Raw genomic sequence first — 121,619 nt, forward strand, 5'->3', positions numbered from 1 at the left:
TTGATAAGACAGGGTTCCTGATAATAGAATCTGAAGCCAGCTTGTGTGGAGATATTGGGGTGTGCCCCCTTCCCATTTTAACCTGCATGTATCCTGACAAATGCCGGCATCAGGCTTTTCCCGCTCAGCTAATCCTCAGTTGTCAACTTACAAAAAAAAACAGCGGTCACTCCACACCTGCTTCAACTTCCACTAACCTTAACATTCTATACTCCAAGCGATCCTCTTCCCTCCAAATGCAAGAACTAAGCTTGGGGGCAAACGGAGGTTGGGCCAGAGCCTGTTTTTAATTTAACATGATATTCTTGGGAAAAACACAGACGGGATTCATGCTAAAAATAAACATAGGAAACGTGTACGCTAAAGGGTTGATTTGCAGGAAATGCACCACAGACCTTGGAATGATGATTCCTTGGAGTTGTATGGAAACACCAGTAGGGAAGTCTACTGGAAAAACTAGTAGGAAGAACTGTGGAGCACAAGAGCTGTGGTAAGGGAATGGGAAAATATGTTCATCTTTCACTTGGGGAGGCTTTGGCATAGAATACTGCCACCCTCATGAACCCTCACAAGTCAGGCTTTGTACTGGCTTAAACAAAACTGGCTTTATTGCAGTAGTTGTATATATAGCACATCAAAGGAAAATAAACAGAAATGCATTATCTCAACCTAAGATTTATGCTGTGTGGTGTCCTCTGGAGATCTGAGAACCAGGCTATATTGCTTATGAGCAGAGGCACTTGCTCTCCGTGAACCAAGAAACCAAGAGCTAGAGAAGCTGTCAGTACAGCTAGCTTGCCTGCTACAAGAATTGTTAGTGCAAGTGGTCTAGTCTGCTCACAAGATGCCGGTTTTCTAACCCTGGAGGAGGAGTTACGGTCTTTCAAGACTCCTCTCTGACCACATCACACTATTTGCTTGAGTAGACTGATCGTACAGTGATGTCTGCTCCATCTCAAAAATCCTATAGCCTAGAAACCCAAATTCTGTAATTTGACTGTAAACAGAACATGCTACGCAGGGTGAGGACCGACGCAATGTACGACTATCCAGCTGTTTACCTTCCAGCTTCACACCAGAACTCACCATCTGCATGAATAATGGCAGAACTGCTGATCATTGGTCCATTGTCGGCAGAATGCACACACCAGAAGTGAGATGTAATGTAGACATGGAATCTGGCAAACACCACGACTGCTACCGCTGCTGAAGATATTTGCTACTGTTCAGTTGCTTAAAAGCAGATTGCCTCTTTGGGGCAGATGTTTCAATGCAAGATCTTGTGTGGTATATGTTGTTTCTCCGCACCCAGGGACGTAGCAGCTACAATAATATGGCTTTGCCCCTGTCCAATCTCTGCCTTACACAGGGGTTTAGTGAGATCCAAATGGAGTGAGAGTGAAATGGCTTGTGTGTTCATTCCCCTGCTTATCATATCTCCACACTGCATATTTAACATTTTCATCTTTGCCCCTGATGGGCTTGAAAATGCTGGCCTGACCCAGACTTGTGCTATTCTACAAGCTGCACTCTAGTGCATGCTTACTTAAGAATCTCGTTGAACACAGTGGTATTTCTAAAGTGTGGCTATATTCCAAGACTTTATTCTATTTTATTGTATTTTTACTTCTGTGATTGGTGAAGACTATGCGGTTCAGATACCCACAAAGGTTTTAATTACTAATTAGTCAAATAAATGTTCCTGTTTCCCTTGTTCTCTCCAAATTACCTCCTTCTATCATAAAAGTTTATGCATGAATATATCCCAAGATGTAATTTTATTGCATTTTTATTCATCTGACTGATGAACACTATGTAGTTAAAATGGCCACAAAGGTTTTTAATAACTAATACAAGCTTGCGTTTCCCCCGCTCTGTCCAAATTACCTCCTTCTATCATATGCGCTTAAGCTTATATGAGCTCTAAATATTTTGGAAGCATTTTGGCCCATTGAAATAAAGCTCTTTGAATAATAGCATTGCCAATATTGTCCAGGCGTTTTGTTTGTGAATAATGTCCTAATGCACAGGCAGCCAATCCAGATGTTGTAGACTCCATCAGTCCCACCCAGCATGGCCAGTGGTCAAGGATGAAGGGAGTTGTAGTGCACACCATTTGGAGGACACCATGTTGGCTACTCCTGAAATAATCATTAGAATGATTCTTTCTGACAAGGAGTCTCTTGCGACCTCCAGAGATACCTCAGCACAAGCCATATAGTCAGAATATTTTGCAGTGCAAGGAAATGGTGGTTCACCAATAAGCAAAAGGTCAGCTATAGATGGGCCTTCTGTGTTACGCTGAGCAAGTTCAAAGGTTTGAGAACTGAGCAGAATCAGGAGTATCAGCCGACAAAAGACAGTAACTCGGTTTGTATGGTTTGTTTATAGAAACCCCGCTAGCAATCTGTACCTGGAAGCAGAAGTAGGCAAAAGGTGGCCATGTGCCAGATTAGATTCTGGGGTACCACCCTTCCCTGACTCCCTCCCTGCTTTCTTCTTTGTTCATGTTCAATTTCACACCATCAGGTAAATCCATATAAATGCAGCCTGTTGGATTGCCAGCATGTTTTCCTCTCTGGGTAGTGCTAGGAAGCAGGAAATCCAAACACACACACACACACACACACACACACGGAACATAATCCACTAGGGAGCTCTCTTGTGCAAGCTTTGTTGAAATGAGCAGGATCTTTGCTAGAACCTTCTGGTTAGGTCCCATTGATTTCTGTGGTTCTTTCAGTCTGAGAGAACGTCTGAGTTGCTGTCTCCTGCAATTAAGAGAGTCCCAAATTCACCATCTGGAGACCACTGCCTCCCCTTAACCTCTTGGCATGCCACATCAGTTGCCTGGGTATGTTAATTCAGAAGTAAATCCCACTGTGTTCAGTGCGGCTTGTTCCTAGATCAGTGTGAATAAAAAAAAAAAGTTAATGGGGGGGGAGTGTACGCAGTACATAAAATGGATCTCAGCTGGCTGCAGCCATAATTTTTTGAGGAGTGATAAACTGTGGAAAAATACAGCAAGAGAGAGAGAGAGAGAGAGAGAGAGATTATCTGGGGGAGCTCCAGTTAAGGCATACTCAGAATTAATAGACTTTTAAAAAGTTACATTGGCTATTACCCTCTGTATTTGATAACAATAATCTGTTTTTCTATATATTTATTCAATACCTTATATTCATTTGGTCTTCTATTTATTGTTCGGGGAACCCCCATTTAGGCACAGTCTAGCTCAGGCATAGGCAAACTCGGCCCTCCATATTTTTTGGGACTACAACTACCATCATCCCTGACCTCTGCTCCTGTTAACTAGGGATGATGGAAGTTGTAGTCCAAAAACAACTGGAGGGCCGAGTTTGCCTGTGCCTGATCTAGCTGAAGTTAAAGCACTTAAGTTCCATTGATTTAATCACATGCTTAAGTCTCTTCTACTGGGCTCATTCAGATTTTAACATGCTTACTTTTGTTTGGATTTACATCCTTAATTTGTAGGGGGTGCCATGGTACTTCCTTGAAGTTGGTGTAGATATGCATGCATATGCATGTTTGACAAGGATGCTTTGGAATCTAGCCAAGTATTTCAGCATGGAAAAATAGAAGTCCTAAGTAAAAATTCCAGAATAACGCTTGAAATTGCTGGTAGAACAATTTTTTCTGCAGACAAAAGAAAGGATCATGAATGGAAGGAGAAAAGAATTGATAATCAGTGGAGATGTAGCAAACTAAAGAATGTGTAATAGGATGTCAATGACAGATAGTTCGGGAGGTCTGTATAGGATATGATAGGATGGAAAAAATTATGTATAATGGATACTGTATTTTAAAAGTGCAAAAATAAAAATTAGAAAAAGAAAAAGAAATTACTGTCAGAACTGCTAGTGACAAGGGTGCATGATTGACCTGACAACCAAACCACTACAGAGGCAGCAAGCGTGAATTCTGAAGTTACAGAAGCACATCTAACATGGTTTCAACTGTAAACATTGAATGCTTGTGCCAAACCATATTTGGCATATCAGGACCTGATGTCTGCTAATATGCAGGAGCAATGATCATCTCTACAAACAAAACCAGGCACTGAGAGACTTCATATGTATGTGGATGTGGTGTGTGCTTGTACGTGGGTGGAAGAACCGTGCAGGGCCTATGTTCTAAGCTCTTCCAGCAAATAACACAAAGTGGATTCCTTTACTAGGAAAATATGCTTTGTACTGGCCCCGCAAGCCTTTTTTGGGTTGTTTTCAATCACGTTGCTCTTTCTGAAGAAACAGTGCCTCCCTCTTCCGGAGAGCTCCCTTCTCTGCCTGAGAATTAGCACAGAACCAGACGTTCACAGGGCAGTGAGAAAACGGGCCTGTTCTGTACTGACACACACACACACAAGGAGCCTGCTAAATAGCTCACAACAGTTGCATGTTTGGTATGTACAGAGGTGGACACGCACGTGAATGTAGACATCTGTCTGGTTGCTGCTGCAAAAGCAGGCAACTCTTTCTCTGCAGCTCCTATGAAAATAAAATACAATAAAACAATCAACAGGTGTGGTTTCCCCTTCATTAGCATAGCATGTCAGAATAATCTACCTCTGTTGGCTTTCTGTATAGATGTTAAAGACGCAGAACCTCTGTCAAAGGTGGGCAAGGTGGCAATTTGAACTACGAGACAGGATTACTGAAATATGATTCATGTGCTGCTACCTTTGAAGATGGTTCAGAAATTTCAGCTAGTGCAAAATGCAAGTAATGGGGGCCAGGAGATCTGAACACCTGACACCCCAGCTGCTCACAGAGAGACTCTGTATGAATTGCACTGGCTATCACGGTACTGGCTCAAGACATTTTGCTGCCTGACGTTAAGGATAAGGTGGCACCCCAGCCCTATTCCATGTACAGACTCTGCCAATCTAATCTTCTTTCAGCATGGTGATAGGACAGCATCTCCGCACTGCACATAAGAGGCCAGCATAATAGAGGGCAGGCTGTAGGGCACACACAGATCTGTCCTTCAGTACCTCATTGCTGCTCTTCGCTGCCCCAGCACCTGCTGCCTGCGGTGGCTGTCCCACTGCCTAGTGGCACAGCAGACCCTGGGCTAGCAGTCTTTTTTTATCTGGGCCTCTTAGGCCCTAAATCTGGCTACCTAAAGGACTGCTTGCGCCCATACGTGCGTGCCCATAATTTGAGGTCTTTGTCTGAGTTCCTGCTTGTGCGAACCAGGTGAGACAATAGGTAACAGGGATTTTTTTTTGCTGGTGGCTTAATAGCTGCAGAACTCTCTTCCAATAAGCATTTCCTTGGCCCCTGCAGTCCTTGCATTCAAGAAAGCCTTTAAAACCTACGTTTTCACTGTTGCCGTTCTTTAAGAGAGTTTAGCATGGTGCTCTAATTCGCACATCTTTTCATCGATATTCACTCATTGCTTCTTCACATTCGGATGTTCTAAATGTCTCCTCTCTCTTTTGAGTTGTGAGGGCTTGGCCCTGAAAAGTGACTAAGAAATAACGTGAATAAATAAATACCATTTTTTAAGGCAGCTCTATTCAAGAACAGAGCAGCAATGAAGGGCAGTATACAAATGTAATAAATAATATTTTTTGTTGCTGTCGTTATACCTTTAACTTGATATGCAGAGATGAAGCAGTTACCCTTTACCTGTCAATTCATCTCCTTGCTGAGGAATACCTACTAGGCACCAGCATGTTGTGCCGCTGTTTGAAAGCATAGATGCCAAGCTGGTAAATTGGTCATCATCTGTGGCTGGCATTTACAGCACATTGCACTATAGCCTCTAATGATTCTGCTCTTGAAGATCCCAGATGCTTCTGGTGTGACATGGCTGGATGCAGTAGAATGTTGGCTGGATCCTGCAGAGCTTCTCCAGCATTCTTAAGGGCTGCCACACACAATATGCTGTTGGACCTCATAGCCAGAAAGGAAATATATTTGGGCCTGTTGCCAGTAATTCCTGATGTATGATGATCAACAGCCCAGCCACTGGTGTCTGTAGCAGCCTTTTATGGATCAGGCCCCAGGACAATAGCTGGAAATATAATTGGTGGGTGTATGATTGCTTCTGCGCATGCCATGAATAAATGAATTTTGTGCCCTGTACCATCACTAGGATATGGAAAATATGTTGAACAAGGCAGAAAAATGCAGAATGTATACATATGTACATATATGTGATCACTTTTCTAGCCATAAAATAAAAATCTCTCACACTACATGAACTCAACTAATATCTTATCTTAAAATGAATGCGGGAACCAGCTCTTAACTTTGGGTGACTACTGATGACTGAAAATAGCTGTTTGTACATGCAGAAATCCCACCAAGAAAATCTGACACAATTGTCATTGAAGATAAGGTTTTGCTTTGCTTACCTTCTTAGACACCTTTTAAACCATAGCCTCAGCGGCATTCACTGCCATTACCTGGAATTGAGCAGAGGCCTTTGGCTCACTTGTGATAAGATGCCTAATGCTAATGCTGAGGTAAGAAGATAACACTTTTTTCAGGAAACAGTGTTATGTCTGTTCTTACCATTGATTTAGAACAAACTGGAAAATCCATATGATTTCCAGCTAATTCAAGGTTCCCGGGAATCATGGGGAGGACAGCAAAAAAAAAAGCAAAAAAAAGCAAGCAAACAGTCCGGCTTCTTCCCGCACCTACAAGAGAAGCTTCATTTGCAAAATCAAGTACTGTAGGTAGAGACACTCACAGCAACACCCCGGCTCCTAATTTCTGCAGATGAAGTTACTGTTGAGGTACAGGAGCTGAGGATGGTAAAAAGTTGGCAGCTGTATTAGCAAGATTATCCCTGACCGCTTTGGAGCAAAAACTCTATGCTCAAAAACACTGCAATGTCTGCTGCTGGAATTCACCAGGGAGAATCTTATTCCTAAATTTATATTAAGCTCAACCAAGACCACTTTAGGCCATGCTTCAGTATTTATTTATTTATTTATTTATTTATTTATTTATTTATTATGTTAATGCAAATTATATCCCACTCTTCCTCCCAAAGGAATATGGGAATATGATGTCGAAGCATCAGTGTTGAACTAAGATTCAGCTGCCAGGCCAGTCAGTTTCTGTGGAAGGTGAGTGGAATTGCCCTCTTCTCGCTTGCCTGAGGCCATCAAATGTCTTGGGCTAGTAGTCCTAACACCATGGCCCTCTCTGAACAAGAACAGCTGACAAATCGCTAAAGGTCGAGGCCTGTCAAAAGAACAAAGTCCATTCCAGCACCCATAGAGCAGATTTTCTTCCTACTTGGGATGGAAAAGTTGTACTTTTTCTCTCTGGGATTGTCACTGAAGCGGAGCTGGGAATACACTAGGAATTCACCCTGGAGACAGACATCTCCCTCTGCAATTATGGGGTGAGCAAGGGTCAGCTGCTGTAATGGGAAGCTGTTATTTCTGGTGCTGCCCCTTTGTGCCGGGAACTTAAGGGTATGCTCACATTACCATTTACTGCAGCTCCCGTGTACTCCACTGCTGGTTTTTAAAGGTGGGTTCATATGCCGCTAGCCACCATCTGCATGTATTCTGAAGCTTTTAGAGAAATACTCTTCCTCGATGCGGTCTATCTCAACCCAATTTCCATAGGATTTGAAAATAGAAACCACAGTTCCATTGTGGTGTAAACAGTTCGGGCAGCTTCTGCACATGTGCAGATGATGGCGCATGTGCAAACAGAAGCCTCACTGAATTGGAGTTTGGCATGGTGGGGGCATTGAATCATCTGGTGAGGACGTCTACCCCCTGCTCTGGTGTGAGAAGCAAAAAAGTGACATGGAAATGCAGTGGGGGCTGGGGTGGGGTGGGGGGAATAACCTCACAAGCTGCTTACTCTCTTTGGTCTGTAGTCATTCCCCACTCCAGACCCTGGACCAAGCTACAGGTGCGCGTGTGTGTAACTCTAGTACAAGGCAGTGTGGGAGGATGTTGCAATGTTCCTCATCGAGGCTATAGGAGAGGCTTTATAAATCAGACAAATGGTTCAACGAGCCCAGAGCTGTCAGTCTTGATGAGGAACAGGTCTCAGAATCATTGAACCAAGCCATTGGGTTGTCTCTAGAGCAAATCTTTTAAGAAAGGTATGAAGGGGTGGGCAGAGCATGTCCTTATCTTTCAACTTTTCCTCTCCCCGGCAGAAAGAACATGCTGCTCCAAAATGCCCAATTTCTAAAATTTATTTCTTCATTTGAAAGACTCCCATGCTGTTTTGCAGGACAACCACCTCACAAAGCGGTATACAAACCATCAGATTAGTCAAAACAGTCAATGCAACCATATTAAAGTTTTAAAAACCTGGCAGGTGACCTATACGCTGCATCATTCTCCTGCCGCTTCTGCCTCTGCCTGGCATCATCCTCTTGAGGCCTCAGCTGATGGAAGGCAGCACCTCGCTGCTCTGGCTGTTTCCCTCTCGCGGCTTCTCTGTAATGATGCTAAACAGATCTACCGTAGGCAGGGCCAGTATCAGCCCACAACAGAGGAACACGAACTGGGCTGCTTGGAGCAGAGAGGCACCGCTAGATCTTTAAAAGACAAAGGGCACAGACCAATGACAAAAAAAATTGCATGCCATTTGCAGGTGCTAATTTATATGTTCAGACACAATTTTGGGCTGCTCTTCATAGGGAAAGTCACTCTACGATATAGAAGGGAAAACTCACGTTCAACCATACCCAAAAGCCTGGATGGAAAGGCGAGCTTTGGCGTGTCACCAAAATTGTGTGCAATGTAGGTGCCAGATGCACATGTTGACCTTAGAATTAGTACTTATTGTATAATTATTATTGGTCTTATGCTTGTTGATTCATTCTTGTCTTAATGCTCTCTCTCTCTCTTGACTGACTGTTTATTTACGCTGTAAAGATTTCAAAATTCCTCTAATGTTTTGATGGGCAGGGGAACAGGGGAAGGGGCAAAGATGGGTGGGTGGGCTTTATTGAAGGTGTAAGGTTGAGTGTGGTATATTTTTTATGTAATGGGCAATTTCTAACAGACTGTTAATAATACAAAAACACGGGAGGAGGGGGAAAGGGACAGGCAATCTGGGGCTCAGGCCCCCTAGATCCCCTCCAAGAAACCCCCTGATTCAGAAGATGCAAACACAAAGAACGTCTGCCTGCTTGCCTGCTATAGAATGGATTCTGAGTCCATGAATTGCAAAGCGATAGAATGGGTTGAAAAGGATGGGCTGGAATGGAATGAAATCCTTATTCCCTCCCAACAGACCCTTTTCACCCACCCTGTCTCATTGCAACACAAAGTATTGAGCTCATAGGTCAGTTATTTCTCTTTTATAGCATCCAAAGAGACTGGGGGAATTGATTCTCACCATTCACCTCCCGACATATTCCAATATAAACTCTATAAAATATTTTTCTTTGAGAGGCAGGCAGGCAGGCGGGCTGCCACATTCTGTACTGGCTGCAGCTTACAGATGGCAGCCCCAGGCAGAGTTTGGCACAGTAGAAAAGTTCTTAGCTTTTGCTCCTTGCTAGTCTTTTGCTACAATTTTTCTTTTGTGTCTGATAAACCAAGTAGCTGCTACTAAATCTGCCCACACTCTATCCTGCTCTCAGGAGCAATACAGTAGATGCAGAGCAATGGTGCTGCATCGCTTTGTTGAGGTGTGTGTGTGTGTGTCCTTCAAGGAGATCTAAGAAAGTGGTGGGCAAGCAAAAGCCACACCAAGTGGGAAGAGACTCATGGCAAGAGAGGCAGGTGGTGTTCTATGTGTGAGATCCTGACATGCACCTATTTCTGGCTACACATGAAAGTGGCACAATTGCATCATTCTGCTACTTCTCAAGTAGAGAATCAGATAACATATATGTGGTAGATCCTGAAAAGGGGGTGGGTGGGTTTAAAAGCCAGTCTGTGCCAGAGACACAGATAACGGTCCAAGTAGGTCCTGATATGTAATTGTTTCTTGCGCCATTGACACATAGTGTAGTTTTACTAGCCATGAGCTGTACAACAAGCTTGACTACGGAGAGGAAATTCTAACAAAATAGGGCATCTTTAGAGTCATCTGTTTTATCTTGCTATGGCTGGAACTGATTCCATTCAAAAAAAAAATTGCTAAAAGTAATTGAACTGCATACTACCGTCTTTTACTTAGAGGCCACAGCTGCAAAGGCCTTTCTCCGAGCCATCAATGTTCTAACCCAGGGGGTTCCCAGGGGGAACTGTTGTGCTGACCTTCAGTTGGCAGACGCCAGTTACCATGAGCCCTAGCCAACTTGGACACTGACCTTCACACCCTAGACCAGGGGTCACTAATCTTTTTGGACCAGTGGGCACATTTTAAATTTTGAGAGCGTGCTGTAGGCTCCCGTCACAAAATGGCTACCATGGGGGCAAGGCATAACACAATGTGTTGTAACACAAATTAGAGTGAGTACAATCATTGCTCCTCCTTCCCCTACCCCTGGGCAAGCTCATACTTACCATGGGAAGTCAGGTATAGGATACCAATGGGGAGAGCTGAATTCTCACACGATTGGCACAAATCTCTGATCCCAGACTTGGGTACCACTTGCTTTGGGACATCTATATCTTCCTCCATCCATTTCTTCTTTTATTGTGTGTACTGTAGCAAATTGTCATGGCTTTGGGTTGCTGGGGATCTGTTTATCTTTAAGATCAAGGTGTATATGTACTGTGTGATTTTCTGACCACATATATGTAACTTGGCTGCCTGAAGCACCATCTATATATTCTGCCTCCTTTATTTCATATAATAAAACAACATTTCTTTATTCCTCTGGGGTGAACTTATCAGGCATAAGGTTAAGAGCCGAAACATATACTGTATTCATAAATAGTCACATGTATTGACTCTGGCAAAATATCCCAAACCTATTGGGAATGTGTGTAGGGGTACGGGGGTGGACGGTGGGGTGGACATGCATGTGGATTCAGACTTACACCACATAACAAAAGATGCACATTGCTTGGTAGGAAAAAATGAATGGCAAACTATGGCATTTCCAAGAAAATAAAACAGAAGCAGGGAAAGTGCGCTAAAAGGGAACGGAAAACAGTAGTTCTTTAGGAGCCTAGGGATTCCTATAGCTGGTGTTCAAGCAACTCACTTCACTGATCGGCTGAAAACACTGGCTCATTTCGTGTAAATCACTTAGAAGCGTACCTGCACATTTTGCTTCATAACTTTCTTTTAAGTGTCTTGCTGCTTTACTCTTGAGTAAGGACCTTTGAGGCATGCATGGTGGCCCCACCTACTGGCCAGTGTTTATGGTGGTTACGAAAGTGCTAGTGCTGCTTTTTAGCAAATGGCACAACCCACACTTCAGGCCAGCTGATGAGGGCTGTCATGATGTTTGCACAACACCCCCCTTAAGCCTTGCATAGAACCCTGCTCCTGACAAACTGGTCACCTGAACCTATCCACCTGAACCTATCCTATCCACAGATTACCACTGCCCACATTTCTGAGGTGGTTTGAGGTATGGTGTTGGCCTCTGTCCACAGAAAGAATTCACAAAGTCAAGCACTTTGCTCTTTGTAAAGCTGGCTGTGAGTTCACAGCAGATGTATAGGCTGGTTCTCCCACCAGCACTGCTGAGGATCTTGGAGCTCTCAACGTGCTGATGGTTGAAGCTCTACCAAGGTATTACGTTGATGTTGACCAGCACACTGGGTGCTTTAACATGGAGACACGTTTTTCTAGTTCATTGCAGATTATGCTTGTAAGGCAAGAACACAAGTGGAGCAGGTGAGTTATACCAGCCCTTTGAGTGCATGACAGGCTGGCGTGCTGCCACAAGCACTGTGTTTTGGGATACCTCTTTGTGTATCACCTACTGCAATGGATGTCTTGCCTGTGTTGCAAGTTTTCCCGCTTTGGAAACACCCAGCTTCCTGCTATCTTTACAATACCCTGACACAGAGAGATCAAGCAGGAGCCAGCTATTCTGAAGGATGAAGGCTCGGGGCCACTTTCCCACATTTGGCAAGTAGTTTGAACTATCATTTGGTTGCTGCCTATTTGAGTGATCTTCAGGCCCACAGACAACATCTCTCCACTTGAGTGCATACCTAGGACTTATGTGTACTGGGCCCTACAGACAGCAGGAGCCAAGGGAGATGTTGAGAATAGGAACCTGTTTAGCAGAACAGGGGGTGATCATAGTTAGACAGGCCATTAACCAGTTCTGGGTAAAGAGGGAGGCTGCTAGCCAAGAGCATCTGTGGGCCGGCTTCCTAGCGCTACTGGACTGGAAAAAGCTGACTCTTATGGCTGGGTGAAGTGTCAAATTAGTTCTCATAAATGTTTGAATACTATGTGTTCTATCTGGCTGGCTCATCAAATTGACCCAAATAAGAGGGTTTTTGTTTGTTTGCCTGCCTGCCTTCCTGCTTGCTTGCAGCAGGAATGCAGAGTGTGACTCAAATGCCAGACAACACCTTCCAAGCTAGCATGTTGACAGCAAGGAAATATTTTCACTCGAGCGCTCCAAGACCAAATTCAAGCTGTGGGCCAAAAGCGAGTCCTCGTCTCCCCAATCATACACTTCCCCCATCCCATCTGCCCGGTCACCTTCTCTCCTGCACCAGCAGCTCTACAAATGCTTGTAAGTTAAGGTTACCAGACGTCCCCGTTTCCCGAGGACCGTCCCTGGATTTACAAATCAGTCCCCATACAAAATCCATTGAAGTTGAAAAGTGTCCGTGGATTCATTGGGGAAAAAACTGGTAACCTTATTTTAAGTCCTATTTTGATTGCGGGCTGCATGACTATGACAAATCATTACATGCAACACACTTCCTCACATACTCCTTTTACCCTTGCTTGTACCATTGGTAAAAACAGTCCTCTGAGGTTAAATGAAAGGAACTTCTTCACACAATGCAGAATTAATCTGTGGAATTTATTCCCCCACAAAGGACTGCTGGCTGCTATCTCTTGATTGCTTTACAGAGGCCATGGTAGCTCCCCCACCTGAGTGCAAAGAAAGTCAAGCCTCCAGGGATGGGGAATCTGTGACCCCCCCCCCGAACTTCCATCAGCCCAACATAGCCAATGGCTAAGGATTATGAGAGATGTAGTCTAACAACATCTGGAGGGCCACAGGTTGCCTATTCCTGATGCATCCTTTGGAGTACCTCAGGCTGAAAACACACAAAGAAAGGCTGTTGCCTCCACGTCCTGCTGGAATTCCCAAAGAAATCATGCTGGGACCAGACCAGATGGAGCTTTGTTCTCATCTACAAATCTTTTTTTTATATTCTTGAAAGGCATTTTTGTAATTTAGCATGTGTCTTTTCTCCCTTCCCTATTCAAGTCAAAGGCTAAGTATTCCCTGCTGCACCATTCCAACAGGAGTGCTAAGCTGGTCTTAAAAAACTCCTCTAACAGCTGCAATGTTATAGCGGTCCCTGAAGACTCTCACACCATTTAGCAAGGCATTTGCACCCAATTCTCTCCCCTCCTGCAGCATGTACAAAATTACCGCCCGCCCCCCCCCCAAGCTATATGGGGAATAGGATTTTGCACTACTTCTGAGTGCTCGGTCCAGAGAAGTGTGTTTTTAATACCAAGAAATAAAGTTGCTAGGACATCTGAATAAGCCCCCCAAAAAGATAGAATGACACACAGAGCAGGATCCAGATGAGTTCTACTAATGGAAGCCCATGCAAGGCTTCCCACTGGCACAGCAAGGCTTCCCCCCAAAAATAAATTGACTCGGTGTGTGTGTGTGTGTGTGTGCACGTGCGCCAGGGGAACGCACACAACAGTGTGTGGGTGTGGGAGAGGGCAGACTACAAGTGCTTCTGGGATGAGGTGGAGTGGAATGAGGAGAGTAGCTTCTCCGGGGCACCATCATCCTACATGGAGAAGCAGCTGTTTACAAGGGTGGAGTCTTGGTTTTCTCTGGGAGACATCCTATTATTTCTTATTGTGCTCTTTAAAACAACTTTAGGGGATGGAACAGGTCCAAGTCCAACTACCAAAAGGTAAATAAAACACAGATGGCAATATACGTCATGCAGGCTTCAAAAACAAGCACCATCCCAATTGCTTTTGCGTGGCACGTTCAGCTCAATGCAGGCACTCCCAGGGGTCAATTGCACTAAAATGTTGGCAGCATGGCTGCAGCTAAGGAATGGATGGGCAAGTAACTTTGCTCTCAGTATTTTAGGAGCAAACTTGGACTCTTAACAGCTAGAGTGCTCCCAGACATTCTGTACTGAACCAGTTTCATGATATATGAAATTGCAGACCAGTTACTACAATGGCTTGCTGAATCTCTGTTTAGACCTGTATGGGCCAGCTAATTGTCTTGTGCATCCTGACAGGGGATGAACAAGTTGGCCTTTTTCCCCTCATTGTTTGCGCCCTGCCTCCCATGGGGGGAAGCCATCCCATTTCCCAGCCCCCAATCAGCCGGCAGGATGGCGTGTTTGTTCCTGCTTGTTGCTTTTCAGAAACATAGCCACAATAGTCCTGCCCGACACAGCCAAGACAGTAAGCTCAAGGTCCACCTTGTTGACTAAGGATGGCCTGGTACAGTGGTTGCAGTAAGAAGACTGGAAGACAAGACTACCATAAGCATCACTGCGGTCCCTCAAAGGGTGGGCATCTGACACATCCCTGCTAATTTGATTCTAAGATAGGGGGAGGTTTTGTATGTACCTGGGAAGGGGGGGGAGCAACTCCTTCCAATACCACATGACCAGAGCATTCAAGGGCCTACACAGCTCACTAGGAGCTGTAGAATCCCAGAGTGCCCATTAAAATGAAATTGCTGGCTCCACACAGTGCAGCATCTGGTTCCACTTCACATGCAGGGCCATTTCCTACCCAGCCCTCACCAACCTGTTTAACATTTGCACTGCTCCAAGCAGGGAGATTTAGAAATATTTGAGCCAAGGAAACACACATATCACAGGGCAGAAATTGAATGACTACTTTGAGGTGATTTGCTCTCACTCCAGAGGCAGACCCCTAGCACACGAGACACATTATTTTTATGTTGCTGCTCTGACAGGGCTCAAGCATAGAGACACCCCCCCCCCCAGGAAAAAGTTGCACCTGGTCATGAAGTTAGGGTGTTGCAGTTGTTTTACTGGGTATTTCTCTGGGTAGTTTTCTTTTTCCCAATGTGCCATCTGCCAACTCTCTTCTGGGGTAATTGCTACAGGCACCTGCTCACTTCTCCCTTAGCAGACACCAGAGAACCGTCTTGCTTACCCAGATCTGCAATACCACCCAAACCAGCTAGGTCCCGACTCCCGCATCCTACCATTTCCTCCACAGAGGAAGTTTTTAATTTTGTCCATGTCGGCCAAGAGATGGGATAAGCCAGATTTCCATTTGTGGGCACTCTGCACCTCCCCTCCCCTCCCCACAACACACCCCTTAAACACACATGCAGGCAAAAAGCAATTTAGTAATGTCAATATATTTTTATCTTAAAGATGCTTTACACATAGAATACAAAAATATGCCCAAGGAGAACGTGGTGCCTGGTCTACCCACAAGGCTTCCAATGCCAGGGCACAGGAAGGCAGCAAGGCTTGGCAGAAACCTCACCCACTCTGAGCATGAGGTGTGGGTCCCGAGGGCAACTAGGCTCCACATCCTACCTGGGCTTAGTGTCTTAAAAGAGATACAGTAGGTGGAGTGGGGCTGTGAGGTGTGATTGAAGAGGGAGGGGGCCTTCACGGCTCCTAGGGTGACTAGACAGTGCCTGAACTACAGTATTGGGATACAGTACAGGGAAGAGGCCCAACATTTGGGGGTGTGTGTGCGTGTGTGTGTGTGTGTGTGTAGTGTCAGTGAGAGAATATCAATAATTTAACAGAGGCAGCTTTTCAGGCATTATTAACTGGGCCACCCTGGGAGGTAGGTCAGTATGACAAAGTTGGACAGATTAGTCAAAGACAGATCTCAACAAGGACATGCCCAAACCCAGACCGCAAGAAGAACCTGCTGCTGTTGCTGCTTGTGGTTTTGCTGCCCTCTGGGAACGTCCCCAGTGCCAAGCAGCACCACCCTGAGCAGAGGAGTTCCCCAGAACCAGTCCAGTAAGGGAATATTCCCAGCAGTAATTGGGACGGGGGAATGCCACTGGTGTGACAGGCTCAGCAATGGCTCATCGCCAGTGAGACACATGGGACGACAACCTTTGTACTATCCACACAGTGTGACTGGGGGCAAGAAACCCAGCTGCAGATGGGGGGGAGGCGGTTAAAGAGGGGGTGGGCCTTGAAACCACGCTTCGCTCTGGGGAAGTGGTTGGGGGCAGGCCAGGCCAGATCCATTCAGGGGGAGTGGGAGTAGCTGGCTATACAGCCTTGTGTCTCTGCTGTCAGCTGTTCTCAGCCATGCCCAACCAAAGGAAGCTGGAGACTGCCGCTCAAAATGGATTCAAGCTCAACAGCTGATGATGGGGCAGGGAAATAGAGGCAGGCTTTGTTAGGTAGGGTAGGACCAGCAGCTGAAACTCAGCTGGAAGGACTGCCTAGCCACATGGAAGGAAAGGATTTCTCTAGGAAACAGGATTGGGGTCAGGGACTTTATTTCCTCCACCAGTTTTGGTTTTTTTTCACCTTGTAATCTGATGCGCTCTGATTTCTGAGTGCCACTCTTGCATTTACTACCCAAAGCCAAGCTATGAGGATCAAGCAAGAGAGAGCAGCTCTCAATCTTCCCAGTGCATATCGTACCAAAATGGATTGGAGCTGGACCAGCGGAGGATGTTCATGCTGGAATAAGAGGGATGCGTGTGTGTACCCTCTTAGCCTATCCAGAGCAGATATGCACAGTGAGGAGCTTTTGCTGCACCTGCCCACCCACCCAAATGGTTGTGTCAGGGCTGTCCAAACCCATCCGAGCTCACCCCAGCCTCATCCATCGCCCGAGAGTGTCTGTGAGAGCCCCCCCCCCGACTAACTGCCTATCAGGATGCCCACATATCCTCGTTCAAGGACAGGCCTGGAAACCAGCAAGGAGCAGCTGCATCTCCCTGAGAACAGCAGACTGTATGAGCAGAGTGGCAGAAGCCAAGAACTGGCAGCAAGGGAGCCTCATGCACAAAGAGGTGGTCAGCAGCAGTGATTCTGGCCCCCATTCACATTACACTCCAGTCATTAATGCAGGTGACTTATTGCTTGAGGGCCTCTCCAGCCCCTAGGGAAAGGAGGCAGGTGTGGCCCAGCATCGAAGTGAGGGCACAGTGGTGTGCCAGGCCCACCAGTGGCCTGCCTAGTAGTCCTGCCTGCAGGGTCCAGCAGAGGGCGCAGAGTCCTAGTAGCGCCCAACCTTGGCGTCGCCAATCGCTCCCCAGACGTCGAAGACAAACTCGTCGGGGAAGGCAAAGTCCCCCAGCTGCTCGTCCAGGGACTCAGCAAATTCGTCAGGATTCCGTTTGTCCTTTCCCAGCTCCACCATGGTAGCAGCTATGTGGGGGAAGGAAAGAAAGCCAGAGGTGAGCATCTGCTCCACACCCCAAACAGCTCACAAGCCTACACAACAACTGAGACGGCACAGGAAGAGCGTCACATTGGCTCCCATTCCACCATTGGAAGGGTGGGCAAATCAAGGAGATGCGCCAGCATCTACAGGGAGGTTCCCGTCTCTTAACTAGTTTGCTTTGGGTTGTTTATTTCCAGATTAAAGGAGGAGAGGTAGCGGCAACTCACCTAGCTCTGTGTCACGGATGCCCATGTAACTCTCCAAAAGATCATCCACCTTCTCGATGGCCTTTTCCTCAAATGCAGATGGCTGTGAAGAGGAAGAACACAACGCATGAAACAGCAGCAATGTCTGTTATCCTCTCTATTAACTTGGGGGGTGCCAGCTGTGACTTGGCTACGGTTACTAGCTGACAGGGCCAATGGGTCTAATGCAGAAGAAAATGGCTGCAATGTGGCTGAAGAATTTTGGTAGAGATTGGAGGGCAGGAGAATCTAGAGCTGGTTATCTGGGGACCACATGTGGCTCCATGTCTTCAGAAGACGCATGAAGGCTGTGAGGAAGAGTACCAACCCAGGGCTGCGTGTATCAGCTGGACTATCCCTCTTGCCACCAATACCATCATAACATCCCTTTACTTCTCTGATCTGCACAATAACTTGAAGGAGAAGCAGGGAGAAGGAGATGAGAGAAACAGAAGGAGAGATGGCTTCTCCCCCCTCCTCTAAAACCACGCCACAAGGAAGAGCTCAGGGGCAGGGGTAAATATGCTGCTGGGCATCCCTCTCACCAGAGGTGGATGGATTTGTGGACAGCTGCTTTAAACCACTCTTGGAAAAAAGTGGAGCAGAGCAGAGCTCCTGATCCTTCTGCTCTACATTTCTGGGCTTGCTGAACACACACCTGTTCCTCCACAGTGGCTGGTCCTTTGGCCCGAAGCCGCAGGGTGCCCCTTCCTGTGCCAAGCTGAGCGCTCCCGCTGTGTTTGCCTCCTGCAGACCGCTGACTGATCATATCTGGAACAGAGCAAGAGAAAAGCCTGGTGAGCTTTTCTGCAGAGTCTGCACGCTGATGGTCCCAGCTTAGAAACAAGCCCAACAGAATGTTTTCCAATGCAGTGAAAGCATAACCACACACAGTTTTCAGCATGTTACTACTGACCCACATTTTAAGGCGGTTTGCAGTCACGTGCCAAAAGCACAGAGGTGAAGGTCCATGCACATAAGGGAAGTTCACAGAGAAGTGCTTCAAGCTCTAAGTCAAAAGGGAAAAATGTTTTCCAGGACTACCACACACTGTGAAACGGTCATGAAGCCATTGTAATATCTAGAGAAGACCATTTCGCTCAAGTCCAATTCCAAGCAAGTGACACCCAGCCTGTATCACTGACTGTTTGTCAAAGTACAAGAATGATACGACTTTAAAAAGCAACTTCAAAATGATACATTAAAAAGCAATAATTCCAAAAGGAGAACCAGGAAGAAACACATTTTAGTATGCCAAGTGCACAGATAGGTAAGCGGGATGTCAGTGGAACTGGGGAGGATATGATGTGTGGGGCAGCATGCGCCAACCAAGGAAAGAAAGGACAGACATTGAGAGAGCCATTCAAGAAATGGTGTAGGCAATAGCAATGGTAAGGACAATCTTTCTACAGTGGAAGCTAACAGGGGAGTGATGGCAAGGAGACCACTGTGAAGCAAGCTTGGGAAATGCCATTCTATGTAGCTGAAGATATCCCAAAACAACACACATCAGGCCCATTTCCTTCTCACATCCCAATGCTCAAATAAAACAAAAAAGACATCTTCTCAGCAGCAGCTCCCATGCCTGCAGATGTCATATTTCCATAGCCCTTGCCAGAACTGCACCTTCTGAGTCTACGTGCCTCTCGAGACACTGTTAATTTCAGCCGAATAATCAATTAAAGCCCCTAGGGAGAGGGAATTTGTCCTGTTAGATCCATAGCCTGCCAAGGGGTCAATGCCTCTGCAGCACAGTTCCCAAATAGAGGAAAGGGGAAAGGGGAAGTGGAGGGGGGTAAAGTCTAGCACTGCAGGACAGTCTGAATTAGACATTCTTTCTAAAGGCAAGAATAGAAAGAGTGATGGATGTTGGAAGAAGCCAGCTGTGTCAACACCAAGGGGGAGATGCGGGGCAAGAACAGGATCCAGGGGGAGCAAACTTGCAAGAACTCTACCCCAACAAGTTAAGCATAATCAAAAACAAGATAGTGATAACAGAGCTATGTTGGGCAGAGGAGATGCAGAGGGCCATTTCAGATGTTAACAGAAGAGCAGTTAATTCAGGGTTTGTGCCAGTGTTTCAAGTGGCACCTTTCCACGCTTTCAGGTTATTGTTGATCATATTGCCTATGGCAGAGGCAGGGGACCTGTAGCTTTCCAGAGGTTGATGGATTAACTCTCACCTATCTCTGACTACTGCTCACACTGGCTGTGGCTGATGGGGATTGCAGGGCAGCAGTAGGCGGAGGGGCACAAGTTCTACACATTCCTATGAGATCTGTGAGCTCCTAATCCAAAATACAGACTGTTCTCTTCACATTATACCTGGAAACATGGAAAGGAAAACCGCAAGCTGGTCACCTGTCTTGCTCTCACACACCCTCAGCTCCAGTCCCTCAGCAGCCTGCAGTGGACACTGTGGAAGAATTCAGCACTGCACTGAGCTGGCCATTCCATTGGCAGAAGCACCACAGCTGGCAAGTGGAATGAGTCTCTCCTCTCCTCCCCCTACACATGGTTCTGTGGGTTCTCCTGACCTCCTTCTCAAGCCAACTGAAGAGGCCATGCCAGGAGGAGAGAGGGGAAAGCCCCTCGCATGCCGAAGTCCTAGCACAGGGCTTCTGCTTGATGGGACCTGCTAGGTGGCCTCCACCCTGTGCATTCAACCACAGTACAAACAGGATGGGCATTTCTTTCCCCGCCAGTATTTTACCTCTGCCAAGGTTTTGTACAAATTCTGCAAGCTTGAGAAAGCAGTCTTTGCTCACTTCCTCTGAAAGTGCATGAGGGTGGTGAAACCATCCGCCACAATGTCCTAATCTCCTTGCCATTTCCCGACTTCTGCAATTGCTTTGGGCCCCTGTTGCCATCACTGGTTTGTAGTGGTTCATCGAGTACCTGATAAGGAGGTTTGTTCTTTACACAGCTGCAACTGTCTGGCCTGTTGCTGATCTGGATGCTTCCTTCCCTGTAGCTTATGTTCAGACCGCTTGTAAAATTTATTCTCTAACCTCCAAGCAGACTGTAGCCGCAGGAGCCTTTTCCTTAAATCAGCAACATTATCCAAAGCACTCTCGCCACTTACAAGCAGTAACAGGAAGGCCACTGCATATAGCGGGCCCTTTCTCTATAGTTTACAGTGGAAATGCACAAGATAATATTTTATCTCAGACACTGTGCATTTTTGCCCACAGAACATTGTGTTGAACTACATGAACAGAGGGTCTATGGGAGATGTGTTAATCTGATGTCATTAACACAGGGCACTTTATGGAGGGACATGGAAAGTATCAATTCTTTAATGAAGCACTTAATAGTCCCATGGACTTCTAGAAGATCAAACCTATCCATTCTTAAGGAAATCAGCCCTGAGTGCACACTGGAAGGACAGATCCTGAAGCTGAGGCTCCAATACTTTGGCCACCTCATGAGAAGAGAAGACTCCCTGGAGAAGACCCTGATGTTGGGGAAAATTGAGGGCACAAGGAGAAGGGGACGACAGAGGACAAGATGGTTGGACAGTGTTCTCAAAGCTATGAACATGAGTCTGACCAAACTGCGGAAGACAGTGGAAGACGGAAGTGCCTGGCGTGCTCTGGTTCATGGGGTCACGAAGAGTCAGACACGACTAAACAACAACAACAATAGGATTAGCCAACTAAACTGGCTGGGGACAATAGGGAATTTTGTCCAAAACATCTGGAGGGCATTAGGTTGGGGAAGGCTTTCATGAAATGGAAGTACCACTCTTTTTCACAACCAATTAATGGAAGGGTGAAGAATGGTGCAAAAGAATACAGAACTGCAGCGATATCCTCCCCAACCCAGCATATGATCTGAGTCTATCAGCAGGAATGCAGTGCTTAGAAATGGAAAACTTCTGCCAAGCTATTTCCCCCCCTGTATATTCTGTGGTATACACTGGCCTAGTTGAATAAGCTCAAAAGTCTACAGATTTCCTGCCCAAAGGAACTAAAAAGCACTTCATATTAGTTCAAATCATTGCTTAAAATCTCTGTCATAACAGAAGTGTGCAATGACACGGGAGCAGCTTTGAGAAAAGAATTAAAACAAGTGCTGAGGCTTTCAAATTTGTTTTGTTCTCTGAAGTCAGATGCCCAACAGAACTAACTGGTGGGAGGCAGCCTCCAATCCAGTGTGTGGTCCTGGAAAAGTAACAGGCAGGTTAAAGCCCTGGCTGGGAATGGAAGAACGCAATATTCTAGGAATGTCGCTGGGATGAGGCATTGACTTCCTTTGCCATGACAATTAGCCTGCCAGCTTATAAGGCAGATGTGGCCACAAGAGTGGTCACGTGCTTCTGGGTAACATAATCAAGAAGAAATGGCCACGCTTTGGGCAGCAGGGGGTGAGTGTCTCCCATTAATTTAATGAGGACTACCTTCATGTTCCAGGCTAGAGCGGGTCTTTCCAACTGGAGGACAGGCTTCAACAGTCACTTCGACAGAAAATTTTAGTTAATTGCCAGAGGAGAAAGAAATGCTTTTGTTATTGAAGTGAGAAGCCGTTGCAACATACACTTTCAATGCAGTTAACAGGGTAACTCAGACACTTAATAAGTAAGAAACAGAGATTCCAAAAGAGGCAGTGAGCTCTGGAGCAAAAGCTTAGCACCTCTTTTACATGCTCCTACGGTAGCTCTTCATTTATAAAGGAAAAACTTAGGTTTTCTATAGTTCACTATAATTGCCTGCATTCATAATGAGAGATTGTGCAGAATCAATCTTCTATCAGCCAGAGAGGTAGAGCAATTCCTGATTTGGATGAGAGGCCAGGCAAGCACTCTATGGCAGCCTTCCCTAAACTGGTGCTCTACTGGTGGACTACAATTCCCATAATCCCTGACCACTGGCCAGGGCTCATGCCATGGGAGTTGCAGCTCAAAACATACAGATGGCAGCAGGTTGGTCCATCTAGCTCAGAATTGTCCACACCATGAGCAAGGAGCCTTTTAAAGGTCAAAGGCTGTATAGCCAGCCTTTGGGTAATCTTGTGGGGCTGCATCCCAAATCCAAATGTTGGCAGAGCCAAAGCCACACCTACTTTTGATCAGCCATACTCAGTCATGTAGATCTCCCTCCTGAGCTATCTCCACTCCATGCATCTCTCTCTTCCCTTGTATAGGAATTTGGCTTAAAAAAATATCCAATTTGTGTTAATGGGACTTTTTCTTCCTAATGGCCACACAGGGGGGCAAATGCCACAAATGGGCAAGGCAGAATTAGCCATTCTTACCAACTCCTCAAATATCACACACCCCTATGTGGTCACAAAGACTTTGCGGGAAACATCTGCATTGCAAGCTGCTGGTTCTTCACCATGATCTAGGCCAGGCACCCCCAAACTGCGGCCCTCCAGATGTTTTGGCCTACAGCTCCCATGATCCCTAGCTAACAGGACCAGTGGTCTGAGAAGATGGGAATTGTAGTCCAAAACATTTGGAGGGCCGAAGTTTGGGGATGCCTGATCTAGGCTGAGAGGAGGTTCTCCAAGGCTGCAAACAAGGGTCTTTCCCAGCCCCCATTGGAGATGCCTAAGCATGCAAGTCTTGTGGTCTACCACCAAACTGAGATCCTTCTCTAAAACTAGAGGAAGATTGCACAGGCCAGTATTCTTCTCTTCCGGAAAGAAACTCCTCCCTTTTTGCAACATACAACAGCACACTTCGTGCTCATGTCACACTGACGTGATTCATCCGGTGCTTCAATACACTGCTCCCAAGGACCTGCCAGGTTGTTCCACAACACACACATGTGCTCCTTCCTTGTTTATGTGCACACAGCTGTGGTGTTGTCTGTAATTATAACCAGAGTTTTCTCCAGGGGCAGCTAAAGACATGTAACGCCAGATGGTTGATACGTACTTTCCCAAGTGACCTTGGCTCCTCATGGTGCATCAGCCCGGCCACCCTAAGGTGGCAGCGGCACTGGCAAGACAGATTAATAGCGCTTTTCTGAAACTACACTTCTTGATTATATCGACAGACATGTTGATTGGGAATAGGCTCTACAGATCAATTGGCAAACTGCAAGAAGAGGAACCCAATACTCTGCCCCTGCCATCAGTGAAGTCAGCCTTCTCCTTTGCCTTATCACATAATCCCAGTGTCAGAGCTGCAAGGAGGCATGGTACAAATTGTACAAGCTAGGCAACCGCTCTCTAGTTAACAAGGACAGAGGAGCCCCATGTCCAGCAAACTGGGGTTTGCAGAGTTCAGTAATCCAGAGAAAAACAACTGCCTGCTCACAACATCCTGGCACCATCCCCAGCAGCAGCTGCCTGGCTCCTCCAAGCCTCCAGCACACCCACCCTCAGATCCCTCCAGCATTCCACTATCCTCCAAGTGCAAATTAGCACATTATGGGCTGCGGCTGTGCCAGGTTTAAGATCAGAAAAGGCTATAGTCTTGGCAGCAGACTGCCCTTAGACACTGTGATGGGTTTGGGCTGAGCTCAAACATATGGCACAATTAAAGAGCCACGCGACAGACAAGAACTGGCACACCAACTTTAAGAACTGACATGCTGCCTGTAGGAAAGACCAGGATGCAGACCTACCAATGGGACCTCTCTATACCCTCCCTCCCTGCGTTTTATGATGCTAGGGCAGACTTGCACAGGAGCTGTGGTCTCCAAACTGCCCCACTGGCTTTCACATGGGGACAGACACGAGAATGAGTTTTCCTCTGCTGCAGTGGCTCTTGCTTTGCATTCCCTTCCTGAGGAGTACACTTGACCGCAGAGAAGAGGTGCTCTCGGTTAAGAAGGAAAGGGCAAAGGATTTACACAGGCTGCTCTCCTACCCATAATTTATAAGCAACCGTTTCTAACACATACACACTCAAAATAGGGAAAAACAACATTCACTCAGGTCCAATTCCACTGCTTCATGCAGACCCTACATGGGCCTCCTCAACTACTGAGAGTCTGCTTACAGCTCCCTACGGCGGAGCTGGGAATGCACAGACAGAAGCAGCACACATAAAATGCTTGGTTGTTCTATCTGGTCTGGCAGGGACGTTTGTTTGGCCAGAAGCTGGGTACTATCCCCAGATGTTCCTGGCCCAGTTCTTTGTAGGTTTCCTGCCTCTTCCCTTTCAGCTTCATGGTGGGGACATTCCAAGGAATGATACACCCCTAACTGGGCGACAAAGCCTCATAGTATTCTTGGCTGGCCCTTGCCTTTAGACTTGGCTGGGTGTCCAGGCGTCAACAACTTTTTCATCACCTTCATTATGAAGAGCAATGAGAGCCAGTGAAATAGCTAATCTGCAAGGGGTGGGATGGGGGGACACACACAGCAATTCAGAGGAGCCCATCAATGCAGACCATGCATTAAACAGCCAGCTAAAATACCAATGAAAAGGAACAAAAAAGCAGTAGGACCAAAATGCACACACAGAACTAGGGCAGGGAGAGAAAGTATTGATTTCCCAAGACTAAGACTGTTCACCCTGAACCCCAATTTTATTCGCCTAGGGACAATTCTAGCAGTGCCCCCTCCAACGTATCTCTGTTATAGCAGGAGGACTGCAGTAATTGGCCTTCACCAGAAAGACCAACTAGAAATATAATGAGCAAGGGAAGTGCTGCTCCAGGAGATTCTTTCATTGCTCCAACATAAAGGGTCAATGTCTAAACAAATATGTGATGCGAGATTGATGAAAGTGCTTAAGGATGGAATCTGGCAGTTAGCAGGCAATAGCTCAAATTGGTTTATGGCATGAGTAGAAAGAAGACTTGTGGATTTCTGGGAAAGAGACCTCTGCTGCAGGGTGGGCCCATGAGGACCGTATAGTCCCACATACTGGTAGAGAAATGAAAAACTCCACAATGTAGACCAAGCCATAACCAAGGGTCCAGCTAACACATTTGACTGCATCAAGAATTGGCACCTGGATACTTTTTAAACTGGCCATTTTATTTTTAAATCAAAATGATAGTCAGTGGCAGTTTATTTCTCTTACATTACAACATTAAATTCAAAACAAGTAGATCCCAGAAGTAATAGGGGGAAAGTTATAAAGATGTCAGGATATGAAATTTTGCTGGAGCTTATTCATATTATTAGGCCATCTTGACAGTAACTTTGCTGTTGGTTTATTATCTGCAGCAAAAATACTTTGGTGTTATTATTGTAAAATATATATTCTCCGGACATGTGGCTGGTTGTCAAAGAGTTTATGCCCTAACTCATGCAGTTATGTGAAGGCAGACAACAAAATGAGTTCAAATGGTAACTGATATCTCTCTCTGAAGAAGTATAGGTAACAATGCTGTACTGAAGAAAAATCCCAAAATACTTATTAAGGCAATACCTTTATTAGGCCAAGCAAAATATCACAAGATAGCAGTCAAATTTTCTAGTTCTCCAGAACTCTTTATCTAACCGGTCAAAAAAGCAAGAAAGAAGAGAGAAATAACATGTCGCTGTCCTAAGGCAGACTGAGAGAGGGGCTAACAGACATTCAAATGAGGCTCTTTTAGGGACTATGCAAGTATTGGCTTGCACCAAGGCTTACTGGGAAGAAAAACCGGTTTGTTTGCTTTGGTTCCAAGTAGTTGGAACCAAGTTTCTGTCTCACTGGCAAATCCCAAAAGCAAAAGCCCTGTTTCTGGAACGAATGAATCATTCCACAGCTCAGCTCTCCTGTGAAATACCTGTGCAGGTTAAGGAGCAACATTGGTTGCTTGCGAAATGATCCAGTGTCTAGGCAATAAATGGAGCCTTTGGGGTTCCAAAAATTGGCAGCAAAAATTGTTCTACTGGAAAAGTGCTAATTTTGTTTCTCTCTTTCTCCGTGTTTCTTCTCCTCACGCTTCGCTGGCCAGCCAGCTTAGCAAAGAACATCATTCACATCCAAGTATTGCATGATGGGGAGGAGGATCAGTGCAACCTTCCTGAAGCACTAACAAATATTAATCTAGCAGAGGAGATGAAAGTGAATAACAAACACACACACAACAGCCACAGCCAAGGAAGGAATAACTTGGAAAGTGGAAAATCATCCTTCCCAGAACTGTCTGGTGAGTCACTCAAGGAGGAAGAAATTTGCAGTGGCAGAGGCAGACTGAAATGATGGATAAGCAGTGCTGCAAACACAGCAGGGGTTGCAATGCATTTAGAAACTGGAACTGCTCGTGACTTATTCTGGGTAACACGAAGAAGCATTAAGCATAGCGGATGTACCACAGACACAGAACTCCAAGGTGCGGTTATTACCCAGCAATGTGATCTTAGGCTCTCTCTGCTAAGTAGAACACTACAGGCGCAGGGAGGTTACTTAGTACCAGGATTCAAAGACATCCTGTATGGCAACCAGCCTAATGCACCAGCCACAGAGGAATATAATGACAGCACAAGGCTCTGACCAAAAGGGAGCTGGATCCTACCCAGAATACAGTTGTTAAGAGCAGGAGTCTTCACCATGCAGGAGATAAAATGAAAAACTGAGCTTTGTGTGTTCGACAGGGAAGTCGACAGGGAAGTCCAGCCCCAGGTTTTGCTCCACATACCTCTCACTTCCTCAAGTTCTCCTCTGGGTCACTTAAGACTACACTGCTTCTCCCTCCCCATCATGGATAACCTCCCCATCTTACACTGACTAAGTGCAGAATCCACTCTGTGCTCACTTGAGCCAACACTGAGAAAAATTGCTGCTCTATTCAGATACCAGTTCTGCTCTCCCAAAGGTAGCTGTTTCACCTTACTACATGGCAAGGGCCACCCTCTCTGCTTGCCTAGGAAGAGGATGCGTAAAAAGTTTCTTCCACCCAGCAGATTTGGCTCAGGGTAGAGAATGCTACTGAGCTGGTGCCACCCTGACCTCTGCTGGCGAGAGAAGACTACAGCACCACACTTTCAAACGAGGGCTGCCTCTCCAGGGATTTTCTCCCAATACCGAAGTTACTTGTGTGCACTATATATTTTGTTAATGCATGTGAGAGAGATTTTAAATTCATTGTATATCCACGTTTTGCCAGCACATTCCAAATCTCAGAACTGCACGTGTGAAAACTCCCTCAACCACAATGTAAATTATATGGTGCAGGTGCTTAACGAAGCTCCTGTGCCACATTTGTGCAAGCTTGTTAGAATCCTGAAAACTGCAGATATCCATTATTAGGGAGCTGCTATACTCTGGTGGCCAACTGCTTGACTACTGTAACAAGCTCTATGTGGGGCAGCCCCTGAAGATGATCCGGAGGCTGCAGCCCATGTAGAATGTGGCTCTTGGGTTGGTAAGTGGGGTAACCTGGTGGGACCACAGGGCTGCGTGTGAACTACCAGGTCTGACATACTAGCATTCAAAGCCCTAAACAGCTTGGGACCCAAGTACCTAAAAAAGCACCTTCAATTACCAACCATATTGAGACTATCATCGACAAAGGAGGCCCTGTAGCTGCTGTCACCAGTGGGGATTGGCAGTGACTCGTAGTGGGGCCTTCTCAGTGGTGGTTCCTCATTTGTGGAATGCCCTCCCTAGGAAGGTACACCTGCCCCTTCATTATTAATTTTCAGGAGGAATTTTAGAACATGCCTTTTTACGCAGGCATTTGATGACTGAAAGATACCGTCAACTCTGAAATTATGAGCTGCGAGAGTAAGTGATTGTTTAAAACTTTTTTTAAAAAAAAAAAACCTCCTAACTGTATTGTTTAACTACTGACACATCTGCCACCCTGGGTTCCTTTGGGAGGGAGGTGAATCTATAAGCCTAATAAATAATAATATAGTTGGAAGAGATATTTTAAAACAGTACAGTAGTTGCTCAAGATAACTGAAGATGAAAGGAGGCAACTAATATGAAGCCCAAACTTACTCATTTTCTGAAGAACTAAACTGAAAAGTATCCCATGTTTTGTATTAACAGTATCATGATATACCACAGAATCAGGGCAATTTATGTCTCAGCTTCACCATGCTCATGAAACCAATGTGCAAATTGGGTCAATTACAAACAACTGCCTGGGCATGAGGCCACAGCTAATTTGAATAAGAGTCCTTTCTACAAAAATGATATGTCCAGGCTGGTGCTGTGGCACCAGCGACATCTGTTGGCTGTGTTACAGCACAACTGTCAACGGGTGCCATAAACTTCTTTTCTTATCATTATCATATTTCACGATATGAAATTTGGCTGGCATGCATGTCTTTGGTATGAGAAAGCCAAAATATATAAAAGTTTCATGAACCATGTCATTAGGAGAAATTTGTATAGAGTCTGGGAGAAATATAAAAAATTGTTGGAAAGAAAAACACCCTTATGGTTATCGCCAACCAAAGCAATTACAATTAAGACAATAAATATGGATAGATGGTGGGAGTCCTTTTGAGACTTATTGGACTTTTCAGGAAGAGAACCCAGATTGAAACCAATGGAAGAAGTAAGGAACCAAGTTACTGTTTGATTACAGTATTATCTAATAAACAATATGTTTAAATTAGATAAGAAAAATGGCTTTTTGGACCAAAGCTCACAATTTGAAAGAGAGTTATTGCTGAGTAATGAAAAACTACTGTCTAAAATGTATAAATTATTATTGGAATGAGAAACAAAATACGAGCTGGTTAAAGCATCGATGACCCATTGGGCAATGGATTTAGGGTACAATATAAAACTAAACCTCTGGGAGAAACTTTGGAAGAATGATTTGAAATTTACTGCATGCTACACACTGAAAGAGAATTATATGAGAATGATCCATAGATGGTATTTAACTCTGAGTAGATTGGCTAAGATGTATAATGCAGAATCTGATTTGTGTTGGAAATATAAAGAAGTAGAAGGAACCTTTTTTCCATATGTGGTGGGCATGCAAAAAAGTTAAAAGTATATTGGAAAATGATATATAATGAGATGAAAAAAATGTTCAAACCAATTCCCCCACACACCCGAAAGAGAAGCATTTCTGTTAGGAATTGTTCAAACAGAAGTTGCCAGGAGTCAGAAAAAAATAATATTTATGTAACAGCAGCAGCTCAGATTTTGCTAGCCCAAAAATGGAAAGTGAGGGAGGTCTTTAGCAAGGAGGACTGGCAACTTAGGATGATAGAATATGCAGTTAGCAGGTCTAATAAGCAGAATAAGGGAGCAAGAAGAACAGGGATTTAAAGAGTGGAATTTTTTTGTCGAGTATATTGAAAACTATTGTGCACAGTTGAAAAATGCTGGCAGTACTAAAGTAAATTCAACAGTAAAATATATATTGAAATAATGTAAGATAGGAAAATAGAATTAGATGGATCTATCAAAATATGCATGTATGGTAGATAAGTTAAATGACCCTTGGAAGGAGAGGAAGGGAAGTCAATGAATGTATGGTATAATAAAAAAATGTTTAATTTGAAATGTAAATTTTGAAAATTTAATAAAAAATATATTAAATAAACTTATTTTCTGGGTTGTATGCACTCACAGCACTTGAAAAATAATTCTGCACGCACACAGTTTAAATTATGCGGCAAGAAAAAATGGGATGTATAAATAATGCAATCTTGCACCATGTATTCTGGATTTGATAGTCATTTGAAGTGGCAGGGGATGGGGAAGAGAGAAGAGGAGGAGGAGGCAGGGCATCAAAGTCCTCTCCGGCTACTCAAAATCTTATTCTGCCACCTATCTGGATTCAGATTTCAGCAGGTATTATCCACACATTATTGAGAATAGCCACCCATCCATAAGAAATAGAAAATTGCTTTTTCTTTTTTCTTTTCTTTTATAAAGGTCCTCAGGAAGTTGAAGACAGACAAAGATAGCACACACTGCAAGAGGGCAAACTTCCCTTAACTCTAAGCTCAGGTGAGTCTGCTGCCAACTGAAACGGAGCCTAGCCTCTTCTCCGCTAATCCTTTGACACATGTATGTTGAATTAGAAGAACGGTTCTGTGTTTCCCTCAGCTAGGCTCATACAAATTATGGAAACCTCTCTGTGCATCTGTATTGGGTGCAAAACTTACAATTTTGTCTTGCATGTCATGAGCAAAATGTGAACCACGTTTTGCTCAAAGTTCAGTTTAGAAGCTAACAGGAAACCAGCCTGCTGCAAGTAGAGAATTCAAACACACCCTATGTCAACTTTCTCCTCTTACACCAGGTGGTTGCCAAGTATTAAAACACTTCCTCCTTAGAGGAAGAGTATATAAACCTGCCTATAAAAATGCATGGGACCCAGGTGAGTCTAGGGCTTGCTGATTAGAAGGTTGGCGGTTTGAATCCCTGCAATGGGGTGAGCTCCCGTTGCTCAGTCCCAGCTCCTGCCTACCTAGCAGTTCGAAAGCACACCAGTGCAAGTAAATAAATAGGGACCGCTCCGGCAGGAAGGTAAACAGCATTTCCGTGCGCTGCTCTGGTTCGCCAGAAGCAGCTTTGTCATGCTGGCCACATGACCTGGAAGCTGTCTGCGGACAAATGCTGGCTCCCTCAGCCTATAGAGCGGGATGAGCGCCACAACCCCAGAGTCGGACACGACTGGACCTGATGGTCAGGGGCCCCTTTACCTTTTATAAAAGGTGCATAGAAACCAGAGGTTCTCTGTGATGAATTTTGTACTCTTAGACATATGCATCGTAGAAACTTAGATCCTGTTTGCTACACTCCAATGTGAGAGTTCCTGAAGGTGTTTGGAATGTAGGCCACTGAAAGAATCATTGATTGCCACAGGGAAAGCCAAAATACAAGTGTGTGTCATTAGCCAAAGTGTACAAATGTTATTCATTCTGTGTTCTTGAAAATGAAGTCAGATATACCCTTACTTTTGACTGGGAATCTGATCTGGAAATTGGCTTAAAAGCTCCAGTACAATGGTAATCAAATTCTTTCTGACTTGATGCAATACCGAGGACAAAGCCAGATATTAGCTTGCACCTTCATTTTCTATGCCTAATCTGCACCTGCTACCTTATTGTAAAGTAAGACATCAACAGGTTAGTTGAAGTACCCTTGACATTTTGCTTGAGCACTGCATGTATGAAGATTACATGCAACAGTTTGTGGGATGGTGATGCCCATAGCTGGCATACTGAGGGTTGGTCAAGAAGGAATGTTGCTGCCCTTGAGCGGAAAAAGATGTCCCGCCCCAGGTTATTATAACTGAGAGGCAGTCTAAGAAATAGCAGTCCTCAAGCAAGAGAAGGCACGGATTTTCCTCCAGCAATTACGGAGTCCTTAGTTTTACCTCCTCTTTAACCAGTGGATTGGCTTGTAATGGAAACATGCCCCCAGGACCAACTGAATCTCCTATCAGTGACCAGAAGGGCAGTCTAAAAGAGGGCATAAGCCACCTCAATTACCTCTAGTCTTGTGAAAATAAAGTTCAGCTACGGTTGCTTTGAGAAACAGCACACTGCCAACTCCCCATTTCTTGAATGATGTATTTTTATCTATTTTTTCTACACTTCCCAGAAATTCAGAGTGTGCAGAATACACTTACCAAAAGCCTTCCGGGGCTCAGTGAGCTTCAGTGTGAAAGTGCGGCCTTTGGGCAGGTCCTTGAGCATTTTGGCGACCTCATAATGCCGGCAGCCGATAAGACTCTGTCCATTGATAGACTCGATCATGTCTCCCACATTGATGACTTGGATCCTGTCAATAACACTCCCTTCCTTGATTCTCTGCCAACAACAGATGGGAACAGTCAAGATGCAAATACAGACCCAACCATTTCCTGACACTTCCCACCTCAAGAAGAAGTTGTGTCCAGAAATCAAGTGATAAACTATACGGCAATAGAGGGTCTAACTCTAAGATGACCTAGGCTCACTCATCCATTCTAGCTTCACAACCATACCTTTATGATGGACAACTGTCAGCATTTCTACAGGGAAGGAAGCAAGTTAGTGAGAGAGGGGAAGAGTGAAGCTCATAATTAAGCAAGCCAATGGCAGAATCCTTTTCATTGATGTTTTTCTAACACCTGGTTATGACCAGACAACTAGTGTGCCAAGACCAATTCCTTGGTGAGCATCACGTGCCTTTTAAGCATGTGGGGAAATCTCTATTGTCAGGCCTCCAAGTAGAGAAGACCATGTACCTCTGAGGAGTAAGAAGCCCAGCTTTGTGTTCAGTGTGTTTTAACTCCCCTGTCTCATGACCTTTCAGTCTTGGGATCCACCATGGCCCTAAACTATGTACATACAATGCTCACTCTGCTCCATTCTGCTCCAGTGCTGAGCCTGCAGCTTTTCCCCCCCTGAGGATTGTGACTCATAATTACACTTATATATTTAATTGACTCATGGTGGATGCAAGCAGCAGCCTAACCAGTCTGGCATCCTGTTTCCAGCAGAAGCAATTGTCAAATACCTTGGAAGGAGGTATAACCCCACCTCACCAAGCAAAGTTATACTTCTGGAAACAGTTTAGAAAAAGGAATAGTGCTTCTGGATCACCAAATAACCCGCACATCAAGCCCAAGGAATAAGAGCCTTCTTCATACAAAGCTGCATGTAATGAGCACCCCGAGTCTATCTCTTCCCTGACCCATGGTTCCTAGACAGATTGCCTTTATTACACTGCAACAGGGTGCCAGCATTCCTTTTCTTGCAGGCTTTGCCTTGCAAGAGTGGAGAACGCCCAGGACCACAAACTGAGTGTGAGACGTTGCCTGTGCACGCTTGTACTGCATGTGGAAGTGTGCAGCAGAATCACTCTGGAGAGGGGTTACATGTGATTAATGATACAGAGAAGTAGAAAAGGGGGAGGAGACGAGAACAAGGGAGAGCACTGCTAAGGAGAACAGACTTTGACAGCTTCTGAAACCAAAGCAGGCCAGTACTGGCCTGGAGAGGTTCTGAATACTGTTTCACAGGGTATTTAGGTAATTGTGAACAGATTTCTGTTTTAAAGCTGCTTAAAGAACTGCAACAGCAAACCTTCACATTAAAAACAAACACTGCAGTGTTGTGCTGTTTCTAAAAGGGCAGGGACTCCCTCAGATCATCCTGTGATAATACACAGTCACTTCCTCCAGGACTGAGAAGCTGATGAACCCTGGGCGGAGACAGCAACTGTTTATTAACTACGTAGCTGGTACTGTGGCAGCTCTGCCCAATGCCACGTGATGATTTCCTTATCTATCCAAAAATACCAAACCGACACTAGTCTTACAGCTCCTTTACACCTCCATGAGAAAGCACAGGAAGTTCCAACTGCTCCAACAGAAAACACCAATCTTAAGTAGAGCCACAACTTATTTTCTGCAAGAAAGCTGGAACAGGGCCATGTGGCAGGTGGTCTATACTAATCTACTCCAGGAGAGAATGAGTGTTGCAATCTCATGCTCTTGCACATGCTCAGAACTGTGAAAGCAGAGCAGGCTCCAGTATTTTCCAGAATGTAAGCTAATCCTTAGTTTATGAACCAATCGTACGAAGGGAACATAAGCAAGGGTACAAAGAGGATTGAGGCTCTTGCATGAGAGGTAGAGCTCTGTTCCAAGCGTCTAGGAACGTATAACCTGAAAAGTGGAATCCAATATTCCTGCAGAATCTGAGGAATCTCACACACATACAAAAACACCACTACCACCACATGCACTTTTAAAGAAGGAGGAACAGAATAACTATTCTACCGGTAGTTAGAAAATGGAGTGTGGTTGGGTTAGTGTAGTCAGGTAGACAAGCTTCTGTACTCAGTAGTACAGGGGAAAATTTGTGGAATATTTGAAAAATCTAGGTATGCAAGTAAGTTCATTTGTAGGGTTAACTTAAAACAAGCAGTTAAATATTATTGAGAGAAACAGAAGATTATCTTAAAAATGGAGTAAAGTAGAAAATGCAGTGTAAAAAACTAAAATTAAGAAACCACAAAAGTTGGGGGGAGTCAAATATGTAATTGTATTGGATGTATGTGTTTGTAATGTGTCTGCAAATTTTTGAAAACTGAAAAATATTTTTTTAAAAAAAGTAACACCAAACTAAGGTTTGCAAACCAAACAAACTATAGTTTCACCTAGCTCACGGCATGTTGGCAGTAAACAAACTGTTAAGCCACTGAGCAGGTTTCACGCATAACGCTAATCCATGCTTTTAGAAACCATAAGCATTATGTGCTAACTTGTCCACTATGTAAATAAGTACATTAATTCACTTAGATTGAATATATTTCCACATAGCAGAATTTATGGTTTATTATCATATTACTCAAATAATTTTAGCATAGACTTTAAAGAGAGTAAGAACATGAATGCTGGACAAGAGCAAAGATTTAGCTAGTGCAACTTCTTTTCCGACTATAATAGTAATAAACATCAACTGATATTCAGGGATACACTGCCTCAATAACTGGAGGTTCCATTTTGCTATTGTAGCTAATAGACTTGGGTTGTCCTATCTCATTTTAAAGCCATCCAAGCCAGTGGCCATCAGCCTATCTTGTGACAGCAAACTGAATGAATGATCTGTATCATTTTCTTCTGTCTCACTTGAATCAACTCCAATTAATTTAACTGGGTACCCCAAAGCATCTATAAAAGAAATTCTTATCTGCTTCCTCAAACTTTTATACAACAAAAATCTCTGTATCATATCCTCCTTGGTCATATTTTTTTCCTTAACCCCCCCCCCCAACCCAAATGCCTAGCATTTCTAGACTACTTGGTTTATCAGGATTTTTCTGTTCAGACCCTAGAAGATAACCTGGTTATCATGTTTCATGTAGAAAAGGCCAGCAGGTGTGTTAGGGAGCCTTGTGCATTATACAATCACTTGGTAAAAGAATACATTCTCAGCCAGAGTGGGAAGGAAAAAAGGGCAATTGTTAGGAATGGGTGGGTTGGACTCCCTAGCTCCTGTAAGACACATTAGCTCCCAGGGAAGATTTGTAGCTCACAGTATGAGGATTAGGGTAAGCACTGGGCTTAGTGCCCTCTTGGGAAGTAACTTCTGAAAGATAAAATAGCCTCCCTGAAGCTGATAGATTAGAAAGAACAATGCAAGTAACATTGTGGACCAAAACAAAAACCAAAACACACACACAAAAAAAATGGAAGCCCCATACATCCTCCTTCAACAGCAGCAAGAATTCAGTAGGAGAGCAGCACAAGCTGAGCGCACCCAAAGATACCTTGATAAAAGCATAGCCAGCTCCGTTGTCCGTGATGGTCAGGCCGAGGGCTTCCTCAGATTTGAACACCTCAACCTCCTTCCTCTGGCCCTTTGTGTGGGCGAAGATGAAATCCTCTAGGCCAATCTGGCCACCCAACAGTTTTTCCATGTCCACTTTGTGGGTATTTAAGGTGCAGAACATCACCTAGATAATGGGAAAGGAGGCATGAACACTTGACGTTACAGGCATCCTAACTGCTTTAAGAGATAGTACTCAAAGTGCACCAGTGGAGTCTGCCCCTTCGAGAGGTAAGAGACCTGGAAGCTTTTGGCCACAGACCTCCAGCATAAGCTCCCAGATATTCACTGAAGCACAGCCTCATGCCAATCCAAACTGTGGTTGACCCTGACACCTGCGCCACCCAAGCTGACTTAGCCATGCCATCCCCAACACTAAATGGGCATTCCCAGGAAAACATGATGATTGTGCCTACCTCAGCTGGTGAGATTTTAAAGGCCTCAGCAATTTTACTGTACAGTTCTTTGACATTGGTAAAGCCCTCGATCCGTCCAGTGGGGCTTCCATGAGCCAGCTGGGTGTGGAACACAAGTCGAGGGCGGAGACTGGCAGGGGGTGGGGGAAGGCCAGGCTGAAGTGCCCCGCCAACCACACCAATGCTGCCTACCCCCAGCCCGCCCAGGCCACTGCGAATGGGCTCAGCTTCCTCATTCTCCACCAGCGGTGGGGCCTTCTTCCGTCGGCCTAGTCCAAGCGGCATGAGGGAGATGTGGCCAGTCAGCAGCGAGGGTCAGTCGCCCAAGGTATGGACCTAGAAATGGAGGGGGCACAAAGGAGAGCACAAGGTGAAAAGGGGGAAATGGAAAAGGACAGGCAAGCCTCTGGAAAGACGCATTATCTTGAATTCAAGCGAGCACTTTTCCAACAAGGAAGAAAGGAAGCTGGACCAGAAACAGGTATAGAACTTAATATCACTAGACAACAGCAGTTCTCTATTTGTGCCATCAGGTCGGGTAGACTCAGTTTATAAGTAAAGTAGTCTTGCAAATAAGATCACAACAAAATCTTACTGGCTTGCCTGCTCACACATATCTATGGTAGCCCCTTGTGGTAGCCTGAAAAGAGTGAAGAGCAAGGAAGGAAACAAAACTTTCCCCCATTTATGAGCATTTCAATATTCCTGCACAGCAGGGAGTTGGACTAGAAGACCATTTGCCTCCCTTCCAACTCTACGATTCTATGATTTCTCAGTTTGGCAAATGGCTATGGGATATGTGTTTCTTGGGGACATTTTGCCTTCTTGTAGAAACTAGGGTTTCATCTGGGCAATCTATGTATGTACCTGTACACAGATCCCAACCACACCATGACTTTTGCACAGAAGTGCCATAAGTTCCAACTCAAAGGCACGAGACAGCAAACAACTACCATGGGTATTCTGGGCTTTCCTTGGAAAAAAGGGAAGGCTGTAGCCCAGTGGCAGAGCATCTGCTCTATATGTTCTATCACTGCTGTCTAAAGGCAGGGATGGGAAAGACTCGCAGCTTGAAACCCCATAGTGCTGCTGCCAGGGCGCTGGGCTGGCGGGGGGGCGCTGCGCAGCGAAGCCGCGTGAAAGCCGTGCTGCGCGCTGCGAGGGCGGGGGCTCCGGAGTGATCTCCACACCTCAGCGCCAAGGCGCCCGACCTGCTCGAGACGACCCTGGCTGCTGCCAGTCAGCGTAGAAATTACTAAGCTAGACCAATGGCATGACTTTGTAGAAGGTAGCTTCCTATGTTCCTGTGGAAATGTAACAGCCAGACCAGCCGTCACAGTGAATTCTATTATGGAAATACAGTACAGGTATGTAAAACAACTATATCCATTGAACCAGACAACAACAAATGGGCCAGCTATGATACCATTAATTTGTACAGTTCCTCTTTATAATTGGCATACAAGACACACATATGTATCCGGGTTGTGTTATTGCCCCAACTCTATCTATTATTTTCATCGCCATGATCCTACACATTGTCAAAGGGAAACTCCCCACCAGAGTAGAAATCATATATCAAATGGATGGAAAGCTCTTTAATCCGAGTACAGTAGTCTGAAAGCAAAGAATAAGGTTACAATAACTTCCGTCATAGAGCTTCAGTATGCTGATGATAAAGTAGTGTGCACACTCAGAGGATGGCCTCCTAACCATCCGAAAAATCTTTGCAGAAGCTTATGGAAAGCTTGGCCTATCGTTCAACATCCCCAAAACTGAAGTGCTGCACCAACAAGCACAAAACAACCCCTGTGCAGCACTATAAATTCAACTTAATGGTGTAATGTTGGAAAATGTTGATCACGTCTCCTACCTGGGCACAGGTAGGTAGCCGTGTTGGTCTGGGTCGAAGTAAAATAAAAATATTCCTTCAGTAGCACCTTAAAGACCAACTAAGTTTTTATTTTGGTATGAGCTTTCGTGTGCATGCACACTTCTTCAGAATTTTTTTATTTTACTCCTACCTGGGCAGTTATCTTTTCACAAGGGCCAACACTGATGCCGAAATCCAGCATCACCTGAGCTCTGCAAGTGCAGCTTTCTCCCAATTGAAGCGCATAATGTTTGAGGACCGGGACATTCTCAGGGAAACCAAATTGCTTGTTTACAAAGCTATCATACTACCAACTTTCCTGTACGCTTGTGAAACATAGACTATTTATAATAAGGTTACCAGAATTTTTTCAATGAATCCAGGGACACTTTTCAACTTCAGTAGGAATGATAGGATTTTGTCAAGAGACTGATTTGTAAATCCTCACCATGATCAACTTCTGCCCGGAAACCTATATCCCCACTGTGGAAAGACATGTGGTTTCAGAATTGACCTCCACAGTCACATTAATAGATTCACTGTTAAGACCATGTTCATGGAAGACAATCTTACTTGGCTATGAGTGATCACCAAAGAAGAAGAAGAATTACTACTAGCATGCTCCTAACATGAACAATAATCTCAGTCAACAATGCATGTTTTCAAGAAAAAATGTATTGGAAAATTTCCAGTGTTTTTTCCTATGCATATTTGCATAGGGAAATTTCCGTGTGCATCAGGAAATTTTTCCTAGAGAATGATCTAATTAGCATGTTTGCTTAACCTGTATTTAATAAATGAAGCTACAAACTCTGATATTGCCAAGCTTACCTAATATTTACTTGCAACTGAAATCCATTAGCTGTCACTAATGAACTTATGAATAGGAAAATTTTCCACAGAGAAGTTTATCACAGGAAAGTTCTCCATTTTGCAAGATTTTCTGCCCCACATCTCAGTAAGACACAGTTAGCTCAAGCTCTCTAGATATGTATGCCTAATCTGTTTGTGGTTGTCTGACTACAGGAACTCTATTTGGTGAGTGGACACACACAGAGGAAACAAAATGGGGAATGGATGGATCTAGATTTTAATCCCTTTGCCATCTTATATCTGACTTTATCTCCTGACTTCTGAGTTTCACTTGATGCGAGAGGTTTCTAGTCTTGCTTGCTGAAAGGCTTATAGGATCCTGAAATGCTGTGAAACACAGAAAGCCTATTGTTGAATTCAAGTTGGAAGGCTGCATCACAGAGACAAGATTTTGCTGTCTGCTGAAGAGAGAACATTCCAGTTGTTCGAAGTTACCAGTGATAGGCTGAACTGAGGCTATATATGAACTGGGTATTTTGTTTTAACATTGAAACTGTAATTTACGGTAAAGATGCCTTGGTCAACCACTGCATATGTTGCTTACTCCAGAAAATGCTCACAGAGATGATGCACATTTTCTATTAACCAGGGGAAGGGGTTAATGAGTAGAAAAGAAATCCCATTTTAGACAGATGACGTTGATGTTGCATCACCTGGATTTTATCACTGTCCAGAGGTGAATACTGGCCAAACTCCTTTTAGCTGTTTGTATATGCATACTTGTTTAACTGCCTCCATAAGCCAAAAGAGGTTTTTATCTATGAAATGGCATTGGGACATATTAATTATCTGCCATGAACTACTATGGTTGTAGAGATCAGGCTCTGGGCAGCAGTCTAGTTGCACAGCCATTTGCTGCTGTTAAACCCCAACTCCCAGAAAAACACACTTGAGGGTGCATTGCAGCACTCAAGAGGGGAAGAGCACATCCTCAGAACGAAGGAAAATGAAGTAAAAGCAAACACTGGGAGATTAAGCATCCTAACATTCACCACTTTTAAAAGGCAATACAATGTTCCCATGTTGAAGCAGTACACTAGGGAGCAGTTCACCACTAAAATGTGGGTTTTTTAAATCAAATAACAAGGCCATACAGTACAACAGTACAGGCCAGGTTTGTTTAGGGGTGGGGCAAGAAGAGGGGTATTGTCTCTCATCTTTCTCACCACAGGCTATATCCAACAGGCACCTGAAATGCTCACATGATATTCCACACAGCAATTACAATGGCTGTGACCACAAGAAGAGCCCTGATGGATCAGACCAAAGACTGATCAAGTACAACATACAATTTTGCACAGTGGCCAGCTAGATGCCTCTGGGAAACCGACAAGCAGGATATGAGGGTATGAGGGTACTAGCCCTCTTCTATGCTTGATCCTCAGCAACTTGTACTCAGAGGTACTTATATTGCCTCTGATCCTGGAGGGTAATATAGAGCAACCGTGATTATAGTCAATGATAACTCTGCCCTCCATGAATCTGTCTAATAAGTGTGCTGTAGAGATGGGGGAAATGCTTCTTCCCCCAATAAAATTGATGAACTTCCATGATGTCTCCTTCCCTTACACACCTTTCTTCTAAATTAAAAGAAGCAAGCATTGTATTCTTTCTCTGTAGTGGAGTTGCTTCAGCCCCCTGACCCATTTGGTTGCCCTTTCTTGCACCTTTCCCTAAAAGTGACAGGAAATGGGCATTTCAAAGCTGGATTCAGTACAAGAAACCACTGTAAAATCTCAGGTCTGGGTCCATGTTCAGTACCGCTCCATAACACACAGGTAATTGAAACAAGAACAACCAATAGGTAAACACTATCAGATTAAGATTTAAATAAACCAAAGATTAGAAATAACTGGGAAGAAAATGTCTAACTGTCAAGACTTTGGTTTAGAAGCAGCTGTATGTATTAACAGGAGACAAATTATTGCTCCAAGTTAAAAACTGTGCATAATGCAGACAAAACAGATAAAAAATACCCTAAAATAGCCTTTGGGTCCAACAACATGACTCTCTCCTAAAGGAAAAAGCCCTTGATTAATACAGCAGGACACAAGATCCTAGCCTTTCTGCTAATTTATGTGCATCTCCAAACCAGGCTGTGGGAACGTGCAAGTGTTGGGACTGGCGCAGCAGGAGCAAGCCTCCGACGCCTCTGTTCTGGGATCAGGGTGGAGCAGGCCTTTGCAAGTTGATTCAGAGCAGAGAAACAGGCTACAGGGTGTTCCCTAGAGGGTGGGACAGCAAGGGAACGCAGCCAAACCTGTGAGTGCTCCACATTGAAGAACAGCTAAAGCAAACTACAGGGCAAGGCATTCCACATTCTAAGCACAGCCTTCAGCATTGTCAGAACACTACTGCCAACAACACTTCCCCTTCAAACATTGCCAAAAGTAACTATTTTCAAAGCAATATTTTGTCTCCTTTTATGCTGCAAGTTCCACTGTGGTCTGGCTTGTCCCATCATTTTCAGCTCCCAGCAATCATTACACCATTCTGCACTTGCATATGTCTCCCTTGACTTCTCTTCCAAACTCTGCCAGAGACCAAGATCTTATCCCTATTTCAATATTACATTCATATCCCATCTTTCCTCAAGGGGCTCACTGAGATAAACATGGTCCTCTGTGCTATTTTTCTAGAAAAGGGGTGCTGGAATTCACCATGAAAACCTCCCTCATTCTCTTAGAATGGCAATGGCACCCACCTGAGAGGTGCCAGCCCAGAACCCACCTGAGAGGTGCCAGAACTGAGTTTCTGTGAGTTCCTCCTGAAAAAAAGCCCTGGTCCTCCTCCCTCCCTCTTTTATTCTCAGCACCCATTTTCAGGCTGTGAGATGATGATTTGCCCACGCTGACCCAGTAAGCTTCACAGGTCAACGTTGATTTGAACGTGGGCCTCCCCAGTCTTCCTGATTTCACAATATTCCCATTTGAAGCTATTATGAAAAATATAATCACACACTCCAGAGCGTGAACCCACCAATATTATGGCCATTTACAGGTCATGGAATTAGCTCTAAACAAGACTCCTGACAGGTGCTGAATTTTAATTTGTCTAGACAGCAGACATACTGGAGACAAAGTGCTGACAAGGCCCCATCATAGCAGAAATGCAGAAGGCAAAAGGCTGAAAGCCCTAAAGCTATAATATTTACCTATAAAAGAAATCATTTTGAAATACTAACACATCTAAACTTAAACTAGTGTGAAGCATCCTAAGGATTTCCAAATTTGAAGCCCAATGTATAGTTTTGGGGAGGGCCAAATAACTTCAGAGATCCGCTCCATAAATCCTACTCAAGTTTTGTTGACATTCCATACTGTAGCTGACTAGGATAGGCGTTAAAATGCTAAGCCTTGAATAACTGAAGGTCTCAAATGAATTTTTGTGGTAATGCCTCTGTATTAAGATAGAATTACTTCACCTAGGCCTAAACAATCAAGAGGAGGCTTGCCAAACCTCCTATAACTCTCCAGTGAAGAGATAGCCTCCTATCTCCGCTGCTCTTACAGCTAAGGATTTGCTTTCTAAATTTTTAACAAAGCCTTCGTTTCCTGCAGTTAGAAACACTACTGGTTGACTTCCACCTGTTACCGTATCATCATCATCATCATCATCATCATCATCATCATCGGTATCCCCTTGAGTCCAAGAGGACTGTCTCCCATGTTAGGATTGCAGAAGAAGTATTTCCCTTTGAAGTGCATCCCATTACCAGCAGCCTCACCAGCTGTTATTACCATCACTACTATTTAACCTTTTTTATTGTCTGTGTGAGACAATATGTGACCTCACGTATAAAAGCCACTCCTGCCCAGATGGCTTACTATGTAAGACTGGGAGGACAAAGATGAAGGGAGATAACAGGAAGAAAGTAGCAAAGGACAGGTGGGAGAGGGTTGTGCTTACTATTACTCCTGCATGTTAACAGGATCAAAATGAAGGCACAGTATTATTTCAAATGACTTGGATAGAATACTTTGTGCATCGCAGAAAATCCTTTGCTATTCTTGCAACAGACCACAATCAATTTGTGATCCACAATTACCACTGAATCCTTATCAGCAGAGCTAGAGCCTAGCTAGCCTACTTTTTCTAATACTATAAGTACATTATACCAGACAGTTGCTAGATCCCACAGCAGGAAAGCATGTGAGCAACAGTGTTACTTCACCAACATCAACACAGAGGTGGGTGGGGAGACCTTTCAGCAATTTTGTTTTACTCTTCGAATGAATACTGTTTTTGGAAAGGAAAGATGGTCAGAATCAACAGGGTTCCTCCCTGCTTCTGCTCCCTGGGTTCAGCTAGAGAAGAAAACAAATGGCACCTCACCCTACAGTGGGCGCAGTTTCCTGCTTCAGGAACCAGTGACCAGTGACCTCTTGGCAGTAAGTGAAGGAAGGTCCCCAACCTCAGGTGGGGAAGAGAGTGTGAACTGGCAGGGCTGAGGAAAAGGGTGGGCTACATTATACACATCTGCATGAATAGGCCAATTCATATCTCATCAGTAACACAAATATACTGTATACTGAATGCATTATAGAAACTCACCAGTATCCTGCTATTGGAACATATTATGCACATTCACCCACATTTACTCCTTTTTCATCATTATTCTACCTGCAAGATTTAAGATTTCAAATAATTTGGAGCGTTTTGCAAAATGTAGAAAGCCAAAGGAGAATCAGTGATTAGGCTTAAATGGTCAGTAGGAGGGGAACAGAATATGGTGGCCACAGGAGGGAATAAATGTGTATGGTGCTGTATTGTTAGATTTCGCACAACTTTGGTGACAGGTTATGCTTGCCAAGCACCTATCCACCCCGACCTTGTTAAAATGGTAAGGGACGGTAATGGAACAGACGGTGTGCGTCCCTTTTGACCTAGATAAGAAGCCTTTGAATGCCTCTGAAGAGTAAAATGGAAGCACTTGCCAGTTTGGCCAGTTGTTGAATAGCACCTAGGTTACAGAACACAAATCTTTTTTCTCCAACTTCCTCAAACGTTAACACCCTCAACAGATTACCTATAGCAATAAAAGAAGAACAAAAGTCCAACACCTTATACCACTGAGCCAATCATAGAGGAACACCTTCTAAATTCAGCAAAAGAGCCTTCAGTTAGGAAAGATGGAAGCCCAAATGCAGGAGAATGGCATAAAGTACACAATTTAGGAGAAATATCTGACAAAACTGGATTTTTTTTTAGCTTCTCAAGTCTCCTGAGAAAGCAGGGGTGCTGACCTCACTGGAGAGATGTTAAATGAACAGGAAAGCCAGTTTCCTTTGCTACTAGGCATTTGGGTGTTGCTACCAAGTTTCCCTCAATTCCTACACTACAATAAAAGGAAAACAGAAAAGTCAGTTTCGGTAGTGAAACTCAATCCTCTCATCATTGATAACACAGAGACACTGACCCAAACACTCTCCTAAGCCCACTTGGCATCAAGAACAGCAGGAACCATGGAACTCGGCACACTTTGAAACAGGTGGGTCTTTATCAGGCACTTGTTAAACCATCTTATTTTATATTCTCTGAACGTAGCAGGATAGTTAAAAAACGCCTCACCTAACTTAATAGTACAGAGCGGACCTGCATGGACGTTTATTTAACCGCCTACCCCCTTTTACTAATGGAAGGGGGAGCAGAGGGTGAGGGAAGAGAAACTCTCAGCATGTGCAGGGGGAAAAACAACCCTGAAATTCAAGTCACAACACACCCAGGGGCTCCATTCAGAGAACCCAGGAGTCCGGGCTGCCGCTCCAGCTGGCAACTCCCCTCAAGAGCAGGCTGTCTCGGGGCAACGGCACTACTTTCCCTACGTGTTTTGTATCCAGGCAACCCCGGCGGGGCATTTTGCATCTGCAAACGGGCAGGAAGCTCCCTCCCGCCGGGTGGGGGTTGGGGAAAGAGCGCTGGATGCCAGGACTCCTGGGTTCCCCCTCACCCCTGAATCTCGCTTCCTCTTAGGAGCCGCCCCCACTTCTCCCACACACACACACACACTCCAGAGCTCCCTTCCCTCGCAGCGCAGCCTACACTCCTCCCCCCGGAGCCCCTCTCCTTAGGCAAGGCACGTCCATTCCCTTCTCCTTCTCCTCCTCCTCCTTACCAGCGTCCCTTTCCTCGCCGGGCCCGTCCCTCAGCCAAACTACAACCCCGCGCAGCCAGGCCTGTCCCTCAGCAGGAGGCGGGACTCAGAAGCCGCGCCTACTAGCCAATTGGAGCGCGCTTCGCCTCCTTCCTTGGCTAATCACAGGTTGCCCTCCCAAAGCAAGGAGAACATTCCGGGTCCTTCGTATCAAGTTCCACACAACCGCCGCCGCCACCCTCAGCTTCGAGGTGCAATGGAAGGGGTGGGATGGGGTTGCGGAGCAGAAACGCAGAGCGGATGGAACATACCATCCTCGAAGTGGGGGGAGAGGTGGATACCGTAGTAACCATCTAGGAAGGGCTTTGGGGATATCGCTTCTTACAACTGCCCGCTGCCCTGAACCCGCCCGAGTGACCTCTCCTCTTCCCCCTCCCCTCCCGGAAAAATGCGTCCGGCTGGCGTCCGTGTTCTCATTGCCTTCTAGTGGTCAATTCTGTCACTACAGCGCGCTTGGAACCAATGGGAAGGCGGGCGGGCGGGCGCGGCTTGAGCCGGAGGCGAATTGGCTGTCCCGGTTGGAGGGAGGGGGAGGCCTGTCGGTGCCTGGCGCTTAGCAGCCGAGCGCCGGGGTGGGAAGGGACGCTATTGCGATCATGCCTTTTCTCTAGGTTAGGTTAGGGGGCGGACTGGAGTTTACCACTTCGGCCTCGCCCCGGAACCTGTTGTGAATTCGAGGGGATCGAAACATATAAAGCCGGATAACTGCGCTTTTCCTTCACGCGAAACCAGCCCTGCTCCTCGTCCCGCAAAAGCCTCTCCTTCCAGCCTCCACCTTAGGCCGTAGGAGAGGTGGTTCTTGGAGGGCAGCGGTGGCGTCCAAGGCTGGGGGGAGAGGACCAACATGTCATACTCAGAGTGACCGAGGGAGGCCGTCTTGCCCACTTTCAGAAACGGGGTGTCAACATCCGCTCCCCACGACGCACATCACACACACATTTTCCTTCACTGCGTCGAAGAGAATCTCCCAGTTCTCGGTGATTTCGAAATCTGGATTAAAATGCCATTGAAATCAATTGGGCGCGACAGAATTATCATAGGTTGGGGCGGCTGCTTGCCTTGAAGTAGGCCCATTTAAGTATCCCGAGCGCCAGCCCTACCATTAGGCAAAGCGAGGCAGCAGGGAAGCTCAGCAAAGCACACGCAAATGCATAGGTCATATAATAATATCCTGTGTCATATCAGTGTTTTTTTCCGGGGGGGGGGGGACACGGGTACGCATACCCCTAAACATTTTGTGAATCTACGTTTGGCCTCATTGACGGCAGTATTTCAATAGGAGTAGGAAACAGAGTATCCCTAAACTTTTTTTTTTTTAGAAAAAAGGACTGCATATAATATACAGCTGTGACTCTTCCAGGGCTAGCCTACCCACAAGTCAAGGTGAGGCAACTGTCTCTGGTGGCAGGATCCACAGGGGCAGCAGATCCAGCCTCTCTGTGAATAGGAGGCACTGCTGGTCCTCTCCTCCTGCCTTTGTTCCTCATCTTCCCTAGCAGGGACACACCATTTTGTGGTTCATCTCAGGTGTCAAAATGCCTTGGGCCGGCCCTGGGCTCTGCATTAGTACTTTGAATTTGCAGGGTGGGGCTATCTTTGGTTATATAAGACGACAGTCGGAATAGTAGTCTTCATTATGCTTGGGGGGGGGGATGATGCTGATTTAATCCCAGTTCTGTGCATGTTCAGTGGTGCTGTGCACATTGAAATTAAGGAAGGGTTTTGCTGGTTTATTTCAGGTAGCAAAATGTATTGGGCTAGCCCTGATTATCCTGCTCTTCCTCCAAAGGTGGCATCCATACAGTAGTTATCTTCTCCACTCCTGTAGACTCCTAACATTTGTACCAGATAGGTTTGGCTGTCAGCTACCCAGCCATTATTCTGTGACATACCCAGGTGTGGCCTGTCCCGTTTTGCCACCCTGCACATGCTTCATGCACTGCCCACCCCCACTGAAGCCTCGCTTTCTGGGGTTGTGCAGCTGCAACTTCCAGGTTCAAATAACATCTTTCTAAAACCCAGAAACCGCCACAGCCGCTTCTCTGATGCAGAGGCATCGCTTGGGTTCTACCACCTGAGGCGGCAACCTGTCTGCATGGACAAGCCCAGCCCTGGCCATACCACAGCTTATTAACAGCCTAGGCCAGGAATTGAGAACTTGTGGCTCTGCAGATAGTGTTGGACTGTAGCTCCCATCATCCCTCCCATTTGTCTGTGCTGTTTGGGACCAATGGAGTGGAACGCCAACATCTGGAGAGCCACGTATGAGCTAGGCACCAAGAATTAACATACCAGGGAAAGAAGTTCAACTCAAGCCTGTGCTCTACTTGTACTGCTTTTCTTCAGATAGAAAAAAATGTGATTCGTGACCTACCATCTGAACTGATAAGAGTTCACTTTACCTCCATATTCTGCATGTGTAGCATCAACCCCCCCCCCCCGTCACTCTTCTTGGCTGCTATCTGGTTGAGCTTCCTAAAATTAATCTCTTGGAACTTGCTTGGCTCAAGCTCATATGGCTCACACATGCAGCAGACTATCGCTTCAGCTGTCAGATCACATTTTGGAATGTGCTTCCTGCCCCCATATAAAATATTCAGCAAGCTAAAAACTAGCACAGCTTGTTGCTCTCTGTTATGCTAGTTTTCAACTTGTAGAGAACTGAGAATTCTTCACATAGGAAAGAATTCAGAAATGTGATCCAGCTCCTACTTATCTACCCTCCTCTTCCTGCTGCACACATAGACTTTTGGGAACAGGGAGCTAAATACTTTAAGCCAGGCATGTCCAAAGTCTGTTTCGGAGGCCTCATCCGGCTCGCCACTCACTTCAATCCAGCCCCTGTGGCAGTTTATTTCTTGGGTAAAATCCTAAAAAAAAAACTCAACTTCAATCATAAAAAAGGACAACAACTTTGGTCAGCCCTCTTTGAAAAAAGTTTGGACACCACTGGTTTAAGCAAATGAAGAGATCTCTTAGAATGCAGAACAAAACCTTAAAATTTAAGCACAGTTTACAGTAAGAATAATTATTTGGATGAGGCTGGTGCAATAGCATATACGAGTTGGCAGTCAATACTCTGGAGGGTTTGTTTTCAGGGCTTTCGCTCTTAGCCTTTACTCCCTGTGGCCTAAATCGTCACTAGAAAAAAAATCTGTGTGAATTGACAGAATGTAGGAAGCAGGGCCATAAACAGTAGTGTATTAAGGGTAGAGTTGTTGCCAATATATCCATTGTATGGAGAGGAAGAAGGAGAAAACATCAAAATGAAGGCAATTTTAAGATACCTTAAAATTGTGTTGAACAACCTCTTCATCTTCTTGTTGAACTTCTTGCAGGAATCCTATTGGACTACATGCATATAGTACCAATACTTGACCAGAATGCAGATACACCTCCTTAGACCACACACGTATTAAGGTAAAGGTAAAAGGTAAAGGACACCTGACAGTTAAGTCCAGTCACAGACGACTCTGGAGTTGCAGCGCTCATCTTACTTTACTGGCCGAGGGAGTCAGCATTTGTCCACAGTTTTTCCGGGCCATGTGGTCAGCACGACTAAACCGCTTCTGGAGAAACCAGAGCAGCACACGGGAACGCCGTTTACCTTCCTGCTGGAGCGGTACCTATTTATCTACTTGCACTTTGACATGCTTTCGAACTGCTGGGTTGGCAGGAGCTGGGACCGAACAACAGGAGCTCACCCCGTCATGAGGATTCGAACCACCGACCTTCCAATCGGCAAGCTCTAGGCTATGTGGTTTAGACCACAGTGCCACCCATGTAAATTTCACTCAGTTTTCTGCTGGTATTTACAATAAAGGAAGATCCAAGCTTAGGTCATCATAGAATCATAGAGTTGGAAGAGACCACAAGGGCCATTCAGTCCAACCCCCTGCCAAGCAGGAAACACGATCAAAGCATTATTGACATATGCTTGTCAAGCCTCTGCTTAAAGACCTCCAAAGAAGGAGACTCCACCACACTCCTTGTTAGCAAATTCCACTGCTGAACAGCTCTTACTGTCAGTAAGTTCTTCCTAATGTTTAGGTGGAATCTTCTTTCTTGTAGTCCATGTCCGCTTCTCTGGAGCAGCAGAAAACCTTTCTCCCTTCTCTATATGACATCCTTTTATCTATTTGAACATGGCTATCATATCACCCCTTAACCTTCTCTTCTCCAGGCTAAACATACCCAGCTCCCTAAGCCGTTCCCCATAAGGCACCGTTTCCAGGCCTTTGACCATTTTGGTTGCCCTCTTCTGGACACATTCCAGCTTGTCAGTATCCTCCTTGAACTGTGGTGCCCAGAACTGGACACAGTACTCCAGGCGAGGTCTGACCAGAGCAGAATACAGTGGTACTATTACTTCCCTTGATCTAGATGCTATATACTCCTATTGATGCAGCCCAGAATTGCATTGGCTTTTTTAGTTGCTGCATCACACTGTTGACTCATGTCAAGTTTGTGGTCTACCAAGACTCCTAAATCCTTTTCACATGTACTGCTCTCAAGCCAGATGTCTCCCATCCTGTATTTGTGCCTTTCATTTTTTTTTTTGCCCAAGTGTAGTACTTTACATTTCTCCTTGTTAAAATTCATCTTGTTTGCTTTGGCCCAATTGTCTAATCTGTTAAGGTCATTTTGAAGTGTGATCCTGTCCTCTGGGGTATTAGCCACCCCTCCCAATTTGGTGTCGTCTGCAAACTTGCTCAGGATGCCCTCAAGCCCATCATCCAAGTCATTGATAAAGATGTTGAATAAGACTGGGCCCAAGACATAACCTTGTGGCACCCCACTAGTCACTACTCTCCAGGATGAGCAGGAGCCATTGATGAGCACCCTTTGGGTTCAGTCAGCCAGCCAGTTACAAATCCACTGAATGGTAGCTTTGTCTAGCCCGCATTTTACCAGCTTATTTACAAGAATATCATGGGGCACCTTGTCAAAGGCCTTGCTGAAATCAAGATAGGCTACATCCACAGCGTTTCCTTCATCGACTACTAGGCTTGTAATTCTGTCAAAAAATGAGATCAGATTAGTCTGACATGACTTATTTTTCAGAAACCCATGCTGACCTTTAGTGATCAGAGTTTATTTCTAGGTGCTCACAGACCGTTTGCTTAATGATCTGCTCTAGAATCTTTCCTGGTATTGATGTCAGGCTGACTGGGCAGTAATTGTTTGGGTCCTCTCTTTTCCCCTTTTTGAAAATAGGGACAACATTTGCCCTCCTCTTTCAAACCTGCCCCCCTTTTTATCTTATACTCGTATGATGGAAATGCTGCTGGTGCATGTCCATAAGATGCCAACCCACCACCTGAAGATGAATTCTCTAGCTTTTTCCTGTAGAAACATTTACATTTGCTTATTAAGAAACAAAGTGTTCACAAGCTATTTTAGGCACATACACATCATTATGTACAAGAGACAGATAATTTTAGTTTGAGATAAAGTATATGACCCATTATTTGGAATTCATGTCTATCAGACACATAGTGGGTACCGTACAGAACTTCTGATGCACAGTGAGATTTTTTAGTGAACATGTAAAGACCATATGGCAAGGCACAGAAGCCCTTCGGTTTACAATTGCTATTCATTAGACTAGTAGTGATCACGCAGAGGAATGAAGAAGCAATCTTGCTGAGGAAATTAAACAGGTTGCATTTCTAGAAGAAATGGGTAGCTTTGCTTGCAGTAATCAGTTATTTTCCTTCCATATAATCCCTCTTTAGGATCAGATAGCACAGTGGAATGCCTGTTCAGAGAATTTAGTGACAAGGATTGAGCAGAAGCTGTGGATTTGTGTTGTAGCTAAAGAGCATTTCTTCATATCTTGGAATGCATTCCATTTTAGTTTTAAGCCAGTAAACTGTAAGCCATTTAATGTTAATTTGGTATTTTTCAAACCCAGAACACTGAAGAAAGAAGCTCAGTATGACAAGTTTCTTACTTCATGAGCATGAACCAATAAACACTCACATCTAGGTTTGTTTGCACTAGTTATAATTTTTAAAAAATGTTTACAGGAGGCTATACATGTTCCTTCACAAGAAACAATACCTTTAAGAAAAATGACTAATGCTTTACTCTTTTCAGCTTCAATAGTTATCACCTATTGAAATACTTGTTTATTAAAGAATGTCTTCAACTGAACATTTTACATCTTTTCTGCCAGTCCAATCAATCAACCAGGATCAAGTCCGACATATACGGTAAACAGTGTATGGCAAGACGACAAAGATTTTACTGAAAAACCTGTAAACTTCTTACATGCTGTCAAGAAGTTATAAGGCAGCATCCTTGCTTGCTTAACAGGGGAGGCCATACTCCACCAATTTACCTTCTGGAAAACAGCAATTTATGACCAAGTTTCAGGATGCCTTGCCTTCCGGGAGCTTCAACACATGGCACCATTTTAGACTGGCTTAGTAAGGGCACCCTTAAGAGCAACAAGCAAGTTAGAAAACTGAACATTAAAGGTACCCCCTGGGAATGAGATAGTGCAGAATGCAATAAGACACAGTACAGCAAAAACAAGAGATTGGAGGTGTTTACTTCTGAAGTCCAGTTTAGATTGTAATCTCCTCCTTCCAATGGGAGGACCTATGTGACATGCCCCAAGTAGGGTTAGCCAACTAAGTGAAGGCATGAATTATGATTGGTTGTCGTCTTCCATGTTCAATTAAAAGATGTTCTGCCAATTCCTTCTCTTGGGTAACTGAGCATTGCTATAAATGTTTTGAGCAATGACAACCTGGGCCAAAAGTCACTGAGAAGTGCAATGTTCATCTTGCAAGAATGGATTTCCCGAAAATCTTTTAGCAACATGAAGTTAACTTCCCTACCCACTGCCAAAAGCGACTCTGAAATCCTGATTCCAGTTCCAATTGCTCTGCTTTGGAGGCACAGCAGTCCAGTTCTGCCTGTCTTATTATATTGGCAAGATTTGTTCTAGGACGCTTTTTGAAGACTGTGGAATTCTGTCTGGGAATCTTATATCAAACTCAATAATAAGATCCCCTCGTTGGCTTGGATTCTTGGGGAATGGAAGACCTTCTCCAGGAATTCTTCGCTTCATTCCAGGTTTAATGATATCCTTGAATACCATTGGTATGTTCCTACCATCTAGAGTTGGTGTGTTCACAGTGCAGCCACATAGAGCCTAAACACAAAAACAAGCCAGAGAAGATAATGCCATTTTCTGTAAATAGTTCCCTCTTGTAATTCCCATTGAACCCAAGTATTTTTAGTGGGCCTATGACAACTGACTAGAGTTCACGAAGACGGGAGGAAATGCTGACAACTCTTGAGCTAAACATTGAAGCTACATATAGGCCTACAATCAGCATCCCATAACATTTCACTATGCCTGAAATCATGCTGCTGCTACCATATCATGAGCTGCTTCCTCAGTGCGCTCCCCATGAGGCTCTGATGAAGTATACTCTTAATAGCTTGCCCATAATATAACAACACATACTATAATCATGTGTAGTGGTGAGTAGGAAATAGATTGGAACATTCTCAATTTTTACCCATTTCAAAATCTAGTAATTTAGAAACTTCAGATGGAGTTCAAATGTTGTGCTATCATGAACAATCCATCTGTGCAAGAATTACAGCTTGCCTGATGGAATGACTGCCCCCTCACTTCCTCCCCACAAAGCTCTGCGGTTCTCTGAATGCCCCCCCCCGAGCCAATTTCAGAGGCAAGCCCCACTGTACAAATAGAAATCCCTGCATAGGACTTCTGCTGACTGGGCATGTTAAGTGAATCCAACCCTTTGTTCCTCACTTCATTAATCAGCAACAAGTCAGGAATTTCCACTTACCTCACGGAGGCTGATTTTGGCTGGATATACAATATCAGACCCATCTCTTCTAAAAATATTATGTGGCTTGTCTTTTAAAACAAATACAATATCAGCTGGAATGTTGTTTGGTGTCTGGTCTCCTTCTTTGGGGAATGTAATCTTTGTTCCTTCTTTCCAGCCACGTTTGACTTCAATCGTTAGAATCTTATCTTCATTGCGTGCGCTTTTCCCATCTGGACCAAGACGTTTATGAGAAATTTTCATTTTCTTGGTGCATCCAGAGTAAATCTCCTCCAATGATACTCTCAACTCATGAGTGATGGGTGGGTCTTGTTTCTTGCGTATATGTTCAGGGCCCCCACGACCACGGGAAAAGCCAATGTTACCAAAGTTCTGAAAGCTTGTGAAGGGGTCATCAACATCCATGTCTTCATCGCCATTCCTCTGGACAAAAAAGGTATCAAAAGGATTCCTCCCACCAAAGAATTCTGCAAACATGGCATGAGGATCTCCATGAAAGGTGTAAGTGAATGAAGTGCCATTGGGACCACCTACTCCGCCGCTGCTGCTGGGACCACCTCCCTTTAGTCCTGAAATACATACAAGGACAAACAAATTAATCTCTTTCAGCAATTACCACTGGAATTTAATCAAACACTTCTAAGGAAGTCATGTATCAAAAGGCCAAGCACATGCTAGCAAAGAAATGCCAAGTAAAGCTTTTATCAGAACCGTTGCAGCCTTCTTTCTCGCCATTTTCTCAAGTGCAGTGTGTTGAGAACCCTACCATTCAGGAGTAGCTAACGCCGTGTCCTTCACCATGTTATAACTCCCATCACCTCTCAACGTTAGTCATGCTGGTTGGGGCTGATGTGTACTGCAATCCAACAATATCTAGAAGGCCCTACACTGGCTAACCTTCACATTTTGTAGAGATTATAAATAATAATCCATACTGCTACAAACACAGCACCATTTAGGATGCATTTCACCTTAGCCTGCATAAACAAATAGGCATTTAACATGACATTAATAAATATTATTGGGAACAGATCTACAAATCAAAACTAACATTGTAAAGAACAGGTTAGCATGAAGAGTATGCTAGAATCTTCTAGCAAGTACTAGAAGACATTTTTGTAGCAAAGGCTCCACCTATCCTAGACAGCCTGTCATGCAGCCCAATTTATCCAGTCAATACATGTTACCAACAATGTTACAGGAAAATGCTAAGCATTTTACTATGAATGCAGACAATAGAACACCAGAATAATTACACAAACCAAATATATTTGTAACTATATTTAAATACTTTAGTCTTATGTGCTACATGCCTTAATATATCACAAAAGTAACAGTATTGTGTTTAGTTTCTTCTAAAAAACAACAACAATTCAAACAGCATACTAAGTTGCTGGAAAGCATGTACGTACTTCTAACAAGTTTATTATTGAAAAACTGAGAGGTCCTCAGAAAAACAATAGAGATAAATCCTACATCAAGTTATTTTTTCACTTTCTTCCCTGCCTAAATGATTTCAACTTTATTTCAAAGTAGGTTTCTCAAACAGGAAGAACCTGAAAGGTAATGGTGGATTTTTAAGGAGTGACCTTAATACTATATGAACAATTCAAAGATGGCAACTCATCTGGCTAGTTTCCAGGACGACAGAGTAAAATAACTTGTTCTTTCTTCTCACCTACTTTCCCCTCCCTTCACCTATCTTAGAAAACCAGTTCTAGTAGATTAGTTGCTGAACAGTCTTTCCAAAAGCCACTCCAAAGGGAAATGCTTCCCAACAGCACTAAATAGCAGAGTTGATCATCAGTTATAAAGCAGAGATTTTTAGAAGATGTTATCGCTCAAGGGTGGGGCAGGAGGGAGAGGAGGAAAGTTACGACCGGGGTGGGGTGGGGGGAATGACACTATTTGACTCTACTCTCGGTATCAAAGCAACTTCTGCGAGAGGAAAAAATGCTTAGCTTACGTAAGTGCAAAAAAAATTCTAATTATCTGGTCCCATTCGAGGACGCTGGCTCGACCACCCTGTGCTTTTTTTGTACGCACTATATACCACACAGTTTCAACGTCAACTTTCCATTTGAAAAACTGTCAGGTTTGCGTTAATCCTGACTCCATGACACCTCAAAAAGCGGGGCTTATTTTGCACCCCATCCTTTACACTACAAGCAGATCCCCTCCACCTCCTCGCCCATTCTCTTCTCGCATATAAAAGAATAACAGACAACAGCTAAGAGGTGGTATATACAATACATAAGACACTCGGGAACCCCGGTCTAGAGCAAACGGCTACGATCTCACTGCGGGACTTCGGAGCTGTGTGAACGTGCAGGGGGACCGATTTAGCTCCGGTCCCGAGAGCTCCGCTTCTACCCTTTCCTCCCAAGCATCCTCTCCCTCCACGCCACCCCCCCCCCAAACACGCACCCTCCTCGCCGAACTTGTCGAAGATCTCGCGCTTCTTCGGGTCGCTCAGCACGTCGTACGCCTCGGCGATCTCTTTGAACCGCTCCTCGGCTCCCGGGTCCTTGTTCTTGTCCGGGTGATAGCGCAGCGCCTGCTTGCGATACGCCTTCTTAATGTCGTCCTCACTCGCCCCGCGGGTCAGGCCCAAGATCCGGTAATAGTCCTTCCCCATCGCCAGTCACCGAATGCCCTCGCTCTCAATCACTGGCTTAATTAGCTCTCTCCTCGCACGGCCGCCCTGGCTATAGCTCGGCAGCAGCCGCTTCCCCCTCCTTATTTATACGGCGGGCGGAGGAATCTTCCAGAGCTTACCACAACGTTCTCCGCCCCAAACCCGCCCACCCCTTCTGCCCTCGCCAATCGCGGCCTACAGCCACTTACGCTCCACCAATGGCAACGGGGTTTGCGTCACACATGGTGGGGAAAGCAACGGTTGCCGAGATCTCGCCCCCCCCTCCCCGGCTCCCGGCCTTAATTGCGGAGGTGAAGAGCATTCTCTGCAACACCAACGGTTCTCATTCTCCAGAGTTCTGGATACGGCGGCGGCCGCCCACCGGGCCCGGACGAATCAGGCGAAGCTGCGGGATGCGCGTTGTCCGCATCTGGATGAGAAGCTACAGGCCGTCCAATGAAAACGATCCTGCCAAGGCCTCGCCCTCGCTGGTGCGCCATCACCTGCGAGTAGAAACTCCGCCCACAAGCCACGCCCCCGTTTTGTTGTTATCTAAACCAGCCAATCCGCAGAGGGCCCTCATTTAACTAATTCAGCGAGAGGGAACCGGTGGCCCTTAACATATTGTCGGACGTCACCGTGGGGCCAATGGTCAGGAATGAGAGTAGCTGTAATCCAAACACAAGTGAAGTTCCCTTTAGGACCTGTAGTGCTGCAGATCCCTTTCTTAAGGTGTCTGGGGGCAGCAATGTTCGTCTTCCCATTTCACAGATTTTTCTAGCCTTTTTTTAAAAGACTCCAGGGCAGGCAGCGTGTGCGGCTCCTTTTCAGTGGCATCACACCATCCAATGAGAAGAGTGGTTCTCATCCATCACTTCCCTGTCTCTTAATGTGTGGAAGTTTGTAATCTGTTCACATAGTCCAGATTGGACACCAATGGCCAGCTGTTGTATTCCATGAGAACCGAATATTGCTTCCTTCTGCCCTGATGGATGTGTGCCCGACTCCGTTGTCTCTTCTGTTTCATATGAACATTTTTTGAATTAGTGGTTTTATATACAGGTAGGTAGCCGTGTTGGTCTGGGTCGAAGTAAAATAAAAAAATTCCTACAGTAGCACCTTAAAGACCAACTAAGTTTTTATTTTGGTATGCGCTTTCGTGTGCATGCACACTTCTTCAGATAGGTTTTATATAGTCTGCATTAATACCAGATTATTACACTCCTCTTAAACCTTGATTCAATAGAGGGTATGTCTGTCTCTTCTGCCAGCGGGGTTGCTGAGGTACCTGAGAATAATTACACTAAGAGCTTCTCTGAAAAACCTGTTCCAGCATAATTCCATCAGAGCTGTATTACTCTTGCTCCAGAGTTCAGGGCAACTGCTTTCCTTTCAAATATTATTAAGGGCCGGCTACACCAATTCATTCCCTTCTGTAAAAATAGTTTGTAACAGTTTCAAAACGGGGTTTCCAACGAAGCTTTTCATTTAAACAGATCCCCTGCTATTTGTGGAGCAGTCATCAATTGTCCACTTACGTTCCCTAGATGAATCCCCCCCAACCCCACATTTTAAAATAGTGCTGTGGTGTTACTTATTGCAAAAGGAGTTGAAATTGACTCACATTGACCTCAAACCAGTTCAGTGAACAGACAACAGATCTAAATCATTAGTACCGGTATGTATCAGAATCTGAACAGGAGGAAAAAGGCAGGAGATTGCACCTCTTGTATTATGTTGTTAATAAGCAATTAAATAAAAAGGGACCAAAATGTAACTTTGACCTGTTGGTATATGTAATGCTTTCTTTGGTGGAACTTTTGAAGCAGCCACAACAATCAATAGGTATACTAAGTTGAAGCTTATTTATGGAATCAAAAGCACTAGTTCGGTCTACAAGGGCTGTGAACACATTACTGGATGGCCCATGAACAGTTTTATTTATTGTTAGATTATAAAGAACAATTTTTCAGTCTATGGTGCATTAGTCTTTTAAAAATTCCAGTTATAAGTTTTAGAATTGTGAGTGTTAACTTCTAAAAATATTTCCTGTTCTGTTCTAAAAGATGTATAAGATCATTTTTGTCCTACCAGTGTGCATTCCATGGCACACTGATGGTACCATTGGACTTGAAGACAGGAAAAGGCATGATCAATTTAAGAGGTAGATTATCAGTTTCTGCTCTGTGTTCTATGGTTCAGTGAATAACTTTTGTTCATAAAATAGAGGAAGCTGGTATGTAACCCACAATACTGCTTCCCTGTGTGTTAACTCAGAAGTCAATCTCACTATATTCAGTGGGGCTTACCATAGCTGTCAAGTTTTCCCTTTTCTTGCGAGGAAGCCTATTCAGCATAAGGGAATTTCCCTTAAAAAAAGGGAGAACTTGACAGCTATGCTTACTACCAGGTAATTGCATAGGATTGCACCCTAGTCTTGAACTTGCCGGCTCCTGAAACCCTTTGAACTCTTATTCAGGCCCATGCCCTGACTTCATTCTGAATTAAGGTAGTTACAACAAACACCAGACAGTAGGTCATTATGTTAGGCATGCAGTAATTTTAAAGTGTTGTGTTAGCAATTCCCTACAATGTGAAATTCAGGAGATAATTGCAGGTTAGTGGTTGTTAGATAAATGCAAACTGAAATAACTTTTAACTGGAGAGTAACAGCCCTCATAAGCCTGATAAGAAAGCATTAGCATATGTTACCTCTGCGATGTTCTGCTTTCAGATAAGCATTCTCTCTAGAAGAAGTGGATGATCAAAATTTCAGTACAGAAAAACTCAGAATTTTGGAGAAAACATTCTTTTATGTGTGAGTGTGAGTCACAAAAGCAGTTACTGTACTCAATTTTCTTAGGAACTGCTTTTCAACTTTGTAAAAATTAGTGTTCATAACCATCTTTGTAATCAGGCACAGAACAAAATCAGATGAATTTGCAAGCAGCACTTTACAACCTGCCTGAAGCATGGGAGGTTATGCAAGATATACATCTCATTTAGCACTCAATTTAATGATAAGAACATCTGTCAAAAGCAGGGTGGGGAACCTCCAAGGGGTTTTTAAAATCAGAATCTCCTCTTAAACCTCCTTTAAATACATCCTTGGTGGCATGACCACAAAACATAGGAAGTGTTATGTTCTACTTTTTTCCCATCAAGGAGGTCCCAGAGTATGGTTGACATCATGCTTGTTTATCATCACCTTACTGTAGATTGTTCCCAGGCTTCCCTGTTGTCCTGCCTCCTGTACAATGTATATATGTAGCTAAAGAATAAGATCATATAAACATCAAATATTAATAATTTCATTATTTTTAAATATCAAAGTGCAGATTTTATGTGCTGTTCTCCCCTTCAATATTTCAAAGTGGGCTGTGGGCTTAGTCTAAAACCAACATAAAGGCTAACACCCTTACTACACTGATAGCATTTATTATCTGCTAAGAATATGCTCATCTGTCTCCTGAGAAATCTCTATGTGGGACAAGAAGCTACAGTTAGAACTGGATATGGAAAAACTGACTGGTTCAAAATTGGGAAAGGAGTACGACAAGCAGGGCCTGCTCTAGGTGTAACCCTGGTGGTGCGGGGCGCCAGGGTGGGACTAGAGGAGGAATTAAAGAACCTTTTAATGAGGGTGAAAGACCCCTTGGGCCTTCACATCTCTAATCCCATGCATTGGGCACAGAGCACAGGGCTTAGACATGATAGCTAAATCAGACCTCCATGTTCAGAGGCAGTATATTATTAAATACCAATTGTTAGGAAGAAAGAACAAGGAAGTCCTGTGAGCTTCCATAAGGCACCTTCAGTGGATATTGTGGGTAACAGGATGCTGAACTCATGGGCCCTTGGTCTGACTCAGCAGGGCTTGTGGCTTTATTTGTTCCTGTGGTTACAGCACTCAGATAAAATTTTGTTGCTTTTATTGTCTGGAAAGGCACTAAATAAGTGTGTGTGTGTGTGTGTGTGTGTGTGTGTGTGTGTGTGTGTGTTTGTGTGTACACTAACCCAAGGTTGAAGAGAATTAAGGGTCAACAAAAGAGAGACTACCCAGTGAAGCAGATTACCGAGATTGATTTCACAACAAAATACCATAAAACTGTAAGGGATTAATATGAACGCATTGTACCTGGGGCTGAGGGTTAAATTTGTTGTTGTTTAGTCGTGTCCAACTCTTCGTGACCCCATGGACCAGATTACGCCAGGTTAAATAGTCATGGTTAAATACTCTCACACATCCAACCTCAAAACTCCTGCCTCCAGTCAGCTGGACAGAGGAGAAGAGACCTCATGATATACAGTACTTCAGTTTCACTTCTCCCAAATTACAAACAGGCACCAAATCTTCACCAATCCAGACCAGTCTCTGTTGCTCTCCCTTGCACAGCAAGACCCATAAATCCTAAATACACTGTTGGCTCCTGGACAAAACGGGAAAGGAAATCTATTCCTTCTACTGTTATTCATCCCATCATTATTGACAATTAACCTCTTAAACATTTTCATGGCACATGTGACATAACAGGAAAGTCCAGAAGAAACATCAGGCATCTTTTCAACTGATTGAGTGCTACAGCAAACATGAGAAGGAATTGTCTAGGAGAAAAATAAATGATTTTGTTAAAAAAAACCAGCCAAAAACTACAACAAAAATACCCACTCTGATCAGAATAGGATAAGCTAAAAGATAAATAAGGATGAAATGAATGACATTCAAGATGTGTACTGACAGATGTAAAGGAGAAGAAACATAAATTGGAAATTCGTTAGAGCATCAGAGCATGCCAGGTTCTAATACCATTATTATTAGAACTGAGATCCTTTCCAAAAGGGTGAAGTTTAAAATATAGAAAGTGTATCGGATGTCTGGAGATCATCTATTAGTGTGAATCACAGCATGCAGCTGAGGAGGGAGAAGAGATGGAGAACTGGTGTTCATGGAGACACCTCAAGAAATACGTGCTACGGTAACTCTAAACCCAGGTACTAGAACCTGGAAAAGATAAGACAATCAAGTGTATAAACAGTTTGACTATCATCATCACTTAAGATTTCTACGGCATTTCATTAGATAAAATTTAGACATAAAATAGCTTTGCAAATGATTTTGATGTCCATTCAGGAGGAATTTGACTGCTCTGTAGGATCCAGAAGGTACACATTTCCATTTGTGTGCTAAATGGAAACTGCCAGTGTTTAGGATTGCTTGGAGACAATAGTTGTGGTAGGTTGGCTTGGTTTATTGGCCATTATTTGGCATGGCAACCATAAAAGTACCCTGTTTATGTCACCAACTAAAAGGTCTTCAGCATGATTGAAGGCTGATAAAAGGAACACAGGGCAACTCCTTTCTCTTACTAAGCACATGACAGGTGATTTTAGAGTAGAGCTAGGGACCACAACATAGCATCATTTTAGTTTTAAGCAATTAAAGGTAAGGATTCACATATTAAGTTGGATTATGGGAACTCTGGAGTCTATCCAGTCTTGCATTGGTTTGCTTCCCATGTTCTCTTGGATATCATCCATAATTGCTTAAAAAGCTTCTCCAACTACATGCAGTTGGAGCAAGGATTGATGTGCAATGGAATGTTCTCCCACTCTCCTCCCAATACCCTCCCAAATCTTATTTGGGGTTTTCCAAACCCTTCAGAGAAGATTTGGGAAGGGCATGTAGCATGCATGGGGGAAGAGAGGGGAGCAGAGTGAGGAATTTTCTGTTGCCCAAGCGTAAATCATTGTTTTGATGCAATAGCTTCGTTAGAAGCCACATGGTGTCCAAAATAAAAAATGTGTAAGCTCACAGCTGAATATTGGAATTAGTTTGATGCATAAGAATGAATGAGTTATTTCTGTTTTACTTTGTTTTTATTGCATCCCTAAACGTACTGCATATAAACATTGAGTGTGGTGATCTCCTAAGCGGTAGGCGCTTCCAGATGGTCACTACTTTGGGGTGGGATTTAATCACATACCTGCAAATTCAGGTTGCAGCATTGTAATTCACTATAAGTTCTTGGAATAATGAAAGTGATGAGGGAATGCAGTGGAAATTGTGGAGCAACACTTGCTTTGATCTAACATTGCCCGGCCAACCTGCAAACAAATCAGAATGAATGCTCAATAATCAGGTTGTCTGGGAACGCCTAGTGCTATCAGAACAGTGTATTATTTTTCTGAGCACTGCAATAGGCAGCTTCTTTGTTTCCTTACATCCTAGTGAACCTCAGTGTTGAATTACACTCCATGGTTTCTTTCCCTGGATCATCTTTTTGAATAACATGGAACACTTCGGGGGGGGTGTGTGTGTGTTTGCGTTTGCAGAGTGGGGGTAGAAAAGCAGCAGGAGAGAGGGTTTGAGATGAACAATTAAATACTGTTGTTTATCTCTCCATTTCATCTCTTCTGTTCATTCACTTGTGACATTTCTGACCCCGTGATCAGTGTAGCATTAGCCAATTCAAATTGTGCAACCTCTGTTCCGAGTGAAGCACTGAATCAGTTGTTGAGACTTTCATTAAAGTATTTGCATAACTCCCATTAAAAATGAAAAAAATGAAAACTTGTGTTTATTATCTAAACTTGGGTATAGATTTCACTTGAAAAGGGGTTCTGAGTAGGCATAGGCACAAAGAATTGAACTGATCTTTCTGCTCATGGAATACAAGCTTTTAAAATATCACTAGACTAGAAAAAGGAGGCTATTTTTAAAAACCAGTGAAATCCAGCAACAAACTAGACATTTTGTGATTACAGTGATTTCACTACAACAGATAGAGTAATTTTGCTGGGACTCTGAGATGCTGCAACCTCTGAGTCCTTTGTGAAGTTAAAAGAGCAGCCAGGAGTTAAAGGAAATGGTCACAACAATAGTCACAACTCATAACAGGGATGATGATAAATATTGACAAGGATCTAACTCATTTCCATCCTGTGACATGTTCACGTTGTCCTAAGGAGCAAGCATTAAGAAGAGACAAGGGCTAAACTACATTTGGTGTCTGTCGAGCTCTTTCTCCTTGTGCTGTTGACTTTAAAGAGATAAATGTGCTGGGGGTGGCAACTGAGCTGAATCAGGATCCTTCATCCCTGCTGTGCTCCTGATTGAAATGGCCCATCATGCCTACTGAAAGCTACCATTGGCGTCAGTACGGTAGGAGCTTTATTCCCATTCAGAGTAGTGTACATGGAATGGAAATCCAATTGGGACCATGGTGGAGAGGAGACTATAGCAGTATAGCTCCCTTCCCCCCAGCCATGGGCCTGATCTGACTTAGGCCTACCCACCCTGGCTATTTCTTTTTAAAAACATTAACTTTGCAAGAGCAAAAATATAAGACAAGTGTCCCAATGGACTCTGGACTCCATTGGAATCAAGTTCATCCTTCCCTCTACTTCTTTAGACAGTTGTTTTGGATGCTACTGGGTATAAATGGATAAGAGGCGTCTTAAAGCAGCCTTTGATGTGCACATAGATTACCCGGTACCTAGCAGAAGTAGAACTAGCTGGCCTCTTTCTGTAAGATATTTCAGTCTTTATGAGGTGTGTCACAGGATGGATGCTGCTGCCAGCTCATTCAGCAAGGTGCGAGAGGGTGAAACTGAGTTTAGTAAACCACAGGTAGTTAATTCCACCCTTGAGTCTCCCTCAGCCAATACTGTTGGTTCCTGTGGTTCCATGGTTAGGATGGCACACATACAGGTACTAGCATATGGTAGGAGGAAGAAGAAAAAGACTTGTCCAATTTTTAAATTTTTAATTAGGGTTTGAGAATAAGCCAGGATCTGAAACCATCTTGATTCTGGCTTGTTCTCCGGTAGTTTAAACATACTACAGTTCCCTGAGTTCAAACTTACCAAGGAACTGTGATTGGTTGAAAATTTAAAGTAGATTCCCCCCCTCCACTTTCTTTACAGGAAAAAAGGAGGGACAGGGAAAAAAGAGGGGCAGTGTATGGGTTCAAGGCTTGTGGAAACTCATTAACTAGCAGAATATAATGATTTCCGGGTACAGTATGCCTGAGGCAGCTCCTATTCTAAGTGTGACTGATTTTATTTATCTGAAGAAGTGTGCATGCACACAAAAACTCATACCAATGACAAATCTAATTGGTCTCTAAGGTGCTACTGGAAGGTTTCTTTTTAATTTTGTTTCGACTACGGCAGACCAACTCGGCTACCTACCTGTAACTAGTTTTATTGATGGTGTTTCCTGCTTGGCAGGGGGTTGTACTGGATGGTCCTTGTGGTCTCTTCCAACTATGATTCTATGATTTATGTCACAGAAGATCTGATACAGCAGGCAAAGGACATCGTTCTGGTACTAAGTGTGGCTACAATCCTAACTTCAAGGGAGTTACTTTTACTACTCAATTCCTTGTTGGAATATTGCATTAGGAAACTTTGTGCCAGGGATGTTGGGGAACATTTGGCCATCAAGTTGTTGTTGGACTACAACTCCCAACATTCCTGACTATGCTTGCTGGGACTGATGCCAGTTGGAGTCCAACAACATTTTGAGGACTGCCAGTTCCCCAGACCTGGCCCTCAACAAAAAATACACTAGAAAGCTATTGTTTGGACGTTAAGAATACAGTCAAACATAATCTGTTCCAGAAGGCCATTTGGCTTCCAAAATGTTTGACAACCAAGGTGCGGCTTCTGATTGGTTGCAGGAACTTCCTGCACTCAAGTGGAAGCCATGGCAGAGGTTTGGCTTCCAAAAAACATTAGAAAACTGGAGCTTTTACTTCCGAGGTATGACTGTACTTCCACTTTATTTATATGGGGGGGGGGGACTCCTACGTTTTCTCATTGCAAAGTCTTTGATCAGACCTTCAAAACTAATCTTACGTAACACATCAGCTTCCATACTTAGTAGAGATAAGGCATTGCATAGTTAGAATCATACAGTTGGAAGAGACCACAAGGGCCATCCAGTCTGTCATGGTCCGGTCGGCGGGCGTCAGGACCAGAGGCAAGATGGTGGGGTAGAAGCAGGAACAGGTGCAGGGCTGAGGGTCCAGCCGCAGGCAGTTGCAGGGTCAAGGAGCAAGGCAGAGACGAAGGTCCAAGGAGCAAGAAGCAAGGCGAAGGCTCAAGGAACAAGAAGCAAGGTGAAGGTCCACGGGTCGAGGAGCAAGGCGAAGGCAAAGCAAGGGTCCAAGGGTCGAGGATCCAGGCGTTGGCAAGGCAAGGGTCCAAGGAACAAGGAGCAAGGCGAAGGCTCAAGGAACAAGAAGCACGGCGAAGGTTCAAGGAACAAGAAGCAAGGCGAAGGTCCACGGAGCAAGGATCAATACGTCGGCAAGGCAAGGGTCCACGGAGCAAGGATCAATACGTCGGCAAGGCAAGGGTCCACAGAGCAAGGATCAAGACGTCGGCAAGGCAAGGGTCCACGGAGCAAGGATCAAGACGTCGGCAAGGCAAGGGTCCACGGAGCAAGAATCAAGACGTCGACAAGGCAAGGGTCCACGGAGCAAGGATCAAGACGTCGGCAAGGCAAGGGTCCAAGGAGCAAGAATCAAGGCGTCGGCAAGGCATGGGTCCAAGGAGCAAGAATCAAGGCGTCGGCAAGGCAAGGGTCCAAGGAGCAAGAATCAAGAATCAAGACGTCGGCAAGGCCAAGGAGCAAGAATCAAGGCGTCGGCAAGGCATGGGTCCAAGGAGCAAGAATCAAGGCGTTGGCAAGGGTCCAAGGAGCAAGGATCAAGAGGCCAGATGCAACCAGGCAGGGATAGCGTTGCTGTGGCAAAGAGCTGAAGGGAAATGCTGGGCTTTTATCCCTCCCAGCTCCTGCCACCAGGTGCAGTGAGATCTCAAGTGGCCCCACCTGGGTGACTACTCCTTGCCTCTCCAGCACAAGCTGAGGTCTTCACCTGTGTGGCCACGCCTTGCTTCTCCAGCACAAGCTGAGGCAGGCCCCAGTCCTGCAAAGCACTACAGGCCCCAGAGCCTGACTCCTGCCCATACTCCTGACACAGTCCAACCCCCTGCCAAGCAGGAAACACCATCAAAGCATTCTTGACATATGCCTGTCAAACTTCTGCTTAAAGACCTCCAAAGAAGGAGACTCCACCACACTCCTTGGCAACAAATTCCACTGTTGAACAGCTCTTACTGTCAGGAAGTTCTTCCTAATGTTTAGGTGGAATCTTCTTTCTTGTAGTTTGAATCCATTGCTCCGTGTCCACTTCTCTGGAGCAGCAGAAAACAACCTTTCTCCCTCCTCTATATGACATCCTTTTATATATTTGAACATGGCTATCATATCACCCCTTAACCTTCTCTTCTCCAGGCTAAACATACCTGGAGTACTGGACACAGTACTCCAGTTGTTCTGTTGGAATTTTTTAATATACTTCAACTGAGAGAATGAACACTCAGCTGAGCAATGTGTGACCATTGTTAAAAATCCAGCAATGGGAACTATCTGTGGTGCCCCTCTTCCCTTGATACACTAAGCACATGCTTATTTTGTTTAATGGTTAATCCTGCCCTGGTTGCTGGTGCTGGGATTGGTCCAACCAAAGGGCAATGCACAACTAGGGAGCAAAAAAGGAAGTGAGGAGGAGCACTGGGCAAGCTGTTGCTCCCAGCCCACAGTACAGTATTGACATGCACTGCTGACATGTGTTGATGTCTGGATTGTTCTAAATATGATTTTGGTTCTGGCTTTGGGTTTTAAATTCCATTTTTAGGAATGTGTTCAGTTAATGGGACAGGGTTTGGGGGGTTCTCTTTAGTTTTAGGAGGGAAGGAGGTTAAGTGTGTCAACGTGAAATATTTGTTGTGTGTGTGCTGGAGTCTTAATTTGAGTCATTGCACTGCTAAGCTTGTGCTCTCTTTCCTCCCCATCTAACCTTCTCTTTGTGAATCAGGTTTCCTCATAGGTGAGTTGGTGACTGCTGGAGAGCTGAGAGGAAGGATTAAAAGTGGAGTGTTTAAATACTGAAAACCTGTTAGCAGTGAGTCAGTTGGGTGTGGTGCTGGGAGTGACACAGGGGAAAGCACACAAGGATTGTCCAGCTCACTAGGTTAGTAATTTAATTTAAAAAACAAGGCTGCATTGCATGTACAAACTTGCTATGTGCAGACTTGTTAGCAATACCTATCCGGTAAAGGTAAAGGTAGTCATGACCGACTCTGGGGTTGCGGCGCTAATCTCGCATTATTGGCTGAGGGAGCCGGCGTAGAGCTTCCAGGTCATGTGGCCAGCATGACAAAGCTGCTTCTAGAGAACCAGAGCAGCGCACAGAAACGCCGTTTCCCTTCCCGCTGTAGTGGTACCTATTTATCTACTTGCACTCGAACTGCTAGGTTAGCAGGAGCTGGGACCGAGCAACGGGAGCTCACCCTGTCGTGGGGTTCGAACCGCCGACCTTCTGATCAGCAAACCCTAGGCTCTGTGGTTTAACCCACAGCGCCACCAGTATCCCACCTATCCGTTAGGGCGTGTCATTTTAGGGGGTTAAACTTTTTTGTTGTTGTTCCAAATTCCTTCCCTGAGGGGTCTTTAAAAAGTGTTTTTTGGATGTCAGGAACCCAAATCTGTCATTATTTACATCTGGCTTAGTAAGTCTATGTTTGAGGAAAATACAGATAAACTGCTTTTGGAAAACCAAATATTTTTTATTTTACCTACTGAAAATGGCAGGTAATGCTAAATAATAATAATACCGTTATAAGAAAAAACTGCTCCTTTGTCCCTTATGGGGTATCCAAGAGCCCGCATAGAGTCCTTATGTAAGTTTTCTATCAGTAGGAGAAAATAAAAGAGGCCAACCAGAGAATATTGAGAAGCAAAGCAGCTAGTAAGCATGATCTTTATTAAACTGTTGCAACAGGGTCCCCCGCTCACCCCACGCAGGGAGGGAGGAGAGGAACCCAGAACAATGGTGTCCAAGCTCTTTTATATAGACATTTGAAATTGCCTCCCCTGTAGCTCAAGACCACCCCTCAAAACATCATACATACATCACAGAAAGATTGAGTGTGTTGCTTCACTCTTGTACGCCAGGATACCTGATAAAGCCTTATCTCAGACATAGTTACAGGTAGGTAGCCGTGTTGGTCTGAGTCGAAACAAAATAAAAAAATTCCTTCAGTAGCACCTTAAAGACCAACTAAGTTTTTATTTTGGTGTGAGCTTTCATGTGCATGCACACTTCTTCAGATTGCAGTCATTAACAGTCGTTAACAGTCATCAACAGGTCTACCACTCCTATCAGCCCATCACCCATTCCCATCACCCCCCCACCCCACCCTCTGAATATACATACCGGTAAGGGTCTGGTGGATTCTGTTTCAGTGTATCTGAAGAAGTGTGCATGCACACGAAAGCTCATACCAAAATAAAAACTTAGTTGGTCTTTAAGGTGCTACTGAAGGAATTTTTTAATTTTATCTCAGACATGTCCAACTCCCAAGAGACTGTGATCTACTCCCAGTATAAAAAACTGGCCGTGATCTACCCATTTTCATTGGAGGGAGGAGGAGCGTGTGTGGGGTGGGTGGATTACCCAGAGTTGTTGAGCTTTTTTGGGGGGGGGAAGGATATTGCACAGAGTTTTTTAGCTTTTCCCCTGTAACTTTTTGTACACGATAAGGATCCCAAGATCAGCCGGGGATCTACTAGTAGATAACGATCTACTGGTTGGACATCCCTGCCTTATCTGATTGCCATTCCTTTGAGATGGTAAATACTTAGTTCCTGAATCTCTTACACATGTTGATAGCGTGCTCAGCTTAACAGATACTTGCCAGACTGTATTTACAGGGAGGTGTAAGCCTCTACAGTCCAAAGACAATTGGAAAGCTTTTCCCATTTCCTTCCTCCTTGCAGAGAAATATTTGAGGTCAATTTGAGAGAGTCAAAATAGCTTCAGGATTATTCTCCTGTACTATTTCAGCCACGTGGTTTATATACTTATTTATGTGTTTGCCTTGTACATTTAAGAACATTTATTTTATATATATATAAGACCTTAGAATTCCTATAATAAAATTATTATTAACATATAACTCTGAATACATGGCAATCATTTTTCATTATTTCTATGATTTTTTTCACACATTTTACTTACCAAGCAAACCAAATTATATTAATTTAACCAAAATATAATTTGAATTCCCAAGTCATCTTACGACTTTTTAGCACCCCTCATTTTGGGAATTTGAAAGTCGAGAAATTCAACAAGCCCTAGTGGCCCGTGTCAGTTAATATTTTGGCATTCATGTGCTGCAATTACTCGCAGGTCTCCAACCTAGATTACTGTACATATTTAATTTTATATCAATAGATCCCTGAATAGGTAGCGCTGTCGGTGAACAGCAGGTGGAGCACTTCAACTAGTAGCAGTAACATTGATAATTCAATTTGGAAGTCTTGTAGACTCTCTTATCACCATCAGCAACTTGGACTTCCTTATGCTATACAAGGTAGAAGTGTCAATAGTGGAGTTACAGGCATGTGCAGAATTAGGCCCCCCTGTGGCTGAGAGCCCCCCCTCCAAGTTATTAGTATACATTGTTAACTGAGAACATACATTTGCAACCCGACTACAAACAATGAATGGCCAGCAACTTAGTACAGCGTGTTTCAACTTTGTGTGGTTGGAGGCTGGCCAGTTCAAATTACACAAATTAAATGGATAACTCTTTTTGTGCAGGGTTTTTCTGGTGTGGAAAGAGTGTTTAAGCTCTCAGACTTGTTTACTAGACTCTACAAGGCTCTCGCAAGATCTCGAACAGCCTCAATCACTAACTAGTACTGCATTTACAGAGGAATCATCATTTTAGGGGGACAATAATAAGTTTATAGGGAAGCTTCCAGTGTGTAATGAATAGAATGGCGGTTGTCTTCTGTATCATGGTCTGCAAGATAAGGGAGCTTTAATGACATCACTGCCCATGTGAAGACAGATTTATGTGCCTCAGCAGCACTGGAGCTGATGTAATGCAGTGGCCAGAACTGGGGTGGGGAACCTTTGGTCCTCCAGATGTTGCTGGACTAGAATGCCCATCATTCCTGATGAATGGCCATTCTGGTTAGGACTTATGATAGCTGAAGTCCAACAGCTACTGGAGTGCCAAAAGCAGAGCCGACTCAGCCATTAGGTAGACTGAGGTGGCTGCCTCAGGCAGCTGAAGCCCCCAAGGCAGCAGCCTCAACCTCTGCCGCCAGTGCAGAAGTGGCACCAGTATTGGCTGAAATTGCATTCAAAATGGCTCAATATCTTGTGGCGCGTGCAAGATCTCATGCAATTTTGGTGATATCTCATCTTAAGTTGGCGCCAATGCCAGCACTGCTTCTCTGCCAGTGGTAGAAGCAGCAGGCCAGGTGGAGAAGTGGTTGCGGAGGCAGTAGGTATGATGGCAACAGTGACAGAGCAGGGAAGGTGGCCCAAAGTTATCCTTGCTTGGGACTGGGAGAGCTCAGTTCAAATTCGAGCACAACTAAAAAAAAACCTCATTGGATGATGTTCCTGGGCCACTCAATATTTCCCAGCATAAGTTGCTCACAGGGTTTTTGTAAGGCAAAAGTGGAATATCTTCCCATGTATGCCTCCCTGACTTCATCAGAGAAGGGTGGGATGCAAATGTGATTAATGCAAAATGGAAGTTTATAGGGTAGCTGGTGTCTGTAATGGAATTCCTGCTGCTTTGACTTCAACCAGAAGCTATGATAGTCTTCGCTGCCTTTCGTTAGCTGCCTTTTATTGCAGAGAATGCTGCTATTTAGTAACAGACAAGAAACGGCTGAGTAGCGATTTGTGTAAAATCACAGTGGATTCCATTGATGAGCAATGTGCTGGCATGTTTAGAGCCAAGTTTCTGTGTGGGTGTGCCAGGAGGAGATCCTAGGCAATGACTCATTAATATATTTTAACCCTCATTTTGTGGGAGAATGTGGTAAGAAGGTACCATCCTTGGCAAATAATTACATGCATGATTCATTAAAAAGATTAAAGGGGTCACAAAAAAACTATAAGTCTGCACCAAGCCTCTCAAGCTATTAAATGTCTGAACAGTACCATAAGTTGTGTGAAAGAAGCCTCTGGCTTTGGATGTCAATGAACCTATTCTCCCTCTCAAATTATTGTGTGTGTGTGTGTGTGTGTGTGTGTGTGTGTGTGTTTAGTTCAGGCAGGAGTGAATCCAGTTCTTAGCTATATGACGAACAAAGAGAAAGTATAAGTAATGTAGTGTGTACAGTTAATCACATCCACCTGTATTTTGGCAGATGCTGACTGTAGGCAACAGTGCTAAATTCCATGGGTGAACACCCTTCTACAGGCAAACTGCTGATCAGGCACAAACCAGTTTAAGGTTAGTACAGTATTACAAAAGATTGTGCAACAGAAGTGTCTTCTAGTCACTCAACATGTTCAGACAAAAGTGACAACAGAACATATTTTGCACATAGCTCAAGGCCTTGAAACTGGTAAAGGGGGAAATATTTCACAGCAGGAAATAGGAATGAAAATTCTCCCAGGTGTGTCCATGCCTCTAAACCAGTGATGGGCAACCTTTTGAGCTTGGTGTGTCAGAATTTGCCAAAAAACCAAGCATAACTCGGGTGGTGTGTCACTTTGAGAAAAAAACCATAATTTCACGATATTTATAGTTTAAATAACAAAAATGTATAACTGTAATATATAACTGTATTTAATAAACCAAAAACTAATTAATTAACCAAACCAAACCAAAAAACCCTTATTTATCACAAAGTGCCCAGAGTTGTTGAGCCTTTTGGGGGGAGCTGCTGACCAAAGTTTTGGAGGTTTTTTTTGGGGGGGGTGCAAAAGTTGCTTTGCTTTTTTGGGGGGTGCCCCAAAGCTGCTGCGCTTTTTGGGGGAGAAAGAGAACAGAAAAAAATGACAAATAATACCTTCGCTGGAACTAACACGCAGCACCGACATAGTCTGCCAAAGCGCCAGAAAAAACAGCACAGAAAGGGTTAAAAAACCAATCTCTGGCTACCATCAACAACAACAACAACAAGGATCCAGGTTTTAACAGCGGAGACAAGCTGTAGCGGAGACAAGCTGTAGGAGGAGTGGGAGAACAAATGGGGGGGGGACAACAACAGTGTGAATGGGCCGATGGGGCGCGTGCCAGCACTGAGGGCTCTGTGTGTCATGTCTGACACGCGTGTCATAGGTTCGCCATCACTGCTCTAAACATTAAGGTGAGGTGGAAGACTTGTTGAGCCATGAATTTGCATAATTTGCTCCACAATTAAGGTGAAGTGGACTGATAATATAACTGTATGTACATATGGGTTGAAAATTCAGCGGCCATGATAAATGACCACTAACAGATTTACAGCACAATCCTATGCATGTCTACTCTGGACCGTCTAGAGGGTTTGGGAGCTGGGGGCACTGTCATACAGTGGTTCTGCTCCTTCCTCCTGGGCCGTGTTCAGAAAGTGGTGGTGGGGGAGGAGTGTTCAGACCCCTGGGCTCTCACTTGTGGGGTGCCTCAGGGTTCTGTCCTCTCCCCCATGCTTTTTAACATCTACATGCAGCCGCTGGGAGAGATCATCAGGGGGTTTGGGCTGGGTGTTCACCAGTATGCGGACGATACCCAGCTCTACCTCTCTTTCAAATCAGAACCAGTAAAGGCGGTGAAGGTCCTGTGTGAGTGCTTGGAGGCGGTTGGAGGTTGGATGGCGGCTAACAGATTGAGGTTGAATCCTGACAAGACAGAAGTACTGTTCTTGGGGGATAGGAGGCGGTCAGGCGTGGAGGACTCCCTGGTCCTGAATGGGGTAACTGTGCCCCTGAAGGACCAGGTGCGCAGCCTGGGAGTCATTTTGGACTCACAGCTGTCCATGGAGGCGCAGGTCAATTCTGTGTCCAGGGCAGCTGTTTATCAGCTCCATCTGGTACGCAGGCTGAGACCCTACCTGCCCGCGCGCGGACTGTCTCGCCAGAGTAGTGCATGCTCTGGTTATCTCCCACTTGGACTATTGTAATGCGCTCTACGTGGGGCTACCTTTGAAGGTGACCCGGAAACGGCAATTAATCCAGGATGCGGCAGCTAGACTGGTGACTGGGAGTGGCCACCGAGACCACATAACACCGGTCCTGAAAGACCTACATTGGCTCCCAGTACGTTTCTGAGCACAATTCAAAGTGTTGGTGCTGACCTTTAAAGCCCTAAATGGCCTCGGTCCAGTATACCTGAAGGAGCGTCTCTTCCCCCATCGTTCTGCCCGGACACTGAGATCCAGCGGCGAGGGCCTTCTGGCGGTTCCCTCGCTACGAGAAGCCAAGTTACAGGGAACCAGGCAGAGGGCCTTCTCTGTAGTGGCGCCCACCCTGTGGAATGCCCTCCCACCAGAGGTCAAAGAGAATAACAATTACCAGACCTTTAGAAGGCATCTTAAGGCAGCCCTGTTTAGGGAAGCTTTTAATGTTTGATGAATTTCTGTATTTTAGTATTTTGTTGGAAGCCGCCCAGAGTGGCTGGGGGAACCCGGCCAGATGGGCGGGGTATAAATAATACATTATTATTATTATTATTATTATTATTATTATTATTATTATTATTACTCGGAAGTACATGTGAGAATATGAAGCTATTTTATATGGAATCAGACCGTGGGGAACATCTAACTCAGTATTACTTACGGTAATAAGCAGCAATTCTTCAAGGTCTGCAGCAGAGACCATTGTTTCCAACATGTCACATCCACACCATACATTTAAAGCAAGTGGCTTCCTACAAAGAATGCTGCGAACTGTAGTTTGTTAAAGATGCTAGGAACTGTAGTTCTGTGAGGGGAAAACTACAATACCCATGGTTACTTGGGGGAAGTCATGTGCTTTAAATATATGGTGTGAAAATGACGCTGTTCCATCGCATAACGTTTTAACTGGGAATGGCTGGGAAAGAACCTGGGGCAGGATTCAACTAAGTTGTTGTGTGCATGGAATGATGTCCACCTGTGCAACAGGACTTTTCTCTCCTCTCCTCCATCCACATCCCACAAATTTGTCCCCCAAAAAGGTTTTTGGGGTGCAATCTCATCATATAAGCAGATGTTGTTCCATATATGCATACCCCACTTAGTGCTGCATTGAATTCCACCCCTGGGACCTTCTGCATGCCTACATCTTCTGATGTATAATTCTCACTAATTTACAGAGCAAGATCATCACTTTTGCCTACCGGTACTTCGGTTGACTTTTGCCCCCAAAGCTCAAAAAGCTTTAGGAGTCTTCTTCAACACAGACAAGGCCACAGTCTTGGACAGCCATATTGCAGGTGGGCAGGGGAGAAGAACAAGCGCAGGAGTCTTTGTGACAGCTAGTCACTTGGTGAAAGGGGCAAAAAGAGCTCTCCTATTTTAAATCCGGCTTGCCTGTTCAACCAGTTACAAGAAACCTTCAACATATCTGCAGCTATTTTATGTGCATGCTTCTTCACTGCTATCCTCTGGCTATCTAGGACTGCAACCATTTCTTCCAGAATTTGTCTGCCTGGGTGAGCTAAAGTTTCCACTGCCTGATGAATATACTGTAGTGATTCAAAAGCATCAGGGGGATATACGGGGGATGAATACAGCCTTTTAAAGCCATTTGAGGATCTATAGCTCTTCATATCCCCTCCCAATGCTGGAAATCTCTGTCTGTTACATGTTAGCTGAATTATTAATCTGAAGGAGATTCTTTTAATCAGTGCCTTTTCCCTAAAAAAAACATTTAGGGGTACTCTCATTTTGACACAAGAAAATTCCATTTTATACTTTAAATTGGGAAAAATAAATACAATAAATGGACAAAAGTACAAAGATTCACAAAATGTTTAGGGTATGCGTTCCTCTGCATCCCCCCCCCCCCAGAAAAAAGCACTGCTTTTAATTTGAAATGCCGTCCTAGAAATAATGACTTTTCAGGGGAGGGGAGATTACAAATAGAAAAGTGAAGCCTCAGACAGTGTTGGCCTTTTAAGTTAGTATTTCCTCCAATTATTCATTTGCCTGTACTGTTTTCCGGAGGCTATATTAATAGAACCTGTGCTTGAAATAGCCTTGCAGTATGCACAGTACATATGAAGGGCATTTGCTAAGGAAAGAGGATTAAGCAAAGGAGTGAAAATAAATGGGAGGTTCTTCTTCAACCACATAGAGACTTTAGACCTGTAATAATTTCCTTATTCTCTTGTGCTGTACTTCTGTTGTCTTGTCTCAGCAACTTTATGAGACTATTAGGCTTCCTTCCCATATTTGTCTTCCTTGCCACTATCAACCATGTTGTATTTATGATGAAACTCTACTAGATAACTGCATCTTGCATTGTGCAAACAGAGAGCCCTTCCAGATGACCTGTTTATTGAGCATTCATTCTGGTTTCTTTGCAGGGGAATTAGATGAAGTCGGCTATTTAATGAGCATTCATTTTGGTTTGGTTGCACGGAGGTTAAATGTGCTGTGCTGTCCACGATTTTTAACTACAATGAATAGGTCTCTGAGTCTGGTTTTATTGGGTTTCAGTCCACATGGGAATTATATATAATGAGACTGAGGTTCAGGCTGACAAATATGCTTTGGGACACGTATAAATGGATAATGTATTACCTTTGTGTTTCCTAGAAGTGTTGGGTTAAGCAGGAGCATAATGCTGAAGGCATTGAAACAGATGCAGCTGGTAGGTGGGTTTACTTTTTTTGTCTGGATCTTTAGTCAGCAAACAGATGAGACACATCAGTCTGTTTATGGTTTGACAGGGCACTGCATTCTTCAGAGTAATTTATTTAACATTGAGAAGGGGCTACCTTTGAAGGTGACTCGGAAACTGTAATTAATCCAGAATGCTCCACCCCCATCGTCCAGCCTGGACATTGAGGTCCAGCGCCGAGGGCCTTCTGGCGGTTCCCTCGCTGCGAGAAGTGAGGTTACAGGGAACGAGGCAGTGGTGCCTGCCCTGTGGAATGCCCTCCCAGCAGATGTCAAGGCAATAAGCAACTATTTTACTTTTAAAATACAACTGAAGGCGGCCCTGTTTAGGGAAGTTTTTAATGTTTGATGCTGTATTGCGTTTTTGATATTCAGTTGGAAGCCACCCAGAGTGGCTGGGGTATAATTAATTAATTAATTAATTAATAATTATATTACAGAAGACCAACCTTGATTCCTGTGAAGTATGTGCAGTGGAGACGGCTGATCATGTGTTATTATGTCGCGGCCTGTGGTACAGGGATGAGGAGGAATTTCTTCTCTGCAAGTTGAATGGAGTGTTGTGTTTTCAGCTGTAAGGATTGTAATTCACAATAGAACTCTTTGAGCTTCAGTGCTTGCAATATTGTGGAAGCTTTTATGGTTTACCAGGATTTGTGATGGACTGTACTGTAATTAAGAAGTAATGTTGTAGCCACTAGGTGGTAGTAGCAGAGCCCTTCTTTTCTGGCCTTGCTATGCCATTAAACCAGAAGAAACTACATTCCATCTGTTGTGGGATTAAGTTTAGAACCTATTATTATTAGAGACTAGAGAAAGACTGCACCAGTAGACCTTTATTGTCAGTTTCTGCCCAGTGGTCTTCTCGCAATATACTGCCTATAATGTTAGCCTGCCAATAAATTTGTAGGCCATAAAGGCATGCCCTCCAACATTTTGCCAATGAAAATGTTGTTGTCGTTTAGTCGTGTCCGACTCTTCGTGACCCCATGGACCATAGCACGCCAGGCACTCCTGTCTTGCACTGCCTCCCGCAGTTTGGTCAAACTCATGTTCGTAGCTTCGAGAACACTGTCCAACCATCTTGTCCTCTGTCGTCCCCTTCTCCTAGTGCCCTCAATCTTTCCCAACATCAGGGTCTTTTCCAAGGATTCTTCTCTTCTCATGAGGTGGCCAAAGTATTGGAGCCTCAGCTTCACGATCTGTCCTTCCAGGGAGCACTCAGGGCTGATTTCCTTAAGAATGGATAGGTTGGATCTTCTTGCAGTCCATGGGACTCTCAAGAGTCTCCTCCAGCACCATAATTCAAAAGCATCAATTCTTCGGCGCTCAGCCTTCTTTATGGTCCAGCTCTCACTTCCATACATCACTACTGGGAAAACCATAGCTTTAACTATACGGACCTTTGTCGGCAAGGTGATGTCTCTGCTTTTTAAGATGCTGTCTAGGTTTGTCATTGCTTTTCTCCCAAGAAGCAGGCGTCTTTTAATTTCGTGACTGCTGTCACCATCTGCAGTGATCAAGGAGCCCAAGAAAGTAAAATCTCTCACTGCCTCCATTTCTTCCCCTTCTATTTGCCAGGAGGTGATGGGACCAGTGGCCATGATCTTGGTTTTTTTGATGTTGAGCTTCAGACCATATTTTGCGCTCTCTTCTTTCACCCTCATTAAAAGGTTCTTTAATTCCTCCTCGCTTTCTGCCATCAAGGTTGTGTCATCTGCATATCTGAGGTTGTTGATATTTCTTCCGGCAATCTTAATTCCGGCTTGGGATTCATCTAGTCCAGCCTTTCGCATGATGAATTCTGCATATAAGTTAAATAAGCAGGGAGACAATATACAACCTTGTCGTACTCCTTTCCCAATTTTGAACTAATCAGTTGTTCCATATCCAATTCTAACTGTAGCTTCTTGTCCCACATAGAGATTTCTCAGGAGACAGATGAGGTGATCAGGCACTCCCATTTCTTTAAGAACTTGCCAAAGTTTGCTGTGGTCGACACAGTCAAAGGCTTTTGCATAGTCAATGAAGCAGAAGTAGACGTTTTTCTGGAACTCTCTAGCTTTCTCCATAATCCAGCGCATGTTTGCTATTTGGTCTCTGGTTCCTCTGCCCTTTCGAAATCCAGCTTGCACTTCTGGGAGTTCTCGGTCCACATACTGCCTAAGCCTGCCTTGTAGAATTTTAAGCATAACCTTGCTAGCGTGTGAAATGAGCGCAATTGTGCGGTAGTTGGAGCATTCTTTGGCACTGCCCTTCTTTGGAATTGGGATGTAGACTGATCTTCTCCAATCCTCTGGCCATTGCTGAGTTTTCCAAACTTGCTGGCATATTGGGTGTAGCACCTTAACAGCATCATCTTTTAAAATTTTAAATAGTTCAGCTGGAATATCATCACTTCCACTGGCCTTGTTATTAGCAGTGCTTTCTAAGGCCCATTTGACTTCACTCTCCAAGATGTCTGGCTCAAGGTCAGCAACCACACTACCTGGGGTGTACGAGACCTCCATATCTTTCTGGTATAATTCCTCTGTGTATTCCTGCCACCTCTTCTTGATGTCTTCTGCTTCTGTTAGGTCCTTACCACTTTTGTCCTTGATTATGGTAATCTTTGTACGAAATGTTCCTTTCATATCTCCAATTTTCTTGAACAGATCTCTGCTTTTCCCCATTCTATTGTTTTCCTCTATTTCTTTGCATTGCTCATTTAAGAAGACCCTCTTGTCTCTCCTTGCTGTTTTTTGGAAATCTGCATTCAGTTTCCTGTATCTTTCCCTATCTCCCTTGCATTTTGCTTGCCTCCTCTCCTCCGCTATTTGTAAGGCCTCGTTGGACAGCCATTTTGCTTTCTTGCATTTCCTTTTCCTTGGGATGGTTTTCGTTGCTGCCTCCTGTATAATGTTACGAGCCTCCATCCATAGTTCTTCAGGCACTCTGTCCACCAAATCTAAATCCTTAAACCTGTTCCTCACTTCCACTGTGTATTCATAAGGGATTTGATTCAGATTGTATCTTACTGGCCCAGTGGTTTTTCCTACTTTCTTCAGTTTAAGCTGGAATTTTGCTATAAGAAGCTGATGATCTGAGTTACAGTCAGCTCCAGGTCTTGTTTTTGCTGACTGTATAGAGCTTCTCCATCTTTGGCTGCAGAGAATATAATCAATCTGATTTCGATGCTGCCCATTTGGTGATATCCATGTGTAGAGTCGTCTCTTGCCAATGAAAATAGGGATGTCCTATTTAATAATCCTATATAATAAAGTCCAAGTTGTCCCTGCGTCCAAGCTGTCCCGTGTGTCCCTGGGGTACTGCGCATGTGCCCCAGGGATACAGGGATTGGACAGCAGAGACTGCGCGCACGCACTCTCCCCTCCTCCAACCGCCGCTCCCGCCTCACTGCAGGGCACGTCAGGGAAGCGAGGGTGGAGGCCGGCGAAGGCCTCCTCACAATCCTCCCTGGCCCGTGAGAGGAGCGGCGGTTGGAGGAGGCAGGGGGGGGGAGTGCACGCGTCCTTCCTGTCGGCGGCTGGGGGAGAGGAAGGAAGGAGGAGAAAGCGCTCCTCCGTTCCTGTCCCCCTGCCGCCGACAGCAAGGACAGGTCCCAGGGTTCGGAGAAGCGCTGCGCAAGTGCTTCTCCGAACCCTGGGAGGTCTGCTTCCTGTCGGCGGCTGCGGGAGAGGAACGGAGGAGGAGAAAGCAGCGCTTTCTCCTCCTTCGTTCCTGTCCCCCTGCCGCCGACAGCAAGGACAGGTCCCAGGGTTCAGAGAAGCGCTGTGCAAGCGCTTCTCCGAACTCTGGGATGTCTGCTTCCTGTCTGCGGCTGCGGGAGAGGAACGGAGGAGGAGAATGCAGCGCTTTCTCCTCCTTCGTTCCTGTCCCCCTGCCGCCGACAGCAAGGACAGGTCCCAGGGTTCGGAGAAGCGCTGCGCAAGCGCTTCTCCGAACCCTGGGAGGTCTCCTTGCTGTTGGCGGCTGCGGGAGGGGAACGGAAGAAGAGAAAGCAGCGCTTTCTCCTCCTTCGTTCCTGTCCCCCTGCCGCCGACAGCAAGGACAGGTCCCAGGGTTCGGAGAAGCGCTGCGCAAGCGCTTCTCCGAACCCTGGGAGGTCTCCTTGCTGTTGGCGGCTGCGGGAGGGGAACGGAAGAAGAGAAAGCAGCGCTTTCTCCTCCTCCGTTCCTGTCCCCCTGCCGCCGACAGCAATGACAGGTCCCAGGGTTCGGAGAAGCGCTGCGCAAGCGCTTCTCCGAACCCTGGGAGGTCTCCTTGCTGTTGGCGGCTGCGGGAGGGGAACGGAAGAAGAGAAAGCAGCGCTTTCTCCTCCTCCGTTTCTGTCCCCCTGCCGCCGACAGCAATGACAGGTCCCAGGGTTCGGAGAAGCGCTGCGCAAGCACTTCTCCGAACCCCAGGATGTTCTAGAGCCCGTTATTGAATGGGCTGAAATACACTAGTAATAATAATAATACTGTAATAATAATAATTATACGCTGTCCATCTGACTGGGATACCCCAGCCACTATAGGTGGCTTCCAACATACATAAAAATATAAAAAACATTAAACATAAAACTTTCCCTTCAAATGTCTTCTAAAGATTGTATAGTTACTTATCTCGTTGGCTGAGGGGTCACATAACTCCATACCCTCCAACATTTCTCCGATGAAAATAGGAACATCCTAAGGAAAAGTTGGACAGTCTGGGATCGAATCAGAAACCGGGATGGCTTCTGTAAATCCAGGATTGTCCCTAGAAAATAGGGAAACTTGGAGCGGCTGCGTAAAGGTACTGTATATTCCTGTGTATAAGACTACTTTTTAACCCAGGAAAATCTTCTCAAAAGTTGGGGGTCGTCTTATACACTGGGTCGTATTTCTTATACGGCGAGTATATACCAAACTCTATATTTTAACTGGAAAAGCTGGGGGTCGTCTTATATGCCCAGTTGTTTTATAAGCCGGAATATATGGTATATCTAATGAACACTTGCTTATCCCCCAGAGGGAGCAACAGCCAGAATGCTGGTTTGTTTCTCCCTCTTCCTCTCCTTCTCTGGAGGTAGCATCTGAACCAATGTATTCAGGTAACCAGAAAGGAAATTAAGACAAAACATCAGGAAGAACTTTCTGAAGGAAAGAGCTGTTCCACAGTGGAACAGGCTCTCTTGGAAGCTGCTGGACCCTCCTTCCTTGGGTTTTTTAAAGCAGAGGTTGGATCTCGCATGTATTATGCAGTTAGTTGAGAGTCTTGCATTGCAGGGATGGGACTTGCTAACCCTCAGGATCCCTTCCAACTGTACAATTCTATGATTCTATAATCTCTGAGTCCCAGTGAGTTCAGCGAGGCTTACTCCTATGCAAGGCTATCCGCAGCTCAGCCTATCACCTACAGCAGTACTGTATTCGCAAAAGGGTTATTGCATTTCTATGGCCTATTGTGATTGGTTCATGTCCCACCCAGCGCCCCCCCGCGTCGAATTTTATGACAGCTTCAGTAGTCTGCCACTCTTATTACCCTGCCCGTTGATTGGCTCGAGTGCTGTCACGCGCCACGTGTTTCCATAGGGACGCTTGGGGCGAGTATGTAGGCGGGCAGGGCCTTCCTATTTCCCTGATTGGTTGGGCACCTGAGCCCGAATCCCTGTGATTCGCCGTCCTGATCCTCGTGCCACGCCCCTTTCAATGATGTTAGGGTGTCACGTGAAGAGAAAGGGTGCCAGGCTGTGACAGCGCCGAGTGCGGAGCTATGAAGTACTATGAGGTGAGGGGGGACGAGCGGAGGCCGGGAAGAGCGGCCGGGAGGGGGAAGCGGTTGCACTCCGGTGCCGCCCTCTTGTCCCGTGGGAAATTCTGCCGCTTGCGCTCTGACCTGAGGGGAGGTTGGGGGGTACGACGCACGCGTGGGACTGTGGCTCGCGGGGGGCGCATGCGCGGGGATTTGTGTCCAGGGGCGCGCGAGTGAAGGCACGCATGTGCGTACAGCCATAGGGCGCGCGTTGGCTATAGGAGAGCAGGAGGGGCCGGGGATAAGCTTTCTCATTTAATCGGCTCCAGGGTAGGGCAGTCCTTTTTTTACTTTGGTGGCACGAACTTTGCACCATTTCTATGTAGGACGTGCAGCATTAAGCCTTTGAAACTGCTGTCGTGCCTAAGGGGGAGTTCTGTGATACCTGAAAGTTTACATAGGACGCCAGCCTCAGTTGGTCCAGTTAAAATATATAAAGTACTGTCATTATTATTTATTATTTAGATGGTCTTTTTCGTTGGTGTTTCCTTGCATAGTGTGCTCTTGATGCTGATTACAGTACTTAATTCTTTCACACTTGACATAATGACTTCCTGTCTCATTTTTCTTGTTCTCTTAAAATATGAAGTGGCTAACTGCAGCTGTTGAGATATATTCCAAGCCATTGTTTCTCTTAGGTGAGATGTGTTTTCGATAACCATGCTGCCATTAGAATTTTAGATAAGTGGTGCTTTTCTGCACATATACGCTTACCATCTCAGGTGTATATATATATAAGCTCAATGTATATATAAGCTCAATGAGTGGTCGTAGAGGAAGGATGTTTAAAATTCAATAACCATCATTAGAAATGTTCCCTCATTCTTGAAATTGCAGCATATGCCCTCTTAGTACAGTGATATATATATTTTGTTCAGATCATTTCAGCTAAAGATGCTTGTTTCACCTGGTACTGCTACTTTATTATGCTGTTATTTGGCACACAACACATTTTTGATTGCTCAAGAGAACCTGATTCTTATTCTCATTGTGCAAGCCTGTCTTGATGTGATAATGTTCTGGCTTGTCCAGACTCCAGCAGTATTATGGGTTGCAAAACTTTGTCAACTTTGCAAGATTTTATTTAAATGGGTCTGGTGCACTGATGCAAGCATGGAATACTATATAATTGTAACTTAATAGAAGTCTCTTGAAAATGTGAACAGTGTAACTTGGTTTGCTAAGTGAGTGAATGTGCAAAGCACTTTTCTATCCATCAGTATGAATGTGGATCCTCCTGGCTGTCTTTTTTTCTTTTTAGACAGGTGTCTATGTGGGATTTACCCATAAGTCTGACTTCTTTGTACTGCAGCTGTGTGATTTCTAATAATCCTATAGAGAGTGGAATGTGTATGGTGCAGTTTATGAGTTACTGTAGTCCATTAAACATTGGATTGCTCAAAGGCTTTCATGTTTCATCCCGAAAGTGGGAAGTGTGTGCACCTGCAAGGTGCCTGAATAACTTGCTGCTTTTATATGTTAGGACTTACCCACACTTCCTCTTGTCCCACTGCTTTTCCCCAGGAAAACCACTCTTTAGTGCTCAGTTGGAGCAAACAGTAATTCAGTTTTTTCTAGTTACAGGTAGGTACAGTAGGTGTGTTAGTCCGCCGTAGTCGAAACAAAATAAAAAAAATACTTCCAGTAGCACCTTAAAGACCAACTAAGTTTGTCATTGGTGTGAGCTTTAGTGTGCATGCACATGAAAGCTCATACCAATGACAAACTTATTTGGTCTCTAAGGTGCTACTGAAAGGATTTTTTAAAATTTTGTTCAGTTTTTTCTGGATTGATTTTTGCTCCATTTTAGAGCTAAAGAGCAGATTTTCTCTGGGAAAGGAGCATGGCAAGGGCACAGATGCTCAGACCTGTGCCTAGAAAGCACTGGTCAAGAGGAAAACTGCTTGGACCTATGCTTTCTAGGCACAGGACAAGTGGAAATGTGAACGAGCCCTTTAATCAACGAGTCTCTAATTTTGAAAGATAAATTGGAATATTCAGAAAGCTGTTCAAACAGAACTGGCACTTGGTAGTTAGAAATAGGACTTTCTGAGGCAAATTTTTAACTATGCTTGATGCATGAATTTGAGGTTTCTTCCATGGTGCCGATTGTTGTCTCTTCTTGGAGATTGGCTGTTGAGCAAGTGAGACCATAGGTCTGTTTCCAGCCAGGAAATTCCTGTAGTTGTCAGTTTCCCAACATCCTTATCAGGAACACCTGCAATTCATGCTTCAGGCACAGTGTGTGGGATACATTGAAGTTCTGCCCTTTGATCCTACATGCATCTGCACAGTGGTGTGATGTACTGAGACACCAGAAAAAAAGAATAAACTAACTTAGTTGTACTAATACGGTAGCTGAAAAGTTCTGCAGGTTCTGTTAGGAGGCCAACTAACTGTCCAGCATATAAACATATAATAATCACTTTGTGTGTCTTCACTGTTCAACAGTGTAAGCCCTCCTTGGGCATGAAATGTCCAGTCTGGAGTTGGGTAGAAAAAAACTGGCTTTGATTACAGTTTTCTGTTATTCAGAGATACATCAGGCCAGTCATTTATGTACTTTAATTTTGTATTAGCTAATGGAGTTATGAGTGGAGTTGAGCTAGTTCATGGAGGTAGAGGAGGGGAATTGCCAGCAGGGCTTTCAACTTGGTTTGAGGGTCCCTTGTTAATCTTACCTGACCTGGAAGACATTTAGGCCCATCTACTTCATTGTTTTGACTGCTAGCAATCTGGTAACTGTGTCCTAGTGGTTTTCAAATTGTGTTCTGTAAAATTCTGAGTTTCATTGGAATCTTATGAGGTTATCAGTGAAAAGATCCATAGACAAGATTTCCTGAAATACAGTTAACTGACCACTACTATTCTTCCCATACATCATGTAAACATGAAATAATACTGTGTTTGTAGGTTGTGCTTGTTTTCTGGTAATGGCAACACCCAACCTGCTTAGTTAGTGACCAAATGAACCAATTATATACCAAGTAGAACCCTAGAACACACCTCAGAGTCCTTTGTAGCATATTGGAGTTCCATGGCCAATGTGTAGGAGTCCCTTGGCAGACATATCTGTACAGAAAGGCTTCCCTGAAGGTAGAAGATTTGGATACAATTAGTCTAAGAGAATTAAAGTCTTGTCTGCAGAATAAGTTTGAAGTGGAGCATTTGTCGTTTTGTGTTTATATTGTTCTGAGACCATGATAACATGTCTCAGTTCCTGCCTAGGAGACATTGCATTAAAAAATATATTTAGGTGTTTACAGAATTTTTTTCAAAACAAACATGATGTGGAGAGTTGCATGATTTCTTTTTTAACCGTTCTGAGGTTAACTTGTAACTTCTGAGGTAACTTGTAAGTAACTGAAGCTTGTAAGGCAAGAAAGCAAATGTTCTGCTGCAATCTGGAGAATGACTTGAGCAGCTAAGTCTGTCTCTTCACCATGAGGTCAGAGCAGCCTTTGCACCTGTTCTGTAAATGGATATATGCCTAGCAGTGCAGCACTTACTAAGATTGGCTATATGTACTGCCTGTCCAACCAACTCAGCAGTTTCTCAGATATACTGTATGGTGAATGGTCTTGTCTGGGAAGTGAGCAGGAGAATGTTTAATTTCTTTCTAATATATTGATGTGCAATAGAGGAACACCCCTCCCCAGAACAAACTTGGGATACTTTTTTTTTCTAAATAGACAAATGGGCTCAGCCCTCCTGTCTCTAGTTAGCAACATGAACAGATCTAGTTACATCAGGCAGGGGAGATAACTTCAGCATTTGTCTCTACATTATGATTCTATTCCTGCTGCCAGTTTCAAGTTGAGCCTTTCATAATTAAAATATAAATCTGATTCAACCTGCTTTATCGAAAGGGAAGGCTTGCCTAGGGTGTTACACACCTCATTGAATAAGATATTATGTATGTTGTACATGTCACCTGTTTGTTATCTTTTAAGAAAGTGGGATGGGGAAAGGATTCAAGGTCTGTTTCAGGCTGAAACATGTAGGAAGCTGTATGCTTGTCTCCTTAGACTTGGGTGAAGAGACAGACTCCTTAGACTTGTCTCCTTAGACTAGGCAGTGTACTTGTGTATGCCTGTTATTAAATACATTGTCCAGTTAACAACCACTTGCATTTCTTCTAAGCCATCTTAACTACCACTGCTTAGTCTTCAGTTACAGCTCCTTAATATTTATACAAAACTTTTTAAAAGCTGTCAATTCAGAGACTGGAATCTTGATAAAGGATCTTTGCTGCACATGCAAAATAAATTCCGGCTAGAATATTAAGGTAAAGAACACCAAGAGCTGTTTGCATTGGAGGCAGCTTGGGACCCCCATACACAAGGTCCAGCCAAGGGCCCATCTCTTGCTTTTTGATTAGCACAGGTTGGGTGGGACATTATGAGATTTGCAGGCAAACAGAGCTGGATTATTAGGCTGATGAGTGGGGATTAAGTGTCTCAGCTAACTGGAGCTTCACACATTACATATACATGAATTGGTCAGGATGGGAAAGCTGTCACCCTCCAGATGTTGGATCTAACTTCCTTCAGTTGCAGGCAACTTGGCCAATGGCCAGGAATGATCAGTTATAGTGCTACAGCATCTAGAGAGTCACAGGTTCCAAATCCCTGATACAGGATGTTTTAAGTTAGGTTGTGACTAGAATACAAATATACCTGCTTCTCTATGATCTGCTCTTAAAAAGATGACAACTAACCAGCCAAATACAAATCACTAGAATTCCTATGATAACAATTACAGCATATAACTAATTTGTGCTAAGCGATGCTGGGTATGTACTCCGTCTTAAGTCCCTTGCTGGATCATATCATTCCCTAGTACAACATTCTTTACAAGATTTCCAGCAATCAGAAAGCTTTAAGTAGTTCAATGCAAATCATGGTGTAACTACTGCCCATCCCTGGCCCACTGGATTTCTGTTTCTGATCCATTATCTATCTACCTTCATTTCAAGATGGTCCCTTCCAACTCTATGATTCTATGTTCTTTATCAAGGACAACCTATCTTTTGGATGTGTCTGACCAGCTTTGAAAACTTGGGAGAGGAGTTTCTACAAGTAACTTGTGCAACTTTTCCTTCCTTGGAGGCAGAAGGATAAGTTCTCTGAGTGGGTTGGTGAAGTTAGGAGCATACTTTGTTTGCATTTGAAAGATAACAATCCTACATCTTGCAGCAATCTGCAGATTCTTAGGATAGTGTTGGCAGCAATGTTAATTCTGCTTTTCACTGGGTAGGTTAGCTTTTCCTCAGATTTCTGAGAGTTTGGGGCACACTTTTTCTGAACTGAAATGGGTGGAAAACCTAACCCCCGCATCTGAAAAGATTGGCTAGAATGTGGTCAGCCCAGAGTAGTGACTTGTACAGAGTTGCTGCAACTGACCTCCTTTGAAGGCAGGTAATTCTAACACACATCCCTGTTCGGGTATGATGACATAATTTAATCACTTCTGGTCCAATCAGAAGAGAATTGCCCTTGTAGGAGGCTCACTGAAAAAGTGGTCAGGACCTCATGAGAGCTTTGAATGAATTAAATTAATTGATTCCATTAGTTCTTTCATCTGCGATGAACATATGGTTTGATAATGACTGGTGTAAAGATCAAGCTTTTAATGCAGCCACCCCAGACTGCGGCCCTCCAGATGTTTTAGCCTACAACTCCCATGATCCCTAGCTAACAGGACCAGTGGTCAGGGATGATGGGAATTGTAGTTTGGGGGTGCCTGTTTTAATGTATCACACTGGTTGGAGGTACTATTTGATCCTGCACAGATCAGGGCAGAGATCATAGCTGTCAAGTAAGCTGGGAGACTTACACGCCACTTCAAGCTAACAGTTTGAACTCTGTTTATCGGGGCAGAGCTCCCTCCCCACCATACCTGCTGCTGCTGCCACCAGCCCTGCCCACTCTGCCACTATCATGAGCCCTGCTGGGCGGCAATGATTTCAGGCAGGATTGTGCCAATTTTGGGTGAGAACTCACCAAAATGGATGCGATCTTGCCCCAAATCAGTGCTGCTGGCAGAGGTGGCAGGGCAAGTGTATTCTGCTGCTTTAAAATGTAGGCATAGGGAACTCTTAAGGCTGAAGTGTAAAGTGAACCTTAATCAAAACTTTTGGATGCTTTTGGAAGTGCCACCTGGGGGGCTTCCGTGGCTCTGCTGGTTGAGCCTCAACCAATTTAGTGTGGCTTTGTTTTCTGAGCCTGAAAACAGCAACTGTTAGACATTTCAGCAGGAGTGCCCTCCTCTTAGGTGTTTGTGCAAGAGGTTTTAAAATGAATGAGCCTGGCTTTCCCTGAGTGAGATCAAGAGCTTATAGAAGCATTGCCATTTGGGAATCTGAATATGATAGTTTTGATTAAGGTTCACTTTACACTTCAGTCTTAAGAGTTCCCTATGCCTACATTTTAAAGAAGCAGAATACAATTCAGTATGCTTTGTTCCAGGTACATTGAATGGGTGTGAATCTCTGGGTCCTCGAAGGTTACCCTATTTGTGTGGAAGCTGGTACAGTGGAACCTCGGGTTACAAACACCTGGGGTTACAAACACTTCGGGTTACAGACTCCGCTAACCCGGAAGTAGTACCTCGGGCTAAGAACTTTGTCCCAGGATGAGAACAGAAATCACGTGACGGCGGCAGCGGGAGGCCCCCTTAGCTAAAGTGGTACCTCAAGTAAAGAACGGACCTCCGAAACGAATTACTGTAAGTTCGTAACCAGAGGTACCACTGTACTTTGGAAGTGGTTGGCTTGCACAAACTGCCATTTGTGTGTATTTTGCAACCTGTCGAGTTTGTTTAGGCATGTTGCAATACGCTCAGTTTAAAAGAAAATCCAGGCTTACAATGCCTGAAGCAGTAGTATTAAATGTGGGAGGTCAGAATTGCCTCGTACCAAGAGCTTACTGGTTAGCACACATTTATTTTCTTCAGCTTCTTTTCCACTCTTCATCTTTTGAGTATTTAATGCTGTTTTATTCAGAACCTCTGTTTGATGGGTTTTGAGTTTTTGGTGGAATTATTTTGTATATGACATCCTCTGTAATGGGTGTTCTTAGTGTGATAGTAATTTAACACTGTCAGCCTAAGCAAGGGCGGCTTTTTACATCCACTTGAGGTCATTCCTTAGCTGTTCAGGTTTTATGTGTACACCAGAGGGCGCTCTCAGCTTAGCGTTTTGAGAAGATGTGTGTTTATTTTGTTCTCTTTCCAGGGTTGTCCTTTTTTCCCCTTCAGTTGCTTAGCCTGGTATTTGGCAGCAGCAGCAGCCCCACTGCAGATGGATGCATTTACGTAAACTGAAGAGACAAGAGTCCATAGGCTGTGGTCACTGTGCATTTAAAATATCTGTCCCACTCTGGTTAATGTAGTTGGGACCTTTGCCAAGTCGGTCAGTGCAACTTTTGTTTGCTTTTTGTCCCAGTTTTCTGCATATGATGACAAAGCTACCAACTGTCTGGTCTAAATGACAGCATCCAGGCCTATGTGGATGTAGAGGTCACACCCATATCATACATGAATAGCCCAGTCAGTAGAGCTTGAGGCTTAATCTCGGGGTTGTGGGTTTGAGCCCCATAATGGGTGAAAGATTCCTTAATTGTAGAAGGCTGGACCAGCTAACTCTCATGGTCCCTTCCAACTCTACAAGTCTCTGATTCTGCAATTTAAAGCATATTTAAAGCACGTGCCTTCTCCCCCCAAAAATCCTGGGGACTGAAGTTTGTTAAGTGGGCTGGGAATTGTAGCTCTGTGAGGACTAAACTACAGTTCCCAGGATTATTTGAGGGAAGCCATGTGTTTACATTTATGGAGCAGATGTCAGCCTAGATGCTGTTTGAGTGTCTGCTGCTTCACTATAGGAGCTGCTGCTACTTTTATTATCGTCCAAGTCTCTCACCATGAATGCACTAGTTGGGCTGTGACAATGCAAGAGCAGGATGCTGGACTATAGATGTTCCTTTTGTCTGATCCAAGAGGGCTATTTGTGTTCTTAGGCTCTTTTCAACTTGCAGCTACTCCTGTATATTCAACTCCTACATCTGCTTCTGTAATATGTAATTCTAAACCCAGAATTGTGTTGCAAATACCATCACTAGTTAAAACTTTGTTCCTCATATGAACCATACTTCTTACTTGTCTTTTAAAAACTTTAACCATAACTCATTCTAACCAGTGTGTCAAGAGTGGCTAACCACTATATTACTAGAAGCACAGAGGGCACTGATTTCTATTTTACTTAACATACTCATAAAGCAAGTACTGTATTTTACATTAACTCTCAAGCATTAGCTTCTCCCCTCCCATTTTCTCTCTCCTTTCCTATTTGACTTCTGTCCCAGGCCATCCTGCTGTGACTATGATACCTAAATGAATGGCAGGCACCATCTCACTGCATCTCAATGATGCACCCATCTGAAAGCTGTTAAATACCGTGTTTCTCATATTATAAGACACGTCTTATATTTATTTTTTCCTCAAAAAACACACACTATGGCTTATTTTCGGGGGGTGTCTTATTTTCTTCCTCCTCCTCCTGCCGTGGCCGGCATTGCTGCTGCGCCTATCACTATGTCTTATTTTTGGGGTATGGCTTATATTCCTTGAATACTTAAAAATCCTGCTATGGCTTATTTTATGGGTATGTCTTAAAATATGAGAAACAGGGTATTTCCTAGACCTGCTTGGCTTTTTGCCCTGCAGCTCACAAGTCTTGAAACTGGGAAGCCACCACTAACTTATTTCCACATCTCTGCCGTTAGTACTTGTCTGTATTGTCACATGTTGATTGCATTGTTGAGGGTGTTCCATACTTCTCCAGACCACTTTTTCCTTACAGCTCCATTAATAGCAGAATTGTAGCAGTTTGGAATGCTTTCATTGTAAACTTGCCAAGCTGTCAAGACACTTAAATAGATAACTTCATAGGGGTTATTTTTGTAACTGGGTGTATTATAGGAGTAACACAATACTGACATGCCACTCAGGTGTGAAATATGCATGTGTTGTCTTTTCATGGTGATCAGGAATTTTATGGCTGTATTTCCAGGATAAACTACCTGGGAGATCTGTAATGAGCCTGAAATAGTATCTGCTATATTTTTGGAAAGAGGTTTGCTGGTTTGTTTGTTCTCTGTATATTCAGACACCTCTTGAGAGGTTATTCTCAAACATGGCACAAGGGTTTCCAAGTTGGGGGCGGCGGTCTTCGTCAGTGTTTGGATGCCAGGCGCCATTTTGAATCAAGCTGGCAGACCAAAACATGACTTAGTTTCGATTGACTTCACTCAGTTTTTGGCATGACAGATCCAAACTCACAAATTGCACTGTCAAATTAAAAATCACAATCTTTTTTGGTTCCTAAAAATACATGGGCAGCTCCGGGCACCCCCTGCTAGCAACAAATAAAACAATGAAGTATAATAACTCTGGGCTGTAATTTTGAGATTAACTGAAGTAGAGCATGTGGCAAAACTGTATCAATCATTCAACTTGTCTGGCATAAATACAGTGGTACCTCGGTTTAAGAACAGCCCTGTTCACGAACTATTCGGTTTACGAACTCCGCAAAACCGGAAGTAGTGTCCCGGTTTGTGAACTTTACCTCGGTCTAAGAACGGAAGCCGAACGGTGGAAGGGCACCGGCGGCGGGAGGCCTCATTAGGGAAAGCGCGCTTCGGTTTAAGAACAGACTTCCGGAACGGATTAAGTTCGTAAACTGAGGTACCACTGTACACCCATTTCTTGTGCCTCAGGAGTCATTAGAAGGGACAGAAACAGCAAGCAAGCTGTGACACACATTGGAGTTGTTAATATTTTCAATCAGTGGGGATTAAGGGATGCAATTACCACATTTTTGCACTGTCTTCAGTTACACTTGAGGGTGGGGAGGGGGAAACACCTTAATTTCCCTGCTCTGATTCTCTTCTTGCTCAACTTGGGCAGTTGTGAATGCACATGTATGAGTATGAGAGAGATTTCATAGTAGATAAGCTATGAGTTGACTGCCAGTTGCTCAACTTCACATTGCACCACAGCAAAGACATTGTTGCTGTGTGTCCAATGAAATGCAGAGCTGGAGGTAGCCGCCGACCTTTCTGGGGTGATTTCGTTTGCTATGGTCTCTCTACTACGCCCCTTGCCAGTGAATGTGGCAAATAGGCTATTTTGCCATACATAGGTTCAATCCATTCCAGAGAGGGAGGTGGTAGACAATTAATGCATTAAATAGCTTTCAAATTCTCTGTTACCTTGGGCAAACAGTGCTGCTATATAGCCTCCAAAAGTCATCTTTTAAACCTTTCTCCCTCTTGAAACTTAAAAGTCTATTACATGGTTGTGACTATTTGGGCTCAGAGATTAAGTTTGGTGAGCTGTTAATATCTTAACCAGTTTATTTCTGGTGATTTTTCAGGCAAATATAATATGCCTTTTTCTTGTGAGAAGGTTTCCCCCCTGAAATACACTTTTCCTCATGCCGAGCTGGAGAACTCTTCAGCCCCAAACACCCTCCATGGACAGATTTCACATAAGCTTGACAAGATTGCACATTCAACCCATCCATGGAAGGGATGCTTTAAAGATTGTCTTAGTTTTCTGAGATACACACTGATATAGATTAAGTACCAGCCTCTGAGCCACACACTGGGGAAATGCCCTCCCCTACATATGTTACACGCCTGTTTATACATTCATCTTGCTTTCCACTGCATTCTTAATCTCAAGCAATTTATAAAGAATGATTTGAGAGGAGATTTCAGCAAACTCCATCCTTGTTTGCATAAAGCAAGTAGTCTGTGAGATAAGCCAGTCTGGTTTATATTAGCTGTTCAGATATTGCTTTCCATTGCCCACCCACCCCTACCTCAAATCCCACCCAGTCCTTAGTTACTTACCAGGGCTTATTCATGTTGGTGGGGCTTTTCTTCCTCCTTCCCTGGTTTGATGGCAGTGCATACTGTACTGGCAATCTGTTTGCTTCCCCATTGGTGGTATCTGGGGAGGTCTGCAGTCCTGCTGCGTTTGAAGGCTGCAGTGTGTTGCTTTGAAACTTTTCACAATTTCTTTGACATCCTGATTCTTCTCTGGAGCACTGCTTCTACTGTGAATAGTCCATCACGACACCGTGCGATCTCCCTGCGCAACTGATTGTCATTCACAACAGCTTAATATGGTCAGCGTGATCTGTGTGCTGCTTCCCCTGGAAGAAATTCTTTGTTCTAGAAGCTCTGAGGCATGAGAGTGACCATTCCAGGCTCTGAGGCACAGTTCTATTAATACCTCTGTTTGGAACTGGCCCTTACTATCTGTTGAAAGTGCTGAACAGACTCCAAATTCTTGTTGTCCCACTCGAGACAGCTTCTAACTTCACAGAGGCCATGAACTTCTAAACTGAGTAGGAGGCTGGAGAGGACGGCACTTTTGAATCTTATCTGTGAAGAATGTAACATATGGAAAAGTCTACTGTGTTAGGTTTGTAGCTTATCTATTCCAGAATCCAGCCACCATCAATGACGTGATCTGGAAGTATAGAATAGCACAAGGCACTACTCATGTATTCTGTTTCCCTGGTTATCACAACTTCTGGCTAGTGTTAGAAATTCCCCAGGTGCCAGGCACATTTTGCATCTGGTATGGTTCCAGTTGCAGCCATGTGGAGATCTCTGGATGCCAGGTTGGCGACTGACATCTCCACCCAGCTGGCCCCTCCAGCTCTCTTAAGCAGGTAAGCAGTATAGCTTATTTATTTCATATATATCCCACCTTTTCCTCCAAGGAGTACATGGCTCATCCCCTCCTCAGTTAATCCCTACAACGACCCTGTGAGGTAGGTTAAGAGGTTGTGACTGGTCCAAGGTCACCCAGTGAGCTTTATGACGGAGTGGAAATTTGAACCCTGATCTCCCAGGTCCTAGTCTGACACTCTAACTACTACACCACACTGTCTTCCGATAGTACTTCTGCTATGGGGTAGCTATGTAAATTAAGTTGGTAAATAAATATGGGGGAAGCAAAATTTCCCTTAGAGAAGGATCTGAAATATTTTCATTGAAGCATGAATTTGTTTGTTTTATTTGTTTTGTTCTGGTTTGTTTTATTTGACGTTTTAATGTTTTGTAAACCACTTTACACATTTTTCTTTAAAATATAAAGCAGTATTGAAATGAAATGGAAAATAGTAATAATAGCAACAAATCTCACCAGGGAAAAATGGCGCCTAGACAATCCATTGTGGCAACTGCAACCTAGGTTTAAGGTGCCATTTGGCAATTAACTTCTATCTGAGTTTCTAACACTGCTTCTAGTCTGATGAGAAGCAAGATTTTCATAACTAATTTGCAAAGGGGCCTATCATGCCATTGAGCACAAATGTGCTTGAACCCATGTAATGATACATTGGACACCAACACACATGGGCTTTTGTGTGCTCTGTGTCTCTTGATGCTATTGCTTTGATAGCACAAAGGCTGGTTTACCTTGACCCAGACACTTAAATCATTTGGGGCGGAGGGGGGGGAATGTGAAATTGCACCCTAAGGCTCAGGAGCAGGCATCCCCAAACTGCGGCCCTCCAGATGTTTTGGCCTACAACTCCCATGATCCCTAGCTAACAGGACCAGTGGTCGGGGAAGATGGGAATTGTAGTCCAAAACATCTGGAGGGCCGAAGTTTGGGGATGCCTGCTCAAGAGCATGTTCATCAGCTTTCAAATGACACCTTGTTGATGCAGATCAATTGAGCAGTCCAGTTGTGCACTTTTAATATTTTTGTGTAAAATGTAATCTCTGCAGCCTGGTAACCTTCCTAAATTTTGCATGCAAGAGCAAAGTGGTGAAAACAATATGGAAAGGAACTATTGCTGTAAGATGGGGTAGCCAATATGGTATGCTCCAGAAGTGGGGATCCAGCAACAACCCCCATCAACTCAGCCAGCATAGCCAGCAGTCAGGGATGTTCGGAGTTATAGCTCTCCTCAAGATCTGGAGAGCATTATGTTGGCTATCTCTGCTATAAGAAAACAGTCTGTTTAATGGAAACATACAGATTAAGCCAGTTGTGTTCCAGGCTCAATTTAAGGATAGGCTGAAATAGGGTGTGACTACTGGGATTCTAAGGGTTGTATCCAACAAAGTCATCCTGTTCCTGCAAGGACATGCACCTGTACAATGAGTCTTCCTCTCCCAACTCCAAATCTGCTCCAGAGCATTGGAGGGATCCCCAAGAGAGATTGGGAGGGCACACAGGGAGAGGAAAGGACAGGGGGAAGTCCTTGTGCTAACAGGACAACTTGGTTGTATTCTTTGAAGCATGACTTTTAAAACTTACTTTTAATCCGAAGATTTTTTTACAACTGATTTATGTGTATGCTGACTTGTTGCTTCTGTTTTAAACTGTGTTGTTCTCATTAGTTCTCATTAGTTTTCACAGTTTTGACATTATAGCTGATTTTCGTTGTTCAATGTGTTAATTGCCATAACTAACTGTAAGCCACCTTGTGAGATCTTTTTTCAAAGAGACTGCATATAAACCTGTTACCTAGAGAGTATTTTTACTAGGAGACTCATGAATTGAACTAACTAACTAAATAAATACATGATTTCCTGAGTCCCCCCCCCAAAAAAACCCCATCATTCAATGTGTGTCTGTTTTAAATAAGTTTACCCAAATTATTAGTACATATGCACCTGGTAGAATCATAGAATTCTAGAGCTGGAAGGGACTTCAAAGGTCATCTACTCCAACTCCCTGCAATGTAGGAATCTCAACTAGATCTTACATGGCAAATGGCCCTCCAGGCTCGCTTAAAAACTTCCAAGGAAGGAGATAAAATTGCACAAAAGACTCTGAAGCATTTGTCTTCAACTGGTGGGTCAAGACCTACTAGTGGATTGTGGTCTGATCTAAGGTGGGTGCAATACAGGGGCCAGAATGGTTGTTATGCATTTATAGAACACGAAACATCGCAAATTCCCAAAGATGCCAACTCCCTCTAATTATTCTGAGGGACAGGGCTTATATATAAGTCTCTAAAGTCCACTTGGACATGGATCATCTCTTAATAATTATTAGACTCCCTGTATAAATGAGATGAACTGAGTGGTACAGTCTTTTTGGGGAGAAAGAGAGAGAGATGTTTTCAAAAACTTCCTGCTATGAGTTGACTGGTCAGAAGGCTGCTTGTGAGGAGTTATATGCTGGACTCAGTTTTATATTTAGCTGGGAATGGTAGCAGTTCAACTCCCAACACTATCGGCTTACGCCTTGGAACGCATCCTGCTGAACAGACTAGAAGGGAACCCCTTCTACTTGAAGGGCTGAGTCTGGAACTTTAGTCTTGGCTTCTTCTTCTCTTCTCTTATCTTTTCTTTTTTAAAAAAGAATACTGGGCAATTAGCTCCTCTTGAGAAACAATTTCGTTTGCTGATCAGGAGAAGGTCTACATGTAGCCAGGAGAGAAACCTGTGGTGGTGATTCCAGCTCTTGATTGTCCACGCCCCTGAGGATTTCCTGCTGTGTGAAGAGGCATGGACGGGACTTTGGTTCTTGTCGAGGGGGGTCCACCCCTTCAAAGAAGTTTCAATGATATAGGAGCCAAGCTACATAAGAAATCTAAAAGGGGTGTTCTTTTTTTTGAGGTGGAGATTCTGGATGCCAAGACCCGGGAAAAGCTGTGCTTCCTGGACAAGGTAAGGACACTCTAATCTGCTGTCACTGAACTTTATAACATGATAAATAACTTTTAAATGGGGAAGGCACTGGGATCTCAAATAGAGGGTAAAGCAGGAGTTGCCCGCTAGTTTAATACTAAAATCTACCAAAGACCTGTATTGCCAGCTAGAGTGTAAATATATATTAAGACAGGAAAACTAAATGGCTGTCCTGTCTTTTGGATGACTTCTGCTAACTGTGAGAGAGGCAGTAGTTAGCATTAATCGGAGATGATCAATTGGAAGAGGCTTCATCTTTAGATATTTCTCAGAATTGATCCATTAAAATGCTTCCTCTCAACTACATAGGCATCCAAAAAAGAGATAAAAGACTGCTGACATTTCTTTCATTTGTGCACACTTCCCAGTGCATTGAAAAGTGGATGTCCTCTTTTCTGCTAGAAGGTATGAGCAGAAGTCCCCATTTCTACCTCCCAATTTTAATATTTAACTAGCAGCAGCTACACTGGTGACTGGGAGTGGCCGCTGAGACCATATAACTCCGGTACGTTTCTGAGCACAATTCAAAGTGTTGGTGCTGACCTTTAAAGCCCTAAATGGCCTCGGTCCTGTATACCTGAAGGAGCGTCTCCACCCCCATCATCCAGCCCGGACACTGAGGTCCAGCAGCAAGGGTCTTCTGGTGGTTCCCTCACTGCGAGAAGTGAGGTTACAGGGAACCAGGCAGAGGGCCTTCTCGGTAGTGGCACCTGCCCTGTGGAACGCCTTCCCAGCAATAAGCAACTATCTTACTTTTAAAAGACATCTGAAGGCGGCCCTGTTTAGGGAAGTTTTTAATGTTTGATGCTGTATTGTGTTTTTAATATTTTGTTGTAAGCTGCCCAGAGTGGCTGGGGAAACCCAGCCAGATGGGCAGGGTATAAATAATAAATGATGATGATGATGATGATGAATATGACATTTACCATTATTATAAATATGTGGTACTTCTGCATGACTTGTGGTCCTGTGGGGCATTCTTCCTCACCTTGAGTCCCCAGATGTTGTTAGGCTACAGCCTCCACCAAGCATGGCCAATAGTCACGGATGATGGCAGCTGGAGCCCAGCCACTTCTGAGGACCCAAGGGTGGGGAGCACAGTTGTGTATGCTTCTCATGGAGGCCTTCAGTGTGACACTCATGGGTTCCCACTCCACCCCCAAATGAATTTTGCTCTCCCTGCTCTGGGAGGCATGTGAGTTATGCTCTTCCCAGCTCACCCCCAAAAAATGTGTGGTGGGGCTGGGGAGAATGCAGTGTATGTGGGGGCCGGGGGGGTACTGGAAGAATTGTTCCTGCAAGCCATCCTTCCATGTAAATTGCTTTCCCTGTGCCTGCCAAACAGCTACCTGGCAGTCAGGCTGGAGGGGAGCATCATTGTTATAGGAGGACATGAGTGAGAGGCCCAGCCACCGCCAGATCACACCTCTGCTGGCTCTGGTCGCACCCACTGGCAAGTGGCCAAATTGCCCATCCAGCCCCACATTTGGCCTGCTAGGACAAGCGGTTGCCCACATTTGCTGCAAAGCACAAGATTCTTACTCCTATTCATAAGAATACCACCCTGCCCATCTGGCTGAGCCGCCCTGGCCGATCTGAGCGACTTCCAACACATATAAAAACAATATATAACAAGCTGGCTCCCAGTTTTCTCTGCAGTCATGTGGTATAGCTAGAAAGGCTTGAGCTGGATGTGTTAAGGATCCTTTAAGCCTGATCTGTTGTCAGATGTTTCCGTAGAGGGGTCTTAAAGAGTACATTGCTAGCTGGCTGTTGCTAAATGAGCTGGAGTTTTTCAGGAGGCCAGCAAGTGTGACACACACCACTGTGCAAACCTTCACGCCTTTAAATCCTCACTGACAGCAGCTGCAGGGAGGTGGATATCCGCTGTAGCTGGGAGAGGAGGGCCTTAAGCCTTCTCTTCATATCAGGCTGTTTATTTAAATAAGTTTCCATTCTTACTGTTAACAGTTGATATGTCACTGCCTTGAGTTGCTAAGGCCACAGGAAGAAAGAACTTCGCTAGCCTGAACAGCTTTTGTGACTGCAGCCAAATGCTCCCACTCTCATATGGGATCAAAAACACTGAATGAGTTGGGGAAGTTAATTTATGAGATAACAGGATCAAATATGTAAGTGGGTGTACACACCTGTGCCATGTGCTAAATAAGGTGGCTGGCTAGGATGAACAAAAGCCAATGAGCTTTCTTCTATTAAAATATAACATCATAATGAAAATAGTTTTCAGCCAGATTAGTTTTATAAACATGTTTTGGAAAGCTGGCAGAATCAACTGTTCTTTAGCATTCATGTGCATACATTTGTCAATAAGGCAACCAAATGTGGTTGCTACTCATAGATGCCTTCACTTTGCTGATGAAATCAGCTTATAGATTTACCCCACATAAACCATAGAAGAGAGACTATGATGTGACCCCAACCATGGTTCCCTCTGACTCTGCTCACTGCTTGTTTTAACCCTACACATGGTCAGCATGAGGCCCCTGGCAGCTCACCCATGAGGGAATGTAACCCCAGGCAGGAAACAGGTTGCCCACCCGTGATTAATGTGGCACCTAGCAGCAGCCACGAGTACCATCCTAAGTATTGCCTCATTTACCAAACTAATAAGTGGGGCACAAGAACATGCTGTTTGGGTTGCTGGAGTTTGGGCTGCTTCTTGCTTTGATTGCTGAACGATAGGACTCCAGTGTTGGGTCTCCAGAAATCTCTCTGCTGCAGGATGCCTGCACCCATCTATTTGGGCCACATACTGTTCTGTAAGAATTGACAGCAGAGCGGCCTGTTATGGCCATAGAGGCCTATAAAATGACCACTGACGTGCTAAGTGTCTGTCATGCGAGAAGGATCATATTCGCGATGTGGTTGCATTGCTGACTTGTAAATTTCATTAGACTGGCTCCAATTAATCCCATCCAAGCTCTTGGGTTGGCTGGCTTGTAGTCAGCCGCACTGGCTGTAGCCTCCTGTCCTGCCATGCTCCAAGCCAGTCTAAACAGCTACTGCTGTTAACCTTACTGGTGCTTTAACAGGTCAGTTTTCATAGCCCCTGGGGTATTTGTTAAGTTCTTGCATAGTTGTGCTGCATATGAGAATCGGCCTTGTAAGGCAGAAGACAACCACACCTCCCCACTGGGAGTTGGACTTCAGCTGCCTTAGACACCCTACACCAGCACCTGCTTGGATTGGCTATGATGGTGGGGGGAACACCCTTCTGAAATGTCAGCATCTCCTCCTTCACCTTTCTCAATTCCCTGCATGCCAAGAGGCTTTCTGCACAAGGAAGGGAAGAGGAACACTGTGTTTGTTTTGAGCCGAGTGTGAGATTCCTCCTGGGACAGAGGGAAAGAACACGAGGAAATTGCAGGGGGCTCTGTACTGCCAACTGTAAGCTTACATGCACTTTGTTGCACACATGGGCTGGAATTTTGGGCTTATTATAAACAAAAGATTGTAAAAGCCATTCCTTGTTCATGTGTTCAGTGAATTTATGCAACATAATTCTTACTGTGACATCTGGAGCTTTTGAATTTGGAAATACTTTCAGGACTAGGGCACTTGCTGAATCCTTGTGTCCCCTTTTGTAAAGACACAAAGGGGTAGGTTTAGGGAGCTGTGAGGCGGGAAGAAGTTTCCTTCCCTGGTTTGATGAAGCTCCACTTCTAGGTTCTGAGCCTTTGCAAAAATTCTCAATGTGATTACATCCCTGTAGCTGAAGCTGTCTCATATCAGAAATGATGTCACAGGTGCTAGCCAGTAAGCTGCTATGAAAGCTGCGTAACAAAGCTGAAGAAAAGGAGGCCTGAAAGTGGCTGGAAAAGGCTTCTCTTCAGAAGGATGCAAAATAAGTGACAACACAAAGAGAGAAACATGTACACTCCATTTTATTAGACAGGATTGGCTTAGTCTGCTGGTTGGGGAGCCGCCTCCTATGTCTCTTTCTGTGGTCACTTCTGTTACAGTGCTATCTTTTACTGTTCTCCTCTCTGTGGACCTTCGTCACAAGGCAGGTGGCAGACCACCTTACAAGTCTCCGTAGATAATTAATATTGTTGGGGCAAAAGCAAGAGGAGGTGGCTCCCTAAGAAGTGACAGCCAGCAGTGAGAACAACCTGCTACAAAGAGAGTTCAAACCGTCTGAGTCCCAGCTCATGCTGCTTACTTAGATGTAACCCAAGACCTAAGCTTTGCTTCCCAGGCTGTGTTGCTTTTTGAAGCTTCTGGAGGTGCTGATCCATGCTTGGCACCTGTTCTGGAATCCTCATACATTTCTTTTGCTTTAATTTGAAAGCTGAGTTGGGTGCTCTCTCACCAGTTTCTTCTTGCAACATCTCCATTGCTGGAAGAGAAGTGTGTGTGTGTGTGTGTGTGTACACGTGCATGTAGGACAGACAGAACTCACTTTTACTTCCATTGTCAAGGTGGATGTAAGGCTTCCAGTGGCTAGAAATATCATGTGGGAAAGCAGATTTGCTGGCAAAGAATGCAGACCTAGTCTTTTATGGCCAGAAATGGCTGTATAATGACCAGGTTGCTGCTTCTGTGAAGTGAGGGACTGAGATTCTGTTGAAACAGTTTTTTGAATTAAGGGTCTGGTGCTGCATGCATGCAACACTTTTCTTGATTGACTCAGGTGTCCCTGGGTGGAAAGCTTCTCTCTTTCCTACTGCCAGGGTGCTCCATTTGCAAGCACCTCAAAAAGTCTGGGTGCAATTTTTCACACCTAGTTGACACTTGAGGATTACTGAAATGTATGTGCTTTGAAGCCTTGAAGTATATGTTAAGGATAGACAAAGAGTAGCGTGTTTTGAAAACTGAAGTTTGGTACCAATATTTTTTATTGAAAACAGCAAATTAAACATGTATTCACAATTTCTGTTAAAAATGTGATATTAACAATGTGTCACTTATGTGAATTGTGTATTAGTTCATGCTTATCAATATAATAACCAAAAAGTGTTGCTGACACACTCCTCCTGGCGACTAGACATATTTTTGGCATCCACAACTCAGGTCCCAGGAGCCACTTGGCTCCTAGCTTTTATATCCCTTTTCTCTCTATCTAACACTGGTGAGGTTGTACAGTACCCTGGAATCAAACCAGTGTCCTCAAGCATGTATAACATAAGCTATAAGATGCATAAGCTATAAGACCCACTTAAGATGCAAGTATAGGACTGCTCTGCCTGAGGCTGTCTTCTCCTGGCCTTTTCCCCTGGGTAGAAGGTGCTTGGATAGATGGGCTTTATTCACTCTTTAATCATATATGATGTGCTCGGGTTTCCTGATTTCCTTCCTCTGCTTTCTTTTCAGGTTGAGCCCAATGCCACCGTAATAGAGATAAAGAACCTCTTCACTAAGTCCCGTATGTATGGCGCATGTATCCTTGTGTGACTCCTACCTGAACACATGCATCAAAGCAGACCTCTTATTGGTTTTGCCCCTTGTCATTTCCTCACTCCTACAATGGGACTGGCCCTCGGAGGGAGGGAGTGTTGAAAGTGCTGAGCTGCTTGCTTCATGAGTAAAGCTTGCCTCCTGACACCCTCGTCATGCCATTTTAATAATATATTCCTAAAACTACTATTGTCATGCGTTTTCCCTTTAATTGAAAACAACTTCTGAAGGTTCTGATTCTGAACTTCCATTTTTATCTCTGTGGACTTTGGAGAAAGGAAGCTCTTTGCTTTTACCCATGTTTCTTGTTTCTTGATTTGTTGTATTTCCGATGGTGCTGTAAGGCAGCTAAGCAACAGCAGCATACAAAATACAACAAAGTAGCAGTAAAAAATAGACTATTTTATTTTACCTGCTGCTGAAAATGGAGGAACTTTCTCGAGTCAGGAATGGGAAGATCTCCTTTCTGAAACCCTGGGAGGCAGGGCCAGTCATTGTACATACACAGGGCTGAGCCAGATGAAGCAATGTGCAGCTTTCTTTCCCCCTTTTCTCTTTGCAGATCCTCAGTGGTATCCAGCCCGGCAGTCTCTGCGACTGGATCCCAGTAAGTTGGTGTATTACAAAGCCTTCTGATATTTTTCATGCCTCACTTTTGCAGGTAGATTGTCTTAGCTAGGAAGTTATGGGGGAAGGAAGTGGGGCTGCTAAGACTACGTACACTGATAGAGTTACTAAGTCTTTAACCAGAGGATGCAGCAAACATGGGAATTTCTGGCCTTGGGAATTATTATGAGGGGCATACATGAAAGGCTATGTAATCCTGCAAGAAGCTGTCATTTCTTGGACATCCAGATTCATGGGTTTGGTGAGGCATAATTAAAGCATCCATCATCTCGCTTGGAGCCTCTTTGCCCCTCCCCAGTTATGGCTTCCTCTCTCAGAATGTTAGGCAGCCAGAGCTTCTCGGACATGTGACCAATGAAGTAGCCACTTTTGTTTGGTATCCCAGCCAAGGTGCCCATGGCAGTTGCATTGTGATTTCTCCTTTCTTCCAGAGGGGAAGTCCCTAAAGGATGAAGACATCCTTCAGAACTTGCCGGTGGGCACCACAGCAACGCTGTATTTTCGAGACCTGGGAGCACAAATCAGCTGGGTGACCGTAAGTGCGCCTCTTCCTTCCCTACAACAACCACACGGCCTTCCCACGCCCTTGGTTTTTCTCCCCTTCCCTCATCCTGCCTTCTTCCTTTTAGGTCTTCCTCACGGAGTATGCTGGGCCCCTGCTCATTTACTTGCTCTTCTATTTCCGTGTGCCCTTCATCTACGGCCATAAGTATGACTTCACCTCCAGCAAGTATTCTGTTGTACAGTAAGTACCTACAGGCCAAGGTAGCCATCTTCCTGTGTGTTTAGCTTGTACTGGATTACTACGCGCTAGTTTTGCTGGGATCTGAGCCTGCACCAGGTCAATGGGTAGAATATGTGTCCCATCCCTCACCCGCCCACCCGCCTCCCTCTCAATCTGTCTCAAGAACAGGATACATGAAGGAACTTTTCATACTTAAAATCTGTCCTAGATTCCCTGCACTATTGTCAGCATTTCTTGAAACAGGGTTTGAGCTGGCAGGAAATAAAAGGATTATCTGTGGTTGTTGGGTGTAGATGGAGCATTACAGTGTTCCATAGCTTCCTTACGTATTGGTTCTTCTGGCAGGATTTTAGGTCAATGGTTTTTTTTTAGATCAATGTTTTTAGGTCAGTTGACCCGACTCTGCTAGTTTAAACCATTTGCTGCAGACTTCACAAAGGTCTCCAAGTAATCCTTCTGATCAAGGAACCCCAGAATGTGGAAGCTTAAAGCAGAATGCCAGGAGGACTTGCAGAGAACTGGTTATAATTGTGTTCACTGGTCTTGCTGTTGAAATGGGGGCAGAAGGGTCTTTTGCATTTCTCTACAAGGAGAAGGGGACGACAGAGGATGAGATGGTTGGACAGTGTTCTCGAAGCTACGAACATGAGTTTGACCAAACTGCGGGAGGCAGTGGAAGACAGGAGTGCCTGGTGTGCTATGGTCCATGGGGTCACGAAGAGTCGGACACGACTAAATGACTAAACAACAACAACTAGATTTCACTGACTGCTACAATAGCCTCTTATTCTGCCTGCTCTGTTTCTCCTTTCCAGCCTGGCCTGCATCTGCCACTCTTTCCACTACGTCAAGCGCCTCTTGGAGACCCTCTTTGTCCATAGGTTCTCCCATGGGACAATGCCCTTACGTAACATCTTTAAGGTGAGCAGTGCTGGGGATGAGGTTAAGGGAGGAGGATCAGGAAGGGGCAAGCAATAGTGGAGGCAACCCTCAAAATTCCTTATTGTGGTTTTCAAGAAGTAAATGGTATTAGGCATCTTCCTAGGAATGAGGTGATGAGGTCTGGCTTCCTCCTCTGTTTGGGCCTTTCCCAGAGCGTGAAGTTTGCATATTCAGCACATCTCCATTTTGCTACAACTTCACTGGATAACTGTTTCTTAATGTGTTTGTTTCTTTCTCTCCAGAACTGTACATATTATTGGGGTTTTGCTGCCTGGATGGCATACTACATCAATCACCCATTGTATACTCCACCAGGTGAGCCAAAAAATGAAAGGGAAGCTGTGGAATAGATTTTGGTGGTTGGTGCTGGACAAGGATCTCTAATGGCTTTTAAAACAGATGGATATTAATGGGGTTGATCTTTCTTGCCTTGTAATTTAGCAGAAGAATGTCTGGGAGGAAGTCTCAGGCTGTGTTCACACAAGTGACTGACAGCTCTTGGCATGGGAGATAATCTCCTGCACTCAGTTAGGTGCTAATTGGCCAACTTGACATATTAATAGGTGTATGATCATGACCAATCCGGCCCGTGACGACCCCCGCCGCCCGCTCTTACGGCGCGCAGCGCGGCAGTGCTCTTCTGGGTCGGGAAAAAAGCGCCGAAAATCCTTTGTGCGCATGCGTATGGGCCTCTCCCGACCCGGAAGAGGTCATTTCTGGTGAACTTTCAGGTCGGGGGAGGCCCATACGCATGCGCACAATGGATTTTCGGCGCTTTTTCCACCCTGGAAGCGCGCTGCCGCGCCAGTAAGCGCCCGTGCGCATGCGCTCCCCCGCCCGCCGGCCCGCACAGGCACGCGCTCCCCCGTCCTCTGGCCCGCCGCGCGATCGTCGCGGTGGGAACCAGCCCAAACGCCGGTAAATCTGGGGACCCCTGATCATGACTATTATGTGACTCTTGTGTCCAGGAAATGCAAAAAGACGGGGGTGGTCCAGGTTCAAATTCCTCCCTCAGCTGTTAAATTCACCAAATGACCTTGAGCCAGTCACACACTCTGCCCTAACATTTTCTGTTTTGTCATCCCTTCAGCGTATGGACATGAACAAGTGAAATTGGCACTTATCATTTTTCTGGTAAGAACTTAAGGATGGAGTGTAATAGCCCCATGTGGAATTGAAGTACTGTAGATAAATATATATGTGTTAGAAAATGGGGCAGGAGCCGTGGGGCATGAGGCTGGAGGTGAACTTGGGGTGAAAGCTCAGTCATGCAGAGGCAAGCATATAAAGCAGAGGAGTTAATTTCTACAGAACACAGCTGTGAAACAGTCAGGGCTTCCTATTTACGTTGTGAGACCAGGCCCTATACAGAGTGGGGATTTTCAGTGCTGAATAAGTGCTGGATTTTGCACAAACTTCAATGGTTCCCCCCACGTAACAGAAAGTTGGTGTTGCATTGTGGAGTCATGGGGATAAAAAGAGCTTTGAGGGGTGTGGGGCAGATCAGATCAGTAATGGTCAGAACTCTGCTGTATGGGCTGAGGACTAAGATTGCCAGTGTTGACTGGAAAAAATGAGGTCTTGATAACTAGTGCCTGGGCTGATGAAGATAGAGGCTAGTTCCTCATTTTCCTATGGGTGCTACTGTGTTTAAAACCAAGCTGCCACCTTCTGGTTGTTGATGTTAGCACAGTCTACTCACTTGGCACTTGCCAGAGAATGAGAGGGCAGGTTGTTTCCCCATGGGGCTTACAATCTAAAAACATCCACAAGCGGGAACAAAAAGAGGAATGGAATGGAAATGGTACCAGGATAAATGGGGAAGAGTTACTTCAGTTGCCCATGCTTTGGCTTAGTTACAGTAGGACAGCCTTCGTCAACCTGGTGCCCTCCAGTTGTTTTGAACTACATCCCTGGGGCTGATGGTAGGTGTAGACCAAATCACCTTGAGGGCATCAGGCTAGCAGAGGCTGCAGTAGGAAGTGGGTCTAGGGGGTTGTGCATCACAATCCCAATTTCCTTGATTTGAGCACTTGCTTAGTGGTGCACAATTCTAGGGCGGTGGTACAAAAAAAAAGTGTCTGTGAGTTTATGGAGGGAGAGGGTATCCTGCACTGAGGGAGCAGGATCCCTCCAAGCCGTTTCCTAAGATTTTTGCAAAAATGTGTCCGCACAGGCTTTTCATGGCAGACTTTTCATGCAGAAATGTCACTTGTGATAAGGGGGGGGGGACCTGTGAGAGGTCAGTGCTTGGTCTCTTCACATGCCTATGTTGAAACTGACTCTGATTCCTCTTGTAGTTCTGCCAGCTGGGAAACTTCTCAATTCATATTGCTCTACGGAACCTGCGCCCTGCTGGTGAGTACAGGGGAGCCTTGTGGAGTGCCTCCCTACCAGTAGCTACTATAGGTGCATGGCAAGGACCTACTCTGGGTCTGTCTTAAGGCTGTTCGGCTGAAGGGACATGTACCATAAGGTACTGGCAGCCCAGAGCTGGTGAAACCCTGTGCAATTGCTCTTCAACAAAGGGAAAGCATTGCTGAGATTTGAACAGTCCTGAAAACACTATGAACAGTGAACTTAGGGCCTGTGTAAATGTGCATGATTCATTTTTCCAACATTGGTGGGTTTTGCAGAGTCTACGCTGTGTTTTGAATAACCTTTGAGAAAAGAGTTGAGCAGGAGAGCAGAAGGACACTGAGTTGAAGAGGTTAGGATAGATGCAGATGGGGTGGAGGAGAGACAAAAGAAAATACTTCGCACAGTGCATAGGCTATGCAATTGGCTCCCACAAGAGACTTAGATGCCTTTAGAAGAGGAGTAGACAAATTCATGGAGGGCAGGGTTATCGGTGGCTACTAACCCTGTAGGAACAGGATGCTGGACTAGATGGGTCACTGACTTGATCCCATAGGGCTTTCCTTATGTTCCAGAGAGAGTGCACGTGTGCAAGTGTATATGCATGCATGAGATTGAAAGGAGGAGAGGACAGTGGTACCTCTGGTTACGAACTTAATTTGTACCGGAGGTCCGTTCTTAACCTGAAACCGTTCTTAACCTGAGGTACCACTTTAGCCAATGAGGCCTCCCGCTGCCGCCAGCACGTGATTTCTGTTCTCATCCTGAGGTAAAGTTCTTAACCCGAGGTACTACTTTTGTGTTAGTGGAGTCTGTGACCCGAAGTACCACTGTACTCTCCTCTCCTCCTCCTCTCAATCTCATTCATGCATGCATACACTTGCACACATGCTCTCTCTCTTTTTTTTGCTGGGGTTGTGGAGGCCACATATGTCTTTATGTAGCATTGATACTTTTTGGTATTCTGGATTCTATGTGTCTAGGCATACACACATATACACGTAGTCCAACTGGGTTTTTGCTGCAGAAGTTCTTAAGACCAGAAACACCTTGACAGATCTTGTTAGTGACCATATTTTTGTAAGCTTATTCTGTGGGCTTCAGACAGAACATAATGTCTGAGAGAGGTGCCACATGAGGTTTATTTACATGCTGCTTGCCATAGGTGGGCTGTGCCAAAGCAGTCCTCAATTAAGTTGTACTGTAGTAGCTTGGTGTCCCTGGCTCAACTCTCTGTCTGGTGAAATGCATAGTTGGATGATCAGGACCCCATGCAGTGGTGTCTGCAGATGCCTCAAGCTATGATAAAGCTGAGGATGGTGGCAGTGGCATTTTTTCCTGGAGCCGCATGTGAGGAGGAAGCAGAATGTTCTTGCTGTGCAAGCTGGTTCCACCAAAAAGCTCCCTGCTATACTAGAGACAAAGTGCCTTTAAGTACAGAAAATAGTACCATTTGGGTTAGACTCAGCCTGACCCCTGTGTTTTTCTCCCTCATGGCTTGGATTTATGGCCTACTTGAAATGAGGCTGCACTTTAAATTTTAATACTGTATTTTAATCTGTATTTTAACTAATTGTTTTTATGTTTTATTGTGGTTCTGTTGGTGTCAGCCACTTATGGCCTACTTGAAATGAGGCTGCACTTTAAATTTTAATACTGTATTTTAATCTGTATTTTAATTAATTGTTTTTATGTTTTGTTGTGGTTCTGTTGGTGTCAGCCGCCCTGAGCCCGGTTTTTGACCGGGGAGGGCGGGGTATAAATAAAAATTTATTATTATTATTATTATTAAAAGGGTGTGTTTGTATATTGCTATCTTTATGAAATGAATCAAACTCTTAATTCTCCCCCTAGGTTCTAAAGCCAGGAAGATCCCATTTCCTACCAAGAACCCCTTCACATGGCTTTTCTTGCTTGTCTCCTGCCCTAATTACACCTACGAGGTGAGAACAGGATAGAACACCACAGCAAATTAGAGGGTCTTGAATCCGGAAGGTCCCTCATGTATCTTGTTCAGAACATGTTTTCACATGTATGGGCCTTTTCTGAAGTGTCTCCCCATTTGTGGAATGCTCTCCCCAGTGAGGTTCGGCTAGCACCTTCATTATACACCTTTAGGCGGCAGGTGGAAACATTCTTCATGCAGGTGGAAACATTCTTCATCCAGGCCAGGCATGCCCAACCTTTGGCCCTCCAGATGTTTTGGACTACAATTTCCACCATCCCTGACCACTGGTCCTGTTAGCTAGGGATCATGGGAGTTGTAGGCCAAAACATCTGGAGGGCCGCAGGTTGGGCATGCTGATCCAGGCCTTTGGCTGATTAACATTCTATACCAGTGCTTTTTTTCTGGGGGGAAAGGTGGGGGAACTCAACATGAAATTTGTTTGTTTATTGTGGGCCCAGTCACAGTACCACACCCCCACAAGCCAAAAGGCTACTGGGTTGTTGTTTTTTAATTTAGGTTGTTGTGAAGGGTCAGTTGCGCTGAAGGGTCTTACTCACCTTGCCTGCTACAATCCTGAGCTGGTGTTCTTCTCTTCCAGGTGGGATCCTGGATTGGCTTTGCCATTATGACTCAGTGCCTTCCAGGTAAGTCCTAGCCTGCTCTGAAGAAAGATGTCTTAAATAATGGTTTGCAGGGGATAACAGTAGGGTTATAAATCAGGGTGGGTTGGTTGCCTGCAAGCCTCCCTCCAGTTCTTTTTCTTTTTTTTTAATTTTTAAAATGTCAACTTTATTAAAGTTCATATTAAAATACAGTTTCTTTAAATTCATACATACTTAAACAAAATATAAAGGTAAAGGTAAAGGGACCCCTGACCATTAGGTCCAGTCGTGACCGACTCTGGGGTTGCGCGCTCATCTCGCATTATTGGCCGAGGGAGCCGGCGTATAGCTCCCAGGTCATGTGGCCAGCATGACAAAGCCGCTTCTGGCAAACCAGAGCAGCACATGGAAACGCCGTTTACCTTCCCGCTGTAGCGGTTCCTATTTATCTACTTGCACTTTGATGTGCTTTCGAACTGCTAGGTTGGCAGGAGCTGGGACCAAGCAACGGGAGCTCACCCCGTCACAGGGATTCGAACCGCCGACCTTCTGATCAGCAAGCCCTAGGCTCAGTGGTTTAGCCCACAGTGCCACCTGGGTCCCTAAACAAAATATAGATATAAATAATGAAGAAATAGTACAAAATCATAGAAAATCATAAATGATAAAGGTAATAATACCAAAAAAACTTATAATAAGGTGATAGTAAAGATATAACATATAAAGATTAGCCTCACCCCACCTCATCCTTAGATTAAGTTCATCCAAAAATAAAAATTCATAATCATGGTAGAGTCGGGTGAACCCGAAAAGAGAGAGGAAAAAGGACGAAAAAGGCAAAAAACAGATGGCCAAAAGTGAGGGGAAAGGGCAGGGAGAGGAAAAAAGAAAGAAAAAGAAAAAAAAGAGAGAGAAAGAAAAAGATCCAATATTAAAAAAAGTAATTTATAAAAAAAAAAAATTCCAGGTAAGTCCTAGCCTGCTCTGAAGGAAGATGTCTTAAATAATGGTTTGCAGGGGATAACAGTAGGGTTATAAATCAGGGTGGGTTGGTTGCCTGCAAGCCTCCCTCCAGTTCTTGATCAGGGATGTGGAAATGTTTTTGGACTCCCATCAGCCCCAGCAGTCTTGGATGATGCATGCTGTGACCCTTCAGATGTTGCAGGCCTGCATGGTCCCATATCTGTTCTAGATAATGTAGCCCAAGACAGGTATTGCTGTCTCAAAAATCCTAGATTGTTGTAGAGTGGCTTGAAAGTCCAGCTTGAATGTACCCATGGGGCATGTTTTTTGCCTGTAGTTTCCCATCTGCTTGAGTAGTTACACTAATGTGTGTTTACAGGCGTTTGAGGCATGGAAATTATAGAGATCTGTGTAGATGCCTAATGACATGCAACTTTCTCTTCCTTGTCAATAGTGGCTCTGTTTTCCTTGGTTGGATTCATCCAAATGACGATCTGGGCAAAGGGGAAACACCGAAGTTACCTGAAGGAGTTCCGGGATTATCCGCCACTGCGTTCCCCCATTGTCCCTTTCCTGCTTTGAGCTGGAAGCAACTGCCTTCTTTTGTCTGGGCCGATAGTTCTGTTTTTGTTTTTTACCTTGTGAGCGCGTGTTATTGGAGTCTAAAATGAGATTTTCTCTTGCTGTCTACTGTAATCTGAGGGAATCTGTAGGGATTTCCTTCCTTTTGTAATTTACTGCCCCTCCCTACAGAATCTTTGACCATATCCCATTCCAAAGCCTTTCTGAGGCTGGGAGCAGCCTTCCCTACAAAGCGCCCATTAAGTCAAAAGCTACAGCGAAGGGAACAACCCAGTTTTAAAGAGAACGAAGCAGTGACTGAGCCCTAAGTCTGCAGGAGCAGGTGCTGAAAACTAAATCTAGGCAGATGGAGCCTGGCCTAAACTGAATACTTTTTGCTCCACATAGTGCTTAGGAGAGGTCTCCTCAGCTCTATGGTTCATCAATATAATTTAGGAGTTAAGTCTCCTAGTTCAGCTTTGTGCATTCTCCTTGACTAAGTGAGCCCTCAAGTGCCAAATACTGGCATAGCATAAATCTTCTGGGCTTTTTCTGGGATGCTTCCCCATTCTAAAAGCTAGTAGTACCATTCTGAAGGGCATGAGACTGATGCAGGTGAGGCTGTCTTCATCTCTTACACACCCTCTTGCTCAAAAAATAAGTGCCGGTTCCTAGAGGCTGATAAGTATTCTCTGAGCAGCCAAATTAAGTGTGTTCTTCTCTTCCAATGCAGAGAGGATTATGTTAATTCTAGACACACGGCAGGTAGCAAGGTGCTGTGGGGAAGTGTTTGCAGAAAGTGCTGCTATAGAAGGTGTGACTGGGGAGCAGCTGTAGCACTTTAGTACCATCTACAGTGCAAGCCAGCACCTCCTTCCTCACCCAATATGCTAAGCATGAACTGTTTGGGATGGTAGGTTTTACCTTGTACAGCTGGCAGAGCCTTGAGATGAGGGTATGAAAAACAAGGCTGTTACATTATCTTGTTCTCAGTCATGCTACAATTTTCCCCTGGACTTTAGGCCCACTCCTGTTTGTTTTGTGTAAGTGGTATCAGAGCTGCTTTTGGAACCTTCTGCAAGGGAAAACTATACCTACAGCTGCACTGAAGTTATTTGGGGACGGGAAATACTTTAATACCTTGTAGCTATTTGTAGTCCCTAAAGAAGGAAGGAAAGGCTTGTAATCTTTCTTTGGGGGAAATTCAATGTTACAGAAATTTTGACAGCCTCCCTGAGAGGAACTTACTTCTCCTTTCCTGTTTAGTCTTAATGTCACTAAGTTTGCAATTCTACGTACACTTATTTGGAAGCAAGCCCCATTCAACTCAGTGGAACTTACTTCCAAGTAAACATGCCTAGGATCAGGTTGAAAGTTTGCAATAGTCTTAGTTTATGCTGCATGTGAGCAGTGAGATCCTGGAAACCTGCTAGGCTCCATGGCAGCTGTTAAAATGAGCCATTGACTTGTTATGGTCTGTTTCATATGGAACTATCTTCCTTCTTGGATTTACACAAATAAAACTAATCCATCCCCTGGACTGTAGTAGGTGTTTCTTTGTAGAGTTCCATGGAATTGAATGCAAAAGGAATGGAACCTTGAGTCACCCACAGGAGGGTTGTGTGCAAGGCAGCCTAGCAAAAAGGAAGAACAGAGCTTCAAATCATATTGGATTATCCTGCCCCCAAAGGAGACAAGATGTTTAAAATCAGAAGCCAACCTTGAAATGGCAACTGCACTCCTACAACTTGATAAAATTCAATATAGGCCAAAGGGCTGGAATTATAAATTAACCAAAGGAATTTCTAGAAAGTGTATTCACTACTTGAGCATCGCATTTAGTTCAATAGTCAGTTGGCTTGCTGGGTCAGAAAAAAAATCAGCAATGTGATTTTGGAAGCTCACAAGCATATTGATCACCCCTGCTTTCTTGCCTCTAGCATCTGTTAACAGGTGCCGTTTCAGCAACTGGGGCCAGCCAGTGTTCCTGGATCGTCCATGAACATATCTAATCCTTAAAAAAAAAAAGGTTTATCAGGCCACACACAAACAGTACAGTATATACAGTGGTACCTCGGGTTACAGACGCTTTAGGTTACAGACTCCGCTAACCCAGAAATAGTACCTCAGGTTAAGAACTTTGCATCAGGATGAGAACAGATATTGCGCGGTAGCAGCGTGAGGCCTCATTAGCTAAAGTGGTACCTCAGGTTACGAATAGTTTCAGGTTAAGAACGGACCTCCAGAACAAATTAAGTTCTTAACCCGAGGTACCACTGTAGTTTTATTTAGTATTACTTTACTAAACATTAAACACTATTTGAGATTAAGGTGAAAATATGCAAGTATTTTCTCAAATTGGGGCAAAGTTCATTTTGTCTAAGGACACTAGAAACATAGGATTTTGTGGGAGAAATAAGTTTCTACTCTGTAAATTCTTAGCTACTTGGAAAAGAGAGTTGTATTTTGAAAGCTTATTACAATTTAGAGCTCCCAAAGTGTTGTTTCCGCAACAACAACAAAGTTGAGAACTTGTTCACAATTCTGTTTGCTAAATCTACACTAAGATACCAGAGGGCAATGTATATTATAGTGTAGATTCCTACATTAAGCAGGTGGCATTGGAAGTGTGGCTTTTGGGGCAGTCATCTTTCTCATTTCCCCAGCCAGGGTGAGGGTCATAAGCTGCAGTTATAGGATGCCTGTGGTCCTACAGAAGTTTGTTCGATAACAGATAGGAATTACTGGAGTCTAGCCACATTTGGAGGATTAGATTTCCCACCTGTACTTCAGCTGAGCCAGAGGAAACTCTATCCACATTTCAACCAGAACATAATATAGCCTGAACCTTAACTTTGTGTCTGCAAAGTTGTGGTGCAACTGGACTTCTCCGCGACTCTTCCCCTCTGCAGGGAGGTGGGACCGATTCGGATGGTCCGCCCCCGCCACCTACCCGCCACCTAATGGATCCAAATGGTTTCCAGAGAGTGGTAGGGGATGCTTTATCCCATGTTGATGGCCTTTCAGCCAATTCCCTGGTGGCCCGCTGGAATGTGGAGTTAACCAGGGCTATTGACTGCTTGGCTCCAAAGCGCCCTCTCAGATTGCATGGAGCCCGGACAGCCCCGTGGTTCTCCACGGATCTGAGGGCAATGAAACGATCGCTGAGACGGCTAGAGCGCCGGTGGCGAATAACTCATTCTGAAGCTGACCGGACACGGGTTAGAGCTCAGCGTCGAGCCTAACAACTTTCTTCTCCGCCTCTATTGCATCTGCGGAAAACAGCAGGAGACTCTTTCAGGTGGTTCGCAATTTAGCGGAACCACCTGCTCCATCCGGGCCCAGTACGGGCCACATGATCTCCTGCAATGATTTTGCAAAGTTTTTTTGCAGATAAAGTTGCTCAGATTTGGGAAGAGGTAGACTCCACCGTGGGAACAGGGCCGGGGCGGGGGAGTGCTAGAGTCCTGTCTAAAGTTGTGTGGGATCAATTCCAATCTGTTACCTCTGAGGATGTGGACAGGCTGCTTGGACAAGTGAAACCAACCACCTGTCTCCTTGACCCTTGCCCATCCTGGCTTATAAAAGCTAGCCGGGAAGGGCTGGGCGATGGGCTTCGCGGGTTGGTGAATGCTTCTCTCTGTGAGGGAGCCTTCCCAGACCCACTGAAAAAGGCGGTTATTAAACCGCTTATTTAAAAAACCATCTTTAGATGCGGCCAATATGGCCAACTATCGCCCAGTCTCAAATCTTCCATTCCTGGGCAAGGTGATTGAGCGAGTGGTTGCTGAACAACTCCAGGCATGCCTGGAAGAAGCGGACCATTTGGATCCCTTCCAGTCGGGATTCAGGCCTCATAATGGGACAAACTGCCTTGGTTGCACTGGTTGATGATCTCTGGTGGGCTAGGGACAAAGGTGAGAGCTGTTTCCTAGTTCTGCTGGATCTCTCAGCGGCTTTTGACACAATCGACCATAACATCCTTCTGGACCGTCTAGAGGGCTTGGGAGCTAGGTGCACTGTCATACAGTGGTTCCGTTCCTTCCTCCTGGGCCGTGTTCAGAAAGTGGTGGTGGGGGATGAGTGTTCAGACCCCTGGGCTCTCACTTGTGGGGTGCCTCAGGGTTCTGTCCTCTCCCCCATACTTTTTAACATCTATATGCAGCCGCTGGGAGAAGGTTTGGACTGGGTGTTCATCAGTATGCGGATGATACCCAACTCTACCCCTCTTCCAAATCAGAACCAGTGAAGGTGGTGAAGGTCCTGTGTGAGTGTCTGGAGGCGGTTGGAGGATGGATGGCAGCTAACAGATTGAGATTGAATCCTGACAAGACAGAAGTACTGTTTGTGGGGGACAGGAGGCGGGCAGGTGTGGAGGACTCCCTGGTCCTGAATGGGGTAACTGTGCCCCTGAAGGACCAGGTGCGCAGCTTGGGAGTCATTTTGGACTCACAGCTGTCCATGGAGGCACAGGTCAATTCTGTGTCCAGGGCGGCTGTTTACCAGCTCCATCTGGTACGCAGGCTGAGACCCTACTTGCCTGCAGACTGTCTCGCCAGAGTGGTGCATGCTCTAGTTATCTCTCGCTTGGACTACTGCAATGCGCTCTATGTGGGGCTACCTTTGAAGGTGACCCGGAAACTACAATTAATCCAGAATGCGGCAGCTAGACTGGTGACTGGGAGCGCCGCCAAGACCACATAACACCGGTCCTGAAAGACCTACATTGGCTCCCAGTACGTTTCCGAGCACAATTCAAAGTGTTGGTGTTGACCTTTAAAGCCCTAAATGGCCTCGGTCCAGTATATCTGAAGGAGCGTCTCCACCCCCATCGTTCTGCCCGGACACTGTGGTCCAGCGCCGAGGGCCTTCTGGTGGTTCCCTCGCTACGAGAAGCCAAGTTACAGGGTACCCACCCTGTGGAATGCCCTCCCACCAGAGGTAAAAGAGAACAACAATCACCAGACCTTTAGAAGGCATCTCAAGGCAGCCCTGTTTAGGGAAGCTTTTAATGTTTGATGAATTTCTGTATTTTAATGTTTTGTTGGAAGCCGCCCAGAGTGGCTGGGGGAACCCGGCCAGATGAGCAGGGTATAAATAATAAATTATTATTATTATTTTAGTTGCCTTGGACTACAACTCCCAGCTGATAGAATGGCAAATGGCTTGGGATAGTTGTAGTTCAAAATATTTGGAGTGCAGCAGCTGGATGGGGAAGGCTGACCTAACAGAAAGTTTGATAGTTTTGGTGCCACAAAGTCTGACTTCTCTAGGTTGGCTCTAGCTCCTCCCAGGTGTAGGTAAATTCACACCCTGCCCCACAGATACTGGCTCCCTTTGATGCCTGCCTACCTCCTGTCACACTGGAGGAGCAGTAGCTCCTTATGACTGTATGTGGAACAAGACACCTAAAAGAAGTCGTCATTACTAGGCAAAAATGAACAAGGTTTATGCAGTGGAGACCTATCCCCTCCCAACTGCATTCAGGAAAAGAGTGACAAGTGAAAACAGCTGTGTGCACAGTCAAGACTGGCAGCTAAAACATGTAATGGTTGGTATTTTGTCTTCGTCTGTCTCTGCACTTTAATACAGTACTAGTTAATACTTGCAGCAACCCACAAAAGGGACATCACCACCCCTTCCTTTAAAATAGCAACTACAGAAGAGACGTAAGGGGCAGGGGTGGGGATTTTTGACTATGAGAGGCTTCTTGAAGGCTAAGAAGGCTTCATTAGCTCTAAATATTCAACTGCTATCCATTTCATCTCAGGAACTGCACAGTGATTGTTTTAGACAGAACCATAGGATAATGTCTTTATTGTTTTCAACGTAACAGACCTAGTGGATTCTGTAAGCCTCTTGTTGAAGAAGCCAGGAAGCACACCAAAGCCAGTTAAGATGCTGCTGCTGCTGCCGCCTCCGCCTTTTTTGCCTTTTGTTCAATGCGCTTCTTCCGAGCCAGCAAGCGCCTCTCCCGTTCAAATTCTTTCATGCGCATGACATAGCTGCAGGAAGGAAGCACACAAGTGCAGGTCAGGTCAGAGGAACCGACACTTCTTCCCCCCCCCCCAAAAAAACCGATCCTCTCATTCTGTGGTTTCCAGGCAAAAAGATACTAGCTGGCTTGAATCCCTCATAAAAGTTCTCTCCGTCCTCACTTGAACATTCTTATATTCTACAGAGACATGTGTAGCATGTATATGGAAATCTACCTAATGCACTCTTCCCCAAGTCACCATCTGCTGATACGGGATCAGTGAGATAACCTACATTCTGCTTACCTTTACTATCAGGAGAGAATACTGTCAAAATTTTTGCCAGTTTAGAAGTCTCTTGAACCTGGAAGGACTTTTATAAAGACTGGTGAGATGCTTTGAGTGAAGCAGCTCAAAAAGCCAAATCAGCTCACTCAGCATTAAGGAAGAATAGTTAACTGATGAGTATATAAGATTTCACCCTACCCATACCACCAAAGGAGTTGTGACACAATAACTTCCCCTGCCCATATGCTACCTGTTAGTCTTGCTAAATTCTTATGGTGGACAGAGAAAAAGTGACACAGGAGTGTTGGCAACAAGCTAACTTGGAAGGCTGATTTACAGGAAGAAAGGAGGCATAGCTCTGACTTACTCCAGGTGCTCACAGTAATCCCAGTCATGACGCTCATGTTTGCACCCAAAGATATTTGGAAATTTGTCACGTTTGCACTTCGCCAACTTAAGGAAGTAGTGTGCACAATAGTCTCGCAGGTCAAGAGGAAGCTGAGCATCATTCATCTGCTGCTGTGTTGCTATCATCACTGCATGGGAAAATGGAAGGGGATAAAATGAACAGAAGTGAGGTCAGGATCCAGGCAGGGTCAACCTGATCAACTGTCATCAACCCGCTTGAAACCTCTGTAGTGGCTTGTGACCTTTGGAAACCTGATCTGCAAATTAATTAGCTATTAAAGTTGATAGACCATTCCAGTATAAATCCAAGTGCTACATCCTCACAGTAATCATAGCTAGTCAACACCAGTGAAAGAATTCAGAGTTCCTGCCCTGCGCTTAGAGCTGTGCCTTAAACCTTATTTAAGCATAATTTAAACAAATCCATGACCTTTCTGTAGAGACAACACAGTCACTCTCAAATCAGACATTTCAAGGAGCGGGCGCAGCTCGTGCACTAGCTTTTACTGTACAAATGCACTCCTGGCCACTGCAGAAACCTGGACATCCATGCTCGGGGCAAGTCCAAATTGCAAAGCTGTGACTTCAGGAGAAGTGTTACCTCATCCAACAAAGGCTGAATCCCTATTGCCTGGTCTGCCTTCCAACTGACCAAGAGCACCTCTGCCTTGTTGGGATTAAGTTTCAATTTGTTCACTTTCATCCAATCCATTACTAATGACAGATGGTGGTTTTGAACCAAAGAAGCTTCCCTGGATTTAGCCGAAAAGGAGAAATAGAGCAGAATGTCATCTGCATGCTGCAGACACCAAACCCCGAAACTCTAAACAACCTCTACCAGCAGTTTCATATAATTGTTAAATAGCATGGGAGACAGAACAGAACCCAAGGGGCACCACAAGCCTGCAGCTAATGCGTGGCACTGAAGTCCCCCAGCACCAACTTCTGGGTTCACCCCTCCAGGAAGGAACAGTCCCATCCCAGCAAAGCATTCCAGAAGGGTATCAGGGATCTAGCACACACGTGGTAAATCTCACATTTCTCATGTCCACATCCTCAGGAGGCTGTACAAAATGAAAAGTATCCATTAACAGTGAAGAAGCAGGGGCCAAAGTTACACCCACCGGGCCTGTTATCAACTATAGCATCCCAAATCAGAACGGATCTAAGCAATTTTGTAAGCAAAGCGCTGAGCAAACCTATTTTTTATTCCGGGAGGTGAACACACCCCCTCACTTTCATCCTCACAACCACCCTGGAGGTAGGCACTAGCCCGGGATCATCTGGTGAGCTTCACAGCCACCTCTGGATTATTATTGTATTTTACAGTTATGCAACACCTTTCATCCCAAAGCATTTTTTAAAGAAGAAGAGTTTGGATTTGGATTTGATATTCCGCTTTATCACTACCAGAAAGGAGTTAAGCGGCTAACATTCTCCTTTCCCCTCCTCCCCCACAACAAACACTCTGTGAGGTGAGTGAGGCTGAGAGACTTCAGAGAAGCGTGACTAGCCCAAGGTCACCCAGCAGCTGCATATGGAGGAGCGGAGACGCGAACACGGTTCCCCAGATTAGGAGTCTACCGCTCTTAACCACTACACCACACTGGCATAATGCCCTATAATGCCTCTGTGAAAGTGTTCTCATGCAAGGGTGAGAAAAGGAAGGATGTAAACCATGGCAACGCAACAAACACCTGTTCTTAAATAACACTGCCTCAAACGCGGCTCTCCGGCGATGATGGCAGATAAGCAGAGAGAGCCCAGGGCGGGAGCACTTTCCAGCTCGGGAAAGGGGGTCTCTATCCAGCGTCACTCAGGATCTTCTGCCGCCCGAGGCGGTCGCCTCCCGTTGCCTCATGGGCCGGCCTCGCACCCCACCCACCCCCGGCAGAGAGAACCTACCTCGCAGGGCGGTGGCGAAGCCTGCTTGCAGGGCCAGGCTGCGCTTAAGGGCTGTCCCAGGCGAAGGCTCCGGGAAGAGGCGGAGCCAAGCGCTGGGTGACCTTCGCCTTCCCTTTCTCCCTCCATCCCTCCCCGCTCAGGTCAGCTCGGCTCACCGCGTTCCTTGCGCTCCTCGCGGAAGCCGTAGTGGGGGTCGAAGGTGGGCATCTTGAGCGGGTCCGGCTCCACCTCCGCGTCCCATAAATACCGCCGAGCCAGATGAGCCCCCATCTTGGCCGCCTCCAACCCGCCTCCTGAGGTTGCTGTTGCTATTTCCCGCCCCGCCTTTCCACCATTCCGGAAGCGGAAGTAAATCCTTTTTTTAAAAAAAGGCTTCCGGTAACAAATGCATGCCGCTGTCGCAGAGCTACGAAATAGTTAGAGAGAACCATCGCATCCGATGTTGCCATTGCATGGTTCCACGTGAGGCGCCATTTTAAAATATTCCTTGGCAGCTGACCTGAAAAATACAGTAAATGGAGAAAAACCACACTTTTAAAACGTAGCTGTTGCTGGGCACTAGCGTGCTGTCCCGTGAACGAATGATATACCACGAAAGAGGGTGGTTTTATTGCTCTTCTAAACTTTTTTCTTGCTAGTGTGTGGAACTTTTTTAAAAAAGGGTTTTCCAACATCCGCCTCGCTATTGCAAATCCCAATGCAGAAGACACCGCACATTACTGCCATATTGCAGGAATTGCAGGCTGTGGCTTGGAGAGAGTAGCCCTCCAAGTGACTATTGCAAACTGAGGGTTATGCGAAAGTCTAGTTTGCAACAACCATATAATGGAGTCCAGTGGTTACACTTCTGCTGTAGATTGGGAATTGGGCTGAAACTAGAATTTCAAGGCATGTGGTGCTGAGGTTTTTTCCTTTTTTAAATCTTTGTGGCAGACATAGTATGCCCCTCCCCCGTGTAAAATGGCGATCCCAAATAAAAAAAAAATAACGAGACATATATACATGTCTGTTTTTTTCTAGCTTTACAGCCATTGCGATCCACATTGCAGTGGGAAGAATAGCCAAAACGGATGCCTCTGCTTTTAACATTTTCAGCTGGGAAAATGTGCTGCAAAATGTGGAACTTAACACCTTAGATTTCAAAAAGTAGTTTTGGAACTGTAGTCATTTTAACATGTATTAGGCTATAATTAACTCAGTTAATGCCATCTATTACTTTTGTCCTTATTGGAATTTAGTTTGGATTTGGAGGGGAAACAATCCCCTGTGCCTCTCAGTTTGCAGCAAAAGTCATTTTACTTTTAACCGGGGGGGGGGGGGCAGACCTCCCATCAGGTCAATCACTCCATTGCATATTGATGCCTTGTGTTCCATTGCCTTGCATGCAGGCTGGCTGCATTTTTAAATGTTCTAAACTTTTTTTATGCACAAAGTAAGGCCCAAGGGGCTTATGTCTTTGATGCTAACTTTTCTTTAATCTCCCTCAGTCACAAGCTCTGTATACAGGAGCCCTGCTTGTATACTCTTAGATAGTACTACACTAGGAGTTGCCAGCACAGTACCTGCACGCTCAGTGTCTACTGAGACATTTCCTGATACTCACAGGGTTCCCTCCCCCAGCTGAAACTTGACTTGAATGAATAGATTGAATCAGTAGGTTGAAGAGCTGAAAATTGATTTGAAGGAATCTGTTAGTATAGGTTGTTGTGTACCAAAACAACAGCCCAAAAAGTTTGGTGATCCCTGTAAGCAGTTCTAAAAAAGACTCCAAAAACTCAGATTTTTCCCATTGTGATTTTTAATTTTGACATCAAACTCTGAACATAACGCTCAAAAGAAGTGAGATGCACTCCTAGATATAGGATATATAGGACATCAAAGACTAAGAAAGAGTTGATACCTCGGATTAGCATCACAGCTGCTTCAGACATGGTTATAATGCTGCCAGTTTATATATGTCTATGTACAAGATTAAAAGGACCACTTTTATTTACATGTCCTTTGGATGACCACATAACACCGGTCCTGAAAGACCTACATTGGCTCCCAGTACGTTTCCGAGCACAATTCAAAGTGTTGGTGTTGGCCTTTAAAGCCCTAAACGGCCTCTGTCCGGTATACCTGAAGGAGCGTCTCCACCCCCATCGTTCTGCCCGGACACTGAGGTCCAGCTCCGAGGGCCTTCTGGCGGTTCCCTCACTACGAGAAGCCAAGTTACAGGGAACCAGGCAGAGGGCCTTCTCGGTAGTGGCACCCACCCTGTGGAATACCCTCCCACTAGAGGTCAAAGAGAACAACAACTACCAGACCTTTAGAAGGCATCTCAAGGCAGCCCTGTTTAGGGAAGCTTTTAATGTTTGATGGATTTCTGTATTTTAATGTTTGATGGATTTCTGTATTTTAGAATTTCTGTTTTGTTGGAAGCCGCCCAGAGTGGCTGGGGGAACCCGGCCAGATGGGCGGGGTATAAATAATAAATTATTATTATTATTATTATTATTATTATTATTATTATTATTATTATTATTATGTCTGGAGATCACTGAATGTCTGTGGTAGATCACTGGCTCTCCCCAAAGAAGCTAATCAACCTTGGCTCCCTTAAAAATGGGGCTTTCCTCCTCCCAAAAAAAGCTCAACAACTTTGACCTGAACCCCCCAAAAGGGGGTAGATCACTGCCAGTTTTTAACTGTGAGTAGATCACACTCTTGGGAGTTGGCCACCCCTAATGTGGGTTAGAACAAACTCCTGGGACTATCTCCAGGTAGGTGCTTACCGGTACTTGAGTGATCAATTACGGGTGTGCTTCAGCGAGGCTTTGTGGGTGGTTTTGCTGTTTTTAGGAATAAGAATTTTGAGTGGAAAGTATTCCACAAATTTGCAGATTAACACAAATTGGATGGGATTCGTGGGGTACAAATTGGAAGATAAGGTTAGAGCCCAAGGCCCCAGGAATAAAGTGGGAAAGCACTCACTTAGAAACTGTACTGTTGAAAAGGTCCTGAGGATTATAAACA

At 44.7% G+C, this 121,619-nt stretch overlaps 4 protein-coding genes across 8 annotated transcripts; 1 reads left to right on the top strand and 3 right to left on the bottom strand.

The window, feature by feature from the left end:
- Nucleotides 1–17,080: 17,080 nt before the first annotated feature.
- GIPC1 (GIPC PDZ domain containing family member 1) lies at nucleotides 17,081–45,537 on the bottom strand. Of its 2 annotated transcripts, none has more exons than XM_060271765.1 (7): nucleotides 45,428–45,537; nucleotides 36,277–36,612; nucleotides 35,802–35,987; nucleotides 32,170–32,350; nucleotides 18,375–18,487; nucleotides 17,699–17,780; nucleotides 17,081–17,455 (listed from the first exon to the last, which is right to left on the bottom strand). In XM_060271765.1, the coding sequence occupies exons 2-7, from the start codon at nucleotides 36,559–36,561 to the stop codon at nucleotides 17,304–17,306; spliced, it is 999 nt and encodes a 332-aa protein (XP_060127748.1). In that variant the 5' UTR covers nucleotides 36,562–36,612; nucleotides 45,428–45,537; the 3' UTR covers nucleotides 17,081–17,303. The 2 variants fall into 2 exon arrangements, with proteins under 2 accessions (XP_060127748.1, XP_034960705.1); XM_035104814.2 differs by lacking the exon at nucleotides 45,428–45,537 and adding an exon at nucleotides 45,138–45,236.
- A 4,241-nt stretch (nucleotides 45,538–49,778) lies between these two features.
- Nucleotides 49,779–92,381, bottom strand: DNAJB1 (DnaJ heat shock protein family (Hsp40) member B1). 3 transcript variants are annotated; one of them, XM_035104812.2, is made up of 3 exons: nucleotides 92,049–92,381; nucleotides 53,015–53,586; nucleotides 49,779–52,344 (listed from the first exon to the last, which is right to left on the bottom strand). In XM_035104812.2, the coding sequence occupies exons 2-3, from the start codon at nucleotides 53,492–53,494 to the stop codon at nucleotides 52,114–52,116; spliced, it is 711 nt and encodes a 236-aa protein (XP_034960703.1). In that variant the 5' UTR covers nucleotides 53,495–53,586; nucleotides 92,049–92,381; the 3' UTR covers nucleotides 49,779–52,113. The 3 variants fall into 3 exon arrangements, with proteins under 3 accessions (XP_034960703.1, XP_034960704.1, XP_034960702.1); XM_035104813.2 differs by lacking the exon at nucleotides 92,049–92,381 and adding an exon at nucleotides 75,804–75,921; XM_035104811.2 differs by lacking the exon at nucleotides 92,049–92,381 and adding an exon at nucleotides 55,445–55,771 and having other exon boundaries at nucleotides 49,784–52,344.
- TECR (trans-2,3-enoyl-CoA reductase) lies at nucleotides 81,014–111,570 on the top strand. 2 transcript variants are annotated; one of them, XM_035104810.2, is made up of 13 exons: nucleotides 81,014–81,108; nucleotides 95,790–95,840; nucleotides 101,196–101,247; nucleotides 101,842–101,886; nucleotides 102,338–102,441; nucleotides 102,536–102,651; nucleotides 103,467–103,572; nucleotides 103,836–103,908; nucleotides 104,684–104,727; nucleotides 105,894–105,951; nucleotides 107,806–107,894; nucleotides 108,498–108,543; nucleotides 109,919–111,570. In XM_035104810.2, exons 1-13 carry the CDS (start codon nucleotides 81,094–81,096, stop codon nucleotides 110,044–110,046), a joined length of 927 nt encoding a protein of 308 aa, XP_034960701.1. In that variant the 5' UTR covers nucleotides 81,014–81,093; the 3' UTR covers nucleotides 110,047–111,570. The 2 variants fall into 2 exon arrangements, with proteins under 2 accessions (XP_034960701.1, XP_034960700.1); XM_035104809.2 differs by lacking the exon at nucleotides 81,014–81,108 and having other exon boundaries at nucleotides 94,512–95,840.
- NDUFB7 (NADH:ubiquinone oxidoreductase subunit B7) lies at nucleotides 110,430–118,927 on the bottom strand. Its single transcript, XM_035104808.2, has 3 exons — nucleotides 118,757–118,927; nucleotides 116,656–116,824; nucleotides 110,430–116,030 (listed from the first exon to the last, which is right to left on the bottom strand). The coding sequence occupies exons 1-3, from the start codon at nucleotides 118,869–118,871 to the stop codon at nucleotides 115,919–115,921; spliced, it is 396 nt and encodes a 131-aa protein (XP_034960699.2). The 5' UTR covers nucleotides 118,872–118,927; the 3' UTR covers nucleotides 110,430–115,918.
- Between the last annotated feature and the right edge of the window lie 2,692 nt (nucleotides 118,928–121,619).

Source organism: Zootoca vivipara, chromosome 2 (assembly GCF_963506605.1).
Source record: "Zootoca vivipara chromosome 2, rZooViv1.1, whole genome shotgun sequence".
Classification (NCBI taxonomy): domain Eukaryota; kingdom Metazoa; phylum Chordata; class Lepidosauria; order Squamata; family Lacertidae; genus Zootoca; species Zootoca vivipara.

Coding starts and splice junctions, on each gene's coding strand:
- TECR (XM_035104809.2), top strand. CDS start 95,679: ATGGACGGGACTTTGGTTCTTGTCGAGGGGGGTCCACCCCTTCAAAGA. Junction 101,887..102,337: donor GTCTCTGCGACTGGATCCCA/GTAAGTTGGTGT, acceptor CCTTTCTTCCAG/AGGGGAAGTCCCTAAAGGAT. Junction 103,909..104,683: donor CCCATTGTATACTCCACCAG/GTGAGCCAAAAA, acceptor TCATCCCTTCAG/CGTATGGACATGAACAAGTG.
- GIPC1 (XM_060271765.1), bottom strand. CDS start 36,561: ATGCCGCTTGGACTAGGCCGACGGAAGAAGGCCCCACCGCTGGTGGAG. Junction 32,351..35,801: donor CTGGCTATGCTTTTATCAAG/GTATCTTTGGGT, acceptor TGTTGTTGGCAG/AGAATCAAGGAAGGGAGTGT. Junction 17,456..17,698: donor CATCCGTGACACAGAGCTAG/GTGAGTTGCCGC, acceptor TCCCCCACATAG/CTGCTACCATGGTGGAGCTG.
- NDUFB7 (XM_035104808.2), bottom strand. CDS start 118,871: ATGGGGGCTCATCTGGCTCGGCGGTATTTATGGGACGCGGAGGTGGAG. Junction 116,825..118,756: donor CGAGGAGCGCAAGGAACGCG/GTGAGCCGAGCT, acceptor TTTCCCATGCAG/TGATGATAGCAACACAGCAG. Junction 116,031..116,655: donor GATTACTGTGAGCACCTGGA/GTAAGTCAGAGC, acceptor TCCTTCCTGCAG/CTATGTCATGCGCATGAAAG.
- DNAJB1 (XM_035104811.2), bottom strand. CDS start 55,655: ATGGGGAAGGACTATTACCGGATCTTGGGCCTGACCCGCGGGGCGAGT. Junction 53,587..55,444: donor CGACAAGTTCGGCGAGGAGG/GTGCGTGTTTGG, acceptor TATGTATTTCAG/GACTAAAGGGAGGTGGTCCC. Junction 52,345..53,014: donor CCAAAATCAGCCTCCGTGAG/GTAAGTGGAAAT, acceptor TTTTGTGTTTAG/GCTCTATGTGGCTGCACTGT.